Here is a 121,896-nt window from a genome sequence, read left to right on the forward strand (position 1 = left end):
GGGTTGCCGACGTTGGCATTGATCGCTGCGCGGTTGTGCAGTATCGTAGCAGTTTCATCGTCGTGGAAGGGAAAGAGCTTGGAAGGGGTGAATGCTACCCCCACTCCTTGCCCCTCTATCTATATATCTCTCTCTCTCTCTCTTTCTCTCTCCCTTTTATTATTATACCCTCTTTTACTTCCTCTATCTCTGTCCCTCTTCAAAGCTTCTCCTTTCGGGTAAATGTTGCCTGTGTCAAACACCGCACATCGCACGCCACACGCACACGAACACACACATGCTAAAGACTGTGTATTTATAGGCAAGCAAGCGGCCAAGTATGCGTGGATTTACGTACTTATATATACGATCCTTCTGCAGGCGTGAATGATTCGCGATGCGAACTTCTATCCGTCATACTATGTCAGTTGTTATGAAATTATGAAACTCGTGAGTGTATATGTCAGCACTGTTCGTTAGCTCATCTGATCATTTTTCATACGTCTCTCCTACATTTATTTCTTTCCTATCAGCGATTCCTTCCTTGCGTTACACTATGTCGGTTGTTATGAAATTTCTGGGTGACACTAAACATCGTCATTAGATTAATCTGATCATTTTTTACTATTTTTCTCCCACCCTCCTTTTTTTCCTAACAACGTTTCCTTCATCCTGTCACACTAAGTCAGTCTTTGTGAATTTATGAAAATTCTGAATGATGTTTGTACTGTTTATTGTTTCATCTCAGCATTTTTTCTCTCTCTTTTCCTTCTGTTCTATTCGTATTTATCCCTGGTCGATGCTCGAGTCGTCATTTCAATCACGCTAAGTCACTTGATATGAAATTATGAAACTCATGAGTATAAAGCTTGTACTACTATTCATTGGTTCATTTGATCGTTTTTATTACCGTGTCTCCCTCATCCTCCTTTATATTCTATCTTCGTTTATCCTTCGTTAATGCTTAAGTCGTGATGGGACGCCACGCCACGCTCTCGTTTCCTCTAGCTGACGCCGCAGGCGGCGCTGCTAGGCTTTTCTCTCCATACAGCTCAGCTTTCGCTACTGTTACTTCACTACATTTCCAGGTTTTCACTGCCTTTACCATCACCTCTTATCAAACCTTATCTCTCGCTATCCTTTTTTCACTTCCCACTAATCTCCTCCAGTTACTGTCTCTCTACCCCCTCCCCCTTTATCTTCATTACTCGCATAATCCAATAATCGTTATTTCTAATTAATCATCACTTCCTTTTGATGCGTTCTCTTTAAGAGATTCATTTTTTTCAAAACAATTATCCATGGTATATTTATTAATTAGATGATATTTCGGTATATATAGTGACGATAATTTGCATTGGGGTATAGTATAGGCATCAATCCAGGTATAATAACAATTTAATTTGATCACCTACTAAAGAGGTAACGGGTAGTTCTAAGCAGGAAGCAAAAAGGGCAAGGAGGATGTAAATAGGAGCGAAACAAACTCCGGGTAAGTCTTGCGGTCATTTAGGAGAGAACGGGAAGCTTTATCGTGATCTCCGTTGACATTATGCTCGGATAACGGAGCTTTTTAACACCGTCGTAACCCCATTAGCCGACGAGACGCGTCACCCTCCTATTGCAAACTTTTAACCTGGACTCGTTGAGTGGTTTGGAATATATCAGAACATAATGGCTGGAAATAAGCTTGCTATTTTATTTTTTTTTTTTTTTAAGTAAATTTCTCTAAACAGTTGCGCTTGATCTAGTGTTGTGCAATTCACATAATTAATAAATTGCAACAAAAAAATTAGTTTGCTCTGATACGAGCTATGAAGCTCCGAGCTAAACATAGATTGATAGCTGGTTAGCAGCTGGTATGGGAATTCTCCTTGGTTATTTTTCCGTTAGCATTGTTGACCCTTATACGAAATACAATTATTGGACAGCGAGAAAACGAGACGCATTCTAAGCACGCAAAGCAGTACGACTTGAGGCACAACCGTCGAGCACGCACCATCTACTACTATAGTAAAACGCCTCAATAATAAATGACCCATTTCTACAAAAGTAACTTTTTTTCCTCGTACCTGCATTTTTCACAACTTTTTTCTTCCCTTACTCACCATGTATCTATTATATATATATATATATATATATATATATAAATACCCCTATTTTAATTGAAATAATTCCGCAGAAATGACGTTTTTAGCAATTAAAGAAATTTGTATCGATTCTCAAAGGCTAAAGATTTGCAGAAATTTTATACTGACAGCGTTTTAATTCGACGACTCGAAAAGTTGATAGTCAAAGTGGCTACTAAAATAACTACTAACTCGAGGATCAAGGAATCTCTGCCGTAACGGGTTCATTTATCAGCTACAACGTTCCACCGTGGAATTCCAAAGATTTCTAGATCATTATATTGATAGCGTTTTAATCGGACGACTGAAAAAGTTATTATTAAAAGTGATTATTAAAATAACTATACCTACTAATTCGAGGGTCAAGGAATCTTTGGTATAACGAGTTCATTTAGCAACTATAACGGGCCACCGTGGAATCGAATTTTTCCAGTTCCTTTACTAATTAAAAAATTCCACGGGGAATCAGATTTTCTCCCTGCCCACGCGAGCTGTGACTGGTTGGCTGGCTGGTTAGCCGCTTGTACGAACAAATCCAATAGGCGAGAGCCGTCAGCCCTTCATCCTCCCTTTGGTCTTCATAACGCGTATTTAATTTATAGTACGTGTGTACGGCTCTGTGCGTGTGTAAATGCACGGGAACGATCAATTCTGGACGCAAACGTTGCTAAAACATCGGCCCCTATCACAGGTGTGTCACGGGCTTACTGGAACGGACTCGCCGTTTCGCTTTCATCGTTTCAGCCATTTCACTCGTAGATTGTGGTGGTGAACTGTTGATGCCAGTTACACGGAACTGGGTTAACGACGATTCGATACTAAATCCTTTCAAGATCCTTCGTGAATAATCTCACGAAACTATTCGGACTTTATAAAAACTATCAATTCTAGCTCTCTCGCGAAACATGCAAATTCCCTACTTTATTACACGTGACATGAGTGAAAATGCACTGCAATAAGCGATTTTCTAGAGAATTTGTCACTTGTAAGAATAATACTGATTTTGTATAGAATATTATTTTTATTAAAATTATCCTCTACTATATATTAGCTTAAAATTTGTAAAAGTAAAATTTTAAAGTAAATGAAACTTTGGAGCATTGGAATTGATAGCAGGATGGAAGATTCTTGGTAGGATTGAAATCCAGGATAATGCAGCATGTCAAATAAACGTTGATTCGCGTGTGGCGTGACCCGCTGATGCATCGATGAATGCTCGCACGTTCCATTTACGAGTGTTTGTGTTTCTGCCAAATGTGCAAGCTCTACGTAGAAGCAGCAGTTTCACTGTAACGCATCCCCTTGCTTGGCAGTATGTTGAAAGGCGTTCCACACGTGCCTTACTATCCCATATGAGCATTACTGCGTTTGGAAATTCCGTACATGCGTTTTTATTACACGAGCTACGAGCCAACAGAGGGCGCAACCCCCCTCTTTTCTTTCTACCCTTACTCAAGATAATTCCTTAAATATAAATCCTTCCTGTCTGATCGATGAACTCTCCTGATCCCGCAATTTCCTACTGATTCACAAGCCCTCACGATATTTTGCACTTTTTTAAAAACAGAAAACTAGAAGATATACAAATTAACCAAAAATTCGCAAACGCTAGAAGTTAGCCCACTGAAAGTTGAATAGAAACAGAAGTATATATAAAGGATTAAAAATTTATCCGAATCTTTGTGTCAATAAAGTTAAACTCGTGTAATTAGAGATGATTTGAGTCAACGTCTTTAAAGAAATTAACCGCGGAATGTAGCGTTCGGTAATATTCGTGCCGGACGTGGATGAGAGGTTTGCGGTGCAGCGAAGGCTCGTTAAAAATTTTTTAATTAAATCTGGATCGATGACGCGTTGTTGTTATAGTGTCGATAGAAGCGCAGCTCGGCGCTCGCTAGCCGAGAGTAGGCGAAACGGCGTTGAACGGTGCGTTGAACAGTGGAGGGGTGGAAGGGGGTGGGTGCGCTTTCCAGTGGCTGAAAAAAGTGGGGAGGCTGCCTAGCCAACATCGGTCACGTTTTTCCTACTTACTCTTTCACATCGTGAAAAGGATGAAAGGGAGTAATTTCCAATCGAGTCCGACAGTCGGGGCTTGCAAAATCACCGGTCGAGTCTCGCTATATATATAGTATACGTATATATATGCACTAATGTGTATCGTTCCAGCTATTGCAACTGCAACTGCTGCTCATGCACGCTGGATCCCAGGATTTTTTCTATTTTCACTTATTCTGAAATTACTGCAGCGTAAATGTGCCGAGCAAAAAACCGATATCCTTGATACACGCGAATACGAGACGAAGCGTTATTAACGCCAATGGTAAATGTGATTAATCGTGGCCAGTCGAAAATTCCTAATCGTTTGACTGATTAATAAAAATAGTGCTGATGGAATGAAGAAATTACGCGGTGGGGACTAATTAGAATTCTGAACAAACTGCGTTAAAAGCAGCGTCACGAGTCGCTAAAACGGTGCCTGTAGTAATGCATGGCGCGTGACCGTCAAATTTCATTATGAGCGATAATTGAGGCTGCGAGTGAATTACCGAGAAAGCGATAACAACTTACTGGCTTAGTTAGCAAGGACGCGCGACAATTACAGGACAGCAGTTTCCTAAGCCGTGCGATAATTAAATCTGACCTGCATTTATTGTTGAAACTTTCCAGGGAATAATATAATTTATTTTACAATTTTTTGTACTTTATATCCAACGCAAATATTTATGTTTAATTTGGTATTTTTGATTGGGTGATAATAACGATAATTCGGGGGGATGAAACTTCTATGAGAGTAACTAGACTGGATGTGCGGGGGGGGGGGGGGATAGGGTTTCGAGGACGAGGTCGAAGGAAAGTTGAAGAAAGTTAGCGAGAGAATAGACGAGCGCGATATACTTGTTGCAAGTGTCGAGTCAAAGGGGGGAGGAAAATAATAATGAAGCGCCTTGATTCGTTATCTAAACTTCCCTTCGCTGCCGATATGGAGAACGCAACGTATGCTGGGTACCAGAGACAATGACAACAGAACCGCAGACAGCATTGTACGCGATTAGATCTTGTAGAACGCATTGATGTAGCTGCTATATCCCCCCACCCCTTCCTAGCCCTTCCATTTCTATTTTAAGCGTCTCCTTTCAGACAGGACTCCCTCTTCAGCCTAATATAATAATGGTCAATTCAAAACTGCATTTAACTATGAATCAACATTAAAATCACAATTGTTGAAACTGTTATTCGTAAAAATATTGAAAAAATTTCAATTTTCTTCAGTAAATCCCTCCGCAATTTCAATCGAATAATTTCCCTTTCGAACGAGTCAATAAATTTGCTTTAAATTACAATGTACAGTAAATGAAATTCATTTGAGATACCCTCTAGTTTTGCGAGTAGCTACATGGAGTGAGATTTATTTCGAAGCTAAATCCCTAAACTTTACCACTTTACGCGACTCATTCATAACGCCTGATTATTTATCTGGTATAAATCTCTCGAGTCTCTAGGACAGTTGTCTCTGCTATCAAGATTGAATCATTCGTTACTCCCAATGCATTATTGCCTTCGTATTGTTCCTCTTGAATAGTGAATGAGCAGCATCCCGCTTCCATGCACCGAGACAGATGCAAACACAGAGCTAAACCGCATGTTACAGAGGGAATCGTCATGATTCAAAAGTTTCACTTGAAGAATCTCGACACTCGTCAATCGTAAAAACAATCGATAAGAAGGAAAATGTATTTTAAAACCTCCACGAGACGTGAGAAAAATACAAGGAAAAAATAGGGGAGGGTTGATTTTGACGAATGAAGCGGAAAGCGTCGATTAGTCTGTAACAAAAGAGAACCATCGTTACGCCAAGTTCTTTCGTACACATCCATTATAAAGTGGTGCGTTTGGTTTTTCGCGAAATCCGTAAGAAGTCTGGACGTTCGAGAGAAAGAAGTGGTTAGCTAATAGTATAAAGTTTGATCGAGTAGGAGGAAGAATATTAGGGAATATAGAGAGTGAGAGGATTTGCAAGGGAGGTAATTTTGCGGCTGCTTATGAAGCAAGAAGCGGCGAGTCCTGCGAGGCGAGTGCAAGAAGTATCGCGGTAAAGGATTAAGGACTGGACTTGTGTAGTAGTGGGAAGTCATCTAAACGACTCATTTAATGGTATAGTAGGGCGTTTCTCGATTTGTTGGTTAGGAAATGCTTGTAGTCTGGCGGTAGTAACGCTTTGGTTCTTGCAGGTATGGTTGGGTGGGGTGGGGTGGGGGTAGGCGGCAGAGAGAGCTCCGCTGCTGCCGTTGGTACGTAGTGTCAGTGGTACAGGTCCATTGTTCGTCAGACACAAAACAGTCGGCGTACAAAGTGGCTGCTGCTGCGTTCGCAGCGAAGTCGAGGCCGAGTAGGATCGCTGGGGGTGGAGGGAGGGTGAGGAGGGGGGTGGATAAGGACCAGGGGAAAGGGAAAGGGAGTCAGGGGCGCGGGGTGGGAGGTGCGGAGTTCCGAGAGAATCACAACGGTATCAGAGAGTAGGTATTGTCTACAGAGCTAATCAAAACCACCCCTTTCAACAAAACATCCTCCCCCCGCTGGGCATCGCGCACGCTGCAGCACAAATACTTGCACGGTTCTACATAGATTACACCGAGCTTCTCTCTAACGTGCACGACTTTTTCTCTAAATAATAGTGCTTTATTCCACAGTATGCTCTGTGTATAGTATACTTGCACTACTAGCGTCCGATTGGTTTCGTTAAAGTGTCGGAATCGTTGCTTCGCCAAAAGCTTATCCATCATTTGTTCTTTCAATGCAGCGCGCAGTTACACGTTGATTCGTACTACTTCGCTTTGTTTCAAAAATAATTCAAATCCCAGTTTATCAATCGTGCAAAATCGACATTTTTGTTTCTACTGTTTTCAAATGTTTGGAACATTGGTATGGTGTTTTCAAGCTGATACTATATATGTATGGACGTAATTGGAATGATTAATACTATTTTCATTAGAATGTGAGAGATCTTGTTAGCATTCACGAGATTCCCCGGTGCTGCCGTTTCTGGCTGTTTCCGAGAAGTATATGATAGAAGAGATCTGAATGAAAGATAATGTTTCTAATTTCCGAAAGCTAGCGCTGACAAGCGTAAACTTGCTTGACATGACGAATTAGTTTTCTTCCATGTTTCATTTCCTATTCGTACATCCACCCTTTGCTAAAAAATTGCAAAATATTTCACTATATTTTATTTAAATTCCCAAATGTAGCAACCTTTGAAATTGATTGATTTCATTATAGCATGGATCATTACGGGCGTTACATTTTTTATTCCAATAATTAGGATCAATATTTTACACAAATATCCAATATTGCATTCGCGTCAGTGGGAATGTTTTTATGTTGATTGACAGTAGCTGCATTATATCGTGTCCCAATATTCCTATGCCATGTAAGCTGTGATTGTAAATGCGTAATGCAAAATAGAATGAAAATTTAATGGTAGCACGACAAAATGACGTGCATTTCGTTAGGAAGGGAGGGGAAGCTTTTTTTCTACCCATGTATATAACAATTGTGATTTACTGATGCGTAAACTGAATAACGTGACAAGCACGTTAAAATGATTTTTGGCAACACCGGGTTAGTATAATGTTTGTCGGATATGGAGAAATCAGTGAAATAAGCAGATGCTTGGAGAGACTAGGCAAGAGAAAGAAATTGTATAAAAATGTAAAGTTCAGGGCATCAACTTGTCCGAAAAGCTACATTTTACACGTGTCATTTGTTTTTACACAAAATGGCGAGGGGATAGTTCAGCTAACTTCCTGTAAGAACCGTGTATACCAACACAATGATAGTGATATGGGAATGTGAAATATTCCATGTGCATATACTCTCAATGCTGACTATTGTTTCAATTTTATAATTTTTGACAGATTTTTTGCGTATGTGGATAGTTACACACTCTCATTTCAAATCGTTGCTTTGGTGTGCACGGTCCCTATAATAATCGTGATTTGTTGATGCGTTAATTGAAACACATAACAAATACAGGGCACGTTTCGGTTTATAAATTATTTGTTTGATACGAAGAGAATTAGTGGAATAAGCAAACGTTTTGGGAAACAAAGCAACAGTGTAAATTTAAAAAAAAATACAAAGCATTGAGGGCTACACGGAGAACATATTAAAGTAGATTTTATTGTGTTCCCTCAGTTGTACTGTCATATTTTTTAATTCCCAAAAAAATGATTGATTTTCAGGTTCATTTTAATGATCACACGTTAATTTTAAGTATAATTTCAATCATTTTTCCTGGGAATGAAAAGATATAACAGTACAGCTTAGTATACACAGTAAAATTTACTTTAATATTTTCCCCATGTGTAGGTGATCCGACAAGCCACCACACGTGACATTTATATTCAATAATAATGTAGGAGGGGTACTTCAGCTGCCTCTTTTAAACATCATGATTCCTTAATCCTCGAATTGGTCCAGGTTGCAAATACAGTACACTTGTTACTTTACAATCTATTTGTCTGATATGAAGAAAATTAGTGGAATAAGCAAACGTTTGGAGAGACCAAGCAAGAATGAGAGGCTGCATAAAAGTGTGTAAGTGCCGAGGGTTAGGTGGTACATAAAGTTAGATGTGCCATTCGTATTTGCGAGGGGGCGCGTCTCGTCGGAGAGCGGGCCTTGTATCTCTAACTGGAGTGCCTATAACATCCATATCTATATCGCATGTACCGGGTGTCCAATAAATCTATTACCTGCTCCCATGGGGATGAAGAGACCTAGCTGCGTGCGCACTCCACATGAAGAATCGCCTTGCCGTCCGCGCGCGTCTATCTCCGTTATGACTTCCAGCTGCGATCGCGCCTTTTTCCATTCGCCGCCTTGCCTTTTTTTACTTTCATTCCTCTACCCACCCTTACCTCACTCCTCGACGCTACGCCCGTTCTCCAGAGCGTCCTTCATATTCGTTTCAACCCAGTCGCACGGGACACGTGCCTTTCATCCCTCCCAACCATTTCACCCCCACCCCTCACACCCTCCTCACCCTTTACCCACCACACGACCAATCTGATTTGTTCTCTTCCCTCTTATACGAGTTACATATACTTGACTAACCTACAACATATATAGACAATATTTTCACGATAAGCCCTCATCAATTCTCGCAAATTTTGCAATTGAAGGAAAATACGCGAAACGGGCTCTCTGGAATTAATTGATGTACTATTGGGGTGGTCCCCGAATAAATAACTTCTTCGAGGGTGAGAGAGTACTTTTCAGGCAATTGTCGTGGACAAAACGGTGGATCGTCGAGGAGGATTCGGCGATAATCGTCGGCGTAGTTGGTTGGTAGTGCTTATATATGTATAGAGGCATAGGCGTAGGTATACGCAGTAAATACGAAAGCGGAGGACTGAAATCGCGGGCCAGCTGGGGATGCATCAGAAGTGGAATGGCGAAGGGGGTAGGCGAGGGGATGGCACGATAATACGCGAGACGGAAACCGGCGGGAGAAAGGGAGTGGAGAATAAAACCAGAGAAATTGTCATTGTGCTGAAGAGGTCCGGGCGCATAACAATGACAACGGCTGACGCAGCATCCCGCAGCTACAGATCATCCCTGGATATTAAAAAGTCGGTCTTCACCACTACCTCCCCCTCCCTCCTCCCTCCCCCCTCTCACTACCTCCTAGACTCTTCCTCGATATGCACTTCATCTCTCTTTCTCACAATTTTCCCTCACCACTAACCTCCCTACACGTTTTCTCTTCTCCCTTTTACTTCCCCCCCCCTCCTCTCACTCTCTCATTCAGCCTTTTTTTTTTCAAATCTATCGTCCCGTTCGCTTTTCATCTTCCCTTCGTTCATCCTCCATCCTTAACGCACGCTCCTAACGCCCTTGGCCCTAAGAATTCCTCCGTTCACTCTTCAGGGTGTGGAATCTCTCGACAAATATTTAATTCTGATAGTTGTATCATATAGATATATAATACACGTTAGTAGGATGAAGTTTCGAGATTGGTTCGAAACAGCCAGAGTCCACAGAGAAATGAAATTTTCCATTAGATTGCCAATGGTAATCCATCGTGTGCACGTGCATCACCAGCAAACGCCTCTGATGTAGAGATTCATCAGAACACTTTGCTCATAAAATATTCAGCATTTTAGTGAATTAATACTTATCCCATCGCGATTGGTATTAATGGTTGTACAATGCTGCAGGGAGAGTTTTCCTCGTCGAAAACTTCCGAAAGGAAAGGACTACCGTTCGAACGTCATGGTGATTATTATTGAAGAGCTAAGCTAATGTAGTCTTCAGAAAAATTGTGGAAAAATTGCAATTGATGTTATGACTCGTGTATAGAATTTGGGTATTTTTGGGAAACGAGTCTGAAAGATGCAAGCGTGGGACTGGATGCATCGAATCTTTGATAATTAAGGAGGTCGATGTCTGGCGAGGATGGACGTCGGTTGGTTGTGAGGATGGGCGTGGTTGCAGTAAACGTCATCGGCAGGACACTAGACGTCAGTGGCCAGAGGGGCAATCACATATGCGTCACATTTGCATGATTCCGTATACGCATAGCATTCGCGTGGATCCTCTCACCCATACCTACCCACCTAGCCCATGGGGATGAACCAGGAACAACGAACTCGCGCGCTCCAATCCAGTGTGTAGCGATCTCCGTTGAGTGGCTCCTATGCTCTTGGAAACTTGGTCCGAATTTTCGATGACCCTCCATGTTTAGTGCGATAACTCGTTTCGCCCTGCAGAGGACTTTACTTCCGTTTGCCACGCGACATTGCTGCTTCCTAACTGTCCACATTCTTCTGGTTCCTAATTTTTCTGACCTTACGTCAGTCGATAGGAGTCATGCTGTATATGGACAATATACGTGAAAATCCCTAGTTTCAGATTTTTTATACTGCCATTTTATTGCAATTCTAATTTATTATGTAGATGATATAATTATTTGCATTTTTATATCTCTCATTGCCTGTAATAACAGCACAACAAAAATTTCAGAGTTTTCGGATATTAACTAATTTCAAAATTATTAATTTTATTTAACTGAGTTAGGGTATGCAAATAATTAGTATTCTATAGTTTATTCAGATAGAATTTATATTAGTGTTACATTATCTGATACTATGTATAAATTAGGTCTAATTTTAATGAATGATTAATATATTTTTTAATCATCTGTGCGTTTTGATGAAGGGTAAAAAATTTGTCGTTAAGTGAAAATTGCACAAATTATATCTTGGCATCAATTTTATTTAATAGTAGAACATATGAAATAAGATTGTTACAGAAGCTTAACTCAAATTTATATATTTTTTAATTGTGCCATTATTGTAACATATGAGCGATATATACATTAACGTTGATATTCTTCATAATTTCTGAACTGCTACAAGTTGAAAATGGCGTTGTAGCTATTTATTGTACAATATTGGAAATTTTTAAAAATCATAACTCTGCAAAGCACAAGTGATACGAAATTTTTTGAAGAGTAATCAGTCAATGCCCGAAAGGCTAAATCGATTCTGCTAACAGAAATTGAATGCTTTTCATATCTGCTAGAAAAGTAATTGTTGTAGGTATGCAAAACAGAATCACCCTGCACAATGAAAGTTTGTATGTAATTGATTATTTTTAAAACAAGTTTATAAAAAAAAAAATGCACAATTTACTAATAAATTTCCATATATTGTATCTCGTTATTGAAATTATATTTTGTTATTCTCCATCTGAGTTTGCCAACAGAAAATTAATTAGAGACGGCTAAAACGCACGTGGAAAAAAGCTGCTCACAGATACGCAAAGATTTGCAACTTTGCACAAAAGGAACCTGAAAAGTAAGATTTCCCACCACTTTGACTCACTACTGACTTTCAAATACAAACTTAATCAAAAGCCAAATACGCTAAAAATTCTCTTCTCATCTATTCGACGTTCCTGAATTAATTTTCATTCATGGACTTTCGCATTAATTAAATTTCAAACTATGTGAGTGTGCTGTATATTTTTATGATACGATAATATAGATTAAATAACACATGTTCCTGACACTGCAAAGTGTCGAGTAGATTTTCCAATAAAATTTTAGTCAATTGTGAAAATATACGTCTATTAATAATAGAATTACCCGATAGCAGGCTTTGCACATTTGGTATTAACATTAACATAGATACATCGATTGGGGTCTACAGAGCTGGTAACGGGTGTACTTGGCTGTATTGGTATACGTGCTTATGTGTGAGTCCAACATGACTTGCTGTATACATGACGCGAAAATGATGACCGACGAGAGACGGCTGGTGGCACGGCAGTAATAATAATCTTTTAGCCAACGGTGGTTAGAGCAAATCGATATGGCGACTAATATTTAAAACCAGACGATTTTCCACACGAATTTCTGTCCTGCCAGTCAAGTGTCGATGAAATCGACCGATTAACGGCACACTATTGATACATACATACATTACGTGCGTATATATAAGATCGATGAAGGGGAAAAGCTATAACTGGACTTGAGAAACAATACAATAAAGCAGTAAAATTGAATTTCCACTGATAAGAAGTGTGCCGGATGTTGATAAGGCGCTCGGTTAAACAAATCAGTGGATTCGATTGGCGAGCGAGCATAAAATGTGTCAAGTAAAAGGAGAAATGGGTCGATCAATGCAGAACAGTGTTGCAATCCGTTGTGTTGCGAGGGAAATAAGCAGGCATCCTTCGCTCTTCGATGCATTCATTCGTTTTAATGCTGAATAGAAAGGGAAAAAGCTGAATTTACCGAGAAACGATAGGTAGTGGAGTAACAAAATAGTTGATGTGTGTTTTTGAAGGAATATATTTTTAAGCCTATAGAGGGAGCAATCGAGAGGAGAAACGACGTTTAGGATGCTTCATCTTGCTTTTGTGGACAGTTTAAAAGTAAGCAAATAAGTGAACCGTAAGCCTGTACTCCCTTTCTCAACAATGATTTTAAGAGGCACAAACTAGCTCCTTGTAGCTTTTTCCTCTATTCTCACTTGCGATTCGAGGGAAGCTGTGGAGGTAAAAGAGGAATAGTACAGTGTGGTCGTGAGTGTTTTCTGCTATGTCCAATGTACTCGGCTACGGAAATGTCCAGCGAGATAGGCACTCGTAACGTACAATGGCCGATCCTACTGCTTCCACCAAAGTCACTCTCCTATCTACAGCCTCTCCTCCTTCACAACCCTGTCCCTTTTTCTCTCTTTATCATTTCCCCTGTTTTCGACGTCCTTCGTCGTTCCAAATTCTCCTTCCTTGCTACCAGCATCCTTTTTCTCCTCCGGCTTTCCTCGTAATACGCGATATCTCTACTTCTGCCAAGTGAGCAACTTCCGCCATCCTTTCGTAGTGTGCGACAATGGAGCCCAAATTTAAGAGTGTCTGACGATACACTGACTTCTCCACTGCCGTTACCTTCGCGTGCTCCAAGACTCTATACCCTGTATTTTCTCTCATACACAATATTCTAAATTCTCCTCCTCATCCTATCTTAAAAAAAGGAAATTATGATTATAATTGTTAAACTGTAGATTTAGGGTAAAAAAGGGTAATGGGAATCACTTAAGCGAGAATTTAAAACATTATTTTTAAATGAAATTTCTATTGTAACAATCTAATAACAAAATTTACTTATTTAGCTATGAATTGAGATCATTTTCTAAAACTTTCGCAATCAACTTTGGAAATAATAGTAGTTAAGAAAAGACAGATTTAAAATTTTTTGTACAGACATAAGGGCAATGGCAGTAACACTGTAAGTAATTGCACATAAAAGACACACAACCTTTATTTGTACCTTACGTAGAGCAGCTAGACCACAAAAGCCTATAGCTTACATATTGTTAATCGGTGTTGCATTCAGTTACTTCTTTAGAATTTGCTGTATATTAAATGTTTGTATCCTGCTTTACAGGTCAGATGATCAAGAATTAGCCTTTAACTAAATTTGACATGATTTTTTATTTTTTGATGAAATATTATACCAATAACCTATAAATCATTAGGTAATCAACTCTATCACACGTTAATTTGCAAGCTCATCAGTCTCTCATTAACCTCAACTGTACTAATAAGTAAACAGTCATATATAAAAAAGATATAAATTATTATCACAATTAAAATTTTACATCACACTATTCTGAATATCAGGCCAAATGAACATACAATTTTCATTTAGGTAAATTATGAAATTTGGCACTTAGCGTTTACTTTATTTCGATGAAAACTTACACCAACGAAGCATGAAACTAAAAAGACAGCTGTAAATTGAAAACGTAAAGCGACTACTGATAATGTGTCCTTAACAATAGTGTTGACGAGTACGAAGCAAGACGAAGATGTTGGAAAGACGCCTCTGGGATGCATATATATTTATATGAGTGACCACACCATTACCCGCTGACTCGCATCACCCACTCTTCCCCTACTACGATTTACATTCTTGTATCAATTAAAAGTCTGACTATATATATATATTGAGAGAGAGAGAGAGAGAGAGAGAGAGAGAGAGAGAGAGAGAGAGAGACTACTCCACTACAGTTACCTTCTAAAAATCTATACACGCTATATTTTCTCAATATTACATATTTATATCTTCCTTCCCTTAAAAAAATATACGCTTGCAATTATCGAACAACCGATTCACTATTATTTACATTCATATCAATGAAAAATAAATGTGGAAATTTTGTTGCCTTCTCTCTGCGGGATATTTGATCATTTATCGGATAAATTATCGGAAAGAATAGTGATAGGGTCGTAGAGAAGGGATTATAATGAAATTGATGAAGGGGCAAAAATTTGATCATAGAGGTACAAATAAGAATGTGTGGGCACAAGGGACCGTATATAATAGCAGTTTTAGAAAACCGTATGCTGAAAACCAATCAAGGAAAATTCAATCGACGTAGAGTGGCGTTTGGTGACCGGTCGCACTTGGATTTTCCCTCGGCAAATGAAATTTTCCGAATCACAAGACATACCGAAATCGTTCATGCGGCGACACCTTACCATAAATCATAATCAATCGCATTTCTGCGAGCATTCTGTTCTGACAGATCGCTTCTCCCTTCTCTCTTTCACCATTACTCCCCACGAATCTCGATCCTCTCTTTTTGTCCACACAGTACATTACATCCTGCATTACCAAAAATTACTTTTCTCCATAATATAAAAATAAATTCGATTATCAGCCCTCCCATTAATTTTACGCAAATCAATTTATTTGCTTCAACAAAATTTGCTCAAAGATATCATTTTTTAATGCACGAGCGAGATTGATGATGCAAAAAAATTTGTGAACTTTGCGAATCATTGTCTTTTTGCGTAATGCGATTGAGTTGATCGCATCCTGTGGCTTGCGTATGATAAAAACCTCCGTCATTCTTTTCTAATCTCGACCCCTCTAGAAACGTATAAGTAATGCCGGAAGAAGATTGCTGTTGAGCGAGAACAATTTTAATCACAAGGGACGGACCATTGTCCCTGTCTATGTCTGCGTAACGTCTCGACACTGATTTTAATGACTTTGCAGAAATATTTAAGGCGTACCAATGGATGCTACTTTATATGATAAATATATGTAATAATTTAGTTCAATATATCTAAAAAATATTCCAAATTTTCCTTTTGCTATTTCCACTTTTCAAGAGTGAGAATACTTTGAAAATGTACTATATTTTATATAATAATTATTGTGATAATAACTCGAGATGATTTAAGCATTAGGCAAATGGTTCGTGGGGATTCGGGAAGGTGGGAAAACTCTGAGAAAAATCCTGAGATCCATCGCCATCAGTCGGAAAGCAGCAACATCACGATAAATGGCGGAGATTAGGATGATACGTTCGAGCGATCTTTCACATAAGTTCTTGTAAAACTAGCCTCGCCAGTAATCTAGGGTCTGGATCGGGAAAAACTGAGGCACGCTCCCTAAGATTTCATTCCGGACACCGAAGGATTAACGACCAACCTCGAGAAACGAATGCTCGCATCTCAAATATCGCGATACCACGTTGCACTCTTCTCTTATTTTACTTATATCAGGAAAACATTCGGTTTGTCATAATAACTCGGGCATTGACCTCGCGAGTGGTCTCTGTGGAATCTTGGCAATATTTGCTAGTTTGGACCTGGAAGAGTTTTTTGATAAAGTAAAAAAAAAGAATAAAGGTGAAGAAGGAAAGAATTGTTCAGTTAGGGGAAAAGGTGAAGCTTTTTGTCGCGTTTACAAAGTTACGTGGAGCAAGCGGTGATATTTTGCCAGCATTGCGGCAGAATTCGAGACGATCTTATTCAATATTAACGCGGGAAGCAAACCGAGCTCCGGACAATGCGTCTCACTATCGCAGCTGTCGACCTGGACGAGCACGCCAATTGATACCCCGAAGGACTCGCGAATGGTCCTCTGGAGACACTACGCTCCAGTAGACCCACCCACTCTCAGACCTACCCCCTCCCCCTCCCTACATCTCCCTCGCTTTCTTCTTCATCTTCTTCCATCCTCTCTCCTCTTCCATCCATCCACTTTCTACGACTCCCCGCCACACAGTCCTTCGGACTTAATTCCAACGATTCGGTAGGTCCTGCGGGCAACAGCTCCTTTCAATACTCGCCATCTACCTTTGACTTTATCTCGATCGCCAATTGGTTGCTTGCAATTCCACCAGAGCTAACGACAATTCTATCAGCGATCCTATCGCATCTTCTTTACGTTCCAAATCAACTATTCGGCAATCTACAAACAGTTGCTGAAAATATTTGCAAATTTTTAAAAGTTTAGTGCTGAGTAATTATATGTGCATTGTTTTAAATGTTTCATTACTATTTTGCAAAGGACGATTCTATCGGATCTTTTTTACGCTAGAAATCAGTAAATTCAGAACTTAAAAATTGTTACTGAAAAAATTAAGAAAAATTTGATAGCTCTTTTGCATCAGAATGGGGGTGTACGAAATGCTTGATTTCTAACTTGCCCATGACATTGCCGCAGCAATAAATCTTAATAGCATTTGCAGTATTTAACGAGGGAGTACGTTTGCGTCAGTTGCTCCGGATAATATCTATCGTGGCGTTAGGTTGATGTACTAGCTGCTAGGCTGTTAATCTTGGAATTAAGCGCAGATCGTTCGTTTAATTCGACGTTAGTATTAGGATACTATAGTTATTGGGCGTGCAAGATCCCTGCGCTGACTGAACGTTGGTACGAGAGGCTACGTGAAAATCGATCATTAAACGTCCGGCTATTAAATTTATCCTGGATCTGCTCGCTCGTTAATAGACCGCCCTCCCCTTGGTTTGCTTTCATTTCCCGATGACGAATATCCACTTATCTATATAACAGAAATACTTTATACCATTTCCTTTTATTTATTTATTAAATGCATTCAGTGATGCAAAACTATGTTACTGTTTCTATCTAATTATTATACTAACTTTTATCCACTATAGTCTACCAGTCTCTATATAATTGATTTTCAAATAGAATGCAAAATTTTGATTTTTATGAAAGAAAACGAACGTTCGATCGAAGAATAATCTTAATGAAATTTAGGGCTCGGTGAGGGTGTAGGTTGAAAAATAATGATCGAGACGTTCCGTTGAGTGGGCTGTATTAATTATTGATCAGTGATATAGATGATCGCGTATCGGGGACGCGTGCTGTGTCGTTTAGCGGACAGCAGACGCGCTATTAACGAAGGAAGAAGCGTGCAGGAAAGTTTTCCAGGTTAGCTGGAGCGATTAAGCCGAGCGTAAGGCAACCGCTCTCGTTAGGTAGTTCTGCCCTAAGTGATCTCATATACCACGGGATTTTATGGAAAGTGCATCGGCTGGGTCTCTTTGCATGCATTTGCGGAAGCTGAGTGCCCCTGCTACCGAAATGACGATTATCGTCCATCTTGGCCCACGAGCGATCGCCCCCACCCACACACTTCTCTATCCAACCATCGCACCGATACACATTTCTCACCATCGCCTTTCAAATTTCTCCCCGAACTGTAATCTGCCTTAGAACGATCCTCGCCACTCGTAGCCTTTTTCGATAAATATATGCAAAACTACCACGATTAAGCACGTATCTGTATATACCAATACGTTTCTCGATCGCCAAATTTTACCCCACGCGAGTCAAACTAATTTCTCTTTTACGAAATTTTCGTCTAGTGAATTTATAATAGAGTCGAACTGATAACAAGCTAATCAATTATTGAGTATCAATTATGACGCGTTGATGATGTAGGCACGGTCCCGGGACTTTGGTCCAGGTTTAAATTATAGTCGAAAACTGGTTGAGCTACCTCGAGTAAGCCATGAAATATTCAATTTTCGGCGTAACGAGTATGGACAGGTTAGCGTCGATTAAAATCAGTGACGTCCCCGTCATTAATACACATTGGACAAGTTTAGGCAGCAACGTGACTACGCTTCTTGTCCTGATTGAGCATGAAATATTAAGCAGGATTCAACTTAATACACTCCGTCTAATACAAGACTCCTAATGCTGTTTTCGTAAACATGATAGTAATACGCGTGAAGCGAAAGATTAGATTGGCTGAATTTGGGCTCGACGAGTGGATATTCGCGATTCGAGATGAATCCAATGAATATCAACGATTTGGGCTTAACGCGATTCTCCGATGATTCGGAGAAGACAAAGATCGTTCGAGTTTTATTAATTTGTCGTGCGACTTTATTGCTCGGAGTTTATACCCCCTCGTCCGCCACGAGAAATCTCTTGCAAAGATGGTGTCTCGACTTCGAAATTTGTTTGTCTTGTTTTACGACGCGACCAGGCTGCATCCCTTGTCTTATTGGATTCTTCCACAACTACATACGGTGCCAAACCGTACGCATTTCGTAGAAAAACACGTGACCCTAATACATCCGCACCCACCTCTATGCATATTTAAGTCAATTCTCGATGGACCCTAAATTTGACGCAGCTATATACATATATGTACACGTATACAAGGGTAGAAAAAAATCTCGCAGGATTAATTTTATTTGAAACAATCTTAAGACTACGGGTGTTTTAGGGGATTCTGCAATTTATGGAACGGAGGGTATGAAGAATACCGTTTGACTCTGGCAATCATGAAAAATTCGTTGATCCTGTGGAGAGTGTCACCAGTGGGCAGGATACAGCGTTGGGAGGAAAATGCATTTTTAAGAAACTCGGCTGGTTTTTTGAACGTCCAAGATGGCACAGCAGCGTTAGCCATCCGAAACTTGGGCTGGTCGTAAATTCTGCAAGTTTCATGGAAGCTGATGGGCCACCTTGAGGATTGCTAGTGTGTGTGGGTTTTCAATGAAAAAGACAATCATCGTGAGGATGCTTGTTGGATGGATAAAAGAAAGTGGAAGTGTGGATGTGGAAAAGCGAACGAGATACAGAGAAAGAGAGAGAGAGAGAGAGAGAGAGAGAGAGGGAGAAGAATAAAGGAAAGAAGGGAGATGCAGGATGAAGAGGCGTAGGACGAATAGCAAGTAGTGTCTCGTGGGAGTGTGCACCAGGTGCCGGTTTAACCCCCGCGGCTTAGACGTCTTTAGATGGCGCGTTACGCTGTCGTGTCGTAAGCAGAAAGTGGTAACCAATCGGTAAGGTTCGCGAGGTTGGGTAGGAAAAGGAGAAAATGGGGGAGCAGAACGGGCTTCTGAGAAGTGAAAAAAGATAATGCAAGGAAGGAAAAAAATGCCAGGGGAACACAGAAACCGTCTAGACAGACGCCTCGAGACGGCCGCAAGCGTCTCTCTACGTGACCAGGAAAGTCATTCTTCTTCCAGGTATCCATGGAAGATGATCCTCCGGAATGGATAACCTATCCTATCCTTCCTTACTGTTACGTCGCCTGCCATGGAGACACGAAACTCTGAATTGTAAAAGGTAATGGAACGAAATAAATGCGCCTTCTCTCAGAATGCAGCACCGAGCTAAACGACCCTCTCACAGATTTGCATAAACCTAAATAACCCCATCCATGCTTATTAAATCTAGATCCTTCGAGATCATACAGTGTACGATAGTTATAGCAATTGAGAATAGTTCATTCGATAGGATTCCTATTGATTAATTGAAACCGATATAGACCGAAAATTCATAATTATTAATGGTGGACTGATCATTCGATGGTACCAATAATGCATCTGGAGTGAAACCTTCGTGTAGTAAAATGGCGTATGACCAATGAATTCTTCAGTAAACTTACATTTCCACTGTCGTTAAATGTTCGGAGCATGCTCCCAAGTGACCCTTAAAAACGACGAATAAAGTACTTAAAAAAAAAGATGACTGCAACAAGGGTGAACAGTAAACGGCAACTGGTTGCGTCTACGTGGATGGAATAAAAGCTTTAAGCCCATAGTTAATAATCTTGACGTTTTGTTTATGACTTTGATCGTTTGGCGTTCTCGTATTTCTTATAGGCTCCAACCTTATTGAAAATAATTTCTCGCGCGGCAGCCTCTTCGGTGTTGGTACAGTATTCTGAGTTTGGGTGTGATTCTGTTGGAAGAAGCAAGAGAGAGAGAGAGAGAGAGAGAGAGAGGGAGAGAGAGACAGAGATCTTTGAAAGTAATTTGAAGATCAGGAGAGAATCGTAAATATCGTAATGGCTTCTCCTGGATGACGCTGAGTGCAAAGCAGATAATTTCTGGAGAGATGTGGGGAGCTTGGTGGGTTTTTATTGAATGGGGAGATGGCGAGGATGAGAGAGGACTCTGGTGCAGTCTGGTTGGGAGTCATTGGTAGATTTGCGAGAAGTCTCGTTGTTTCAGGTGGCAGAACAAGAAGGGCACATGCATCTTCAAGGGCTGTGGTACGTGGTAACGTGTAGGGTAGGTAAGTAAAATAATAAAATAGACAAGGCGACAAGACTCGGTGGTACCGCGCGTCGATACGACAAGGGACCAATGGGAATCTGGGAAAGGTTCGTGACGTCGTTGGACGCAGGCCCGTTGCTAGGTTGCTCGTAGGTGGAGCCTGTAAAAGCGACGCCCCGCCAAGACAGGTAGAAAATGCAGGTAAAACGCAAGCCTTCTACTCCCAGACACCGAATTTTCCTAACTTTTTCCCGATGCATCCATTTTTACACAACTTTCCTTCTACCACTTCCTCCTCTTCAACCTCCACTACTTCCTTCATTGACCACACCATTTATATACTTCTTCCCGCTTCTCGTTTATATGCTCAACGATTAACAAGTTCTCTTTCAACTTAAAATTCTATAAATTCAAAATATTTGTAAAATTCCTAGCTTCGTTATTTTATTACAAACTGAATAATTTATTTATAATAAAATATCCGCCAAGTCTCGATCACGCGCAGGTGAAAATTGGCGTAAGCAGTAAAAAATTCAATGAGAGGAGCAGTTGCAAGTAGAAAAGTAAGTTACAAATCAGCCACTTGAGAATTTTAGATTCTGTCAACTTTAAAAAGGATGTATGCAATTGGAATGTTCTAAGCACGATCAGCGTACGACCTTGGGAGTTCAAGAGCGGATAGACAATGTCGCGAAGGTGTTAGAGGATGGTCGGGTGGATGAATTTAGCGGGGGTGGAATGGAAGGTCAAGAAGCATGTGGGTTTCGAGAAGAAGAGTCAAGTATTCCACGTAGGATATTGAGCTATAGTAGCACGTACATCCGTATTTTGCTGGAAGGGAACGTTCTCCCGCCCCCTTTTTATATTCCCGGATAGTCTGGTCTCGCTTCAGGCACGAAACCAGATAGAGGGCCAAGAGGGGGGAGGTGATAGAAGAAGTTGCCGGTGGGTTGGCACCAGACATCCGGTACCAATGTATTCAAGAACCCTCTCCTTCCATACTTACCTTCCCTTACACTCACAAAGCCACGTCGACGTAGCTACAGTCGTGCAAGGTAAGCTTACACAGCACATATGGGCGTATCTAGAAGACGCTGCAAGTTTCATGCGCCGGATTTAAGATGGCTGCCGAGAAACAGCCAGCCACGAATAAACTGGCACATGCTTTCCTTCCTTCCTTCTTAACGCGCTAAACCCTACAACGACTAGTCGCAAAAATCCTTTTTCAATTTCTTTCCTTGATCCATCTGCAACCCCATGGTCACTCTGCTGCAGCAAAGAATTTCTCCGATGGATCGATTTTCTCTTCTCAACTGTAAATTAAAAATAAAATGTTTGAACATCCCTTTGATTTGACATATTTTTTAATTTTATACAGTTTTCCATATTATTTCATTATAATTAAAATATATATTTTAACAAGTCGTGCCTTATAATGATGTCTCGTAGAACGTAGCTTGGGAAAACGTTATTCGCTTATAATAAACGCGTGTTCAAGCTGCAATTCTCATTAAGATGGTCGAGATAACGCAAGGATCAATAAGGCACGTACACGCATTCTTTCTGAATTAAAACTCGTATATATATAGGCCTATCGAAAATTGAATCTTTTCAGGAAAACGGTCAGGGAACGTGTTGACCCTGCTCGCTACGTAGGCAGATAGAGACGATTACAATTTTTTTTGTTAAGATTCTCGAGAGGAAAATTGCTTTTAGCCCTAGCTCGTTTGTTTTGCTTTAAACGGTACACTTTATTCCTCTTTGCTTTTCAAGGGGTGAGCGATCGAAGCATAAAATAGTTACCGAAGATTTTCTTCGCAAGAAAAGCTTCTTGCGCTCGACTATACTATTATTTATTTTGTACTATAAATTGCGCAAGTTGGACACTTTAATCCGCGGGAATTTCAAAGTAGCTGTCAGTTAGGCTCGTGTACTTATTACTACTTAAGCATTTTAATGGACAAGTTATTATTCTGATATATCGGCTTTTAAGCCTTCAAGCCCCGCTACAGATTGCACCGCGTGCTCCGACCCTCCAAGCTAATTGTTTGTCAGGCTTCTTTTAGTCGCGACTAATTGATTATTGCATTGTTGCACGCTACCCTCATACTATAATTAAGCAAGTATTCGTAAAACTGCCAAATCCTCCTGTCCAGATATTTCCAGCCTCCTCCACTTTTCCAATAATTTTCTTCATCCCATGCCTATATATATATATATATATATAACAAACACCTTTACTCTCTTCAAGCATTTACTAAAGCAGCTCCTCTCTGGTTAACTCGCTCGCGCTTTTCGGATACTCCAGCGACAACTTTCGTTGCTTATTTTTCAAAGAAACTTTCTAAAATGTGGTAATGGTTTGGCTGTCTCTTTCTCGCGGATAATATTTCCGTAATCGAGTACACGTATAATACACCGTAAAACGAGTGAGATAAAAGATGAAAGTGATAGTGTGGAGGGAAGGATTGAGCTGGCCGAGGTAAAATGGGCTTTGTGCAATCCGCAAATGGCGAGGAGAGACAGGAATAGAGGGCGGGTAGGGGGAGAGTTAAAAGGAATAATTTTAAATGGAGCCCGCATGTGACGCACGCGAGTAGCCCCCCTTTTAAACACATCCCAGTATCATTTTGCATTAAATACAGTTTCGCGTGTAAGCTGCCAAAGCTTGTAAGACTTGCAAGCGATTATCAAGCATTTTCTTTGCGCTACGTATTGTTGAGTCTGTCGTATGCAATTCGAAAGCGCTTTCTAATATGGATGCGAAGGATGCTGGTCTAAAGCAGGTAAGCTTAGTTTTAAAAACTGTCATTTGAATTGAGATGATCCAATTTTTTATTGAATTGGATAGTGCTTCATGAGTTTGAAAATAACAAAATATAGTAAGGTACGTATTATGTCAAATATAGAGTGAATCCAAGAAAAAAATACGACTTTTTCAAAAACCACTTTGCTTAATACGATAGATTAAAGAGGGTAAACCTTTAGGGTGAAGTGGGTAAATGCTATAAACGAAAAAAGAGTTGATCATTTAATATTTAATGAAATGAATTTTAATTAAAAACAACAATGCTGGTATTGCGACAATCCCTGCACTCGAAGACAACTTGCTAGTTTTTTTTATGTATTTAGCTTCACACTTCAAAAATTATCGAAACAGTTTGATATAAAGTTCAATTTAGTAAGCATTCGCTTTACTGAAAAGTACATTTTTCAGTTACGTAATAACAGTCTACAATACAAAGTTACCATCTGCTAAATTTCAACTTACCTCACAGTTAAATAGAACTGGCATAAAGTGGTAATAGGAATAACTGCCGAAAAACTTTCGCTGGCTATAATTTTACGACAACAATTTTCCAGCATAGAAGTACTGCCTATTAAAGTTATTAAACATTAAACAACTTTTGGTAAACTAAAAAATTAATTTTAATTTTTACCTTAAGAAAATGTACCTTCTCCTATCACCAAAAGCCTTGAGACGTTTTTCCTCGCAAGAAATTTAATGTGACTAAAATTTGCCTACAACGCTTCTTACTGTTTTTATTTATATCCCTGTAAGAAATTGAATCTGTATCTTGGTAGGGAAGGAAAGTGTCAAATGAGGGAAGGGGGAGAGTGGGGGTGGTTGCAATGCATAAGAAATAGGGACATGCAGGAGTATCGATAAGGATTCTGATGAGAGGTTAGGGAGTATGGGACGGACGTGGATATTCAAATGTGGTTAGGCAGGCTGGAAAAAAGGTGGGGTGGCTCTCTCCCCCCTCCCCCTCGGATATCGCACGTGGAGGCTGGAATTGCTGCTCAAAAGCGTAGCAGAGCAGCAGCAGTAGCGTCTTTTCGTAAAGCCAGGCCTGATATGCATCTACGTGCCTGCCAGTGGCAGGGCCACCCCTCCCGGCTTATTAATATTAAACAGCGCCACTTTCCTGACGACCGACGTTCTATTGTCGATCGAGCCGCGGCTCGCGACCCCCAGCTTCGAGAGCCTTAACTTACTCACCATAAGGAGGACACTTTTAAATAGCGGAACAAGCAGTCCACGAGTAAACCCCCTCCCCGATGAATACTTCACTCGTACACCTACCCTCTCTACACTTCTACACTTTTCCCACCATTGCACGCTTCGAAATTTTCAACATCCAAAAAGCGCCGTCAATTGAGACACGTTCCACTCGATGGATTCTTCGAATTCATCTATCTACGTAATTCTAAGATATTGCAATTTTACAGATAAAAATTCTTTTCAGACAAATAGAGAGAAAGTCCTGCAGTACTAAAAAATTGATATTATTGTAATTATATAAAAAAATAAAACTTTCTTGTATGTTGAAGTTTCTATGCTCTGTAATGCATTAAGTAGTTCACTTCCTATGATATAAAAGTGCTGCTTCCACTGTTAATTACCTCGATCCAATCTTACGTAATAACATTTGCCACTTTGAATTTCATTCCGCTTTCTTTTCTTTCACTCGTCAGTCGCGCTCTTTTTATATTCCATGAAGAGTCGATTGTTATGAGGCGCTATTAAGAAATTAAACGAGGTCAGAACCACAGGGGTGTACGATGAAGGGAAAGTTTCCTTTTTCCGAGTATAGAAGGGTGTCATGGATGCTGGTTATTGGACGTGTGGCTTATGGTTCGATTTTGAATAGCATGCTTCGGTATAGGCACGCGTGGCATAGATTCCACGTGCTAACGACGAATCGTAGGTTGCTCTGTTGATGATGCACTATATATTACCATTACAGTTGCTTGCTGTTACACGTCTTCTGACGGGACGAGGACATTCCTGCCTGACGGAAACGCAACGTCCGGTGATAATGTCCGTCAACAAGGACGATGCGAACGTCCCACAAACAATGTACCATTGTTGCCAACTTATTCCATTAAAGATAACTCCCCGTTCATTTTATACATCTACCTTCATCCTCCCCCACTCCTCCAACGTCCTCGTTTTGCCAAGTTCTACACCAATACACACACACACACACACACATACTCTCTTTCTCTCTCTTCTAGCCTTTAATTTTCCCCTTCGCTCTTTTCTCCCTACAAAAAACTACTCTACAGCCCTAATAATACCATCAGCAATTTTCAACTGTTTCATTTTCTACTCTTATCTTTAATCGTTACTTTAAGAGCGCTCGAAAAATCATAATATTCCAGAGTCGAAAATATCATTGACTTAGAAAACTCTTATTTTTGACAATAAGTCTTATAAAAAATATAGCTTTTCTATTATTTTGTGAATTCTCACGGTTCAGAGATTTGTGTCGTCTTTTGTTTTCCCTTAGTTCCGCTTGATCGAATTTTTATCTCTTCTGATGAGACAAAACTCTTCTTGTTCGAAGAATGCACCTGGGAAAGTTGGATAAAGAAATTGTGCCAACAGGCCAGACCACATCGGTAATTGCTCGATCGTTCGATAAAGATATGAACAGAATTACTTGAATTGCTTTCAGCAGAACCATTTGGTGGATGTTTAACGATAAATTAGTGAAAAGTCGTAGTTTCTATTGTGGAAAATAAGTTTCTTTTTTTTTCAGTTCTTTTACTTTTGCCAGGGTTATTAATTCAAAGCACCCGAGTAGCTTGTAGCAAGTTGGGGCTAATGTTTCTCTTTTCAAGTAAAAGAGGAATGGAAGTTTGCAATAAAGCTAGCGTGAAATATAGATGCGTGTGTACCAGTGGCGTTCCATTAATATTTAGCAGCGTGGAATCTTGTACAAATTCACAGACGCTTTTAGTTGTTCGATTATAATAAAAATACCTATTTTAATGTTGTAATACGTGCTCTAATAATTGAATATTATATTACATTATAATCGGTGGAAATTACGAATTTTAAGGGAGTAGTCTGAGAGCACGATTGGAATAAACAAGACACTCGTACGAGGGTTGCTGCATTACAAGTCGTTCGTGGGTACGTAACGTGGTGTAAGGGATAGAGTTAGTACAAGGGAGAAGAGTTGTTTCTTGGAGATTCATCCCTTTAACGCGGTAATACCACAAACAGATATCTTGGGATTAAGGAGGGTAGCCCCTTTGCCGCGCAATCTTTACTTAGCCGTTTCTCCTGTGTACGACCAGCTGACTAACATCCCTTAAAAATCGCTGGATCCTATCTCCGAATTTCTCAAGCTATTACCTTCATGTTTACAAACTACCCAAAATCAACTGTCTCTAAAATCTCTCAACTAATTCTTTTCTTAAAATCGAAATATTAATTTTTATAATAAACGATAAATTATAAGCTTAATTGTAAAAATAATCTAATACCCTAACTTTAAAAATCTTCAATCAAAAGCATGACAAATTTGTTGAGTGGGAGAGGGAGGATAAAATTAAGTAGAGTAAAAAGAGACTTCTCAGCCAATGGCATGAAGTCGGAAAGGTATAGCTGAAGGAGTTATCCAGAAGAGGTTGAGGACTCGTGTAAATTGCTCACGAACTGGAAGAAACATCTTGTGCTTGCAGGACTTGGTCGTTCTCTGATCCTCCGACATGTTGAATACTTGTTTATCTTTTACTTTTTCAAGAGACAGGTAGGCTGCTTCAACCACGTGTTTCCTCTTTTTTGTACCCAGAGATATGTAGCAAATGTAAGGGGGTACATACGGGCATTAGCCATTGTTATAGAATGTTCAGGGCTTGTGGAAATATAGTGGCAGAAAATGTGGGTCAATCTCTCGTGAGCTGACAAAGTCTCGTCGTAAAAAAAATTGAAGCTCCCACTTCAATTCCAATATAATAGGGGAGTATTAATTTTTCGTGGAATTTTCAATAATATTTCTGAAAAATTGGTTTTAATAAATGTTTTGTCCACACCATCCAGAATTTTGTTCAAATGTATCGCAGAGTTGGAGTTTCGAAATGAAGCGCGATTTGCGTGTAAAAGGCAAAGGAGAGAGATAGAGAGGGTTTAAAAGGCGTTCTGAGGAACGAAAAGTGAACACTAGGAGGGACAGAGTTAAAAGTGGATAGGAAGAGAAAGGGATTGGGTACGCGGCATTACCGCTTACCTAGATGCAAAGCGGATTATAAAAGAGTTGAAAGTATTAGAATCACGATGTATTTTAGTTTTGTGCTCTCGTGGAAGTTGAATTCTCGCGACAAGAGAGAGTGATAGCGGTTTGGTGCTGCGAAGAGTACTGAAGGAGGGGTGTAGATGGGAAGTATGAAATAAAAGGAGGGTGAGGAAATATAAAGAACCTGAAGAACCGAGAAAACTGTGAGAAAGAGAGAGAGAGAGAGTATCGTACGCAGCGTATCGCGGAGGAGAGAAAGAAGAAATAAAGTTAAAGATGAAAAAGTAAATATAAAAAAAGCGGAAGGAGCTATAGTATAAAAAAGAGAATACTGAAGGAAGAAAAAAATTATTTCCGGAGGAACCAAGACGAAGTTGAATAAAAGACAAAGGAAGATAAATTTATCCAATGCAAGTATATACGTATATATATATATATATACTACACTGGAATATCAGAGTGGAAAGGATGAAAAAATTTCTCTCTGATATATATTTAACGAAAGAGAAACAAGACTAACAGAGACAGGTGGACACTTAATTTTGAAATTAGGAAGAGGTGAGGGATATTTTTGGCAGAAGAAAATGGAAAATAAAAGGTGGAAAGTGAAGGAGATACGGGAGAAAGCAGCAGGTAGATAAAGAGAGGAGACTAATGAAAAAGATGAGACGACGATGGGTGGGGGTTAAAAATGTTGGAAGATGCAGGAAGAGGTAGGTGGAGAGTGTATAAGTGCTCCGACTGCAGAAACGAGAGATGAAAGGAGCAACGCGCTCGAGGACACAGATACATTTGCCAACGAGGACGCTAAAAAATAATGAAAAAGAAGGCAAAGAGGGCGCGCGAGCAAGCAGACGAGCCAGAGGAGGCTCTAACGTCGATGCAGCTGCCGATCGCAAGAATAGTCCTTGGTCGTTGGAATTTTCCAACCCTCTGGAGAAATCTTCCAACCCGGAAAATAAGCGGAAAATCGCCACGTTTTCATTATTCGATGGACTCTGTTGTGAAATTACCAATTGTTATAAAAATAATCCAGACAAATTTTTGGTCGAGTAACAATAACGAAGGTGCTTCGATCCTAATAATGAAGGTGAGTTTTCATAAATGGAAAGTGTTTAATTAATTTGCCTACGCACTGCTTGTCGTAATGCGTCAGCTCGTCGTTTAGTTGAAATTTCAGGAAAATTCGATGGGAGATTTAAAGAACAGTGGATTATTCCTCGGAGGCCGCAAAAGGAGAATGGCGGCTTGGGAGAGGGTAGAAAGGAAGGAAGGAGTGAGGGGTGGGGATGAGAGTGGCCCGTGGGGTGGTAGCAGAAGAACGGGGTGGAATTAAGCATCTCGCCTGAAGAGACTTCAAGTCACTTCAACATCGCTCCCTTTTCCCTTCACAGTACGACAAGGATTAAAATCTGCCTGTTATAGCGACTTCTCATCCACCTTCATTCCTCCCGATATTAAACGGATGTTTCGATATTTTCATGTCGATTGACAATCTTTGCTTTGTCCCACTCGCTCGCAATCATTCAAGGTCCTATTCAGGGTAGCTTTAATCGTCTCGAATTTGTATGCCTTGAAAAATTCAATAATTATACCATGAAAATTTTAGGCATTCGAAGACCAAATGATCAAGAGGATGCATTAGGAGTGATCGATACAGAAAATACAGTGAAAAAAAATGTTTTGAGAAAAGTTTTATATATTTTTCGGATAAGACTTCTAAAAGACTTATACTTTGTTTGCCTTTTTATAACCACGTGCATAAAATTATTATAGCGACACATAACAGTATTGGTTCACAGGATATACGGTTTTTCAGAAAACGGAGTTTTACTCGGGCTCCTATGGGATAACAACCGTATCCATCGATCCAGGTACTACTTCGCGTGACTCGTGTTGTTAGGTTAATCTAAATTAAATCCAATAATTAATCGTCACATATTTGCATTAGTAGAGCAAATAACACAATTCGTACGTAAAAAATTGTTAAAATAAAAAGTCAGTGCTCGTTAATTCCAGGAAGTGCGATGGGAATTACGAATGCGGAAAGTGAATGGAAAAAGAAGTAAAAAAAGGGGAAAAAAGTTGCCGCATATTTACTCCTCGATAAGCCCTATCGTCGTTCTGATATTTCACAGGCAAACGCTGTGTTGCGGTGCAATAATCTTTCAGACGATTCCTCGTATTGTAATGGAAAATCGGGAGGACTAGAAAAGGAGAATCAGAGTATCGAAATGATTCGAAGCGAGGAAAAGGGGAGAAAGGTAAACTAGGCTGTATATATATATATATATATATATATATATAGTGTATATACCCTGGTGATTCTCTTGAGAAGATGAGCATTATTCTGGTGAAAATAATTGTGAGGAGCGAATAAAGTAAGGCAGAGAGGAAAATAAATTGGAGGGAGAGGGGATGGAAAGGCTCGGAAAGATATAAATACAGCAAAAGTCCCTGGTCATTTTCCCATGAGAATTTGGAACTGCAAATTATTTTCCAGTCGTTCGGCCGACATCACCGAATATAACGGGTGATCCCAGAATTCCCGCGGGGGTGCGATTCCTACGGCAGCCATGATGCGAGCTCCGCAAGTATCCCACCTTATGGTGATCCCATGGCACATCGGCAGCCTCACCACTACATCCCCATAACTCGCTACCGAGGCGCACTTTAACTTCCTGTAAGTCTGTCTATCTCTCCACGCGTTACGTGCGCCACCCCTAATGGTATTGGATCCGATCCATGGTGATCTCGTCCCGGAAATACGTCGGCACATCAAGATCTAAGAGTCTCCCGGAAATCCTGCAATTTTCGTCTGAACTACCCCCTCCTCTTTGCCTCTCATTGTTTTTCAAGCCCCTTTGCAACGTAAATCTATTTACCAGTATTCGATCGCAAATAAACTACCCGAAAACATGAACAGTTTACGTGAAAAATCTTAAAATTTGAAAAAAAAAATCTTTGATGAAAAAAAATGAGTCTTGATGATTTCTTTGTTGTGCGTGGGAGGCTCGAGAGTTTCTGCATTTGCAGGTTTAGGGGAGGGGGAGGGAGAGGGGTAAAAATAGAAAAGTGAAAAAATTGAATGATATCGAATCACAAGGTCGGGAATTTAGGTGAGCGCAGAACACTCGCGTGACTAAACGTTTATAGGCACTTAGGGCAAGTTTTCCTCGCGCAACGCTATATGAATAAGTGATAAAGCGGCGTCGGCTCAAGCTTTAAGGGGGCGAGGTCTCTAGTATAAATTCCAAGAGGTTGTCCTTCCTCGTGGGTTTCCCTGGGGTTCGCCCTTTCCCCAAACCATCGGAATAAGGGTTATATTTGATAGATACTGCCGGGCTAAGTGCTTATCGTATTTCCTTTAACGCCATCGGAGCCAAAACCCACTATGAAAGCTCCCTAAATTTTCTTCGCTACCAAAACTCTCTCTGGTAAGTTTGTCTATTTTTTTTTTGTTTAATTTTTTTTTTTTTAATTAATCGCCAAAATTTACTCACACTCATTAGACATTCCAGTCGATATAATCTGCGATTACGATTATGATCAGTGCTCTATGAAGAAATGATTGATTAGCATAGGAAGATGGATAACGCGAGCGTACGTTAAAAGCTGGTGCGATTAAAGCTGGAAGCTTTCACGGAGCGAATGAATTAGGCTGGCTGAAACGTATGCAAAATTTCGCCTACTCCGGGCAAACTAACCGTTAGAGAGGTATACGATACCATCCGTGCAACAGTTGCCCAGCAAAATTTCAACCTATGCAAACGTCGATTATCTCGATTTATCGAACAAACATCGCATTAATGTACTTAATGAAAAATCTGCTGGCGCGTGATATTTTATGGTAAAACATTTTGCTCGATAGACGAGCCTGCAGAAAATTATATTTCGGCATGAATATCGAATGCTCTAATATATCAAGAATGAATCAGTAGTAAATATGGTTATTCATTTCGTCCATTGTCACTTTCCATCGTTATGTTTTTTCCAAAAGAAATTGTATACTGACTCGATTACTCGTCAAATAAAATATTCAAGTAATTAATTTTTGCCTATATAGGCAAAGACACGGAGCTGGTATAATAATTAAAAATATAATTTCTGAGAGTCCCGTAAAGGAACGAAGTAAGTCACAAATTCGCTTGTATTCAACATGGCTAACGATCCGTTAAACTCTTCGCGAGAGCCAGACCGACCCTCGCGATGATACACAGCGTTACTCATTTTATCAATTATCGATAACCTCTCTAGACCATTACGCGGTTCGAATGGCGATAATTGATGAAATTCATTCGCGGATTTAAGTAGCGTGCCTAGCAAAGAGAATTCGGATAACGCACGTATCCACACCGGTTAGCATAATGGACATATTTTCACATGAGTATCGGCTTCGTTCAACAACAATATATTTTCACCACTCCATGTAGCAACGTTATACTAAGCTTTTAACGCTTTTCCATTGAGATTTTTGATACGGATACACTTGCATAGGAACAAAAAATCAATTACACTGAGACATCGAGCAGGTATACATATATATAAATATATAAACGTAGAAATAGAAGGTTTGAGCGATCATTAATTCAAGTAAAATGAAGACTCGTGAGTCTTTCCACGGACTGGCGTGTCTGTACCAATCGGCAAAAAGGAGTGGAGCCAAAAGGACGAGGAGCCCTCTTTATAGAGAAAGTTTGGTCGTCCCGAGCATTCGTATACCGACGCGCTTGGTAATTTTATAAATAATTCCGTGCCAGGAGATTTTATTCTCGAGTGTTGGTGGGTTTCGGAGTTTTATCCAGGCATGGTTTACAGTGGATATTAGAGATGGAGCGAGGCTGAGGGAGAGAGAAGGAGATGTAAGGGTAGGGGGAGGGGGGTTCTCGCGGGCCGCGCAGTAAACAATTCGAGGCATTTTAATGCAGCCCCCAGCGGCCCGTAAGGAAGCCTCGAAAACTAACGCGCCTTTACGTATAGCTGGCGGCGGGCCTCTTTCACAAGGAAACGTTGAATGAAGGAAGCCAGAGCGAGAAAGAAAATAACGAGTATATCGGTGTGGTGGGAAAGCGAGGCTAGGGAGGGGGGATTGCTATGGGCGCCGGGGGTGTTTTTCATCCCTTAAGGCCTTCGTACGACCGTCGAAAAGACGCCCTATAAGATGCCTTCGATCTCTCGAGCACCAACTAAGCCTACTCTCGCTTCTTTATCATCCGGTTTTTCTCCCGCAGTCATTTTATTTTCTATTTACCTTCCACTGCACGCCACTCTACCATTTTCTGTCAAACCGAGGCCTACGGATATAATTTGCGGCCAATGCGGATTCGGAGATCTGTGGTCGCCTCTCTGAGTACCCTCTAAGACTCTATTCTCCACTTTCTATTATGTTATATATATATGTACTATACATTATTAACTTTATATATTCACAAATGATTCGAGTGTATCACGAACCGTGTTATTTGGGAGTAATTAAAAGCGTTATATCGATTTTACTGTGGAACTGTGCACACTGCTGATAACTGCCTGTACTATAAAGGCTTATCATAGTGAATGTATCGTAGATACTATTGTATACTATATAATGATAGGAAAACAATTGAACGTAGGCTGATAACGATTATCGTCGATCTAGAGGACGCAGCGATCGATGTCTATAAAAGCGAGGTTTGTAAATACAGCGAGTTGGAAGGAATAGGAGCAAGGATAGGGAAAATGAGGAGGGGGTGTAAGTAGAATAGCACCGGAAGTAGAAGAAAGAAAGAGAGAGGGAGCGAGAATTGCGTGCTGCAGCTCAACCGTTTTGTTAAACTCCATTGGAACTTTTGTCGTAAACTATACGCTTTACGCATGGATAGAGAGAAAGCACGGCACGCATCTGTGCGGGACGATTAGACGACGAGGAGTGGTTGGGGGGGGGGGGGAGGGCAACTTGGCTGGGCAACTCGATAAAGATAGAAATAGAGGCAGAGAGAGAGAGAGAGAGAGAGAGAGAATGAAGGGGTAAACCGAAATATAGATGGAAGAGGGAAATGAGAAACGAAGAGGACTAAAATGTGTGTGTGAGAGAGAGGGAGAGGAGGAAGAGGTAACGCTAGGTGGTTCAGGGTTGGTTTCAATTAGGAGGCAGTAACTCTCCCAGGCATTGTTCATTTCACTCTAGATTTGTATTCCCCGATTGTATGTTCCCTCCTATTTGCGTTATAGCCGGAGCAAAAGTGAACATATACGCCTACGTGGCATCAAAATGAGAGGCAAGTACGCAAAGAAAAGCGTTAGAGAGGCTTCGTGATGTTTTTAATCGTCCACCCGCAACGTTACTCAGCCAACTCATCGGCAATTAATTTTCTTATTCATGCCACGTATTACAATTATATTCACCATTCAATCAACTGGCTCGGATAAATTGAGATTTACAGTCGAAAATGCTACATTTGCAGGGATATCGGCTTAGACGGTATATAGGGGGAATTAAGATGATTAGCCCATATTCGCGGAGCGTGTTGAATATTAACGGGGAATTATATAAGGCAGCTAGTAGTACGTCAATCATTTCTCTTGTATCCATCGCGAAACTGAGTATACACCGTGCTGTTTAACTGTGTACGTTTGCGCGTTTGTTGGTGGCTCTACAGAGGCGCTATAGGCCTCTACTGCACACGGACTAACGGATTTATGTGGAGACTTACGCTCGCAGCTACTTTATGCGTTTATGGTAGACGCCACCGCTGTAGGTTCGAATATTTCCCTGCGAGGGCTGCGAGCCTCGTAACGAAATTCGCGAGGTAACTTTGTTCTCTCACCCCCTCTATCTCGCCCTTTTGCTCACCCCCACACTCCCACCCTCTTTTCTCACACCCCTATATCCCTCGCGCCTCCAACCAAGCCACGGGACTCCGGTAACTTGTAAGAACTTTCGTTTTGCCTATGTACATCCGTATGCCGAAAATAAACCAAATTTCAGACGTTGCAGTTTGCCACTGCGAGCGAAAGCGTGTAGTGATAGTATAGCTTTTAGGTAAATTGTAAATGGTCCGTGCGAGAAGAAACTCGAGGACGAGTATTATTTCTTGATCGATCGGTGATTGTTGGATGAATGCAGTGATAAGAACTGGATTGATAAATACACGTGATGCATATATCGGTGCATGCAAGAACGACTAGTCGGAACACTCGATTGTTCCAAGTATCGATAGAAACAGCTGCCACGCTACCAAAGTTTTTCTTCCCAAACCTTGACAGATGCTACTTAACCAGGGCATCGTGACACGAGTATTTTCATCGTATCACTGGATTAATCACTGTGGTACCCGTATTTAAATAACAAAGGAAAACCTTTCTACTTTTTTCTCTTTTTCACATCAAACTTTCACGTAAGTAAAATTTTCACAGCTTTCTAACGCTTTATTTGTTTACATACGACTCTATTGGGAGTGGATAAATATTTAACGCGTTTCAAGTATAAAATGGTAAATCTGATTATTCATCGAGAATATGAGGGTGCACGAGAGACGAGTTCTCGTTATTGCAGATATTTACGCTTGGCTGCTGATTTTCCGCTTTTTTCCAGGCTTTTAAACGATGGATAATAGGGAGTTTACGTTTTGACAAACTGTTTCATCCCATTGTGCAACGAGTCTTAGTTGAGTTTATCCCATCGGATAAGGCGCGTCACGAGAGAACAACTTTATCCAGTTTTATATTAATCCGTCGGCTTTGTAAGTTTAGTGCACGACGAAAAAAAGGGAAGTTATCAGGGCTAATTTTCTGGCTTTATTCCGTCTCTGGATGGGCAGCAACTGGTTCGTTACTCCTGCCCAGCAGCTACTGTTTTTAATAACCTAATGGCTCTTACGCGGTACATTATGCCACCACCTTCCCCCACCCCCTCTCGCTTACCCTCACCCTGTTACTACTATTACTACTACTACCTCGTCATGCCAACCCTTCCACTCCTACTCGGTTTCCATCCCCGAACGCTTTTCGTTCCTCGACTTTTCTTTATACAGGATTTTTCGTCGAAAGGACAAAAAACATGGAGTTTGTCTCTCTCTCTCTCTCTCTCTCTCTCTCCTCTTCCCTATTCTTTCCCCTTCCTGGCGTTTTGTGCTTGTCGACACGCGCAACTTTTTTTAACGGAAGGAAAAAGAAGGGTTGAAAGGAACGGATATGGCTATGAGCTTGAAAAATACGAAAGCTCCTTTCTCAAATCTTCGATGGCTCCCTATCGTTTTCCGTAATCGATTCTTTTCAATGCCAAACGATCGTTTGATTCTTTACTGGCTGCTTTTAGCCGAAAGCTTCTGTATACTTTCTTGTTGCAACAGATGTCACATACCACCCAAACTACGCTTTCTATATATAGATGTATTTTTTTTTCACTTTTCACCATTCACCTCGGTTAACCTCCCGACCATTAAACCTCCATCGAGAGACCCTTTACATCTTACCCTGTAAATTTCCAGCTTGGAATTGCTGCTTCGATGTAACTATTGAAGAAAATTCCAGGACATTGAATCGTTGATAAAAAATTTCTAATTGAAATCCGTGTCATTAGAAGGAGGATTTTTATCACGCGATAGTCGTTCATCCATGTCAGGGGTGAGGGTGCCGAATTAGTCCCCTAGCCCCGGGGAGGGAAACGCGCCTCACCCGGAAGCGATCGCTTATTCTAATAGACTTGTAAATTATGATCCTTTTAATCGTACTTCTTAATTCCACTTTAATCCATTTCTCATGAAAATGATAAATTATTCGAGTCCCTAGCTGGTATAAGAGCAAAATGAAATTAGATAGTAAGGAGATGCGGATCTGAAGGGACCATCGCTCACTTTTCTTAAGAATAAAATCATAGATGTATAATAGGTTGAGTCGAGAGACTGGCTGCTGGAAGCAAACTGTACAGTTAATGAAAATTTAGCTTAGACTACGTCGAATCATAAGAACAAAATCAAATTACAATATATTAAAAGCTTTCCTAGTGCTGTAACAAAAATAAACGTAAGTGAATGGATATTGGAGGGGACCATATAGCTCACTTTTCTTAAGAATAAAATTATACATTTATAATAGGTTTAATCGAGACATTACAAAATATTGGAAGCAAGTCTTACAATTAATAAAAATTTTGTTTAAACCGTAACGAATGATAAAAATAAATTAAGGTTATGTTAAACCAATAGTCTTCAAAATGCTAACGAAAAATAAACATAAGAAGAATCTGATTGCAAGACACCATCGGTCACTCTAAATAAGAAAAAATTACACACCAATGATTGTTCGAGTATGGACATGAACTATCAAGAAGAAATTGGAGGAACCGGATGTACGTTGGGAGCAAAGCGTACAGTTAATGAAAATTGGGCTTAATCGGCATCGGATCATGCGTGCGATTATATCGGTATCGCGTACGCTAACGGCTATTATCAGTGAATCAACAAAATAGTCTGTCACGTGTGCAATATAGCGAGTGATTCATTTAGCTCGACGCGACAAGCCGCTACATTACTAGCACAATTAGCGATGCTCGACGAACGTCGTTATAACAATGAATGTCACCGTGTCGTATCGCGAGCGACCACGCATATTCCTGGAATCACACCAGGAGCATAATACCCACCACGAAATTTAATGTTTCGCAGGAATTATCGAACGATACCGCGAAAACGAATCACAGAAAAGCACCACTGAATCAATTGCAATTAAAATGACTCGAATCAAACTGTCGATTCGATGAATGAACGAATGAATACTCATCAGCTTTAGATATAAATAATATATCAGTCATTTGGATTCATCAATGTTTGAGTAGAATTTTACCTGCAATTTTTATAAGGATCTAATAAAGATGTACTGCTTATAAGTATGAAACTGATGCAGCTCTCCTAGTAAGCGAAAAGTTGCGTTTCATATGAGCCTGAAGACAATTAATATCTCATCAGGGTCTCGTGTGAAAATCAAATCATAAAGCAATGTATCCTAATTTTATTTTTTAACCTATAAATCACACCAAACAAACGTGCCAGAGCTAACTTCACAGCTGTATACATATACAATATTTACACAAAAAACTAATAAAAATTGATTTATTTAACTTATTATTTAGTCCTGATTTAGAAAATGGTAAGAAGAGAAGCTCTATTTTAGTTAAATGAGATTCTTATAAATCTTAGAGTTTTACCTAAGATTTTTCTACTCAAGGTCCTTTTGGGTTTCATGAAAATGCTTGAACAGACTCGATCTGTAAAATTGCGCAAAAATTCAGACGACTAACATAAACGCGCGACAAAATTTTGAATATCGAGCTTAAAATCGTATTGAATGTTACAATAAATGCGAGTATTGGTGAACGACAGGAGAACGAGGGTGGTTAAAACGATTCGAGAGTATGTTCGCATTGTTGGAAGTACGTAGGGAGGACGATGGGGAGGGAACAATGATAATGATCGGACGCTCAATTTCGTTGGTTGCATTATTAATCGGGGCGTCGTCGAGCAGAATGGCGAGGTTTTTTTTCACCGGCAGCCAAAGCAAAGGAACCAGCTGATTACGATTCAGAAAGCAGACCCGCCGATATTTCAACTCTTTTCCACTGACTTTACGATCGGACGTTTTTAATTTCCCGCCTAAAACGAGGGGGGTGGGGGTCGATGCAAATTGTGACAGGAAAGTTATGCGTTCCGTAAAATTAATGTCTTTGAGGGATCGGGGCTTAATAGCTCGTTACATATATAGCAAACCTAGAATAAAACGCACAGTTGAAAGCTAACCGATTTATTCAGCAGCCAACACATCCATTGCCAATGGAATTTCACCAAACACTCCGGTTAAGTTCCAACCACTAGTATTTCCGTTACCGTTAACAGCCCCAAATAAAGCATCTTCGAATTTCTATCTTAGCCAAATTGCTTTCACCTTTCTAATATTCATCCACAAATTTGTCTCTCTCTCTTTTTTGCAGGATGTTATGACGAGAATGACAAAATCAAAATTCACGAATATCCGAATACTCGGGACGATTCTCATTACTGCGACTATTGTTTTTTCGGAAGCGAACCAGGATAATAACGAGTACAGCTCTAAAGAGAGGAATATCGAAGGATCCAAGGTTCGCGTGAGTTAATTAAATGTATCGTATATTTTGCGGGACCATTGTTGCATCGTTCGTAATGAATAAAATATATGGATAGATGTGGCAGGAATGTTCCTGCAACGTGGCTTTTACAGTCCGATTGAATGGAACGATCGGTATCCAGTCGTAGTTTTAATAACTCAAACATTAATTTTTTGCAATGAGAAAGAGTGGTGTGGCACGCGCTGGAGGCGGTTCCCTTGGTGGCTGGCGTGTTTCTTGGAAGCCTCGTCCTTACGCCGGATGACAAAATGACAAAGGGGTGGTCGCCCCGGGCCAGCGATATTACCGTTTCCGTTTTGGAACTATGCGAACTGTCTACGCCTTCCCTTCTTCGACTCTGACCGAAAACGTCTCGTGATTGATTATGCTCGCCGTACTTTTGGCTGCTCGTGCCCTCCACAAAACCCGATTGATGGAGAACCGAGCAGTTCCGGAAACGATCGAGAACTCGTTAGTAGTTCTCTCTCTCTCTCTCTCTCTCTCTCTCTCTCTCTCTCTCTCTCTCTTCTCCATAGACACTCCTGCTTAAAAAACCACTTCGGAAGTGAAAGATTTTGATAAATAATAATAACGTGGACTTTTCCTCGCAATTCACCAGAGGTGGAAGCATAGTAATTGGTAGCAGAGTGGTAAACGCGAAGAAAAATGAAGAGAAAATATGATGAACAATCAGAGGTTGCAGAAGCAGCGTTGGTGGGGACGGGTGTGGTGGATGTTTATTTGGTTAAACGCTGCGTGTAATTGGGTGTAAGATTTTTTGTTCGCCGTTTATAGAGAGGAACGACGAAAGAGGCAGTGGTGGAGGCAGAGATCGTCCGTTGGGGGTCGCGAGGGGGATGATAGAGGGGAATGGCGGTATGGCTAGGGTTTCCCGCCTGTACCCTTTTGCACGTGGTGGCAGGCAGCAGCCACCTGATGGCACAAGAACCCGTCGGGAATGAGATGCAGATTGCCACAGGCCACTTCAGCCAGTTGGAGGGAGTGAATTTTTAATAACACCGCTTCGCCATCCTGCCTACCTACCTGTGTGACTCTCTGCTATGTTGAATCCCATTGTCTTCCATCGCAAACTGCCTCTCCTCTCCCTACGCAGCGAAGAACCCCGAGACCAAAGTGCGTGCTCAGGCGCATTATAATAACACGCCAGGCCAGCTTCCTTCCTTCTTTCCTTCTTCCACCACCCTTTCCTTCCTCGACTTTCCTTTATTCCTTCCTCCCTTACCCCCTCCCCGAATTCATCCTAGCCTACACTGCACTGTCACCACCAGCGAATTCCACAATTTCATCCACCAATTTTTTCCCCATTCTTCCTTAACCACCATACAAGAATTACCTTACAGTTTGTTATCATCAAGCTTTAATTTAATTTCTTTTTTATTAATTTTAATCGAGATTAAACACTCGTGTATGTTTCAGTGATTAAACGAAGCTTTTTTTAAGAGACTGATTTGTATTTTTATCAGTGTCTAGATGGATCACCGAAAGCTGACTCCGTCAATAATAGTCCTGCGCTCAACGCCTTTCTGGAAAATATGTTGAAAGCACAGAAGGAATTGAAGTGGATAGATCGAACCGTTCATCGTGCAAATCTAGACGATGACTCAAATGAGTAAGTTTCTGTTTGGTGTATCGTTGCAATAATGGGATGGGACTGAATTTGAAAATCGTTAAATCGATCTGTGATGGCTTTACCCGGAGCAAACACGTGTCAAAGCAATCGAAGTTTAGAAAAGAATTAGAAGGGAGAGAAGGAGAATTTGATGAAAAGAGCAAAAATTCATGCCAAGAAGCTTATCGAGTAAATAATTTAGATAACGAAATGAAGAATAAACGAGAAATTGCTCATGGCGATATTTATGACGTCGTTCCACTTCGAAAGAAGTCAGAACTAAAAATTCCGTCCAGTAATTTCGCGGCATACTTTTTAAAAAGCTATTTTAATTCTACATTCTCTATTCGTGTCTCTGCAAGTGGTACTCTAAATTTCACTAGATTATTAAATATCTTTCCCAGGCAATGAAGATTGCGTTTTGATAGTGAATTTTGTTATGTTGATAATTGAATTCTGTCAATTCATTGAGATAATTTCAACTGCAATGGCAACCTTGGATGAGATCTCATTTTCTGGTCCTTCAATTTTTCAAGGTTTACCCTGGACGATTCCCAAGACAGATGGATAAAAGTGCCTGTTTTTGGCGAGCAAGACTCACCTACGTATGAAAAAAAAGCGGTAAACGATGAACCGTTGAGTGATTGGTTCAGAAAAGAGGAGGCTTCTTCGAAAGACTGGTCTAATCCGGAGGAGAATTTGCAAAATAAGAAGAACGACTGTCAGCATGGATCGAATAATTGCAAGGAATATCGCGAAATCCACCCACAAAGTAAATATTCACCTTCCCTATCAAGAGGTTATTTTTAACTTTAAGATTATAGGGTATAATTGTTGCAACAAGCATTGGCAAACGGATTTTAGTAATTTTATGAAGAAAGCAATTATATTATAACTGATCTATTCTCCCAGCAGCCTCCAAATATTTGACTTAGACGTTCGCTTTAAGCTTTCAGTGATAAAGCGCACCCATCAAGTAGCCAATTTCAAGTGAGAGATCCCCGAAACGTCACGAATTCTTACTCAGCACAGCGTGATGGGAATTCTGAAGATCCTGGAATGTTTAAAAATACGGGTGAGGTTACTCGAGGGACAGGGGGAGCATCGTTAGAGTCATTGAAGAAAGTTATTCTAGAATTGAAAAATAGTTTAATTGAAAAAGATGAAGAACCAATGAAAAACGCGGAGAATGAGAAGAGTTTTCCAAGGAAAGATTATGATAATCATGTTGAAGATATGACTGGGAAAAAAGAATGTGATAAAAGAGGAGAACGTGAAAGAGATAGGCTAAATTCATTATTAGAGATGTCGTTAGTCTAATTTTATTTGAAAAACGCTGTGTAATAATATTCTGACTAGGAAGTTCCAACAAATTATAGGGCCGTTTATTATTATTATTATCAGTATTGCGCCAGCGACAATTTCGACAATTAGGCAGGGAGATGCATCTCTGATTTGGTTTAAAAAAATATTTTCTTTTGTTGTGCAATGTATAGAATACTCGAGGTATTTTAATATACATTCTAATTAACTGAAGTACAGCTGCGACGAGATAAAGTAACTTAATTAACCATGCATCGATTCTTCGAGTACTCAATCGATTATTTCAAGATCGATTTTCTCTTATACAAATTAAATTTGCTAGTTAGAAAGCAGTCTTCAAACATGGCACCTAGCGTTCATCATTTCTCTTGATGGTATATTAATTCGTAATAGGAGATCGACACGATTAGTCATTCCTACTGAAATAACTGTTTATCTTGAAGATTCCTCAGTAAGGGTGTCACAGTCTCGAAAGTAAGATACTGCAACTTCAACATTTCGTCCCTTTATTACCAGATAGTAATAAATGTTTGTTTTAGTAAAAGAATCTTACGAATGGGAAGTCGCAAGGTCACTAAACGAGCTGCTCTACTTTAAGAGGCAGGAAGACAAATCGGAAGAGAGGGATATTGAGGCGTAGATCCGTAGAATAAAACGAACAAAGTACGACAATGGTCAAGATGAAGAGAGACTGAAAGCTCGGGAGCCCCGTACCATGGTCAATATTCCGACGACGAGTTCCATAAAAATTTATCACCTTCAGAATCGTCAAATGAACGTGTCGACAAGTTAGTCAGCGATGAAAGAATCGCATTGACCGGTGCTTGCCCCAAATAGTTCCGATCAGGCATTAAACGCGCCTTATGAGAATTCCGAACGTAACCTCTGTGATAAAGCAACCTTAAATCGAATTAGCAACGAGCGTGTCTATAACGTAACGTATCTGTGATTCCTTTGTTCAAACATGATTAAGAAAATAAACGCTAGTTGTGAAAAAAGATTAAGAAAGCTGCTGGAACTAATCTTCTAGTACAAACAAAGGAGCCGAAGGTGAAGATATTAAGAATAGTGAGTGAAGCGAAGGGGTGGGAATGTAGGAACGGGTTATGGGAAAATGAGAAAATAGTAGAAAAAGTGGAAGTGGAAAATTTCAAGTCAGCGAATAAAATACTGCGGACTGGGGCATTTAGGGATTCGAATCCAGAGGAGCGGATTGCTGGTGCGAGAATAGCAAAGTCGGGAGAGCAGAAAGTAGCGAACGTCGAGGTAGCTCGGGAGAGAGTCAGTTGATCAAAGCCTCCGAACAGTGGGGTAAAGGGTGAGGAGGGGGGGGGGGGGGAGAGCTTGCTTTATCAAGACGTGCCAGTGACAAAGGATGAGGAGAGAAAAAATTGCGCTGAATGAGGAGAAGCACCAAGAGTTGTCTCGGCGATTGTTGAGGAGGGGATGGGGAGAGACAGAGACTTAGAAGCAATGGATATCGTGCAAGAATTAACGTACTGGTGAATACAGAAGGAGATAAGGGGTGGTGGGTGGGGGAGAGAGGAAGGACTGCTAAGATCAAAGAAAACGAGTGGTACCAATAAAATTGAAGAAGCTTTTATTTGTTTGGCCCACTAGAAGCGATGATAGCTGTCAAAGTTTCTCTTAACGAAAATTGAAGAAATATAAGGGTTGACAAGAGGGCGTATATTAGGATTTATGAATATTTAAGATAAGGATAATAAACACAACATAAATTAATACGTAAACGTGGACAAGATTTGCAAGATAATCAGGAAATGTCTTTGAGGTATGCGTAAGAGAGTACCAGGATGTATAATAGAAATCAGAATAAAAGTAAGAATGTAGAATTCAATAAAAGTAGAGAAGAACTAATGACAAAGAAAACTCTAATTACGACAAAGTGCAATCTCATTATAATGGAAAAGGGCTAAACAAATTTACAGATAACAGGGTTAAAGCTTCGTCAAGGAGCAATGAAATCAGATTCAATAATGAATAATATTGAAAATTATCCAAGTAGAAAAAGACCAGAAGGGCGTAACGAAGATAGCAAGGAAATAAACGAAACTAAGAATGAGAATGGTTAAAATTTAAATTTCGAATGAAAGAATAATGATTGCAATGTATTTAATTCGTAAACGATTAAAATAACAACTAAATCCATTGCATTATTGCTTTCTTAAATTGAATATAAGTGCTATTGATTTTAACAGAGTGAGTTTCTATCTTCAGAGATTGTAAGACGATGGCTGGATTTTCGTCAAAACAAACCTGAATAATGTGAAGCAGTTAGGGAATGTTGCTAGATCAAGTGAACGTAACTGAAACAAGAGAAGTTCATTACTGTTATCAGTCTATAAAGAAGCTAATAGAAAGAAATACGTTAATAGGAATATCGACAATGTCGTTCAAACTTCGGGCAATAATAAGTACAAGAAAATAGAGCAGGGATATTGATTAGTTTAGTCCGTACCTTATTTTTCAGCCAATCGTTTCGAGATATTGTAGAGAAAATAATGATTTCATAAGGGCCTGAGGGCTCAAGAGTTGCTACTAAATCTCGGGAAATGATATACTAATCTTTTTATATAAATTTATCCATGATGATATGACACCACTGCATTTCTGTTATTGAGAAGATTCTGTTTAAAGACGACCACTCTTTAACTCTGACGTAACGCTGTACTCATTGCAATGATTCGTAAGAATTCATATTAAAAAAGCAGAGATGTACTCTGCTTAATTTTATTTTATTTCTTTCAATTTTTACTTAACTTTGCTCGCTTATTTTCCTACAACTCAACCATTTTTATATCACAAAATTATATTTCGTGATAATCGTCAGTGATCAAAACCAATGATCTTTATCGGTCATTTCACATTCATAATTTTTTTCTGTAAAAAATATGTTTTTCTTGTATCAGAGTAGCCTCACTTTTATTTTGCAAACTCCCTACACCTTCACGAACATATCCCTGAATTCCTCTCACTATTTTCGTACTTTTTTCGACTTGTTTCGTGTACTTGATATTTAATTATCACCTCACTTACAGTGAATGAGAAGTTTTAAGAACGTTCCAGTTGCTTTTAATCATAAAATTATTACACGACAATTACTAAATTTTTATTTGCATATTTATATTGACAAATATATTTAATCACTACAAAATATTATTTGTGTCTATTTTAAAATTATAATTGCTCTTTGCCAATGAATGCAATGCTAAATTGACAATAATGGAAGAGAAAGAGTAGAACGATCTTCCTCAAATAACAACTTGAATTTAGCGAAGGATGGAGTCGCAATGGTGTCCGAAGAAAGATTGAATACGATTGATAAGCCGAAGTACGACTACGTAAGAAAGGGACGTCATCCTATGAGTGTTATCGCTTATTACGATTACGACAGCGAGGATGACGGCAAACAACCAGAAACCCATTCTATTGATAATGAACAGCAAAAAAATTCACTAGAGCAAAACATCATTCCGCCAGAAGGTAAGAAATTAATATCCAAAATATATCACAAATAACTCTCTTTGACCACTATTCATTAAAGTACCAAATCATCTGCTTCTTAATATTGAATTGTACTGTCTTCAAGAATACGAGTACGTTCATTAGTAGATCGCTAATCGCTTCACTGTTTAACGTCGATGCTTTCAGAATTTCACACAATCCATACCAGCGTTTATCTTTTTTAAATATATTTTCATCATTACTATTAAATAACATAGTCCTTATTATCTCCTATACAAAATACCGATTAATCTTGTATTTTTGAAAATTCAATTCACTTGTCAGATAATATATACATATATATAAGTATTTTTCTCTGCAGCACGTTAATTAAATTATTTCAGTATCAATTTTATGTCTAGCCTCACCCACTATAAACTTTATAACGACGCTCAATGGATTAACGAGAATATTTTAAATTTCAATTAGTCTTTGAAAGTCCAAGGTCCGAATATACCAGTGGCATGCTAGCGGCGCCGAAAAAGAATCTGCAGGCAGAACACGAGGAGAAAGAGAAGAAAGAGAGAGAAAAGATTAATTACAGAGGGCCGAAGCAAGAATTTATCGTGGATCTTGGTCAATCTGTGCATAAGAACGTGACGGTGGGAGCTGCGAAACCATCCCACGAAGTCAAAGCCGCAGTCACGTTCAGGGATGACAAAAATCATTTAGAGGCAAAGCAAAGATTAATCAGCGATGGAAAATCTTCGCATAGTAGTGCGATTCGTGACAAACTTCACCGAGACGAGGCTGCGATTCATGAAACAGAATGGTAATGCTGTAATAATTAACAGAGCCTTGCATTATTCGAGTTAGAATTAGGTAAACACTGCCTCGTAATGAGACTTGTAATAAAATCAAATGGGATTGAACTTTGACTTTGAAATAATAATAATAATAACAGGGCAGTGTATATCATTTGGAAATTAGTCTTTTAATTGAGGTAATTTTGTAATCGGGCTGGAGAGAGCAGTCCTGAAAGGCAGCTTCTGTACCATGAAATGATCAAGGAAGACTGTGAATTAGGTCGAGTCACCCTGTCGCGGGGAAGCATATGCTGAGGGAACGTGGCGAATTTTCTGAAAACAATGGAGAGGCAAATATCGTTCTCGACGAGCCGGTCGATAAATTTGTTCGGATCGAGGATGACGTCGATGAACCAAAAATAATTAATATTTTCTTGGACAAGGAGAGTCCAGTGAGGATTTTTGAACGAACGCGCGAAGTTGAAGCTTCCAGGGGACTTTACGACGACTACGATGGCCAAATGTACACGTTCACCCTTGTATTTCATCGTGAACTAAACGACACGGGAAAATTTAGTGACGCTCTTTCTTTTTATAGGCACGAGGATCATTATTATTTACGTAGAAGCGATCAGGCTCAAGCCAATGACGTTGGACAGTTATACGACGAATTGGACGCTATTAAGGACTGGAAGAACAACGAGGAGTCGCAGAAAACGAGACTCCGAGGCGATCGAAGAATGTATAATTCCGGAGCCGACGACCTAAATTCCAAAGATTCGCGAGAGGATAAATCGAATGAACGTGCTGCAGCGAAGTATACTCATAAATTATCTGACAGGTGAATTGAATTCTCGAAAATACAAAGAAACTAGTATTTTGTAAGATATAACAAGGACCTCCCTTTATTTAATAGTAATAATGAAAGTATCTTAAGTAAGGATATACTGGCTGATAATAATAGAAATTCTAAAAGCATCCAGAACGAAATTAATTTTCCCACGTAAAATGGAGGGAAGATCTATTAATGAGAGTACGGATATTCGTGTTCTTTAAGTGGGCGGAATTTAATATTAACGAGTGAATGGGCTTTTCGTATTTTAAATAATAGCAGTGGAAATTTTGTATTTGTGATCATTATTTTTAGGATGTTAATCTCTTATCTTTCGTCTCAAGGGAGGTTGGTTCCAGTAGATTTTTTTGTTCTTCTCTATCAATGACAAGGGCATTTGGTTGTTTTTCGTCATCCTCACCATAGTAATCATAATTGTTTCTTAATGACATTCGATCCTCTGCCAATAATGTGACTATCTTCGTACGTAAAATTCTGATTGTTATTCGAGGAAACTTGTGTTCTTCTCACCTCACCCAAAATTCATTCGGGGCTGTAATATTTTTGTTGCTTCTGCAGAATGAAAAAAGTTTGTGAAGCAAAGCGTAATGTTTTTTAGGTGATCGATCTGGTCCTATTGCAAATAGTAAATCGAGACGTGATTATCCAACAATGAAAAACGAGTATAAGCAGTATCGTTCATTGTCCGATCCTTCAAATCTTCAAGACAATGCTTTTTCGGAATTGGGACGCGGCAACAAAGCCAAAGCGCCTGCTCTCTTTGCCAGCGATAGAATTCCTGCCATTTCCGAGCTTAACAGCGAGACTTATCAGAACGAGCATTCCAATTCTTATGTTGCTCCACATTACGAGAGCGTCGACGAGCAAAATGTAGCAAATTTTACAATCGTATCTCATGCATTGAATAGTCACTAGTTCCACAATGAATTTTTACAGGACATGTTAACCGATGAAACGCGAGAAAGAAAGATAACAATCCTTTTAAATAACGACAACTCGGAAGATGATTCTCAAATGAATATGGCGTTTCGTGGTGAATTGGCTAGTAAGATCGTGGATGAAATTTTTAATCGAGTAAATCTCTCATGAAATTATCTTGGATTGTTAGAAGGATATTTATTATCTGAAATTCTTGTATGGTTTCGTAATTCTTATTTCTCGTACGGTTCGCAGGTGCAGCAAGATGAAGTCTTAAGGACAGCGTTAGGTCCTGGTCTTTTCCGGAGGCATAAACCCGACGACGTAACTTCGGGAAAAATTTATCTTCAGGGTCTCGACGAAGATGAAGTAAACCACTAAAAATCTCTTTTCACTCATAAAAATATCAGCTGCTAGAGGTATGGTGTGTCAAGTCAACAAATATTAATTTCTCAGCAGAGTGATTTTAATATTAAACTATATTTTAAAACATTGACCTTGAAAGAAAAATTCGGAAACAGTAAAAAGTTTATGATGGAATAAATTATTTGACTAGTTTAATTTTTATCCTGTAAAATCAATAGGACGTGATTCAGTTCTTACAAAATACGATGCTTAACAGTTTATCTCATGTTTGCTGGTATATATTTCTATAGGTATAATAATAATTTATCAATGGAAAAATATTTCTTATTCCAGGTTAAGCATACGGAAGAAATGATGAGGCAGGTCATGGCCCTTTTGGATAAATTGGTTACAGATCAAGTGCAAAAGAAGACGTGCCTTACGTTACCTCCGGATTTGCAGAATTTCTTGCACTGGATTCTTAATGTGGAACAAGAAGATCCGGATGAAGTACTGCCCTGAACTAAAATTATTTATTCTTCATAAAAATCCTAATATTATTGTTTAAAAATTATATTACTTTTTTGTAAGGATTCAATTTCATCTAAACAATCTAAAACTCAACCCGATCAACGATTTTTATTCCCAACGTTCGATATCGAGGAAGTGGACGACATCACTGAGCTGAGTAAAAAGGTTCGTTTATTGAAGGACCTCATAAAGGAATACAACGCATTGTCGGAGAAAGAAAAAACGATGGTTCAAACAGTTCACGATTATCTGGTAATCGATTTTACAAAAATCAATGCATAAATCAATTATAACTTATTTAAATTGCTAATTTTTTAATTACGTAGATTAGTCAATTGAACCTACTTATTAAGTATATAGAGAAGAAGGAAAAAGAAGTTGTTTATGAAAGTTTGCCATCTTCTGAAACTGGGGTTTCGAAAATTGGTGAAACGAGTGCTCCAAAACATCAAGGAATATCAACACAAAATAAAAACGTGGGAAATAATAGTTGGCCTGATGTATACGAGACATTTCTTTCATCAAGCGGTGTACCAACTATTATGAAGATGAACAATAACAAATTTGATATGAACGATGACACCTCACTCAGTAAGACGCCTTAATTGAAAGCTCACGTTTCTTAAAAGAGTTCAATGCATTATTCGATTAATTCATGTCAATTCAAAGATCGCAATTGAAGAACAGAGTTCTGAGCAGACAACTTTAAAAGTATTTCAAATTCGTAGAATCTTTGTAGCAACTCGAGGATTTAACAAAAAACCTAGTATCGCTGTCCTCTTTTCTTTAACCAAGAAGACACTTGAAATTAAGAAAAAATTGCATCCCTCGTCACTTTTTAATTAAATACTAAGTTATATTGTTTCCGAAAAAATTCTACATAGAATTTTCTTCTCAAGGTATAGCTTTTGTTTTGTTACGAATTAACCGAACATTCGATAGATCAATTTTCGGTGCAACGTGTAAGACGCAGCTCAATACGCGATGCAAGAGCCTCGGAAGGACAGGAAAAGAAGAAGAAGAAGAAGCGGAAAAAGCAGAGAAGGAAGGAAAAAAAGAGAAGAAGGAAAAAGAAGAAGAAGAAACATAAACATGGAGTGCAACGAGAGAAAACTGGCAGCAATCAGTTGGACGAGGGAATGAAACCCGTTGGTAGATTTGCGACAGGATCTCGACAGTACTCACAGTCAGACGGGAACCACTGGGATTCATACGACTTGGGACACGAGCAGCCTAAAATCTATAGGTCCGCCGGGATGATGCGCTCTGCGCATCGAAAGAAGAAACAGGACTTTGCCAATAGAAAACCTGATTCTCCGGGGGATGCATATAAAGAAAGGTTTCCTGAAATCTTTTTTCGCAAGGGCTGCTTATAATGTTATAACCGAGAGTGCGATTTATTTGTACTAAATCGGAAGCTATGGACAAAAAAGGGGGAATTATAGTTTTATGATTTTTCTTGTAGTACAATTTTTTTATCTATTTCGAGTCTTTGTTTTGGAACGAATTAATTTCACACCCGTTATAAGCGGCATCTCTTGATTATTATGTTAAAAATTGTAGGAATTAATCAATTTAAACTAATTTTGAGTAGTAGCTGGTCCGATGATAAGAATGTTAATGGCTTGTCGAATCTTCAGAAGTATGAATTTTCCCCCCTTTATTCGAAGAAAAAACGCGAAGTACCCGAAATAAATAAAATGACCGAGGCGGTTACTGCTGAAAAAATTAATGTAACTGGTGAACTGAACGAAGATAAAAATTCTATGGAAGCAAAACGTGATGCTTTAAGTGCCTCTAGAAATCTGCAACTTCAGGTAAACCCAAAAGGTAAGAATTATGTTTTCACTTGCCTTGTAACGAAATACGCTGAAGCTAGTATATAAAGTGGCTTTGGTGTTGACTTAATTTTTCTGATTCCAGAAGCCTCAAAGGTGAATAAGGCAGACAGTTCAGAAAGTTTGGCGGGCGAAAAGGGAGTAGCAGATTTTTTACCAATAAAAGGTAAAAACCGAGTAGAGGATGAAGTGATATTGCTTAATAAGCGTGAAGACTGGAAAAAAAAGAATGAAGAAAAACTCGAAGAAGTTGCTTTTGGTGAAGATATGCGGAATAAGAAAAAAGAGGAGCTGGAGTTTAAGAAATTAACAGATATAGATAAGAAGAAGAAACTTAGAGAAAATAATTTAAGGAACAAACGACAAAAATTACATTGCATAAACTCCGAAGAAAATAATTTGGATAGGTTAGAGGAAAATGTAAGTATGCCTAATGTGACGTTATACAACAATCCTATATTTTACGAAAACGAAATGAAATCAATTGAGGACATTGATAAAAAACATGGAGGTGAATCAACCGTTACTTACGAACTGTTATTACCAACAGAAATTCCAAATGATCCACGATTAGATCAAGCAAAACCTAAAATATCTATAGACGATATGAACTACAGTAAAAAGAGAAAAAATAGTAAGTCTAGTAAAAACTCTGAATTAGGCTACAACACTTTTACACGTGAAAAGTGGCAAAACAAAAATGGTAAAAATTACGAACATGATGGGCTTTCTATAGAGGAAAAATTGAAATTGCTAGAAGAAAAGATTCATATTCTGCCACCACCGAATAATAATTGTCCAAAATCTTTAGTACGTCCAAATAATATATCTTTAACAGAGAAGAGACTAAGTGTATTTGTGAAAAATAATTCTCCCGCGAAACATTCAGATAATACAAAATATTTTCAAGAGCATTCTAATATGAGAGATTTCGAATTGAAAATTGAACCACTTTCACATAAGTTTTACTCCAATGATTGGGAAAAGCCTAAAATTAAAAATAGTATGAACTCGAAGTATTTAAAAAGTCAAAACCACGAAACAAATTTTGTAGGACCAGCTCATTTGAAAACAGTACTGATTCCAATTAAAAAGATAATTCCCAACAATCCAGATGATTTAGATGGAAGTAAGCCAATATATTTAATATCCAGCAAATTACCCAGACGTAAAACAAGTGATCATCATCCTTCTGATGATTCTACTTATGTCAATTATAATTCTGTAAATGAACCAACTAATCATTTGAATACAGGGGAGCAGCGTCCAGTACGTTATTATTTACTGCGATCAGATAGTGATGATGACACAAGTGATAAAGAAAGAAAAGATATAGATCAAAATCCGGATCATTTTACTTGATTCAGGCTAAATTATTAAAGGAGCAGATGAAATAACATTAGTATTTTAATTACTTACAATTTAATTGTATTGAGATATAGATTTTTAGAAGTCGATATATATTTATTATTAAATCATGTACATTTAACGAAACAACGCTTGAAAAGAGATACTATTTTTTAAATTAAGTTATTTATTTGGATATAATTTTACAGAATAGAACTTTAACAAAACTTTGGGAATATGAGTTTCATTTATCGTCACACACTATTAGATCTCTGATGCATAAGCATAGAAAAAAGGATTTATAATTTTATCAAAGTATCATATACATGTATACATGGAATTTTGAAATTAGACAAGGCAGGATATTTTTCGAGTGTTAGTAGTTAATTTTGAAGATTTTCGTGCAGCGTAGAAGTTTATTAGTATTCCCCCTGAAACGATAATGAAATGTATACAATGAAATTTAAAAGTTGAGTGGCGGTGAATGTATTTGAGATAGCAAAGCGGCAGTCAAAGGCAGAGCAGATGCTCGCTGGCTCTGTTGGAATATCTAAATAAATCCGCGCGCGTCGGTCACCCTTAAATCTCGTCGAATAAGTAATAACATCCGGCGAATCTTCCAACTAGGATCCTCATCCTCCCCTGTACTCTTTCTCTTTCTTATACCATTCTACGTCTCTGCAAGCTTCCTCTGCCTGCATAAGCGAGCAAGTCCGATTTCGACACTTTAATTGGCCAGAGAGAATTCCACAACGTGGACGCCTTCGCGGTATCACTTTACGAGAAAACTTTACGGATACACCTACTAACATCCGCGCAACACCGCGCTTTGTATTTTTCCACAATGGCAAACAAGGGAACGCGAAAGAAAATCTACTTTCGTTACAGCAGCCACAAAAATGTTTACCGAGTAAGCTCGACCACATCGAGAATTTACTCTATTTAAATAGATAATTTGTCAGGGAACGTGTTTCTAGTGGCAATTCTTCTGGATGAAGTAATAATATAGCACAAAGAGAATAGTTTGAAGCTAGCTATTCGTTTATTTCGGAAAGGAATGGTTAATCGTAATCGTGCCAAGTGGAAAAATGCTGGAAATGTAAAAAATTCTAATGAAGTTTTTCAAATCACAGTTTCAATTTGGCCAGGATTGTTATCTGCTCTTCCGACTGTCCTCGAGAAGGGGAAGAGAGTGGGGGAGATAGAGACGGGAAGAGAAAGAGGGAGAGAGAAGGCTTTCATTTTTCCTTTCATTTCTCTCCATGGTGCATTAATATACACCAGAGTCGCACTGCTGGTATTTTTACATAACATTAAGTTGTTGGCGCGTCTGGAAGTTGGCTTGGCTCGCGTTAGGTTCGGGTCACTAATGGGGGTTAATAAAATAAAACCCGCTTGATGAAACCGCCCTCACAGAGCTCCGAGAAACGAACGTAGCTCGAAAATCCCAGTCTAATTTTATTTTAACTCGAAAACTCCGATTTATTCCTGACCCGATTAGCAAAATTACGTACAAAAACCCATGCTGCGATCCAAGGCTTCCTAATTTACAGAAAAACAAAAAAAAAATAAGCGTCATGGACCTATCAATTAGAGTCAAATTTTTAGAACAAAGTGTAACGTGTTTATTTATGTGTCATTTAATTAACAACGCATTTCTAACCTGATTAATTAATACCCTCATTAAATATGATATTTATAACGAACATCTCCTATTAGAGAGAAAGCGAGAAAAAAATGAGTATCATGGAACTATTAATTAGAGTCGAATCGAATTCGTTGGACGCAGTGTAACGTGGATGTATGTGTCGTTTAATTAGCGACGCATATCAAGACGAATCGACGGCATTCCGAGCTACACAGAAAATATTTCGCGGCGTAACAAGAACTTAACATGCAGTACGTGTTAATTAAGTTCCTCGTTGTTAGTGCTTTATCGCGTTTTTAATAGAGCTCTCTGCCAGCTATCGGCCGAGCCCTCAGCAGGAATGAGTTCGAATGCAAATCACAACGTCTAATTGGAAAGTGAATTCGATTATAAACCACGATACGTGCGCCCCGTGCGTTTATTCATGAGTATATGACTGTTCGCAACAGCTGTTTCGATGCGCTATTGATATTCATTGGCCAGGAATCCAGGAGTGTTGAAAATGTACAAGTCTCGTCTCTGCAGTGGAATCTGGTAAAATGTCGATTACTTTCAATTACTGTGATGCAGCGTTGTATTGGCTGAATGGAGGCTGACAATGTGAAGATTTGAAGTAGAAAAAGGAGGAACGAATTAAGGGGGAGGGGAGTGGGGGTGGTAGGAAGAGAGAGAGAGAGAGGGGTAGCAATGGCACGCACCCCCAAATGACAGATGGTATTTTGGAGTATCGTGATCGCGGCTAGGATAGTTTGCTATATCGTGGAATATACAGCGGCAGAGCTGGACTGGCCTGCTGTATCGTCGACATGTCGATAGCAGACCTCACCGTGCGATACATCCACCGATATCCCCGTACTACCATGCCCTCCTGCCTATTCGCGGACCATCCCCTTCGCTCGACCGCTAAATGACCAAGCGAACCCACTCCACTCACTCACCCCATCCCCCCACCCTCTTCCCACCAACCCCACGGTGCTCAATTATTGATACTTATGTCTCCTCGTTCACTCCAACCTCGTCCCTTGCGCTTTCCTACCATTTTTCTTCCATTCTGTCCCTCTATCAATACACTTTATTCATTCCACTTACAAAATTAACAATCGTTCCAGAGTATTGAAGACAATTTCTGCCCATTTTCTTAATATTCAATATATATTTGCGCTGAATTTAAATAGCTGTGATTACTATTTCTATATATAGGGCTTTCCGCATAGCTTTATTGTAGCATGGTAAAAGAAACTTTGAGAACCACTGGTGGTCTTGGAACGAGCTCGATTAACCGTTTGTCCGGCCAGTGGAGAGCGAACGGTCAACGTTTTCCAAGCGACCTGCTCTCGGTCTATTAGATCTCTCCGGAAAAGCCCGATCCAAGTCCCGGAGGCGGACGACCAGATGTTTCTTTGCATCGAATTCTCGACAAATCCGACTGCAAGGAAACCGGGAGGGGAAAAACAAACGACCGATTGGCTGATTAAAAGTTTTCCACTTAATTCTGGCGACTTGAGCGTTTTGTTCCACTCAGCGTTGATTCTTGACTTGGAAAAACACGTCGTCCGGTGCTAAAAATAATCGTCTGTCTTTTAGAAAAATTTCACGACAGTGGATTTATTTGAAGCTGAAATCGAGAAGATGCGAAGAAGGATTTACTTGGTTGCTATTTTAATAGTGGTGGAGTGGAATGAAAATGAAAAGAAAGTTTTGAGATTGAACATTTTTTGATAAAAGTAGAGAATGTGTGGGAAAAGGAGAGATGAAGAGAGAGAGAGAGAGAGAAAAGGTTTGTATAAAGTGTTTGGGTGGGTATTGATGGGGTGAGGGGTGGCAGACGTAAGGGTGCGTTTACCTCTAAGTGTATTAGAGTCGCGTTTCGGGTCGTGGAAGAAACAGCGGGGCGGGAAGTGGGTGGATAAAGGGAGGGAGTAGATAGCAAGGGGTTAGGGGGTCGAAGGGTGCGAGAGGATAGTCCGAGGGCGCGCGTGTCCCTGTACCCCGCTAATGGCACCCTCGGGGTATTCCCGGAGAACCCTCTCGTATTTATTATTTAGCGAGAATGCCAGAGGAAGCGAGAAAGAACGAGCATTCCCATCCCCAACCTACTGTGCCATTCAATGGGGCCAAGTCTGCCTCTGTCTCTGTGCCTTGCTCAGCCACAAAGATTCATCCGCGAACATCGACTCTTGCCCTATTATAATAGACCGTTGGTCCAGTTCGACCAAAATACCTCCAGCTAATATCTCCACTGAAAAAATATCGAAGAAAAATACAGTAGAACACTTCGAAACTGTTACCAACACTCGTCACATCGTGTTTCGTATTTTTTTACAGTCATAAATAAAAATCTGCAAAGAAAATTTACTCTCGTTTCAGCAGTCGTAAAAATTCTTAATTGTCAAACTTATTCAGCGAGAAATGTGAGAGGATGTATTTTACTTTTAGTGACAAATTTCTTGGATTTATGAAATATTTAGAAAAAAAATTGAAGCTTCGATTATTACAGAGAAGAATATAGTTTACTGCAATTGATCTTAATATATTGCGATTTGAGAGGTATATACAGACTGTATATCTTTGCCTTTTCGAGACACCAAGATTCACCTGGGAAAATCGAACTCTTGGCCTATCTTAATATATACCATTGATTCAATTGGACTGACAAAATTTTGACTCAGCATCTCGACCAAAATCGGTGAGAAAGATTTAGACAGAAAAAAGCAGGAGAAAATTTCGAAACAATTGTCGCTCATGTCAGTTGGGAAAGTAGTTGCGAGCGCAATTTGCACGGCAGGAAAATGCATGCTTGGTTGGTAGCAGCTGCGGAACGTTATTGATACTACATTTCTCCCGATTTGACGAATAGCCGTACTGGACTAATGGTCCGAATACGAAGGCTGGGCCACCGCCGGCTTGTGACTCGCCGCCACCACTACCGTCGTTGCCACCGCGAAATTGTTGGCTCCGTCGTCGTAAAACTATAACCTGACCATAACTCTCCCATTACTCCTATGAGCGGAGAAGGCTTCGAAGAAAAACAACGAGAAATGAGAAAAAACCGAACCCCCGAGGGGCTAGAAAGGAAAACGCATTGCACTAAGCTTTGCCGGAGGTCAGAAAGGTCAAACTTAACATTCGACCAGCACGTGTGTCGATTGTCTCTACCATACGCTCTCGACTTTTCTCTGCATGAAAAACTCGAAGAAAAACGAAAGTTTACCCTCCAACTACTATTTTAAATTGTCTCGATTCCTACTAGTTTCTTCCCTTCATTTAAACATTTTTTACGGTTTTATAAGAATTTGGTAGTGCACGACCTCCTGTTAATCAACAGTTTATATGTTAGTTCTAAAAGAAGTTATGAACCGTATAGAATACTTTATTGCTTTCTAAGTTAAATTAGAAAGAGAAATCGAGATTGAGATACGGTTTCGAGTTTTTTTCTCTTCAAAATAATTACTGCGGATATTCATATTTCCAACAGATGTTTTCCTTACATGGAAAAATTGATTAAATTCATATAACTCAATTGACAAAATGAGGTATTTGAATCACTTTATGAACTTTATTCATTGATTCAGATCTAATTAATTTAACGGTGTAACTCAACGTTTTATGTACTATACACAATCAAATATAGTTTGTTTTAAATAAAACGTTCCCTGCACATACATAACAACCGCAATTAAGTTTCATTACATAAATGAACAGGAGAAAATTATTATTTATGTTACTGAATTAAATTCAATTAAAATTGTAAGTTTTAATTAAAAATATACATTGCTACTTTTAGAATATTTGAGAAGCAATTGCGGTGTTCGCGGCAGTTTATATAGCGGTGTTATAAAACGAACTGTAGTACTAGTAACGCCATCTCTCGTTAAGCGCTAAGAAGCCCATGCTCGATTTTAAATCGTCGGACTAGTGCTATTTAAGGCAATATAGTTGATTTAAATTGATAATTATTGTCAAGAAAATATAATACCTAATTTTAAAAATGTAATTCCTTTTTATTAATTTTATCATTTAATGATCATTATTATTAATCACAACGAACGCGATGCTTAATTTATTTATCTCTTCTCACTCAGAAATTCATTAGTTAAAAATTATAAAATCATCATTTCTTTCACTCTCTCTCTCTCTCTCTCTCTCTCCCTCCCTCTCCCTCCTAACAAATATAGTTTATTTATTTTCTATTAAATACATAAACATACAGAAAAAAAAAGAGAGAGAAAAGGAATAAAGAATGAACTATATAAATATTAAAATTGTGAAATTGCATTATGCATAGGCCGGCTCTTTTCTCCTTTTTGTATGGTATAATAATAGCTCCATTTTAAGTATTCCTGTAATTATATAACAATCAGCAGAAACTTCGAGCTTTCAATTACACTATACAGACCACTCTTATATAAAAAGTTTTCTTTATTTCTTGTGGTTTATAAACATAGAAATATACAAGTACCTATGTCAATTTACAAAAAAGCAAATACAATAGTTATAACTCTCACATAAATTAAATGTAGAATGTAAAATATAATTAGTTTTATTTAGGGTAAGCAGATTTTCATGGAATAAAATCTTTGGTTCAGAAACTTTTGTTATTTAAAACACCAAGTCTTTTCTTATCCTCAAAATAAATTTGCGAGGATCAACGAGATTACTATATTTAGTTCATAGCCGTGTCCTCTTTGGTTCTCACAAATCCTGCACAGATTTCACTTATTCTACTTTTTACTGAAGCAGATAATAATTTATATTCTCAACAACCTTTAAGAGGTACAATTAAAACAATAATAGACTGTTTCAAACTTTACCTTAATGAGTTTACCAATAATGGAAGAATGAAAATTAATAGAGATCTGTGCTTAAAATACAAGCAGGTCTGACTGAATTTTTACGATACCGACAAAGAGAGAGATTAAAACTCGTTATCATCAAAAGAATTTATCAATAAACTGCAGTAATTCTATCTCCCTTCCTCTCTCACACGTTGAATTCGGTCGGTAACTAACGCTTGGCACAAAATATTGAAATAGCCCTTTAAATAAAACCTAGAAATTTCGAATATTCTAGATACAAAATGTTAAATAATTATTTTCTCAAAACTATAATATTAAAAATGAAAAAATTTCGAAAATGGAAAAAGAAGGAAAGTGTAGAATCTGCAATACCAACAGAGTTTTGGGACTCATGGTGAAAGGAGAAGAAGAGAGTGGGTGGCCTGACACCGGTGGAGAAAAAGCGAAACGATTAAAGGACGAGGAGTCACAGGGAGGGAAGGTGAGGAGGTAAGGCAAGTGTTGGTAGATTGTGGAGGGGATAAGATGCCTTAGGCCCGTTCAGGCCCGTCGACGGCAAGTGTGTCGGGGCCCTTGGGCCCCTCGTGCGTGCGCGCGCGCCCTCGACACTACGGAGGGAGCGGGAGGTAAAGGCACATTCCAAGCTAGAACGGTTGCCAGCAAAGGTAGACTGTACCGCAGTCTCTCACGATATCGCGTTCGGTTCTGTACTCCTTTCTTCATCTTTCTCTTCTTCTTCTACTTTCTCATCCTCCTTCCGCTCCTCCATACATCCTCAGCATTCTGATCGCTTTGCTTGCCTGCAAACATTCACATTTACCAGCAACCAGAATCTTCCCAGCAATTCTTATCCTCTTCTTTCACCTCTTGGACGAATTACATCGTATATCACAGTCCTCCTAAAACTTTAATTACACAAAACGATACAAATATTCATACTAAATAATTCATTGCTTTAAGACCAAATTTAATCCCTTGCAAATATACCGCAATTGCAAGAAATCGTAAGTGTTACAGACTTGCATATATATATATATATAGTCTCCAGTTCATGGCATTCCCATCTCAGCCGTATTGTGCTAAATCTGATTCGTGCCATTGGAATCCCAAAGTGAAGAAAATACAGATCGTGTGATTTACATGTGTTCATGGATAAGAGGCTGATGAATCGAAAGTTTTCCTCGAAGCTGATATTGCACAGATTGCGTGTGTTCGGGTTTCGGTAATTTAAGAGTTTTTGGGTAAGCATTGACACAAAGCAATTGGAAGACGTGAAGTGGTGAGTTTAAGATGCAGAGAGCAGGCCAAAAGCGGCACGTCTTTGTAACTAACTTCAGCTGCGTCAATTGAGGATGTGCACGTGCATGTTGGGTCGTGTTCTAGTAAGAAACAAGAGGAGTCTGCTGCTGCTGCTGTTGCTGTTCCTGATGCTTCAAACCGAATTTCTGGCAGTCTGAAGTTTCCCAGTCGGGCATGCGGAAGAAGCGTTATAAGCTCGAAGAGACAGTGATCTACAAGGATCCAGTCGGTTATTCAGATAGTAAAATTTGAATAGGTGAGTGTTTATTCTCAAAAACTTGTAAAATCTTCTAAAAAAATCCCGATATTAACGACCGAGAAAGTGGGAGGAGCGCACTGAAATCTTAAATCTCCGCAGTATCCTCTCACAAAGCGTCCTAAATTACTGGAATAATCGAAGGGAACATCGTACATCAGTACATAATTATTGTATAACCAAAGAAACTCGTTAGGGTTCACGTCGATTTTTTGAAAAAATGAAGTTTTTTTCTGACAATTCGATGAATAAAACAACAAGATTCGCCGAGTACTTGCATCGTTCATGTGTGTACGTAAATGGAAAAAAAGCTTTCGTATTTTGTTCCAAACACGACGTAAATTTCCAGCATCTCCCCCCCCCCCCTTCTCTGAAGACATCCTAAATTACTCAAATATTCAAATGGAGCTGCTTGTTCAGGATTCAATGACCAATCGACAACATTCGACTGGCCCCTCGGATCCTCGTACTTAGGTCGTAGGAGAATGTTGGTATTTTGTTCGAAGCTTGACACAAGCGGGAAGTCTGCATGTTACCGATTGAAGTTGAAACAACGGAGGCACAGCGCGGCATGGGAACGTTAAGAGCGGATCGTTTCTTAAAGGTCAACACTTCACTCACGATTTCGAGGCTATGCACCGTTGAGAAAAATGGGGCTTGGCGTAACGGATAAATTTCATGCACTTCCTCCGCCCTACCTGGACTTTTGGACGCGAGCAAGTACCTTGGATCTCGCAGCGGCTTCTCGTAACGCAATTGTAAATGATGCAAGTTTTTTTAACCGTGACATTGATCGAGCGACGATGCAAAGCCTTGCCGGTAATTGGATAAAGCTGAAGTACTCGTGGAACGGAAAAACTTTCTCAGTACACTCCGCAACTACGGGAATTAACTCGAGTTTTAATAGAAACATTATACCTGCCTCCTTTTCCATGCAGCTTACTTCTTAAATCCATTTCTCCAAATCGTTGAATTTCACTCGCCCGGAGTCTCTTAAACCACACCGCTGTATTTATCCGCGGGGCAAAACTGACGCTCGCAAAGCGGGGGACAGAGAATAATAATAATGATAATAATATCATAGGAATTCATTTATTCGACTTTCATCTCGTGTCTTCCCACGATGCTTCGTGATAGTTTTTCGCCCTGCATCGAGTAAAAAAAAAAGGCAGTTGGTTAGCGATCTCGTCCTTTCGCTTTCCAATGACCCTGCGCGTTGTTCGTTCTATACCTGTTTCTGTGAATTCCAAGAAAATTTTCGTCCCCGTTTAACTGCGATTTAAATGGGTCCGTTTAGTATACCTGCGCCCTTTTCCCAAGCATTTTCTGTCAAAGGAGTAATTAACGAACCTCTTACTTTCGCTCATTCAACTGCGAGATTCGGATCTTAATGGAGGTGAATTCCGCTCTATTTCATTGTACCGTAATTAAGTACTGTGTGACAATTACACGTGTCAATGGTATTCGGAAAAAGTCTCTTTAACGTTCAACGTTGTTCGAGTCTATTTAATAAATAAATTACCTTGCTTCGATTAATAAAACCGGGGAGGATGCGGTTTTAGCGAGATTGGAAAGTGATGTTCATTGATAAAAAGTTGAAAGGTACGGCTTGTAAGAAAGGCCAACCATGTAGACGACTTTCCAAGCATGGAAGTTATCGTCGGATCATCAGTGGTTCTTCGGAATCGGGGTAATTTTGCAGTCCCGTAGACGGAACCTACCTCTTTCTTTTCTTCCATGCACAAACTCGCTTTCATCGAAAAACGAACACGATACGTTCAAACAACCAATTTTAATTACGACACTATAAGAGACTCTACATTCGTTCTCTTCTTCACATTTATTTTCTTCATTTTTTCTTTACTCACAACGACAATTTTGTTCAAAGATTTTGTTCGTTTATACCTGCTTAATTTTTATATGTACATACATGGTAAGGTATTTAGTACACCTTATGGAGTATGGAAACATATGTACAATAAATTCTTCTCTCATTAACTAAAAAGATGTGAATATTTTTCAAAGATCCTTCTCGAGAATTCTTTTTGTTTGCATTCAATGAAATTTTGTGCAAAAAATTCATGCACTTGGAGTTACACAAATAAGTGAATTTTTACACTCTATATATACCTCTAGAGAGCGTCGTAAGTAAATCACTCTATACAATAGTGGAGGGGGTAAAAGAAACTGAGAGATCATAAAATGCAGAACTGCAATAATTAGGCCGTGAAGGAAATGTAATAGGAACGGAGAGATGTTCATTGATAAAAAGTCGATCGGTTTTCTAGAAATGGGAGGTATATACCTGAAAGGCGACTTGGGAAGTTCTTTGAACGTTCCGGAGGAATCTGGGCAGCTTCCTGAGAGGTGCGAGGTATATATCGTCTAAATGTAATCCACGTGCCGAGAAGTATTTTGATTTTTAAATCTAACAAGAAAATGTTCGATTCGAGAAAAAACTGAGTCACTTAAGAGGCAGTATTGCCAGTTGCCATCAGTGCCATCGACATCGAACTTGACCATGGCCTTCGGACACGCTTTGTGCGAGTGTAACGAGATACGAGGAATGCCAACGCTCGAGAATCGCAACAGCTCGTACCTTATAGACCATCGCCTCTCAAACCGATCTCTCACTAACTAGCCACACGTCTTCTTTGATACGCTTCTTCCCCTCTTCTCCCCTCCCCCTAACACATCAATCCACTTTAATGTTCACCAAACATCGCTTTCCTAACCTAATATTAGAATTCAAACTCTCAAAGAATTTCTAAATTCACTAACCAAGCCTCTCCTCTTATACATATACACATTTCTGCATATTTTAATCATTACTCAGGAATTTATTTAGAATTCAGAAATTTTTTGTTTTTGATAAAAGTAAAGAAATATCTGATCCAGAATACAGTCCATTTCTTTCTCGTTAAGAGATTCGTATAACAGTCGTGGTTTGTTTAGGTTTCTTATTAGCGAGCAAAGAACTAACGGCGCGAACGGTAATAGCCTGCGGACTCGCTTCCCCACATCCGACACTCTAATGTGAAATAGTATTGAACGATTTTACAGTTACACCTTAACTAGGAATTTATTGAGTTACTTCTTTAAACTTTTACCAACAGAACTCGTTACGTCTTTTATGCGGTCATCGAGGAAGCCATAAAAAGTATCTCGGTTGATCTCGATTAGTTTACAAGCTTTGCGAAATGTGAGGAGGGATAGGGTAAAGGAACTGAATCATTGATAGTAGCGTGAAAATAACGTGTAAACTGCAAGAGGACCAGAAAGCGGTCTGAATTTTATATCCCGCTCATTCTCGCCTATTATGATTGGATGACTCCCGCTGTTCCGTAATCTCGAACAATTTATCGAGCACGCAACGAGTCGAGGGCATCGGGAATAGTTTGCTCTCGTGCAGAAATCCATCGCGACACACTCGTGAAACCACCTTGGATCGATAGCCTGTAAACTCGCTGGCCAGGATTCATTAATAATTCCAAAATAATCCTATTCGGCTCCCCGCAAGTGTTAATGGCACGCACGCTCATTACCAACCTCTTCCCCTCAAGGTCAATAGAATTCCATCGCGATACAAACGGATAACTAGGTAGAACCGGATATTTAGCATCTTTTTACGATTACATAAAGATTTAAAGACTTCTAACGAATTGCAGTAACAAGTATTTTAATTGGTTATAGAAATATTCATTATGTAAACAATTTTACAAGTAATAAAAATAAGAGTGATGATGGCTTTTGTTTAGGGAAGAATGGCAGATCCACAGATGAGCAATGATCTGGACGTGTCAGAGAATCAAGTGCATTCCTGTCAGTGCTCGGCAATGAGCGGTGGTGTGGAGTTTACACGAGTACCGAGAGAGAGGAGCGACAGGGGTATAGGAAGCATGAGAATATCCAGCAGCCAAGATCTTCCGAGGGGTTTAGAGGGTCTTCAAAATGCGTTCGAGCCGATTCGTAGGTTGGATAGTCCGTCCATTCAGCAGGATTGTCAGCAAATCAGCTTGGACACTGGTAGGAGTATCGATATGCTGGAGCATCAAGGAAGTCTGTCCTTAAGTCCTAGATCGAGCGACAGTCAAAGCTCGATGTTACCCAAACACAGCCATAATATCTCCTGTAATCCAAGAGGAATGGATATCTCGAGGAGTTTGGCTTTCGAAGCTGCCAGACGAGTTCAGGAATCAGCCAGCCATAAGGACAACCAGCATATTGTAAGGTCGAGCCCTAGTCCCCTTTTAGAATCCAGCAATGCACTCTTAGAGAAAACTCCTGTTGACCTGGAACATCAAATGGACGATCGCCCCAATCTGTCCCAGAAACAATCATGCAGGGAGAAAATCAAAAACAAACCTACGCTCAATCCCTATCAACATCATCACGAACCAACATCAGCGAGTGAGAAGAACGTCCATGCACATTATCATTTGGATTCACACGTTTACACTCACAAACATATGGACGATTATCGCAGTAGCTCCAATTTGGACAACAGAGACGGGATAATGAGCTATCAACATCAGCGACAACACACTCATCATCATCATGCTAACTTGGTATCTGGAGGTGGGCATCATCATGGTTCAAGCTCGGTCCATCAATCGCACGGTTCCCAAATTAACAGCTTGAACCATTACAACGCGATACCAACGAATTCTTCAGGACGATGTTCTCCATCGAACCATCATCATCACCTGGGAAGCGGAATAAATCTTAGCCACCACCAGGCTTCAGGTTTCGTTGAACATCATGGAGGATCTAGCGCTTTGAGCGGAGCGTCTTCCAATTCGAGTATGATGAATCATGGAGGATCACCAGCTGTCCATAGACACGGAACGAACTCGAATAGCCTATCGACCACGCCGTTGGTTGGGCATCATCACCATGGCAGCTCGTCCGGTAGTGTCACCGGTCATTCCAGCGTCAATCATCATCACGGAAGTTCCGGTATTTCATGCGAGTCCTCATCGTCGAACGCAAGGACCCACAGTAGACTGGATCACGTGCACGATCATCATCATCATCTTCTTCAAACGGTACATCCTCTGCATTCCAATCATTCAGATAACAGACGGGCTCCTTCCAGTATGGAACACCATGCACATCACCACGGACACATTCATACTCTTGGTCATTCTCATCCCCAGACCAACGAAACCAAAATCACCAACTCCCTTATGGGAGTCGACGCCATTCAGGTAAAGGCTCTTTTCTGAATAGAAATTTTTCTTAACTCGGTAGTCGAAAAAAGCGAATCTTATCGACATTTCTATCCGTTTTACACCCCACGATATTCGAGTTAAGCCAGCGATCATTAATCATCACGAGGCCACTGGCTTTTTCTTGATAACATATGCAGACTCTCGACCGTGAAAAATGTATCTTATTGCAGGGTTTAGAAATTGTGTATTGCAGTTTGTAAGGGTCAGTTGCGAATGTAATTATGAATGTTACGTTTAAGGGGATCACTTTTGAAAGGTATGAAATGTGATACGATTGAATTTTGTGCACTTAGGTATCGTCCCCTTCAAAAAGCAAGTGTCAGTGTCACGTGGTACAGCAAAACGCTGGAAGTAAAAGAGGTCCGGAGGGCGATAGTAGCGGGGTTGGCGAAGTGACATCAAGAACGCATCAGCCTCCTGCACTTCCACCGAGGCCACCCCCAAGGCCCACCAGATCCTACGAAACGACAGCTGCCAATCAATGTAAGTGACTTTATTATCGAAATCTCAAAATTTCATTCTACCTAATTCGTACCCTCCGAGCTTTATCTCTCGAAAATTCTTCCATAGACTGAATATAGTTTTAAAAAATATACGTCTGAACCAACGACTTCATAATTCTCATACTCATTCATCAAAGCAGTCTTTCAACCTAAATTACTATTGAAATGTAAATGACTGTGCAAATGACAGTACTTGCTGGACATCTGCCCCTTGGTTCCAAGTTTCTTTCACTTGAAACGTTTTCACATAGTCGACTGAATATTTTTCTCTGCTGCTTTCGAATTCTCGAAAGTCCATATCTTTATCGAGTCAATTATTTCTTTAGTCCACCTTTTAAATGAAAAATTGTGTTTTCAAAGTCTTACTCGAAGAGGGTCGAGTAGAGAAAGTTTCGGTTATTATGGAAACTGAAGCAAAGCACGATCAATATGCATGCAAGTGATGTAACACATGTTGAGATACAATGGCATGCAGGTTGTATTCTGCTGGCTCGATCCGGAAACAAAAGAAACCGCAGAATATCTGGAAGGGACTTTTAGCCAACAGCTGGCTCCACCCTTGGTAGTTCTCAGGCTCCATTTGAATCGCGAGCCAATGCTGCACTTCCTCGGTACTCTTATCAGCGACTCAACAGCTTTATCGACGATGCCAACCCTTCTTACTCTTATTCGCCAAGGGTTGAGTCTCTCAATAACCGCAACGAGTCGCTAAAATCGTGTTCCCGTATCGATCACTCTGTCTAATGAAAAAAATTACAAACCTATACAAAACTCTCGATTCATACAGATTCCTAAAGACCAGTTCCCCTAAAAAACCTTGACACTAGTAACACCTTAAAAATAACAAATGTCACGAATCATTAAACAAAATATATTAAAGAAAAATATGAGACGTGTTATCAAAACCATCAACAATTAAGATTGACAAAAGGGTTGCTACAGTGCCATATGCGAGAGAGGGTGCAAAGGAATGGTTGTCTAGAGGGGAGTAGAGCATAATAGAATGTGAACTGGTGTAATAAGCTTATCAGGAAGGCACAGCTTTATCGACTCGAGTGAATGGCTAATCTTTGGCGATTCCGGGAATTTCGGTTTGCGGCCGTGGCGAGTCGCTGGGGTAGTCGGTGTATATCGACCAGTTGTCGCACGCACCAACCGAGAGGAGGTCCGAGGGTTCGTAATTCGTATGCTGTGCCGAGGGGATGTTTGACTCTGACTGCCTGCCAGCTACGGAAGGCAGCAGTCAGCGCGGCCAACGAACCTCCACGTTCATCTCGCGTCTCCTTCACGCTCGACGCCCCACGACGCGACACGACACGACACGACACGAAACTCTTCGCCAAGCGAGACACGTGGCCGTCTCAACTATCACTCGCGCCGTTTTCGTCACCTCGCTCAACCCTCCACGATTACCGTAAAAACTACTCGAAACTACCACCTGTGGGACACCAACTTTGCTCGTGGATCCTCGCTGGCTTCCGGTCCAATGTGACCCATCGAAAAATCACACGCTCGTCGACTTGAAAAATCAAACGCAACCTCCACGAAGACCTCGTCCCACCACCGATGCTACTCCAAAAGTTCGAGAGTGACAAACGGAACGTTCGATTCTCATTTTAACGCGAGCTTTTGTTAAAACCCTGCTACACCAAGGATATAGTTACAGTTGATTGAGCCGCGTGATTGAACGGAAGTTGATTGGATGGAGTTTATGGATCCATTAAGTGGCTCTCTGGGATGAGAATTATCGAGTTTACGATAATCGACGTGTAATCGTGCACCTGAGACACTTTGAGGATAACGTTGGTGGGTGCTGAATTAACCTGGGGATAATATTTCCTAGCGAGGCAAACTGGTGGTTAACCGAAGCTGATTTTAACGGATAATAACGGTGGACTGTGATAGTGGCTGACAAGTGTATCGAGGATGGAAATTTATGAATGCTGAAGAGAGACAGATGTCGATATCAAAATCTTTTAACGGATTTCTCTAACGCTCCTAAAGCGAACAATATACGAGTTTATATACGTTTTATTGCCAAGGGAACTGTAACTGCATTTCTACAATGGGCCATTTATCTTTCACCTTAAACCATTTTTAACTCGGATCGATCGAACGCTAAATTAAACATTGTCGCAACGTGGTCCGCGCCAAAGTTTTGAATATTTTAATTCTTTGATTAAAGCGCTCGTTTTGACGATTTTTCGTACTATCGTCATAAATAATGTTAGACTGGAATAGCTGATGTTTCGAGATAGTTTATCAGTTATGTAAACTTCGTTGCAGTTTCCTCTTTCTCGTCACGACAAAATCTCCAGTATCTCGCAAACCGTATATTACATATAGCACACCTTATGTACACGTTTAGTGAGTTTTAGTTAAAAGTAAAGTTTAATATAGAAATAAAACTTTTCATGATCTCGACCTTTGAACTCCGTGAGATTTTAGACCTTGATATTTTCTTTTTCTTTTCGCAACAAATAATAATAACTTGAGAGGAATATTGATCGGATAGTGGAAGGTGTTACAGCGATTACTATAACACATATCAGTATGGAAGAGTGATGAAGAACGACCTTTCGAAGATAGTGAGACACAAAGAGTAAAGAACGCGTTGGCTTCTGTTATGGACAGTAAAAATATTGCGAGCTTTGGCCGATCAGCCTTTTGCAAGAAATTGGCGGTGAAAATACGTGTCGAGGGTATCCACGTGAGTAAAAGCACGTGTTGTTGGAAAATAAAGCAGGGAGAATTGATAGCGAGTGAAACAATGCTCGAGAGAAAGGAGTAATGGTCGAGTGAGAGAAATGATTGTGAAGAGAGTCGACCTTGAAGAATCGCATTCTCGCTGGTAGACGGAAGATGGATGGGTACCCAGTGCTCCAGATAGTGCGATGTCGATTGGGGACAGAGATGGAGATGGATACCTCGGCTTATCCGTTTACAATGGCGACCCACTCGCATTCCCATCTGCCTCACTCGACCAACCACGTGCACTTCCCGAGATCTCATTATTCGCATCCCTGTGGTATGCCGATTAACCCTTCATGCTAATATATCAAATGCTTTCACTCTCCCTCTGCCCCTAATATCCTCTCCTCGTTAAACTTCCCTTTACTGATTCAGTAATTAATAAATATTTTGCAACATCAACCAGTTTAATGCACTTGTTTATAAATACTTTAAGATACAAGGTAAAATCGTATTAGTCTCGTGCTCTTTTTCAATAATTATTACTGATTCTATTCGGTTGTCAATAAAACACTCGAATGAAGTCTCATTCTTCGATAGAAAGTGAAATTGAAACTGATAAGTTTAAGTACTTTTTTATAGCTTTTTTGTAGTATTTTTATGAAAAGAGTATAATGAGTTATTGAATGGAATTGGTCGGTGTGACTATGGTATATGGGAGACGTAATATTATATTCGAATGGATAGGGAAGTAGAGCGGACTGGTTGCTAAAGAAACGGAGAAAATGGGTCGAGAGGAGCGTGGTCAATCGAGAGATTAGGGTAGTTTTAACGGGAAGAATTGTATTCGCTATCGGATCGATAATCACGAGGTCGATTTTGACCGATGCCTAGAAAGCCTTCCAACTTCCCCAGTTCCGATGTGCCTCGTCGTATACTATCAGTTACTTTGTACATAAATAAATCTATACATCTCTGTATATACGTATACGGTTTCCTCTCCAAATATATCCCCATCTTCTATTCCATCCCAGTTTTCATACTTCTCCAACAATACCACGAAATGTCGTTTCTTATATTTTCAGACTTGCGTTTTCCTTTCATATATACGCGAGTAGTTTACTTATTATAAAATAGTAAAAGTACAGTTTGTCAAACAATAATAATTATTAACGATAATTTTATATAAGATATAAATTTTATTTTTCAAGTAATATCATTCGTAAAGTTTATACAGAAAATGGACATTTACCATTTTCAAATAAAACGATTCATACAATATTACGACTACTCTTACACCTTTAAATTGTGAATTTTCTGTTTCACAAGGATTACTCGTACTAGTCTGAAATTCGAATGCATGAACATCGTATAGTACGCTTTTCTGGATTATCCTCAATACGTTCGGAGTGTTAATACGGTAGGAACTATCGGAATTCAATACTTTTATAATGGAAAGGAAAACGGGCAGTGGAAAGCGACGTTCATCTAAATTGATAAAGTCTCGTTGGATTGACAAGAAAATACGTGAACCAAAAACGTTCGAGTTCTTTTGGGAATTGAATGGAAGGTTTGGTCCAATAAATAAAGCTTTCATGTTTCTCGTATAGAAAGGGAGGACTTTCTTGCGATTAAACGGTAGTTTTAGGGGTTAGAATTGTTGGGGTGGGTGTAAAAATTGGACTTTTTTTCAGGCATAGAATATCATAGTGGGAGCAGGTATACGGGCAAGGCATAGATGAATCGAATTCTCCTTCGTAGAAATCGTCAGGTAGTTGGCAGCCAATTCCGTGGCTAACGTAAGACTCGTTGGAAGAAAGCCGAAGAAAGACTAGAAATAGTTGCATCTTTGACAAAGAAGAGATTTTCGTGTAAAAATCTCGAAGCGTGAACCATGGGGGCTCCAAGAGGGTCAAGGTACAAAGAGCTTGTCACAGAGGGGATTCATCCGTCCTGTAAGAATTTCCATTCTTCGAAACTTCACAATAAACCGGTGGCTTTCAATAGCCGATCAAAATGAGGCAAAAGTCACGCCAAAACTTTTTTGCTCGCACGTATAAACTCTTCCAAAAGATCCACCATGCACCGCTGAAAATAGGCTCGACACTAAATTATTTCTAAACCGACCATACAACCACCTGCTATTTTCCCAAAATTCAGGGAAAATGTTTCCTAACGATTCTAAAATTAAACTTGTTTTCTTGTTCGAACATCGAAGTGGAACAGTTATTTAAATTCACTCTGAATTATTTATCGGTTAATATTAAGATAAAGTGGATATATACATGGTAAGAGATTTACAAAAATGAAAGGGATTAAAATGAATTATTCAACACGATTTTCATCTCGATTATCCTTTGACTGACCAGTGCCCTCTTGACCCTGTAATATTGTTTCCATTAACAATATAGGCTCGATTGAAAAAGTTGAGCTTGTGCAAGCTTGCATAAGAAACTCGTTATATTGTCCTCAGGGCGATGCACTATATTGACGACTTTGTCGTTTGGTATTCATTAACGGTATTTTCAATATATCGTGTAGAATTGAATTGCGAGCGCATTGATAGCGAAACTCTGAGACTTCGATGACAGGGTATTAAAGAGCATAAATACGACATACATCAGAAAACGAAATATAAATTCAACCGCAGTTTCCCACTTTGCATGTATACTAGCGTTTCATGAAAAATGAAAAGGGATTCCCAATACTTCAGACGAAACTGCTGCATTTACCTCATCAGTACATCTAAATGCTCTCTAAGACTCGAGGGTATTATCAATTTTCACACACACACACACACACACACACATTACCACTCATTTACAGTTTTAATTACACATTTTCTTGAATAGCCTACTCCTTTTTATTCTATACCATCCATTTATCGAACAACTGCTACTTACTATTTAGTTTTATATAAGCTTTTAACGCAAGTGGGCTAACGATAGAATCACGTTGCAAATGGTATTTTGATGTAGGAAAAAGAGTGTTTTCCACGCTTGAATTGGTTACGTTGCAAATTCTTTGAAACTTTCTTTCTTCGTGAAAAGAATCGTTGCCGAGTGTTTGATGGCTTTAATCAAGCTAATATTTTTAGAGTTTAAATTTAGGTTCTTGAAAATGGAAGTATTGGTAAGGATGCAAGCTACGGATAACGAACTATCACTATGATACGAGGAATTTCGCTTGAGGCACGTTTCTCATTTTGCCAGATCGCTGCTGTGAGTCTCTCATGCAAGGACCATCGTTATCCTTCGAATAGACTAGACAGCACTCCAAACTCTGCTTCCTCTTTAAAATATGCATTTTGAGTTTTATTTTACCTATTTACATATTAACTATATCAAATAAATTATACTATTCCTAGACAGAATCCTATACTATTTTAATATTCCAGTCATAACAAATTTACCAAGTATAATCAAGGAGGAGAAAACGAACTTCAACGTAGATCTTAATTTCAGCTGATACCAAAGAGCCGTAAAGTTATTTATTTTGCTTTGGTTCTCTAATTGGTTTAAATTGCAGCATTGTTGGAGACAGATGTTTTAATGTTACCAAATTGATTATTTTCAGGTCACACTGGTGATGGTGGTTGTTGTAAGAAATACGTGGTGCTTTGTTGCCTTTGCGGAGGCCTCAGTGCTTCGGTTGGAAGTCTTTTTCTGGCTGTCCATGCAGTTCTCTCAGCTCACACTGCCAGTTTGGCACTATTCGAAACCGTCCCATCTTATATCCCTGGAATCATGGTGAGTCATCAAACAAACAATAATCAATCACTAATTTCTTGTAATCACCATCAGAGTAGAAGCATATGACCTGATTTTACATCAGCCTTTACAAGCCAAGACCAAAATTGAGTCTAAATAACAATTATTATTATCAATAATTTAATTAAAAATAAAACTTATAATTTTTTAAATGAGTCTCTCGTAAAACCTGTGAGATATGTTGTTGATGGAAAATTTGACGATATAATATTACAAGTTGTATACCAGCGAATCGCTGAACAGCTTGCATAATGCACACGAATAAATTTAGTGTACTCCGAGTGATTTTAGTCAGAGTAGATAGCATTAGAGATTCGTAACTTGTGCATTTGCGAAGCTCTCCGGCTGATTAGCTCGAGCGCTAGAGTGGATAAGCCGGCGAGAAATTGGTGTGAGTTGCAGCTCTAACTAAATGTTAATTTCTCTGGCAATTCAGTTAATCTTGATGGGACTCTTCACGATGTTACTGGCAAGGCGGAAGCACAGATACGGAATTTTGGTGAGTTTATCGTAACTTTTTGCTGCTCCTCCTCGTCTCCTCTTTCTCTGCTGCCGACAGTTCGGTTATTAAAGCTAAGTTTACACTTTTGCAGATGAAGGTCTGTGGATCCGTGGGTGTGGTGTGTGCACTTGTGTGCGTGCTCGTCACAGTTACCACGACGGTTATACACATGTCCAGGCTCCAAGGACTTCGAGAATGCGTCTACACGAAAATAGCGAGGTACGTATAATGGGTCGTTTTCCAATGAAATGTTCACTCGCATAAAACATCCACGTGACGAATAGTAGGTCCTTTCAAATTTTGATTTTCCCCACTGTCAAAACTTGCTCTACAATTTTCAACGATATACAATTTGCATGATTCGAGACTGAGGATAATTAGCGCCTCGTAATTTAAATACTAATATAGCGGTAATTTTTTAATAAAAACTCAACGATGGTGAATTTGCTGCAGGAAAATTCTCATTTGACGCAGCTGCATCGTTGGCGACAAATTAAAGTTGCCCCCGCAAAGTGATTTACTCAAACGTCATTTAATGTTAAACCCTCTAACTGTACTAAATTGTTAATCCCTTTCTCGATGGTCATCAAGTGTATATAGTACTATACTAAAAATTGTTATAACTCAACCCTCCAGCGAATATTCTAACTTTGGTGCAGGGAAATCAACATTTTTAACAACCCCATTTTAATTGATCTTGACTCGTGCTTGCTCAACGAGTCCTCATCATCGGCTTAACGACTCTTCGTGGAATAAATAATCTGGGGTTATAAAAAAAATGTCACGCTGCAAGTAACGTGAGCCGTAGTTTAAAGTGACAATATCCGACATCTATTACATATATAAATTTAAAGCGTGGTACAGTCAGCGTCTTATTTTATGGACCGCAAAAATAAAACAGCAGCCTCGCTTCGTTGTGTGTCGCTCGATAAAGACTCACGGTAACCCGTCCACGGTATAAAAATACAATTTCCTTCAAACCTCGCTGATCTCGTAAATTACCTTTGCACCGCAATATTCCTACTTGATTAAAAGCGTCGCGTATAAAATCCATCTCATTAGCGAAGCTCGTTAATCAATGCTGCGGTCTTGGATGAAATATTAATCGCGATGAATCTAGTATATTGCCTCGCTTATCATAGGCTGAAAAATGTCTAGTAAATCAAAATCTGTAGCTGATGAAAATGTGATAATATTGGCTGAGAAAAGGGGTTGAAAGAGTGATATACTATATAGTATGAAAAATATATATATATAAGGACCTAAAGAATTCGATAAATTTGATAGACGTTTTATCGATGCGATAGGGGACATGAAAGAGTGGGAGAGGGGGAGTGGAGGTTGAAGTATTTTTAGGGCTGTGTTAAATATTGAAGGGTTTTAGAAAATAAGAGAGATTATTGTTGGTAGGTCTTGCACGTGTTACGGGGCGCCACCGGGTAAGGGAGATCCTGGTGTGTTGTTCGAAGGAACGCCACACTGCGAGGCCGTGCACGGTGCTTTGTACGCCTGTTTACGGGCTTTATTCGGAGTTTCCGTAGCGGGTATTCTAGCTTGCATCTTCTCCTGTATGCTCGTTTACCAGCTGCTCAGCCACGAGAAGAAAAAGATGTACTGGGAACAGCTGGAGCTTAGGTGTCGTTCGTTATACGGCCAGGGGGCTGCAGTTGGGGCTACCACAGCATCCTGTGGATGCTGCAACGACTGCGGGGGCGCCAGCCCTTGGTGGGCACAGACACCCGGCAACTTATATACTCCGAATCCAGATTTAGCACCCTCAAGGTACGTTAGTCAACATTTCATTTCTTACTCAATTTAATGTTTCCTTATTTTTATTTTCAAGCTTTTAATCCGTATTTCAATCCTCCTTGGATCACTCATCATCCTCAACTATCCATCAAAATTTCACAATTTTCATCCCTTATACATTGATTTCCCGCATTTCCTCTATCGCTAAAAATACTGTTTTCATAATGTAATAGAAGGTCATTGACCTGCTTATCGGATTCTATTTCAGCTAGCCCACTGTATATTCGGTTATCGCACAGTTATCGAAATTCAACGCTTTCGTTTCATGTATTGAACGGTTAATAGAATGCCAGACGCGTTAATCATTTCACGATTAGTAAACTTGATAATGCTTGGTGTTGGCTTCGTGATCGATATTGTTTGAAACATGTGTGTGGAATAATCTTTGATAATTATATTCAAACTTGTGAGACGTTTTTTTTTCTTCTGCATGGTTTATTGTATTATTTTTGTCATCAGTTTATTTATTTTTATATATTTTTACAAAGTCAATCAAATTGTGACATAATTATCGATAGCCAATTTGTCCTCTGCTGTAAGAGTCAAACAATAGGGTCAAATAGATTTAACAGTTTATAGTTTGGCGTTTGCTATATTGCCTTGTCCTATATTTTCAGGCTGTCGAGTATTATTTAAGTTTTCCACTACGAGTAAACAACTTATTAACCAAAGCACACGAGTAAACGACGAATGAACGAAACTTGCAATGCGATAGAATTTGCAGTACGAGAATTTTCTTTAGTCGAAATTCGATGTAAATCCGTCGAATACCGTTAAATTGGTAGCAATTCCTCGGTGCCACGAGCAAGCATCGTCGTGTAGGTTTAATCTGCAAATACATGGCTTTAATTAGAGCAGCATTCCGTAACGTAAAAGCGAATTTCCTCCATTCGAAAATATATTATAATAGCTTTGAAGCTTTAGCTTTTACTGCTTTTACGGTGAAACACGAGCCCTTGGTAAAAACATGATTGTTTACCTATGCAGCCCACTTTAAAGAATACCGACTTAATTAAGAATACCAATCTCCCTGTTTTATTGCACACAGGGAAAATCACGATTATATCCAGCTGATAGCACCCCCTCCCCCTCTTTCTCCCTCTCTCTTGTGGAGATTTAAACATTTAGCTGAAATTCAAGAGAAACTTGTAGTCAATTATGTTAACGCTGCTTTAATTTGACATTATGATTAGTAATGCAAGCCTATAAACAGCGCTTTTATTATAAGTTTTTTAATTGGAAATTTTATACACGAATACAGTTAATTCTGTACATGAATAGCTTACCCTAAATTGGAATACTCTAACTACATTTTACAAATTCTTGGGCTTCTATCGAATGTGAAAAATTAGTTAGGTTAATAAAAATCCTTTACGCTATTTTAAATAATTTTTAATTAAATACATGAGACTGTAAAAAAATAACCTATTTAATAAATTTAAATAAATTAAAAAATTGTCGTTTTGTTACAGAAGATGGCGATTGCCTTGGTCAAGATCACGTGGTCCAGCTCCCAGTCCAGATTCGAATTACGGATTCCATACTCAAGCGAGACAGGCAGAAACTGTCGCGGATAGCGGGGCAGGTCCTTACAGCGTTCTCAATTCGCAAACGACCGGTCCATACTCGGTACTGAATACTCAAAATAATCCATACACGCCAAGCAACGTATCTTACAGTGTTCTCGAGGCACCGGTACCACTGTGGGGCCCTCCACCTCCTTACAGCGACCCCAACAGTCCTGCTAGACGACCTCAACCAGTCGAACCTAGGCCAAGAATCGCCAAAAGAATGGAAAACTATGAATCTAACGAAGGTAAAGCTAATTTAAATTTAATATGTAGCGATTCAGATCCAAAGGGTTTTCTAAGCTTATCATTTACACGTGAATTAAAAACTTTACAGCAGAACATAGACCCAGACCCACTAAGAGACCATCGGATAACTACGAAAATGCGGAAGAAATATCAAACAGCACAGATCCCGAAGGAGGAAATGATGGCACGATTAAAAGCAGACGTGCTAGGAAACCCTTGAAAGGCGTAGAAAACGGTGCGTTTCAGCAAGAAGCCAATTCAGCTTCGAAACAATCCGAAAGCGAATTGTATTTCGGCGATGTATCTTCCTGTTGTGGTCCGGAAAGCAGCTTTTACGATCTGGCTGTGGACAAGGAAGGTAAATTTAAAATAAAACTCGAATAATCTCCCTTAGTTTATAGGAAGATATAAAGGAAAATCATGGCATTTTTACATTTGAAAGTTTTTCTAAATATAAAGATTATAGAATAACCTGATCTCGATGTGATTTAAATACATTGGAAACTATACAATTATTTTAATTGTGTTATATCTAATATTAAAATCAGATTTTCTTTTAATATAAAAACTGAATATGATCAAAGTACGATTTTTATACAGTTGTATTGAGGTATATGCATGGATACAAATTGTTTATCATGTTATTAATTACCATAGTACATTCGTTATTTTTTATGTGTTGGTATTCAATTATTTTTTATTAACGTATTTGAATTATAGGCGGAGATCACGCGGAAGGAGTGGAATATTTAACGAATCGTGTGAGCAAGCGTCAATTATCGAAAAGGTCGAGACTTCCTCTTCCGTTACCAAAGGAAGGGGTGGCTAGCGTGCCTTCGGATAGTTACGCCAACGGCGAAGAGCCACGAAGTGCAAGAGGACCATTTTTGGCTCCTGATGCCCAGTACGAAGTGATACAACAGAGACAGTACGCTTATTACACGCCGAAGGAGAGTGCAGAAGAGCTTCAGGAAGGACCAACGACTTCCAACTATTTCAGGGAAGAAGAGCAACCGGAACGTCCTAGGGATTACAGGGACCGGAGCATTCAAGAAGAAGAAACTCCTCAAATGCAATGCTGCTTGAGCGACTCGACCACTTTGGATTCCGGTTGGCAGAGTGGTGAACAGCAGCAATCGGACGACAGCACTCGACCTGTAAATGTATGATTAGTGGAGTTTCAAGACTTGTAAGCACTTGTACTAAATTCATCCTCTGCGCAAAGTGCTGAAATGTAATCCTTACAGTCCAAGAAAACTGCGTTGAACTTATCTACTTGTTCCATTTTCGTAAAATGTTTAAAGACTACTGATACGAATTCATTGTTATATAAGACTGTAAACATTGGCGAAATTATTTGTATTAGATACTCTCATCTATTAAAGAATTACTGTTATTTAGACATTTGTAAAAAACGACGATATTCCTAGTAATGTAGAAAAGATTCATATTTATTTTGTATATGATTCTTTGATTTAGATTGACGCCTGTTGATTTCAAGATTTAGCTTACTTTCATTTGGATAAGTATTGTTTGATAAGTAGTTGTATTGTTGGATAATAATTCAGGTGGATTTTTAATTATTATGACTGCAGTTATGTAGTAGGCATATGTGTTATATGTAGTGAGTAATTATTCAAGTGATGTGATCTGTGGTAAATAAGTGATTTGCACGGATGATCTAAAATTAATTTAAGAAACAGTACAGTCATTGTTAAACATATATATACTAGCTAGCTTGGTAATTACACAAATAAGCTAAAATAGATGTAAATGAGAATAGTTCTCTCGTAAAAGCGTGATTAGTGAGAACTAAAGTCTGAATAGAAAGCAAAGGAATACAGTAAACTCTCGCAGAGGAAGTTAAACTAGCAAGTGATGTATTTTTGTTATGTAAACTGCTAATTGTTAATAATTATTAGTTATTCCGTGAAAAGAAAATAATTGTTCGCATAAAAAGAATGGTTTTTATTACATAGTTAAATTAAGAAGCAAGGATGAAAAACCTTTTTGAAGAATTGAATAATCACCATACTTCAATTACAAACAGGATTTTCTTCTGCAAACAGTATACATTAGAAGCGTCCATGTAAAGAACCGTGCTATATTCTTGCCAATAATTTTATACTCGTTAGCTGCAACAGATTAATAATTACTGAAAATGCCAGTGATTAAGGGAAATTATTTAAACTTATAGCTGTTAAATAATGTCAAATTTCATATGCTTCGATGTTCATTATTATATCATATAATATACAGTATAACTAATGTACGTTGGTAAATACTTTGTTCCTTGAAAACAATGTGATTATAAAGAGTCTAATTGCGATTTCATTAAAATGTACTTTGAATGCGCATTTTCTCTGTTAAGTGAAAATGGAAAATTCTCATAAGGTGCGAATATACGAGAAATGTACACTTATTGAGACTTATTTCGACAAATATTTCCATTGTGTTTTGAAATATGTGACTTCTCTTTAATTGACATGAGATAAACAAACTGATTGTTTAACATAGCCAAAAGACCCAGTGTCTGGTACACAATACAGCGAAATACTTCGATGTATTGAAACGTACAGCTATATTTACGAGTACACTGGGTTAACTCTCACAATAAGTGTAATAAAATTATATCTCGTATATTTCCTCATTTACCGTTTGAGTTTTGTTCAGAACTCACATGTTTGCAACGATCGTCCAAGTTAATTAATCTGTCGAATGTACTTTTTTCAATTTCGACCTGCTTTTAGATTTACAATCAGATGGACCAAGGACAATACGAAAAGAGAAAGACTTGTCAGCTTAACGTTGGATATTGTCGATTTATCTATCCCTGTTATCGATCCTTCGATATGTAAAATAGAAACAAGATTCATATTTTATAATCCGAGAAATGGCTCGCTTAAGAATATGGTTTAACGTTGATTAACCAGTATAAAGTGTACCTTAAAGTGAGCAGCATCCTCTAGCGATTTCGATGCATTTATCGATAATGTATAATTATATACTATATTATATAGATAGACGAAGCTTGGTTTTATAAGAAATGCAAAAGAATCGCACGAAGATGGCAAACCCTAAACATAAAATAAAGTGGAGTAATGCACTTTTCAAATCACGTCTATTTATTTGTAACATAGAACCCTTGCCCTTTTGATATTCTGAACCATAATTGCAATATTCTACTGTTGCATGAATAGTAGTTAACGAGAATAATTTACGTAACTTTTACTGCAGAGTCTGGAATAATAATTTATACTGAAAGTTGTTCATTACATTACTATGAGCTTTATTACGCTTTTATACATTTATTTAGAAGCCAGCTCTCACGGTTAATTATGCGAAGGAGTAACAATCCGGTAGATCATGACTCTTACTCTCTTTTCTTATATAGAACTTGCGTAAGAAGCATTGAGAGCCAGCATGCACAATATAATAGCAGATATAAATGTCTATCACCAGTTTTAACAGACTTGATATATGTCATAACAGCAAGCCCGTGTATCTATAGTTGTTATTGTTAAGGAATCTCTTACAGGACTTGGACGCATGGTTGGTTAATATCAGATTATTCGTGATTTCACAATGATCCGTCTAACCGTTGAACTTACACTATGTATACGAGCAACACATTGTACGCAACCTGAATTTTACACAATCTCGATCACTTCTCTATATAATTCGCAATAATCGAGAAACGAGATCTTTAAAAGTCCATACAATTTTTAAGAAAATATACATTTGCATCTTTAGTAGAATACAAAAATAAAATCGTGATATTTCTAACATTTGCATTAGTATGATTAAAAATTATTACCTACTTATTACAAATATTACGTATTATGGGAATACGATATTACAATTAATTACACAAAATGCAATAAACGTAAATGTTAAATTTTTTCTCCTTGCATTTTGACGTATATTAATTTTAAACTGGATATCAATAGACAGGACTACGAATCTTGATAAATTCTAAGGATATAAATATATCCAGATATTTACAGCAGATATAAGAATATAAGGTCACTTGAAATTAGTCAGGAAGTTTTTCTAATCTAATTTATTTCGGACATTTTATTTGATTCAAAATGCAGCACTCAGTAACATTGGTTAGCCTCATCCACGATATATTGAAAATTATACGGGAACAGGTGGCAACGTCACACCCGTTCATTAGCAGCTAACGAATGTTCAACGTAACGATTCAACCATCCAACAATTAGCCACATATTTTTGTTCATTATAATGATAGAATATTATAAATTGGAATATGTGCAGCACGTGTGGCTTTTGATTAAGTGATAATTAAGCGACACTATTGCAATGCTAAATACCAATTGCGTAAGGATTTCGCAGGTTTGCATTGGCCAAATTGCGGTCATGTAATTTTAACGTCTAACGAATAATGATTGATAAGGACGGGTGATTGGATGGAGGTGCAATACTAATTATTTAAAAAAAAAAAAGGAATGAAAAGCGTTCTGTGTATACGAAACTGAAACCACTCTCTAAAAAACTTGAATAACCAAGTATTACTTCACTCTTCCTACACTTCCACGCTAGTATTAAATTTGAGAAGACTTGGACTGATGTGAGGATATTAACAAAAACTGTGAAATTCCAAAAACAAATAATCAGGAATACAATGGTAATTATCCAATACGTTTGATTTTAGAGCACTACGCTTTCCTATATTCTTATATAATATTACTAATATTAGCAGACTCGCAGTTTGTGTTTAACAAAAAATATTTACTAACAACGTACCCATATAGGTACATCAATGTATAATACTGATCCTGCGAAAGAGGAAAAACCAGAAAAATGTCACGTGCAGGAGCCCTCGACCACTCTATGCGCAGCTTGGTTGGCCAAGAACCTTTCGACTCTCTCCCGGAATTCCCGATTAGATTCTGCGGAGGGAAGACTCGGACTGGTGCACGGAATAGTACCAAGAGCAGTTAGAGTCCTCAAGTTCCCAGGAATACCATGATGATGATCCAGAATGTCTGGCTTTGGGGCACGGTGCTTTTTCCTTTGACCCCCGGTCACGGCATCTGCTTTCGAATAAGCCGGAACGTTATTACTGTAATCAGTCTCGGATAAACGATTCAGCATTCCTCGAAGGGCAATTCTGGCGCTCAAAAGAGACCAGAAAGCCTCTAACAAAGAAGCCACCAGAACGTTTACTGTTAACAACACTTTAGTTTGCGTCGAGGCTTCTTCGCTACGTTGCCAAAACGATAGCACTTTATCACTGATAGTGTCCACTGACCTATTCGACCCTGTACCATTATTCAATAGGCCAGCCTGAAAGCTTTCTCCGGATTGGAAGACCATTTTTCTCTCGTATACCAAAGAAGCTTCAGCTTTAAAAACGTCATCGTCTTGAGAATTCACAAGAGTCCTCTGCGTGGTAGATCCTGGATCCTCCACCGGATTATTCATCAGATCATTGAACGTCGATGTTTCCGGCTCATCGATCGGTCTCATCGTTAATTCTTGCTCGTGAGAATCGAAAGTCTGCCGAAGAACAGTAGCCATTGAACGATTTGTTAATCCCTTGGGGAATTCTTTCATAGAGAACTGGTCCTGATTCAGTATTTTCTCCAAGGACCACGTATTGTTGGTCTCTGTGACCGCAGCGATATCGAATATGGTCGCGACGAAACAGAGACTGGCGATTATTAAAGAGAGTACATTGGCGTAGAAGAAGATGTGAATATTTCGATTGATGTACCATCGTCTCCAGGCTAAAAGCCCCGCAACGAAAGAGACGAGACAAGCCACGCAGAGAATTGGGCCTTGAACAGACAGAGCCAGGGTGCCCAGCAAAAGGGATAAAGCCCCTAGGCCAAAGTGCACCAAGCTTAATCCACCAACAGTCGATGCTGAGTAACGTCTCTCGGATGGGTAAAGTGACGTCAGAGCTGGTTTAGTCTTCACCTTTATCACGTACACGTTCTCCATGGCTGTCGAACAATATATAGTCCACAAGTCCACACTTTCGTTATTCTATAAAACTTCGCTACTCTCCATAACAAAACTTTCCCATTCTCGATCTTTGCTCGTCATGTTTCTGCAATCGTCTCGATTGGCAGAATTTCTCAGTTTTTCACAATAATTATGCACAATGGAGTGTATTAAGCCGTGCCCCACCGACGGAAACTACCTTGCACTTCCTGCTGCTTCGAAACACAGAAGGCATTTGACCGTGAACGAAATATACCGGGTGACCGTGGTGGAAGTACGAGTTTCGCCAATTGTTTCCGGAGAACGTAACGAACACTGATACGCGATAACGATCAATGTACCACGTTCGAGTGTCAAATGGAGTCGGACAGCGTTTCAGCGAGAATTACGATAACGAGCAATGAAAGTCTACGAGCAAAGTAGGTGAACGAAATAAGATCAGCTTTATATACCAGCAACGGTACTGTGTATAGTTAACACTGTGGCATGTCGAAGCTTTTGTTTGCAAATAGCTCGTCACGTGCAATGAGTAGCATCGTTATTTAGCTAACTGCTGAATCCTCGATGAAAAAGGTTTCTTCGGGGACGCAAAACTACGATCGAGTTGTGTTTTTTCGCAATATAACTGCTGCTCTGATACAGAACGAGGCAATAAATCCATAGACTCCAAGATTTATCGCTTAGCAACGGCCCTGGATGAGGGAATATCAGCAGCAATTGGTAGTTTCTGCGTGGAAGAGAACTTTTTACCAACGACAGCTTCCTATTAAGGTTACTGCGTTCGCAGGATTGTTTTTTGTCTCGATAGAGTTCGGTACCACTCGACTTTAATTAGAACCGATGAATAGAATAGCAGGTTAATATAGCGCGTGAGTTGGCGATTGCAATATCGCGTTTCACTTTGCCAGACGTTGCATGTGGAATGCACGATTTCTCGTGCGAGTCGAGCCAGCAGGACGTTTAACTCGTCAACTCGATACTGATGATCATCTTGGCTTCTCTCGTGTCATTCAGCTCGATTACGAAAATTGGCGAACGCGAGTCGTCCCAGTGAATCAGCGAATTAACCCAGAGCGAGCTCTTCCAGGTTGATTCGAGTAAATTCTGAAACGTCCTTGAGATCCTTGCTGCGTTCGGTGGATTCAAAATCAAACCAATTGACTTTTTAATTTTGTTTATTGGTTGGTTCGAACGTTGATCCTTGTAAACATACGTATCTATATATACAGTTACGTAATCTAGTAGAAACGTCTAGCTGAACGATTAATTGATTCGTTGGGAAAAACTCCAACGTTTTTTTCTTCCTCTTTGCTGTTTTTTACTTTTTGCAAGAATTTTTCAGCAGTTTTAAGCTTGATGGAGCGTTTAGGCAGGACAAGTTGGGGACACTCGTCCCCAGGAGAGTCTTTAATGACTACCCGAGAGCGGGTAAGCCAATTATCGTGACTGTTCGTGGTCGCTCAATTGAAATCTTCTTCTGGCTTCGCGGAGGTTTTCACTCCGGCGCGACGGCTTTCTATGCAACCGGATTGCGCAATTCCCAGCACTGACAGCTGAGAGTCGAGGAACTACAGAGTGACGAGGATGGGACGAATCCCTCGTGGCTGATCGCAAACCCCGCGCAAACTCCATGCACGATTCTACCTAATCTCGATTTATTTATCTCCCATTCCACGCTTCTTGCTTTCAAGCACTCTGGAAACTCGATTCTTCCTGCATTCGATCCTATCAGCCTATTTCTTATTCCAATTGGTTTCCTCTCATTTTACTTCAACTCGCAATACAATCTTCTTTCTCCAGTTTCATTATCTCGTTTCAACGACCAACTTCTCGAAATTCTAATTCCTAACGAGAAAATTATGTATATGTATAACGTATAATACGTTACGAGCGTAAAATCCGATCAGTCTGGTTCAAGATATATTTCCTTCGTAAAACTGTAACGTGCAATATTTCTGACGTCCAAGTGAAACTGCTCCTCGAATTTTAACGACTGTCGATCTTTCGATGATTTATAGATCTTTGGCGAAGGATCGAGCAGATTTTCGTAGCCGAGAGATCACTGGTGCTGGTGATGAAAACTTGTTTCGTCGTGTATTGTATAATGGCAACGCGTGCTTGGATTACACGCTGCAATTATGCTGGTTTGCAGTTCGCCATTTCTCAGCCATCGTTTTCACAGGATTGTCTTGTCCCTCACGAAGAACCAGGATGAATTTTGAAGTTAATATTACGTGCTGGAGATGCTGAAGAGTGAAAATATCGGCTTGATTAATTCCTTCGTTACCTCCAATTGCAGAGGCAAATTGATTGAATGATTGACGAGTAACTCGACTCTTATTAAATAAGCACATAAAAATCACTTAATTTGTCCTTCGACAGTTTAAATCATTCTGATCAGTCTTGGTGATAATTTAATGGTGAGTGTCTAGTATTCGTCTGGGTCGAGTGTATTTGCTGTCCAATTTCGAGTAGCGACAGCTACAAGTTGGCAATGAATAATTTTAGATTTTTGTTGCTTGTTCAGTAGTGAGGAGAAGCGATCATTCACGAGAGACACTTGAATGGTGACTGAACAGTGAACTACGAGCACTGACTTTGCGCTAGTACAGTTGAATTTGCTACGAAAACCTGAACGTGTGCCTCCCACGCGGTCGACTTGCAGTGAAAGGGACAACAGTGAGCTACGGATAGATGTAGTACCTTTATTTAAGTATTACCTTAAGCTGCATTCACACGAAAAGATCTTTATAGCTCAAAGAAAAATTATTCCTAACGCGATTATGTAATTAAACAGTAAAATAACAATTTATTTTAGGGCATCATCATTTGTCAATGCACTATTTTGTCTCTCAATGAAAAATTATTCTAAATAAATTAGTGAAAATAACCAGTGGTAAATTTACATTTTTACTCAATACCATTAAATTTATAAATCCACTTTTCAAGTTCTCTTGCATGATTTTCCTTCCACTAAATAGATATTACTAATTATTCGATTGTATTTTAAGAGCTGCTTTTCTATTATATTATTTTCGTTTCTGAAAACATTTAGTTCAAAATATTTGTTACTTTTAATATTTATTACATTAAAGTACGTTATGAAATCGAAAATTCTAAAAAAGGATAATGAATAACTAGATAGAGTGAATAGACAAGTTTTAGACAGCAATAATAAATGATAAAATATAATACAGAAGTAAAGATTCAGTGTGAAGTCTATTTTATAATCGAAGGAAAGCGCTTATTCTAGGATTCTACATTAGTTAACCTTTTGTCTTCGGTAGCATAAAAATCTGGAAATTTATAGCACAACCTTTTCGCTGGATTATTGCGCCAAACAATAATACAATACTAACACATATTCATTGAAAATCCTATCGATGACAATGAAGTAAGAGCTGTAGGAAGGGAAATAATGTAGCGTTACGAATGAATGACTATAATAAGAGAACTATAAAAAAAATATTATCCTTCTGTATTGTCTTAATATGTTATTTTGCATATTCCGATCTAGATCGCAGCTTGTGTATGTCAATCGTATTCATACGCAAATTATGCTTCGAATGAAAGTTTCAAATTATAACGCATGCACGAAGGTCATCTCGTATAGACATTCTGCATTGCTGACTATTATGCACGATTTGTATTATTATTATTAGTATAGTGGTAGTAGTAAAGTTATAGTGTGATTACAATGTCACTTTGGAGTATCTCATTCACAGGGGTATAAATTTCGACCAGGTCAATTTTGAGAGAGGCTTGGATGAAAATAAAAAAATTCGGGGAGAGGAGTTTTTCATTTCACGAACCACGTGGTGGAGCTGCGGTTCAATAGGATTGCATATTATTCGTTAGCATTGGTATTGTATAGTTTATGGGACACGCTTACCGACGCGTGGCTATAAATGTCCTGCACGTGTCAATGCAACTTCCCAACATCACTCCCTAATTCCCTATTGAATATCTTGATTTATAACGAAACCATTATTTGTTATACAAATTGTGGATTTGATAAAATAATATACAATAACTTTTACATATTTTCCTCATTGATTATCTTATATTTTTAACAAAATCATTATCCGCTGTATATACAAATTGTGGACTCAAAAACATAATTGACTATAATTTTCACATATTTTCCCTGAGGTCTAAAAAAAAGCATTTTCGCTTGACCTGAAGTTGCACTCTTGAAAACATCCATTATATGTAAATGAGAAAGGAAGGAGAAATTTCTTGGTCCCAATCAAATGCACGGATAAAGATTGATTCAACGATGACGGGTCAGTCGAGCAGAAAATATAACTCACTTTCTGATCTATCGATCAGAAAGATCGATCTCTCTCAACCGCTAGCAATCAACTCTTGCCAATTCATGAACAAATCAATCAGAATCCAATATCCTGATACTTTCTAGTAACGCTTCTATCAAACCATCTTGTGGTTAGAAAATATACAAATTTTGATGATGCTCCGTTAGCGAGGAAAACCATATTCTGCAAATTAATTGAATTTGGAGCAGAAAAGTTTAAACGATCGGTTTCGTTTGAAAGTTTGTTCACAAATGATTAAACTCGATTACTTATCTGACAATTGAGATTTTCGACTTGAAATTATTAAGAAATAATAAATGACATTTTGAAACATTGAATTTACTTCTTCGCTTAAATTGAATAATTACATCATGTCCCGGAAACTTGTGTCTACTTAGGTTTTCTATTTATGGAGAACACGAAGATAATTTCATTTTTAAGTTTGTCCGTAAGGCGGAAGCGGAATATCTGGACATGTGACGAGTTTAAAATAGCTGCACATAGGTTTTGGATCCTTTCTTTCGAAAAATGACTTTTTGGCCGTTATACTCTACTAGCTGAGACCACAACTGCACGAGTCGATGAGTGTGCACGCTTTATACATTAGAAGCATAAGTTCGATAAAGAGGGAGAGTTAGAAGACCCGTTGCATATCTGAGGATGGAGAGATCTGAAGAGAGTGTGAGGGAGAGAGAAATTGCTGTTTGTAATCGGAGCGAGTACACGCGTATTGGAGCAGCTGTTACGACTGGGGCACGCGTCTCAACGGTTACGGCAGCTGTCCACAAAATCCACTACACTACCCTACACACAAGTTCCTCTCTCTTCCGAATTCCATCAAACTCCTTCCATTCGCACTCCCTAACCATAATAAAAAATTGCACTAAATTTCTCAAAAATTCAAACGCTTCCTACTAAATAATATCAAACACCAAATTTAATTTTTTATTATAAATTTTCGCAGTCTGAAAAAATTTTTATTTTTGATCCTAAAAAAAATTATCATTCCACAATTCAAGGTTTAGAATCATGTTGGATAACGTCGATGAATAAAAAATTAAAGTATGATTTTTTCAGAGGGCATCTGAACATTTTCAAGGAGGGATTTAAAGTTTAAATACCTTTCGGCAATGATTGGTCGGTGGCGGGAAAGTTGTAAAGGGCCGGGGGGTATAGGAGGTTGGGACGAGGAAAGTGTAGATTTTGGGGGCCCCACCCCGTGCAGAGACACCGGGCCCGTATTACGTGAGCCCTGCGCACGTCAAACTCAACCCCTCGGTACCCTCGACAGTTTAACAACACACCAGCGAAAGCCCTTTGCCTTTTCACCCATCTGCCCGAAGGGAACGTCGGAACGGCCGGCCACTGCCAGTTCCTTCGAAGCAACGGTCGTGCATACATCTGTATATGCATTCAGGCTAAAAACCAGATCAACGCATGGGAAAATCCTCTCCAAATTTTCTACAAACCCTTTTAGTTTTACGTTTTCATTATTTCCTTATCTGTTATCAGTTTATTTGTTTTAAACAATTTTTGAAATACTAGTGTAACATAATAGTGTAACAATTACACGTGTGCACACCGTTTGAAACGACTTAATTTGAGTAAGAGCAGCTTCAAGTTAATTTAAAGTGACATCGTGATAATAAAAGTGAGTATTCTGGGTTCAAAAGTAAAAAATGTGCCTCCGTAAATGCGCTAATACGAAAAAGACGGTTGCACCGTTAGTGAAAACCGTCAGCTTCGCGTTAGAAACCTGGAAACCGCCTACTCACGTTAGTAACGTATTATTAATAGTGATTAATAAAGTCTAGCTTCGCTGAATCTAAGTGACTATTAATGAAAAGTTTGAATATAATGTAGTGCTTAAGAAACTAAACTGGTTACTCTCATTAGACTGTGTCTAAAAATCTAATTATATATGATAGTTTAAGTGTTTTTGCGACAATTTAAGTGTAAAACGTTTTATTAGTGATAAATAGTGTATAACAGCGAATATAAAATCTTTCCTAGAGTAAATTGAACAAATTCCACGATGGCACAAACAGGACCAACGCCGGTGCATTGTTACACCAACCCCTCGTTCTGCAGACAATCAGAGTATATTCCAGATGATCAAACTGCCAGTGATCTTCCACCCCCTCCGCAGTTTCAGGGAAACGATGATTTACCACCCCCACCCCCACCAATACAGATGCAGCTGCATGGTGGCCAAACGAATCCAGCGTTTCAAGGCCAAACCGAAGGTAACGACCGTTACTGTTATCTCGAGGAACCAAAACAACCAATTCACAGACGATACGCAAGTTTACCTGTGGAGGAACAACGGGCTCTCTACAATCAAACCTCCAGATACGAATATATACAGGATGAACGCACTACACAATTACAGAGGAGCAATTCTTCAAGGTACTTTGTTATATTTCATACTTTATTCATTAATTTATATCGTGCTGGGAACACTGAAAAATAGAGTAAACGATGGTTGAGGAGCAGCAGTATAATTATAAATTCTTTTAGATACGATTACGTACCCCAGCAGCAGGTGCAGCTACGTTCCACCCCGCTGGCCAACCAAGACGACGCTCGCATGCAGATGCAAACCAGTCGAAACAATAATGGAAGATACGGAGTTATACCGGGTGACGAGGAAGATTTTCACGACGACGAAATTACCTGGAATAGATCCAAACGAGCCTCACCTGTGAGAAGACAAATTAATACACCCCAAGGTACTCATCGAACCACAGAAATTTACTCCGGAACTTATCAAACGTTATCATTTGAGCAAAATATTTCCTATATTTCAGGTCGCTATACCAGAGTACCACAGCAAGACGATGACCCACCTGCTCTTCCGGACAGGAACGGTCAGGAACTGTCCGTATCACCGAGAAACAATTTGGCTACCCAAAAGCTTCATGAAATATTAACCACTCCTAGAAAACCAAGATCCAGATCAGAAGAACGAACGCTATCGCCCAAAAGACAATACGGCACTCCGCAAACCGGAACTCCACAAAGAAGAGCCATCACACCTGGTGGATCACCTGGTAATAAAAAAATTGAATTATTAAAGAATCGATTACTTTGTAAAATTGTTAGTAATTTTTTTAGATATTTAGCAATTTTATAGATAAGGTTTTTTCTTGTAAATTTTCCGAATGATTTTTTCAGAAAGTATGAAAAATATGAAAGACACGTATTTTTTAGCTTCGTTTTGAAAATATTAACATAGTAAACTTTTATTGTCATTTTTATCGTTAGGATTATTAAAGATAACTTTGGTTTTTTTTTAATGGATCACTTTATATATTTTAATATAACCTTATAGCTGATCTCAAGATCTTTGCCCAATACAACTATGATAACTTCCTTCGAGAGATTTAGCTGCGAAATTGAAATTCTATAAACGCGTGAGATCTTCGATGTAGTGTGCGTGATCACTATGCACTTCACGCATATAAACTCATGTATACATGTAGAATTTCAAATTCAAGTATATATAGTTAGTACTTGATTGAAACAATACATTAATACAGTGTTCTGGAATCCTTCGGAAAACAGCTGCAAGAATAAATTAAAATATATAGGGTGTCCCTTTTAAAAAATCAAAATAGTCTTCAAATAACCTTGTAAACTATATAATAATAGAACAATTTTATTTCATTTGAATAATTTATTATCAATAAAAATCAGTTGGAAAGTTTTTAGATGAAAGCCTTGCAGAATGACGATTTGTTGCGCGCACATGTGATGTTAAAAGATACCAAACAAGGTTTAGGAGGGAAATGTAAAATTGCAGGAGGAAATGAGTGGATGGATAGAGCCAAACTGTAGTTAAATGCTTTTAAGTGGTCTGATGAAATAATTTGTAGGTCGAGCATTGAGTTCAAGCGGGTTTTCGCCGCAAGGGACACCACAGGGTCGTTCGTTTCCGGCTAATGGTCCCCAAACGTCTACCCCGAACAAGGAGCCTTCGGCCAGGCGTTGCCTTCCACTTTTGGAAACATCCTCGCGACAGCAGGATTTGTGTCCTGCGAGTAACTGTGGCCGTTTAAGATACGTTGGTACTGCTCCTATGGACTTGGTAAGCCTTGCTCATGAACCACCACCACGATACGCCTACACGGATGGTCCGGAGTCTCTGCCGATGGTATCAAGCTCCCCGAGGTACCAAATCGTGTCATCCGATCAAAAGAGAGGATTCCATAGTGTGGAAAGTGCCTTTATAGCTAGGACAGCTGTGGTAAGTATTAAAACGAGTCCACTATTCTTAATTACACTCTTAAATCAATTAATTTAAGTGATACTCGCTTATAGAAGTTAAATGGTATTCTTTTGCTGCTCGAGTAACGATAAATTTGATCCAACTTCGTATTAAAAAAGAGAATATAGTAGAATAATGTGGATTAAAAGAACTTATTGAAAAATAAATTCTAGGTGCCTCCATTATCGCCACCCAATAGTGAAGCAAACACTACACTGGCTAGTGGCCTAGAGAAGAATGAGAGAAGAAATGCACCACTTCTTTTGATCCTTGTAGGTATTCTTACGTGTGGATTGGCCCTGTACTTATCCTGGTCGCAAGGACGAAGGTAAAATTTGTCGTGATTTAAAAATTAGAGTAACTTTTTGATATATCTTGGAATATTGATTTTTTTGTTTTGTTTCAGATATTATTTTGACAGTGCCGTGGGATGTGGCGCTTGCTGCGCGCTAGCTGGTGCATGCAGGAGCCTCAGGAGAACATGGACCGGATTAGGATTGGCCGGACTCGCTGCACTTAGTTGCGCAGGATTATTGCTTCTTGCTGCAAAGTCTCCTAAGCCAGGCACTCCTCTTCATGACGTAACAGCTGGAGCACTATGTGGTGTCTCTTTACTTGGTGCGAGTTTGGCTCTTTTGGCTCTACTAGCCCCAAGATGCCACCTGGGTAGACACAGGAGAGTACACTCATGGATACCTCATTTTTCACCCTGAAAAGCTTCGCATGACCCGAAAACTATGTATAGGATATATATTTTTTTAAGTTAATCTTATACCAAAATTATTGAACAAAATTTTGTAAATCCACTTTGTAAATCGTAGAGTTTTGAAAACTTTATTACTAGTCTTATTAATTATCATTTTAAAAATGTAATTAATGTTTTTGAAGAAAAAAATTAATTTTATGTTCATATTTAAGTTTTAATTAAGTTTCAATACAGAGGAAATTTTTTGTATGAGATATAAACATTTGCGTGACCAAATAATGTATATGCTGGAAAAATCGCAGTCAAAATGTTTCAATACACAAAAGTCAATTTTTACTATTAATAAATTAAAATTTTCAGCAACGACGTGTTTGATTTTTTCATCCATAATTCTTACATTTGTCATGATGTAAAGTTTGTAGTTTCATCTAAGTTCTTCACTCATTATATAATTTATAATTTGGCCTGAAACCCTTCCTATCAACTATAAAAATAAATACAATACAACTATTCTGACTCATTTCCCGAAATGATATAAACAATCCACCAGCATATGTCGATAATGTTAAATCTTATCAAGCTCTCTGAAAAGGAAATGGTTCTTTAATTAAGGCGGTTCATTACAGCCGCTCTTTTCAGATCTATAGACATTTTCTTTTAGCTCGGATGTATTTTCGAATAGTTTTCACATAAATCCTTTGAAATGAATTTTGAAGCATTAAGACGATAATTGTTGAAATAATGAGACTGCATGATAACAAGTGATAATTAAATATTTTCTATAGCTAAATGTGTTATAAAAATATACCTTCAATGATGCGCAACGCGATAGTCCGGTACTTCGTTTTATCGATTTTAGTTTTGAATAATCACTTCTTAGTTTTGGGGTATGACTTCGCTGTGATATATATGAAAAATCAAAGAAATGCCATGTGCGTTTCTCTTGACGACAATAGTGCTCTAATTTGGAACTCTGAGTTTCAACCGATAAATACTGCAGGTTAGTATACTGATCAAAATATGGTCTAAGTAATGTGTTATTATAAAATTAAATAAGCAGAGAAAAAATTTAATCAAAATTTCTTTAATAAACTCGCAATAAATATCATTTGTAATTGTTACACTATGAACGAAGAAAGGATAAAATTAAATTTAATTAATTTGCTTTTATTGATATCATATATCTAGCAGCAATGTCATCATCTGAAACACAATATACCGGCTTTAATTGCGATTTTAAAAGAACATCAAATTGTATAAGTTCATGGGAAAAGACAGGATGGAGCTATACCAATTCGCTGGATTCGCCTATGGGACCAGTTCTTGACAAGCGATGGGAATGTAAGAAAGTTAGGTTATCTAAATAAAAGCATTATAAGAATTTTTGTTTTTAGCCTTCAAGCAATATGAGTTTTTGGATAAGTATGAGCGTCGATATGTACAGGAAGTACCAGAAAAAGGCTTACTTCCCGTTTCTTTGCGAACACACAATGCAGTAGATTTTATTTTCTGTAGTACCCCATATTATGACCCTGATTTATGTTACCATATCATTTGTGATAACTGGAAAATGACAAAACCAGGACTTCGCATATGCCAAGGAGAACAATCACCTTTTTCAAATTTTGATTTGACACTACGCTGTAATTCTTACGAACTTTTCGTGGTAAAAAATACTTTAATTTATTTATTAAATATAATACAACTGATTACACTAAATAATTTAATTTTGCTAATATCATGTACCTGATTATTTAATTGACGCTATTTAAAAAAAAATATTTATTTGAATAAAATTTTATTTTTTCTGTGATATCAATCTTTATAACCTAATAATAGTAAAAGTGTACTATTTTTATATGTTATATCTATAAAAATTATTGCTAAAGCTTAGGTAGCATTCGTTAATTTAGCGTAAATGATCGCTGTAAATTTTAAAATTTATTTGTGTTCAGCAAAAATATATAAATGATGGTAATACAGCACCATCTGAATGGAGAACATTTATATTGGAATGGACCATTACACAAGAGGCCATAGTAGCAGTTCTCTATGATGGGATGACAAATATTTTATCACGGGAAACATCAGATTTTCCACTAGTCTATGATGAAATGAAAAATCCTTTGCATTTATTTGTTGCTAGCAAGCCATCGAGTTATATCCGGCTTCATATATGTAAGCTCTTAGTCGAAATTATAGATGTGAAATAAATTTTTGATCAAATTATTTTATACCCTTAGACGATTATCTGTACACTACAAGTCCAAGTACAGAATTAACAAGTCCATTCATCAATGTACCTACTGCGAGCTTCTGCGTTGAGGTTTTGTTAGGTTTACAATCATTATCCAAGCTACAAGTTGTTTTGAAGACTTCAAATTCCAGCAAAGTTGTACATATTTCCAATGATTGGACTTTGGATACTGTTTCTGATCTAATACCGATATGGAAAAATCTAAGATTTAATATTACAGATGTAAATGAATCTGTTCAAATGCAGATTTCAATCAATAAACATTATCCGAACTTTAAAGCCATGGCCATTGGTGAAATTCGTGAATGTCCTCCATATGGTACATTTTGACAAAATTTAGATTTATGTTATTGTATGACTTTATATATATTATTATTTATACTGAATTCTAGGTACTGTTCGGTACGTTGCAGCACCTGTAAGTCTACACTATAATAATGAATTAACTTGCCAGAAATTATCTTATGAAACAATTAAAGAAACTCAAAGTATTTCTATCTCACAAATTTTCTCCAAAGGTAAACATAAATTGGCTTTAAATGCAGTAAAATACATGAAAAGTGCAATTAAATAGTATATTACTCTATTTGTGCAGAACCAATTTATATACCAGAATTATCATCGTGTTCATTGGGAAAAATCGGACCTGAATGTGGGATGGACTGTTATAACGAATTCGGAAGTTATTTATGCAATGGACTTATTACCTGTACAAAAGATTTCTGTAGTTGTCCGGGCTACCGAGAGGAGTGCAGTGCTCTTAACCGTATATAATTAAAGATTGCTTGCATACTTCAAAAATGATCCAAAACTATAACCAGTTAGAGTATTTTAATTATCTTTGGCACAGGTTGCGAGTATCCTTATTATGGAATGCATTGCTCTGAACAGATAGGATTTTGTTACGAAAATAATTATAACTCTATCACTGGCACTTGTGACTCTGGATGCCTGACATCACCAGAAGTTTATTACGTTCCGCCATTGTGTAAATCAGGTAAGCGACCATTTATATACATTTTCAATGTTAATTATATAATTAAAAACTTCGTACTATATATAGAGATAAAGAGTCCTTCTACCCCCATAATCGAATTTTTGAATGAAACATATGTGCGCTTAAGCTTGAATGTAAAACCAGAATATATTGAAATTCCTACACATTACATGTTTATAATCTGTAAAGTAAGTTCAAAGATCAGTAATATTAATATTTTCATTTGCATATTACTAATTATTTTACTAAAATTAAATTAAAATATACACAGACAGAAAATATTACCACTTGCTTTATGCATTCAAAATATGATTCTATTACAAAGAATACTATGAAGCTAGAAGGAGAATTTAATAATTTAGAGCCAGGCGTAATTTATTGGACTTATTGTACTTTAAATATTGGTGAAAATGATACATTATTGCATAGTGATTTGAAAAGAATCGTAACAACGTGTACACGTAAGTTTTATCATAGTGTTTAAAATTTTTATAAAAAATCTAATATAGTACCAAGATATATTTCTTAATTTCTTACAGATAGTACTGATTTTGAAATCGATGTTCGAATTGATCATTTATTGATTAGCCGAACAAACAAATCGCTCGCAAGTATTTCTTATTACTGCTATATTTTAAAATCTTCAGTGGTATAATTCTTATTCTTTTTTTTTAACATAGGTCTATCCCTGTCCAGATAATTGGTATAAATATCGTATTAAGGAATTAGATACGAACAACACCATGTTAGGATCAATGGACAAATTCCCGTTTTATATTAAAGTGCTTCCTTATACATTATATACCATAGATATCAACGGAACTAATGAAAAAAACATTGTTTCAAAAACAATTCGTACCAAAGAAGCACGTGAGTGTACTCACCATTTTACAACATTTTATCTTCCAATTTCATTCAGTTATTTTTACCTCTCTTTATACGAATTATGTTATTCTTTATTGAGTTAAACTTTTAATGCTATTCCGACTTAATTGTTATTGATGAATGAACTTAAAATATATTTGTTACATGTTTTCAACAAAATGGTAATATGTAGATAGTTTAAGAAATTAGACTATCATCATACCGTTGCAATGAAAATCTCTATCCATCTAAATTTTAATTTACTTTTACAGCCCCCTCTGGTGTATATAATCTTTCCAAAGAAAATGTTACTGAGAATGAGTTGACATTGAATTGGCAAAAACCACTGAATCCTAATGGAGTGATAGTAAGATACGAAATTAGTCTTAAGGTAAGAAAATAACGGATTTATCTTGGCTTTCTCTTAATTGCTTTAATTTTTGTTTTTCATCCTATAGTTAATTCATTATAAGGGATGTGAAAATAATTTACCAATGAATGATTATCCTACAATGAATTACATGACCAATTCTACATTTATCAAACTCAATTTACATCCTTACACGAAATATAATGTTAATGTGAAGGCATGTACGGTGGCATGTGGTTTGGAAGAAACCTTTCAATTTGATAGTTCTGAAAAAAGTACGGTAAACCGTAAACATAAAGAAAATTGTCCACCAATTTATAAATTTGAAAGAAGCAATTTGGATCACTAAAAAATAAGTTTACTGTTATATTTTCCAACAGCTATTCCCACTTCCAAATTCAGCAATTTCAAGATTCGTGGTAATATTCTATCATGGGATTTACCAAAGAATTGTCAAAATGTGACTGGCAGAATATCAGCCGCAAAACTTATTATTAACGGTTTGAGTGAAAATGTGAAAAATTACAAAGATATACAAGAAATTAAAAATCGCACATTTGAGCTTGGAACTAATAATCAAACAATTTACGGTGCTGAAACGTATAGAGCTAGATTATACATTTTGCGAGATCTTCACGAAAAACACAATGAAACAGCATTCGCAGAACTTTCTTTCACGACTGAAGCAAAGCGTAAATATTAGCATTCATGTAATATAGTAGATATATGTTTATCATATTTATTAATAATGTTTTAATCATTTTAAAGCTCCTCCAGCTGTAAGATCATTAGAAGTAGTGGAGTTTGACTCTGTAACAAGAATGATAACTTTGAGATGGCAGGAGCCTAAAAAGCCAATAAACGGAGAAATAAAATATTACGCGATTTCAAACAAAACTCCACTAACCAGAATTTATTCGAAAGAAACTTGTAAACCTTGGAAAAATTACTACTGTGCTACAGTAAAACAGCAAACATCATTATTTCCCCAATTTTCTGTAAGATGCTTGATATTTTAATGATCATTGTAATCTCTTAGTAAAATAATTGACTATTAAAATCCTGCTTATTCTTTTCACATTAGGTAAAAGCATTTAACAAAGGAATTTCGCAGTCTGGCCCAGCATCGACCGTTTCTATAGAGAATTGTGAATTTGGTAATTCTAATTTTAAATTAGATCAATAACGAAATTAACAGCAAAAGCAAGGAATTTTAAATAAATGTAACTTGAGGTTTTATCATTATAGTTCCATCAGAACCACAGAATTTTACAGTAATACCTCTTGAGGCAGGACTTTTAAATATCACTTGGATACATCCTTCGATCAGTGGTGGCCGTATTAAAGAATTTTCCATAATTGCTATATTTATGAACTCGGATTTATTGGATAATACTGGGGAAATAATACGTACTTATTTTACACATGAAATTACAGAATATAAAATCCAATACGATCACCAAATTCGATTGCTGCCATCATCCGAGTATATTGTTAGCATTCATGCAGTAACAATCTACAATGAAGTAGGGCACATTAAGAACATAGACGTTCAAACGCCAGCATCCTTTGCATTTGAGACTCCACTGAACGCAGAAGTTATTATGTCAGAATCAATAATACATCTCCATGTACCACGTATAATAAACAATACGAAACATAGTATCATGAATATTATAGTGAAAGGTGGATATCCATGTAAGCAGCATAAAAGTTTGAATGAAAGATTGTTGAAAGAAGCAAATGTAGAGCCTCATGAATATGTTTGGATCGCTGCTACTGGTATCGTAAGTAAATACTGCAAATATTATTATTACGAGCAAAACAATATATAAAAGAAATTCTATTCATTTTTTTTTTCAGAGCTATAAATTTGCTAACAAAGTATTCATCGTTGGGGACAATAGAACTTACAATGATGCAATAAACTGTCCATTGCAAGCTCATCATTCATACACTTTAATTGTAACAGTGCACAGTCATTTTGGGTCGATAGACGATCGAATTATAATCGCCAGTACCAAAATAATTACTATAGTTGAAGTACCAAAAGTAAACGCTGTGGCTTGGCTCATTCTTCCTTTGTCATTCGTCTTTATATTTGGCATTTTAATCTACTCTTATCGAAAGTAAGCAAAACTGTGGTACATAAGCTTTTCAGCCTTCAGGCTCTTTTTTTAATTTTCATGAGACAACTATTTTATATATTACACAATATTTATAAATGATAATAATTTAAGGATAGTTTCATTGATTGAAATTAATCATTGTTTTCTTTTTTAAAGGTATTCAAAAAGTTTTAATTGTACACTAATGCGAGGTAATGATGCTTTTCCAAATAATACTAAACGTAGTGCAAATATTAGTATTGAAAATATTGTAATGAATGAGCCTGAAGAAAACCATAATTTACTGGAGGACCGAATGCATTCAGTTAGCAATGATGGTAATGATTCAGCGGAGCAATTATCTTAAGTATTCAGATTTTGGAGTACTCTCTATGGAGTATTACACATGCCTAGCCACACACACAAGTATTAGGAAATTATCTGCTACTAGAAGGACCATAGATGCACACTATCTTTTCATTGATGAAGAAAGCAATTTAATTAAACGAATAATATAAACATTAAGCATAATATATGCCTATAAAAGTTGGGCCAATCCACGCTTGCCGATATTATACTTCTCAGATATGGTGGCATATTAAGTAACTGTAAATACTCTTGATTTAATTAAGAACAGAATGGAATACAAATAATAAATTAAAAATTAATCATTATATACTTGTTAGAATATATATAAGCTTTAAAATAAAATATCGTTTTAAAATTAATAAGAGATAAAAAGATTGTAGTATAGTATCTGTATTTAGTTTCTCTGATAATTATTTCATACTTGCACAAATATTCCTAAATTTTATTTGAGGAAGCATAAAGAAAAATCTCTCTTGTTGGCCTTTGCTTACTAATTATATCGTACTTGGGAAGTCCAACACTTTTCTAATTTAAACTGTTTATTAATTCTTCATATAATATGTAGCAGAAAAATTGCATAAATCCAGCAATTAAAGCAGGACTACACAAACATTACTATATACCGGTCTGTACTCTTATCTCTGACAATAATTCAAATATCTAATAATGGGTGGAATGCACAGTAATTTTTAAAAAAGAAAGCAAATCAGCAAATAAATCTCTTACCCAATTATTCCTTTATTCGTTACCATGATTCGATCCACTGTATTTCCAGATTGATATATATATATATATATAATCAATATTTCATATAACTTATATGAAAATCATCAAAGCGCTTTTCAGATTTGAAGAAAATGAACTCATGACTTGTGATTCTTGACTCAGTATTATGCAACATAAAATATGTCATGGAAAATAGAAGGCATGGTATACAGCTGATATAATATTTATAAGACCATTCTTGAGCAATGAGTATTAATTTTCTTAATTTCTATTTTGAAATTCTATTTGCTTCTTATAAATAATTAGAGGGTTATATATTAAAATTTAATTTGTACTATTTATGTATCAAGTTTTAAAAATAACAACTTTTTTACTCAATATAATTTATATGCAATGAGAAGAAACATTTATACTAGAAAAATAAGCTTTTTTAAAAATACAAGAGAAATTTGTTACTTCAAACAAATTGAAATTTTCATTAATTAAATGTATGTGATTTCCGTATCTATAATTCTTAATGTTTGCAGTGATATAAAGTTCGTAATTTCGCCTAGATAGTTTATTTAGCATTTTGTAGAAGATATTTAAACTTCCCGCCATATAACATATAGCTTAAGAGGGCACTACTATTTAAACTGTAGGAATATATTAGGTAATGAGCAGCAGTCGACAAAGAAACGTCAAGGAGGGCAGTAATAAAAGTTTTTCAGTGCTGGTCTTATATTATTTTTAATCATTTTAGCTTCTAAGTGTCTCTGTAGCACAACAATCCTACGTATTTTTCAAAATTGAAATCCTTGGAGTTTTGTTGAAAATTTAATATTTCGCGATGTACTAAGTGGGTTCCAAGACTTGAAGAATACGTTTATAGTGTAACCGCAAACTCTTGTCACTCCCACGAGAAGATTCAATTAACAGTGAAAGCATTTTGGCAAACGGTAGAAACCCTAAAAAAATTGTTAAACTCAAATAGTGGAGAAATTGTATATCATCACAGTTTCGCTTGGCTATCATTGCTTGGGTCCTATTACGCCAGTTACGGGCATTCCAGAGACCAGGGACCGGTTAGTATATTTCAAACTAAACATAAATAATAATATTTTTCTGTGCACAGCACCAAAACAAATATTCGATAAATCTCTAAATGAATATATATACTATTTTGCAGTTGAGACAAATGTTTTGTTCACGGAAGTTATCCGACCCGGGTGATGAAACGGATCTTATCCAACGAATGGCGATATCTGTTTCTAATGTGTGGGATGAAACTAATACTGAGGATATAATGCAGGTTAAAGGGTACCCCAACATAGCATCAGGTCCTGTAAATTTTGAAGCAACAAAAGCTTCGCAGCAGTACAATGACACCTTCAAAATTCCTCAATTTACCAATAGAAGAAACAGCTTGAAAAATAGTGCGTCGCGCGAAATGGAGTTAGTGAGACGAGAAAGAGAATTGGTTGCGCGCGAATTAGAGCTAGTCAGGCGCGAAAATACCTTCTCTTCGTGCGGTTCCGGAAGCAACCAAGAAGGATATAATAGAATGCTTAATATGAAGCTGAAAGGTATTGGAGAGTTATTAGGCGAGTTCAACGGTGAAGATGACTCTTTCCCAAAATGGGAACAACAATTTGCTTTAGTCAGATCGACGTATGACCTTGACTATAATACGTCGAAAATGCTACTAAGCAGTAAACTGAGAGGCCGTGCACTGTCTTGGTTTAACTTACTACCAGATAATCCCGCAATTACCCTCGAGGAGCTAATGTCACGAATGAGGCTCATGTTCGACCGTCGACCAACCAAACTAACATTAAGACGAGAATTCGAGGCAAGGACGTGGAAATTTGGAGAGACCTTCAGTAATTACTTCCATGACAAGGTAACACTAGGCAATCGTATACTTATCTCCGATGATGAAGTTTTGGACTACATCATCGAAGGCATACCTCATCCTTCGCTCCGGGACAAAGCTCGCATGATGCGATTTGCCACTAAGTACGATCTGTTAGCAAAGTTTGAAAAAATGACACTGCGACCTTGGAAAGCAAAAGAGGGAGACCGTTCTCAGAAGAAGGTTTATACGAAACCAGAAGTCAATGATAAAGATATCAACCAACCTACAACAACACGACAGTCCGTAAGATGCTACAATTGCCGTGAAGAAGGACATGTTTTCTATAAGTGTCCTAATCCGAGAAGAGTAAGCGGATTTTGCTTTTGTTGTGGGGCGTTGCAACATCAACTTAAAGACTGTCCGAAAAATGCAAAGATCGCTTCAACTCCACACGTAATAAAACCGACCGTGTTAAACATAACCGAGGCGTTGGAGACAAATAAATACGACTATGACGTTGCCGTAGAAGAAATGATGCGTATTGACTACAAAGAAATATCTAGAGGGCCAAAATATGAGTTACAAATAAATCCAAAACTAAGTATAGAATCAGTAGACATGGTCGAAACTATTTTTGTGGATGATTATTTGTTCATGTGGGGAGTAAAAACAATGAAACTGGAACACGAGATGAAAATCTGTTTGAAAATGGACAATGAACCTTTTAGTTTCCCTCCCGATCTACTTGCGTTATCTGATCAGCAAAAACTGCAAGTAATTTTGGACGAATTAAAAAGTCAAAACATAATTAGGCCTAGTAATTCCCCGTATGCTAGCCCAATAGTAATAGTCCGTAAGAAGAATCGAGATGAAATAAGTTTATTTGTTGATTTTCGTAGGTTAAATAAGATAACGATTAATGATAATTCCCCTACGCAGTTGACTGGCGAACAGCTTAATAAATTAGTGGACAATAAATATTATACGACACTTCACCTGAAGGAAGAGTTCCATCTTGTGAAGATGAGTGAATCCTCTATTAAGTACACGTCGTTCATTACACCATTAGGCCAGTACGAATATCTTCGAATGCCTTTTGGCTTAAGTAACGCTTCACGGGAGTTCCAACGCTTTATTAGTAAAATTTTTAATTCGTTAGTAAAGGAAAACAAAATTGTATTATACTTGAATGACATACTTATAGCTACCGACACCATAAACGAACATTGTGTTATATTGGGCGAAGTGTTAACGATTGCCAACAAATTTATGCTTCGGTTTCGCCTCGACAAGTGTTATTTTCTGTTTACCGAAATAAAGTACTTAGGATATCATATAAGCCGTGACGGAATCCGACCAACCGAGACTAACATTGCGTCCGTTACTGAATATCCAGTACCAAGAAACGCGAAGGAGTTATACCGTTTCCTTTATTTATTCAGTTACTTTCGGCAATTTATCCCTGAATTTCCCATCCTGACTAAACCTCTTTACGATTTGATGAAGAAGAAAACCGATTTCTCTTTCGATAGACAGACATATGAAATATTCGAGAAATTAAAAATGTGCTTAGCCACTCCGCCGATTTTGGCGATTTATTCTCCGGAGCTGGAAACTGAATTACATTACGATGCGAGTGAGAGTGGATTCGGAGCGATACTTTTGCAGAAGCAGCTTAATGGGAATTTTAAACCTGTGGCTTACTATAGCTATCACACTTCAACGACAGAGTCCAGATATCATATCCCGGAATTAGAATGTTTAGCGGTGGTAAATGCAATAAAACAATTCCACGTTTACTTACAGGGGATAAAATTCAAGGTGATCACTAAACGCGATAGTTTTCGTTTAAATTTAAAAAAGTCAAAGTTACCTCCTTGGACCTCAAAATGGGCGATAACGTATTTAATGAATTATGATTTCGAGATTGTTCAAGTTGTTCAAAAGTCAGGGCTCCATATGACCCACGTCGATGCTTTAAGCAGGTGTCATAGCGTTTTCCTGGTTGGGGATAACTTGTTCGAAAGAACTTTACAATTTTGTCAAGATCATGACGACCTAATTTGTAAAATAAAATCGGACCTGGAAAAGAAAGCGAGTAAATTCTTTGAGCTTCGAAATGGAGTGGTATACAGAAAAGATCAAACGAAACGCTTATTATTGTATGTAGCACGGTCTATGGAAAATGATATTATTAAAACTTACCATAACAATTTTGGACACTTAAACACGAAAAAGGTCCTTAATATTATACAAAGGATATACTGGTTTCCAAGAATGAAAGAAAAAGTACAAAACCATATTGCAAACTGTGCAAAGTGCATAAAGAATTCTCTCTTAAGCGGAAAACGTGAGGAATTTTTATATAATCTAGAAAAGGATACAGATCCCTTTTTAACAATTTATATTGATTTCTCGGGCCCTCTTGAGAAAACTGCGGGAAAGGGCTTTAATTATATTTTTTCTATAGTTGATGGCTTTACAAAGTTCATTCGTTTGTATCCTTGTAAGAGTACCACCTCGGAAGAAGCTATTAAGCATTTAAACGACTATTTTAGATCTTATAGTAAATCAAAGCGTATAGTCTCTGACCGTAATGCTTCGTTTACTTCGAATACATTTAAAAACTTTCTCGAAAATAAAAATATATCTCAGGTATTGGTAGACTTAGGCACTCCCCGCAATGGTCAGGTTGAACGGTTGAACCGAGTTATCGTCCCGATGATAGCAAAAATCTGCGACTCTCCGAATGGTTGGGATCGAATTCTCAGTGATATAGAATTTTCTCTTAATAACATAGTTTATAAGTCGATCAGCAATATTCCAAGCAAGTTATTATTTGGCGTCAGACAGTTTGGTGTAATGAACGATATTATTAGGCTCATGCTGGAAACTTGCCACACGAACGACAAAGATCTTGAAAAACATGGAGAAGCAACAAATGAAAGAAATAGTGGCATCCAAGAGGAACACGAACGATATTATAATAACCACCGAAATTACACCACAAAATATAATATAGGTGATTTGAATTTGTTGCAAAATATAGATAGCTCTATGTGGGTTAACAAGAAATATACACCAAAGTTAAAGGGGCCTTATGGGGTAAAAAAAAACTAAAACTTAGATTACTTTCTGTACTTTCTGACATGGATGCATTTCAATCCACTGAAATGCCATATAATGGTATTGTTACATGTGGCCAGGTGAAATAACCTTATAGGTACAATAGCCTCTAATGTAATGTATATTCATTTTTAGCGAAAACTTTTAATGGTCTGTATGATCAGTTGTAAAAGATATATATATATATAATCTTCGCGCCATATAATGTATAAGTTAAGGATCAAGTCACTACTATGTAGAGATAATATGAATGTATCATATATTTAAGCTGTCGGCAAAAGAATGCCCAGGTAGACGTTGTAATAACTATTTCTTAGTCCTGTTTTTATTTATTTGTGACAATTTTTATCCCTGACTAATTCTCCCTGCAGCTCGCCCACCCTGTATAATTTAATTGCACTACATGATTAGGACTGTGATATCTGTTTTATAAAATATAAAAATAAACAAGAAAAAAATATAATGATTCATTTCCTAAAGAGATATAAATATTTTACTTATAATGTTGATAATGTTGAATCTTATCAAGCTCACTGAAAAGGAAATGGTTCTTTGATTAGGGTACATCATAGCCGCTCTTTTCAGATCTGCAGTAGTTTTCTTTTAGTTCGGACGTGTTTTAGAATAATATTCACGTAAATCCTTTGTAATGTATTTTTAAACATTAAGATAATAATTATTGAAATAATGAAACTACATGATAAAACAAGTGATAGTTATCATTTTCTGTGTCTCAATATGCTATTAAATAATATACATACAAAAATGCTTGACAGGATAGTTTGGTATTTAGTTTTATCGTGTTCAATTTTTAGTAATCACTTCTTAGTATCTACATATGACTTTTCTGTGATACAAAGCAGCACTCGAACAAATTCCACATGTGTCTCTCTTGATGACAATAGTGCTCTAATATGGAATTATGAGTTTCATTCTATAAATACTCCAGGGTATTACACTGACCAAAACAGTCGTTGTAAGTAATGTAAAATCATTGACAAATATTTAAATAGCTAAAAAACAAATGAGACTGGATAATTTTTTATAAGCTTTTTAAATATGATTGGTAATCATTTCCATTATGTATGCAAGAAGGACTTGCAAAATAAGATTTGATCTATTATTTATTTTTTCCTTTCTCGTATTCGTGCAGCAAGGATTAAACCATCTGAAACTCAATATGGTGGTTTCAATTGCGACTTTAAGAAAACATCAAGTTGTACAAAGTTATGGGGAACCGAAGATTGGACTTTCACGAATTCGTTAGATTCGCCTGCGGGACCAGTTTTTGACAAGCGGTGGGAAAGTAGGAAAAATAGGTTTCCTATAAATAAACATGAATTCTACTGTAATTTTTGTTTTTAGCCTTTAAGGAATATGAGTTTGTCGATATTTTTGAGTATCAGAATGTCCAGGAAGTGCCAAAAAACGGCTTCCTTCCCGTTTCTGTGCGAGCATCGACTGATGCACATTTTCTTCTTTGCGAAGACTATGATTATCTCAACAACCTTTGCTTTTGGATCATTATTGGTGGTTGGTTGAACACCAAATCAATAATTCGCATATGTAGCGAAGGAGTCCCTTCGCCCGGACATTATCCTGAAGGAAACTGTAGTACAGCACAATCCTCTTATGAGGTAAGAATTATTGATTTATTGTTTATAAGTATAAAATATTTTCTACTAACTCAAGAAAGACAAATTTTAATCATCCCTTCCCTAATCTGTTTTATTCTTTAAAATAATTAGAGAAAAAAAAATAGTTTCTCTTAAATATAAATACATTGCTAATTTTTTTGGTGCGCCTGCACATTATATAAAAATTGCATGCATCAGGAAGGACCTGATCTTTCTCAGCTCTAAATTATATTTATCAATAAACATGTAAGGCATACCGCAGACAATGACTAGTTTTTATTATGTAATATGTTAACTATATTTGATGATATTACTAAAGTCAGCTTTCAGTAAAAAAGAAATAAGTATCTGACAGAAATCAGAAGTAACCTTAAAATAATTTGAGGAAGAAGCCGTAGATTTTTTATAATAATATACCGTAAAATTTGAAATTAATGAACAACAAAAAACATTATTCATAATTAGCACAGTGAAAATCCACTGATACCAGGAGAATGGAAAACATTTATGTTGGAATGGAATATTACAGCTGACAAGATAGATCTAGCTGTTTATGACGAGAAAGATCATAAAGAATTTTTAAAAATAAGCAACAATACGTTTAGAAACGCCAGTAACATATCAAGTTCTTATTACCACTTGTTTGTCAGAAGCAATATGCCAAGTTTATTCCGGTTTCATATATGTAAGCTGTAAACTGTTGCTATTATATTTAAAAACAATCTTATTGATCAACTAATTTGGTAATTTTAGACGATTATCTACATTCTAAAAATAAAAATACTGCATTGACAAGTCCTACCATCAATGTGAATAATCCCAACTTCTGCGCTGAAGTTTTAATGGGCTTACAAAGTCAATCTCGCTTAAAAGTTATAGTGATATTTTTAAATAAGAGTCATATTTCATATGATTTCGATGATTGGTATTGGAACATTGATCACTCCCAGCTACCGGCATGGAAAATTCTGAGAATTAATTTGCCAAAAGTTAAAGGTCCCGTACAATTGAAGTTTTTAATTGATATGCCTTACTCGGACAAATTTAAAGCTATTGCAGTTGCCGAAATTCGGGAATGTCCTCCTAATGGTATATTTTATAAAAGACCATACTTTATTTAGAATGTTTGTATACATTAAAATTTTTAATTATTTATATTAATTTATTAGGTACTGTCCGATACCTTCAAATAGGCGAAAGAATTATATCTTCTGCAATTAATTGCCAGAAATTATTTTATGGCAGAGTAGCAGAAATGACCAAGATTATACCAGTACAATTTGATTACCAAGGTAAACATAAGTTAATTTTTCATACAGTAAATATATGTATATATTATAAACAAACAGAGTGTACTTAAATATTATATATATATATATTATTATTGTTTGTGTAGAACCAATTTTTAGACCAGAAGTATCATGTCCATTGGGAAAGATCGGTCCTGAATGCACGATGGATTGTTATAATGAATTAGGAAGTTATTTATGCAATGGACTTATAATTTGCACGAAAGACTTTTGTAGTTGTCCGGGCTATAAGGAAGGGTGCAGTACACTTAGCCGTAATTAAAGATTGTGTACCTAAAAATGTATCAAGATATAAAATCATTTAAAACATGTTTAATATTTTTGGTACAGACTGCGAGTCCCCTTATTATGGAATTTATTGCTCTGAGCAAATAGGATATTGTGCTACTCCCTCTTATAATTCTATCACAGGGTCTTGTGACTCTGGATGCCTGCAATCACCAGAAGTTTATTTCGTTCCGCCTTTCTGCAAATCAGGTAAACGGCCATTTATATATATTTTCAAAGTTAATTATAATTAAATATATCGCACTATATATAGAGATAAAGAGTCCTTCTACACCCGTAATCGAATTTTTAAATGAAACATATGTGCGTGTAACCTTGGATGCAAAGCCAGAATACATTGAGGATAACACACCTTATTTCTTCAACATTTGTAAAGTAAGTTTAGAAATTAGAATTTATATACTTGCCTCATATTTATTATTTTAATACAATAAATATGAAAATTTACATAGACAGAAGATAGTACCAGTTGCTTTAAGTTTTCAAAGTATAATAAAGTTTCCAAAAATACTGCTAAGCTGCAAGGTGAATTTAATAATTTGGAGCCAGGTGTAATTTATTGGATCTATTGCACTTTATTTGTAGGAAAAAACGTTATACCAATGCGTGGAGGTTCAACAAAAATTGTAACACCATGTAAACGTAAGTTTCTAACAGGGTTTAAGATTTATTTAAATATCTAATAACGTACAAACATTTTTCTTAAATTCATATATACAGATAGTGCTGGTTTTGAAGTTGATGTAGGAGATTATCATTTATTCATTAGCCAAAAACATAAAGAAACTGCAAGTATTTCCAGATTTTTATATTTTATAAACTTTAAAGATTTAATATTTATTATTACTGTGTATATAGAACAATCCTTGTCCAGCTAACTGGTATAAGTATCATATTAAGCGAATAAATTCATCCTATACCATCTCAGGATCCGCGGATAATTTTCCATTTTATTTCAAAGTTTCTCCTTATACATCATATAGTATCGAAATTAAAGGAGCAAATGAAAAAAGCTTATTTTCAACAACAATTCGTACGAAAGAAGGACGTTAGTAATGTATATATATATTCTATTTTTAATTAAATTCCTTTAATTAAGACATAGCATAAATTTGCAATAATATTATAATTTCCGATTAATAGTCATTTTTCTATTCTTTCCTAACTGCGATATAGAATATTTTAACATTTACTCTTCGAAATAATGTGTTTAACATAGATTAATAAATCACATCCTAGATATATTTGCTCACTTTTTCAGCTTAATCATAACGTTGCGATGATATAAAAAATGGATGAAGTATATAAACTGGTATGTTTAAATTAACTTGTATTTGCAGCCCCATCCAAAGTATACACTCTTTCCAAGGCAGAGCTTACTGAAAGTGAATTAATGTTGAAGTGGCGTGAACCATTGGAACCTAATGGAATTATAGTAAGATACGAAATTAGTCTCAAGGTAAAAATTAAAATACATTTTTAGCATAGCTTACTTTCTCTTCACAAAATTTTAATTTTACTTTTGTTTGTATTCTACAGTTAACCAACCATATAGGATGCAAAAGTCAACTACCAATAGAAGAATTTTCTACAATGAATTATACTACCAACTCTACCTTTATTAAGCTGAATGTATACCCTTATAAAAAATATAACGTAAGCGTTATGGCCTGTACAGTGAAATGTGGATTGGCAGATACCTTGCAACTTGAGACTCTTGAAAAACGTACGGATAAAAATTGCATTCATCAAAAATTAACATACACCTGCACACCTTTATGCATTTATAATCAATCACTTGTCTCCTTAACAATAGCTCTACAGTGTTATATTTTCCAACAGCTATTCCTACTTCCAAATTCAGCAATTTTACGTTTAATGACAATATTCTATCATGGGATTTACCAAAGAATTGTCAAACTGTGACTGGCAAAATATTAGCAGCAAAAATTATTATTAAAGGCGTTAGTGAAAATGTGAAAGATTACGAAGAAATACATCAGGAAACTGAAAATTACACACTCGAGCTTGGAACAAATCCAAGAATTTACGGTGCTGAAACGTATAAAGCTAGATTATACAGTTTGCGAAATTTTAACGGAGAATACAATCAAACAGCATTCGAAGAAATTTCTTTCAAAACCAATGCAAAACGTAAATATTAAAGCTGTGAATAAGTAATATATTTAATATTTTTAATACATATTAAATAATTCTGAATCATTTTAAAGCTCCACCAGCTGTAAGATTATTAGAGGTAGTGGAGTTTGACATTACGACGGAAATGGTAACTTTGAGATGGCAAGAGCCTAAGAAACCAACAAACGGAGAAATAGAATATTACTTAATTTCAAAAAAAAAATCAGAAAATAAAATTTACTCCAATGAAACTTGCAAGCTTTGGAAAACTCGTTACTGTGCTACAATGAAAAGACAAAAAAATAGGTTTTCTAAGTTTTCTGTAAGATAGTAATTACGACTATTATAATCTCTTATTGGAATAATTTAGTTAAAACATAATTTATTTTCATTTTAGGTTCAAGTATTTAATAAAGGAGTAGTTCAGCCTGGAGCAGCAAGAAATATTTCTATAGATAATGTTGAAATTTGTAAATTCAAGTTTACATCGGATCAAAAGGGAATCTACAGTAAAAGAAATTAATTATACATCTCTTTTATTACAGTTCCATCAGCCCCAGAAAATTTAAGTGGAAAGCCACTCGAAGCAGGACTTTTGAATGTTACTTGGACACATCCTTGGATAAGTGGTGGACGAATTCAAGAATTTACGATAATCGTTAATTTGCTCAATTCGGATTTATTAAACACTACTGAATTTCCAAAACGTATTATTTCAAGACATAACGTCGGTGAATATCAAACTCAGTACTATCACCAAGTTCATTTGATGCCATCCTCCGGATACGATATCAGTGTTCACGCAGTAACTGTTGGAAATCAAATAGGAAGCAGCAAGACAATTGGCGTTCAAACGCCAGTATCCTTTGCTTTTGAGAAACCATTGAAGGCAGAAGTTTCTTCGTCAGAATCAATAATACATCTCTACATACCACGTATATTAAACAATACGAAACACAGTATTATGAATATTGTAGTAAAAGGTGGTCCCCCATGCAATCAGCATAAAAATTTAAATGCTCAATTGTTGAAAGAAGCAAATGTAGAATCTCATGAATTTGCTTGGATCGCTGCTACTGGTTACGTAAGCAAATATTATTGTAAATATTATTATTACAAACGTGCAATGTATAACATTGACTTTACACCATGTTTTCAGAGTTATAATTTTACTGACAAAGTATTCATTGTTGGGGATAATCATACTTACAATAATGCAATAAATTGTCCATTGCAAGCTCACAATGCATACACTTTAATTGTTGTGGTGGACAGCCAAGTGGGATCCAGTAACAATCGAATTATAATCGCCAATACAACAATGATTGCCATCGTTGAAATACGAAACCTAAGCATTACGGCTTGGCTTATTCCTCTTTTGCTACTCGTCATTATAACTGGCATTTCAATCTACGCTTATCGAAAGTAAGCAAGACTTTGGTACAACATTTTTTCAATCTTCAAGTTTACTTTTTGTAGTTTCTTTGTGATACCTTTAGTGCACCTGTCATGAAGTGATTTAGAAATCCAAGTTACATGGTGATAGTTTCATTCGAAGAAAGTAATCATTGATTTATTCTTCGTAGGAAATTTGTGAAAATTGCTGATCGTATACCAATGCAAGACAAAACTACCGTTTCGAATAATATTATAAATGACTATTTAGAGAGTGGTAATGCAACTGTTGTAAATACCGAGTATGAAACAGATGGTGGAGCAAATAAGGAAGATCTACCAGCAACGACGAAAAGTGATCCTGTGGAACGATCATCTTTTGTTAAAATAAAGGATTTTGAAGACTACGTAAAAAATTCTATAGAGAATGGGTTACTCGATAAACAATATGAGGTGTGTTTAAATATCAAATAGTCCCTATATTCTGTTATATCATTTTTATTTAATTATACCTTTTCCAACAGACCTTTATTAGAGGACAAACCAAGCCATGGGATTATGGCAAATTACCTGAAAATACAAAAAAGAATCGCTATGCAAACCTAATAGCGTGTAAATTGAAACAAAATAATATATAATTATATATATATCATTTTTAAAGACATTTTACTAAATGTAGATTTTTTGCAGATGACGAAACTCGTGTGATATTAGAAAAACTACCCAACGATCCTTATTCTGATTATATAAATGCTAATTACATTAAGGTAAGAAATATTACCATTCACATAATGCAATAATCGACTAATATGATAAAATTTAATTATTATAAAAAAGGGCTACAAGAAAGAGAAGGCCTACATAGCCACTCAGGGACCAAAACCGAACACCGTCATTGATTTTTGGCGGATGGTTTGGCAAGAAGAAGTCCGAATCATTTGTATGTTGGCGAATCTTATAGAAAATGGAAAGGTTAGTATAACTATCATCATCATATCTCTGGTATTTTTGACGAAAAATATTAATAATAATATAAACTGTATAAATATAATATTTTAAACTTTTTAGGTTAAATGTGAGCAGTATTGGCCCGATATAGGTAAAAAGAAAAAATATGGAAATATTTTAGTATTTAATTCGAAGCATCGAGTATTCGCCGACTATACATTTAGAACTTTCGTGGTCACCTGTGACGAAGATAGTAGAACAGTAAGAAATTGTTAAATTTATAAGTAATTAAAATGAAATCAAAAGTAAATACATTTTTATTGTTTTTTAATTATTATTATTATGAACAGATCGAACATCTGCATTACACAGCTTGGCCAGACCATGGCACACCAATATATACTCACTCAGTAGTTACATACATGAAGAAGCTTTTAGCTTTACCAATTGGAATCGGACCAATAGTGGTCCATTGTAGTGCTGGTGTAGGCAGAACAGGAACGATCATTTTATGCGATATATGTCTTCGCCGTGCAGCTGCTGAAGAGGTACTAGCTCTTAAAAATGATTCCTTTTTCTCACTTATATCTCTTTCACACTCAACATTATTAATTATGATTAGGTAATTAATGTTTTTGATGAAACTGACGCCATTCGAAAACAGAGACCCAATATGGTAGATAACAATCAACAATTTCTATTCGCACATTTAGCCCTTGTAGAAATTTTACTTTCCTTGTCCACCGAATTGGCTTGCGATGAATACTTACCAGAAAAGATCAAGAAACTTAAGAGGAGCCTGAACATTCAACTTCAAAGGTCTCACGTGCATTCTAAATCTTCCTTTTAATTTTTAATTTACGCTACTAATTTTCCAACGATTTAACGCTGAATTATTCTAGACTACAAAGCACTCTTTGGCAAGACGAAGCCCTGAGACCTCCTGTTATGCAAGTTTCATTATCACAACGTAATCTCGACAAAAACAGATTCCCAGAACTTGTAACTGGTACGAGTACTAAAAGCTTTAATTTAATCTCGTATTTAAGATAATTTTAACGAGAATTGGGTATTGTAGAAAAAGTTGGTAGAGTCTACTTGAAAAGATATCCGGTCACAGATGAAGACAGCGACTATATTTCCGGAGTGAGAGTCGACGGCGTGAAATTGCAATATCAATACTTTGCCTCGCAGTTACCGATGCCTTCCACCCTCAATGACTTTTGGAGAATGGTAGCCGAATTTAAGATCGAGCTTATCATCATGTTACAATATCCGAATAAGAAAGACAATGTAAATATTTGTCCCATCTTTAATTCTTTCGTAAAAATCAAACGTGTACAATTTTTAACCACTGTAAGAACTTTATTTCCAGACTTGTTGTGAAATAGCACCGCAAAGCGGAGAGTTTCAACCGATTCCATATATAACTATTACACCGGAAGAATTTATAGACCTGCAGCATTATACGTGCCAAAAATTTACGCTGATTGATCATTCCGAGGTGCATTTTTTACGTAGCGTTTGTAATAATTGAAATATGCGACAAAATTGAGTCTTGTTACAATTATTTTTTTTGGTTTCGTAGAAACCTTTTAAAAGCCAATCCGTGACTATACTTTGCTCCACTGAATGGAAAGGAAGTCGAGAAGAAAAGTTACCATCGGTATTAAGTATCGTCACTCTTTGGCAAGCCGCCGAGAGAATTCCTAGAGGAGAAGGACCAGTAGTCACGCTTTGCTAGTAAAATTTTTTATTACAATTATTACAATATTAATTTTACAATTGGCTCTTATTGCTAAATTAAGTCTAATGAAAATCCACTTGCAGCGATGGAGTTACCGGCTGTGGTGTCTATTTGGCTTTGAGCTTTCTTCTGGAAAGAATGTCTGTGGAAAGAATTTGTGATGTTATCCTAGCGGCCCGTGCAGTCAGAAGGTCTAGATCTGATTTTGTCAATTCGCTCGTAAGCTCTTTCTATTTTAATATAACTTACCTTTGAGACGAAAATATGTTATATTATTAAACAGCACCTTAACGTTTCAGGAACAGCTGGAATTTTTGTATGATGCTGCAGTTGCTTATTTAGAGTATTTCGAAACATATGCTAATTTTTCATAAAAGTTTAATCATTATATATTTTGACTACTTACCTTGTGCGTATTTTATAATAACACGTACAGTATATTAAGTATAAGCACACGTAAAAATCATGATCATCGATTGGGTTGTAATTATATACAAAGGTCACTTTCATTTCCATATATATGTGCTTCTGTATATCGATATTCGTATATCTGTGTGATCCTACAATAATTTATTCGTATAGCCATTCGAGATTCGCTTTCATAATTTTCCAAGTATTGGTGCGAATAAAATCCTGTTTTTACAAGTTTTCCGCATTTCATTTCAAAAGAATTAAGTAACAGTATAATTATATATTATTCTCCTTGTCGATTGAATCGTTCGAGCTCCTAAAAATTATTAATATATTCAATGGAATAATACTCAGACTATTTACAATTTAAGCTATGAACATATTTGCTGAATTCCTAAACAAACACAACAAACAGTCATTTGCTGTTACATAAAAATATTAAAAAAATTGTAAGTTAGTAAGGTTTTTTGACTTACTGTAAAATTTGGAGTTTGTGTGACTCGCATTGTTTTTATAATTATCGATTCAATTATGAAGTAAACCTTGTAGAAATAGGAGTACGTGATGTATAGTACTTAAAAAGTATTCACAAGATAACAGAATAACAGCATATTTTGTGGTATATGGATGACGAGAGTTAAAATGATGAACGGTTGACACATATTTCTGTCAATTAGAACTATATGCTCGTATATATCCGGTATACATGTATATAAGGTACGAAGAAGAAAGAGGGAGATCAGAGATAGTGAAAGAAGGAACATGGTTCGTGTAACTCCTTATTATTAGTGGTACAGTGTAGTCGTCGCATACTCTCATGCATGCCTCTCATGCCAGTCTCGTGGTAGCAATTGTGTGAAGTCTTCTGCTAGTCCTAGCCTAGGTATCCACAGTCCAGCCAGAAATCAGAGTCGGTCAAAAAGTTGCAGTCATGGCTAAAACTTAATATTAGTGGCGTGATCAAAGGCAGGAAAGCAGAAAGATAAAGATAGGGATAGAAAAAGATAGAGATAGAGTGAGGAAAGTGGAGAGAGAGAAGCAAATAACTCAAGAAGCAACAGGAGTGAACTGTCAAGTTCTCGAATAAACCGACAGAGCGCGCACTGTCAGTCAGACTCGATAGCATATCGCAAAAGGCACAAGTCGACGATCCATAAACGATAAACCAACTCTCGCGCCTCTTCAGGTGTGTTATTCTCTAGTAAATTGTGCGTTGACTCCAGTTTCCATTCGTGTCGTACTTCCAACGTTTAAGAAGTACAAGTGACGTGTCAGCAATTACAAATTTTACGAGGAGGCCAAATTTTTGTGCTAGCAGCAGGTAAGATCAATGTTTTCTAGCAAGTGTAACGTGGTCGCAAGTGAGAACCGTGCATAACCTGTGAGCTCTTCCCTTTTATTCGCTTTCCTCGACTACATCTCTATTAATCATTCACGCATCACACTCTGAACTTTGACGCTCAACAAAGATGCAGAACAGAAATGTCACAAGTCTCGTTTCAAGGCCAGGGAAGACATATTTGCCGCGTGAACTCAATCACTTACCGAGGAAATGTCGTAAAAGGGTTGGCAAATTGTATGGATAAAAGTGAATTTTAAATCAGATTGCGCAGCTTGAACAGATGGAAAATGTGTAAAAGCTCGTATAGGACTCTTCCGTTTACGCAAGTGACGTCAAGGTGGTCCCGCTTGTTGTTCATTTTCTGTTATATAAGGAGCACGCTTTACGAATGTGCCACTGGCAGCCATCTTGATTGACGTAACGAAGCGCGCATTTTGACTATTCCAGTCCAGACGCAACACGTGGAAAATTAATTCTCTCCTTTCAGATCAGTATAGTTACATTTCTTCTTCCTTCTTCCATTCCTTTTTCATCTAAATCATGTTTCGCACTTATCATAAAGCTATTTTCCTAATTTTCCAAGTAAATAAAATGAGAAAAGATAGTGGATGCTGTACAATAAGTTAACTGAAGAAAAGAGTCGTGTAATCAGGAAATTTGTGCATTTAATGGCTACATCTGAACAACTTCTAATGATTCTTCATATTGCAATAGTCTAATGACTGTCTTTAATGACAGTTCTAGTATCGTCGCAATTCAATACCCTGTAGACACATCAAGCATCAATGTAATCTAATCTATAGCGTCTACGGGTATTATCCATTCACAGATCGTTTGGCCATGGCATATTTTTCTGCCGTTCAATATTAGCGTAACTTGTTAGTCTTTTTTTTCTTCTTTGATTAAATATGCTTAATCATCCATTCTCAAAACATACACTTGCTTTGAAATCAGGTTTTTACCTTTGCACTCGGTTACAGAAATTATCTATGATACTAATGAGCATATCACTTGTAGATGATGTATTTATATTTTTGTTCGTTAATTAATTAAAACGAAGATAGTTTTATAATAATCTTTATACATAGGTAATTTTTAATAGTAATTATCATAATTTTGTATGTAGTTTAGGCTAATGCAGGTGTAGAATTTTTAGTGCGTATCTTCTGGATTTCAAAGACCTACTTTACTGATTGCCTGATAATAGATATCATATGGCAGCTGTAGTAAACATATCCCATTCCTCCGTTTGTCCCACGACAGTAGCTTATAATTTTTTTTCAACGTGGAAACACACATTCAATCTTTTCAATTCATATGAAATTAATTATTACTGCAGCGGATCCCATACTTAATTATAACAAATTAAAAAAATATTTTGTTTGCAAACAATTTTTCTTTTTCTAAGCATCAAAATTAAAATCCCATACCAAATACTCACCGGTACTTCTTAAGGAAGGAAGCGTCTTTGAATAGAAATAAAAAAAATAGACGAGGGATTAAGAGAGCTAGTTCGTAAACTAAAGTCGAACTAATTCAATCACTTCCGAAATGAAATATTGATGTTTTTGTATCGTGACAATTTGTTTCAATTAACACGTGACTTTTTGCCAGTGCGATACTATAATGTCTCCAATTCTGATATCATTGAAATTGACAGAGTTTTTGTTCGAAACACAGAACATTTATACTATTGCCATTTGAAGATGGAAACGAAGCAATGTCGCTAAGGCGTTATTTCTTTACTGAACGAGAAGCAGCGTGTACAATTGCGACTAACTCCGACAATCGATCCGACCATGGCCCAACTTGACAGCAATTTAAAATCGCTAGTCCTATCGTGAAACGCGCCAAGAGCAGCGAAGACAAATATCCAAATACGAAGATCATCCAACTCGAAATCCCAGATCGATCTTGAGAATCAGACCCACGATTTTTGTAATCCCAAAAGCCAGCCTAAAATTTCTTCCCTCCTCGAGCAAATCAACTGTACGACGTAAGACACAAGGTTCATACTACTGGTATTCGATAATAACGATAAATAAAAGTACACCAGGAAGACGTAGATTTTTAAGGCAACAACAAATCCATCTGACGAAAAATGCAGAAGACCTGTTTTCAGATTAAATAATGGCCATTCCGTCGCGGAAGAACGCAAAGGAGAGGAGACTGCAGAACACGGAGAAATCCTGGATCGCTAAACCGATTTTGGGACCGGAATACACCGAAGATGCTCCCCTGCAGGAGGTTTACGCAGGGGTTATAAAGGACAGGAAGCAAATATCAAAAGCGATCCGAAGCATTACCGAAGGCCTGCCGTGTTTCAGTCACTTGAAAAGATGCTCCGGTGATAGATTACTGCTGGTACCGCTCAGGTCACCTGCGTCCGCGCAGCCAGAACGGGAAATGAGCGAGGAAGAGGCGAAGGGGTTATTGACCTCGAAGAATTTCGACCTCTCCTTGCTGAAGGACGATTTGCTGGTGCTGAAGGTTCCTAGCAGAGCACCGAGGACCAAGGCTCAAGCTAGTCGAGCTTCAAAGATTTGGCCGGTAAACTTCCATCCGGATCCCAATGTTGAGACCATCATCGATGGCTCCATTTTCACGGATGTTCAGTTAAACACAATGGAGAACTATATGTCGGTTGCCATCGAAGCTGCCACTTTGGAATCCGATGGATATCGAGATTGCAATGGCAGCGCCGTGATTGTCGACCCTGAAGATGGAAGAATCCTGGCTATTGCTGCTTCTCAAATTAATCAGCATCCCATGTGGCACGCTTCCATGTTGGCCATAGACCTTGTAGCGAAGCTGCATGGCGGTGGAGCTTGGAAATTGAGCGAGCGCCTGGCAGATGATACGAAAATAATCGAGCATTCTAAACCCAATCAAGATAAGGCCTCGTCATTGTACGTTTTTAATCCAAACATAGATAATGATACAGAGCTAGATAAGGAGACACAAACAGTTTCCTGTCTCGCAACATCGGATGAAAATTTACAATTAAGAGCAAAGAGCATCAAGCGAAAGTACCAAGAAGAAGCACCCCTCTGCTTTCCTTCTTCTCTGTCGAGAATTCGAGTGCCTGAATTTGAGAGTTTACTTGAAAATTCAAGACAGAAGGGTAGAAGCAAAAGTTCTACCAAGAAAGAAAGCAGCTTGGTTGTCGATGAGGCAATTGATTCCACCAAAAAGTGTGGTCCTTATTTGTGCACTGGATATTGGGTATTTTTGTTGAGAGAACCCTGTCCATTGTGCGCAATGGCCCTTCTGCACTCCAGGGTGGGCCGAATATTTTATGGCACGAGCAACGAGCAGACTGGCATTTTGGGCACCAAAGCCATGCTTCACACTGTACCTGGACTGAATCATCGTTATGGCGTTTGGAGTGGTATTCTCGAGCAAGAGGCCAAGGCAGCCTACGAAAATATTCGACTGAAACACAACAGTTAGCTAAAAATATTTCATCATTTGTATATCAGTAAGGTATACACTTGAGCTTCGCTTCAAACGACTCTCTGACTGTATTTATTTTTATACAGAATATTGTCGAGCATTTAATAAGAAGTCTGACACATTTTAAGCCGAAGAATCGTATGTTTGCCAAAATGAGTAATGAAAAATTGGATGTAGCTATACAATGTTGCTGTATACCCTAAGTAAGCGGATTAAGTCAATGCTGTCTGCAGTGAAGATCAAGTGTAGGATTTACCACAATGCGTTCGTAGACGCTACACCTCAATTCGTAATAACGCCAGCTGAGTCACAAAACTTAATGTTCTATTACGGATAGCGGTTATCTGCTAAATGACTACTTCAGGAATCTGCGGAAGTCAATCCTACGTACGTTATGAGTCGGAAAAATTGCAGATTAAGCATGAATGCTGGCACTGGAAGGTTTTCAGCTATAAAACACGTTTGTAAGACAGTCGAGTTTTTAACTGAAACTTTCATAAACTCGATCGTTCTTGTATAATGCGCTATATGTAAGTAGCGTTTGTTAATGAATAATTATATTGTCCAAACTCTGCGAAATGATTATATATGAGCGTTTATATATTATTAAGTTAGATTGTTGCCATATGGTCAATTCTCTGTTATTTAATCTTGTATTATATTGATGAAATATGAAATACTAATACCGATAGTCAAGTATCCTCATTACAACCGGTTTTAAAGCGAAATAAAAAAGAGACGGCGCAAATGTCTTCTTACACGTGGTTCGACCGTGCGCTCAAGCAAAACGACGATGCTTTTGTATGTGTGTAAGTGTAAATGTAGATCTCTGTAGGACTCTGGTGCTTTAGTCTAATTAACATCCGCGTGAAGCGTCTGTTGTGTAGATTTGTCTCTGTGTTTGCGCGTATCGATAGTTTTATTGGGACTACAAAATTCAATACGATTATACGCTTAACAGGAAGGAATACTTTATATTGTAAATACCACAAATACTTGCAACAATAACTAAAATTATTTCTAAGAAGTAGCTCGTTCAAGATCTCTGTATCATTTTTAATCATTACTTCACCTTAGAATCTTAATTATTACAATTCTTTCTTCTATTAAATTAATCTTCAAAAGTCTGTATATTATTTTTTTTATTTTACGAAAATAAAGAAAAATTGAAGACTATTTCTATTATTCTTAATGTTTCATTTTACAAGCTGTCGTTTTTAACGCAAATTCGCACAAAAGACTCGAGACTATTTATATAATGAACGCAAAAATTGTAGTCTTTGTCTGCGTTAAGTTTTCCAGATAAGTGTTAACTAGCCATCTCGATGAATTATGTATTTATAATAGATTTGTTTCGAAACGTCATTTATGGTTTACAGAAGTGCATAGAGCAAAACTCTGAATGACAAATGCATCAATTGTGCATCAGGAATCCAAGCAGCTTGAAAACCGCGCGTGGTTTCATTCTCTTCCACAAGCTCAGTTTAGTCTGTCGCACCTGTGAACGTTGAGAAGTCGTGTATGGCCGTGATAATAATTAATTAAGTGGAAGACAGCTCGATGACGTTATTCACCAAAGTCAGACGATACTACAGCTGCCAAAAGAATAAGGACAAACACTTCTAATCAATTTAACAAAAAAAACTCTAGTCTGATCTGAAATAGAGTGATGTCACACAGCAGTTTTTTTTTCAACCGAGTTAGTGCCGCTTAACAAACGCACAAAACGATTTTTGTCGACGGTTCGTGTGTGCTTTTGTATGTGTGGTAGTCAATTTGGCAGAAAACAGCTGTGTGTAGAGTCACTCGTATAAATTTTCTCCCCAACTCTTTCTTCTTCTTAACGATTCTCTAATCAAAATTTGTCTCGGCTTTATTATTTAACTGCTTTCTACTATTAGAAGTTCTTGCTGATGCATAAAAGAATAATTGTGTTGTATTTTGGTCGAGTTAATAAATTTGTTGCAGAAATTTTTGCTGAGTGCTTGATTTGAAGTTTGCAACTTTTTTTAGGTTTTATATTTTTAATCTTTTTAACGTATTTATTGATATATTTTTCGACAAGATTCTCTGGAGCTGCTAGATTATTCAGATGAAATTTACCAACGAATGATAACTTTGCATTCTGGATAGAGTGGAGTGCTGCGAATATGTTTTACATATACAGGTGATCCTATCACTTTCTTAACCTTCCTTTTTCTGCTCCTCTCATTCGTTACAAGCACATCGAGAAAAATTGTATATCGTTTTTTAATCTGTTAACAGTTATTCGTGATATTAATAAACTAATTTAATTAATATTATGAATAATTCATTATTTCGAGAGTTATTCATAAACTCAATAAATTTAGTATGTGGTTATCAAAAGTAACTGTTGATAGGTTGAAAAATTATTACAAATTTTCTTAGTGTATTTGTATATCCATTCTTTATCAAAATAAATTGTTTAATCAATATTAAATAAATCGAGATATACAAAATGTGTTTAACAAAGATAAATCAGAGAAAATACGAAGACTAAAGAAATAATAGAGCTATCTGCATAAACTATAAGAAAATTTTATATAAAATTACAAAAATATCCTAGTGTTATAAAATTGATTAAGATGATCAATGTAAATTACAAAGATTGTTTGCGCTGTGGAAAATATTGGCTCCCCCCAGCTGTACGTACTGCGTTTCACTTTAAGAAAACTTAAAGCTGCTCCCCCTTCGCACATTTGTTAAGATAGTAAGGAAATAATGTTTAGGCCATTGGTTCCCTTGAAGATGAACTCGGTGCTGTCGTCAGAGGTACAATGTCA

At 37.7% G+C, this 121,896-nt stretch overlaps 7 protein-coding genes across 8 annotated transcripts; 6 read left to right on the plus strand and 1 right to left on the minus strand.

Annotated features, from left to right (window-relative positions):
* Positions 1-45,380: 45,380 nt before the first annotated feature.
* Positions 45,381-52,187, plus strand: LOC136780470 (uncharacterized). Its single transcript, XM_066738843.1, is given in 16 exon segments — positions 45,381-45,573; positions 45,635-45,686; positions 46,034-46,366; positions 46,621-47,181; positions 47,257-47,343; positions 47,398-47,520; positions 47,684-47,727; positions 47,792-48,081; positions 48,130-48,267; positions 48,367-48,480; positions 48,811-49,239; positions 49,314-49,578; positions 49,670-49,753; positions 49,930-50,326; positions 50,582-50,817; positions 50,911-52,187. Coding segments are annotated over 16 exon segments (4,623 nt in total).
* Positions 52,188-60,143: 7,956 nt separating this feature from the next.
* On the plus strand, positions 60,144-79,563 carry LOC136780383 (uncharacterized). Its single transcript, XM_066738696.1, has 10 exons — positions 60,144-60,171; positions 63,930-65,381; positions 65,699-65,888; positions 72,176-72,348; positions 72,806-72,868; positions 72,963-73,090; positions 74,282-74,653; positions 76,153-76,496; positions 76,589-76,855; positions 77,218-79,563. Exons 2-10 carry the CDS (start codon positions 63,936-63,938, stop codon positions 77,664-77,666), a joined length of 3,432 nt encoding a protein of 1,143 aa, XP_066594793.1. The 5' UTR covers positions 60,144-60,171; positions 63,930-63,935; the 3' UTR covers positions 77,667-79,563.
* A 1,612-nt stretch (positions 79,564-81,175) lies between these two features.
* On the minus strand, positions 81,176-82,511 carry LOC136780535 (uncharacterized). The gene has a single exon (XM_066738962.1). It carries the CDS (start codon positions 82,468-82,470, stop codon positions 81,328-81,330), a length of 1,143 nt encoding a protein of 380 aa, XP_066595059.1. The 5' UTR covers positions 82,471-82,511; the 3' UTR covers positions 81,176-81,327.
* Positions 82,512-88,824: 6,313 nt separating this feature from the next.
* Positions 88,825-91,772, plus strand: spdo (sanpodo). Its single transcript, XM_066739010.1, has 6 exons — positions 88,825-89,198; positions 89,310-89,521; positions 89,600-89,842; positions 90,668-91,038; positions 91,233-91,387; positions 91,466-91,772. Exons 1-6 carry the CDS (start codon positions 88,825-88,827, stop codon positions 91,770-91,772), a joined length of 1,662 nt encoding a protein of 553 aa, XP_066595107.1.
* A 796-nt stretch (positions 91,773-92,568) lies between these two features.
* On the plus strand, positions 92,569-99,685 carry LOC136780471 (uncharacterized). The gene is made up of 20 exons (XM_066738844.1): positions 92,569-92,765; positions 92,954-93,106; positions 93,160-93,431; positions 93,721-93,943; positions 94,009-94,341; positions 94,415-94,540; positions 94,618-94,788; positions 94,873-95,019; positions 95,086-95,207; positions 95,291-95,480; positions 95,559-95,581; positions 95,700-95,889; positions 96,156-96,274; positions 96,342-96,528; positions 96,634-96,945; positions 97,022-97,251; positions 97,338-97,410; positions 97,502-98,040; positions 98,117-98,382; positions 98,539-99,685. Exons 1-20 carry the CDS (start codon positions 92,579-92,581, stop codon positions 98,726-98,728), a joined length of 4,053 nt encoding a protein of 1,350 aa, XP_066594941.1. The 5' UTR covers positions 92,569-92,578; the 3' UTR covers positions 98,729-99,685.
* Positions 99,686-104,442: 4,757 nt separating this feature from the next.
* LOC136780472 (receptor-type tyrosine-protein phosphatase F-like) lies at positions 104,443-114,532 on the plus strand. Its single transcript, XM_066738845.1, has 35 exons — positions 104,443-104,499; positions 104,555-104,585; positions 104,688-104,709; positions 105,196-105,395; positions 105,573-105,725; positions 105,785-106,056; positions 106,522-106,741; positions 106,810-107,145; positions 107,226-107,348; positions 107,453-107,620; positions 107,697-107,843; positions 107,908-108,029; positions 108,107-108,296; positions 108,375-108,442; positions 108,513-108,702; positions 108,995-109,113; positions 109,194-109,380; positions 109,497-109,808; positions 109,886-110,115; positions 110,191-110,263; positions 110,339-110,877; positions 110,953-111,218; positions 111,380-111,641; positions 111,713-111,800; positions 111,879-111,955; positions 112,026-112,160; positions 112,257-112,397; positions 112,487-112,684; positions 112,759-112,955; positions 113,039-113,145; positions 113,221-113,429; positions 113,512-113,640; positions 113,725-113,879; positions 113,967-114,102; positions 114,183-114,532. Exons 1-35 carry the CDS (start codon positions 104,443-104,445, stop codon positions 114,255-114,257), a joined length of 5,934 nt encoding a protein of 1,977 aa, XP_066594942.1. The 3' UTR covers positions 114,258-114,532.
* A 243-nt stretch (positions 114,533-114,775) lies between these two features.
* LOC136780573 (probable inactive tRNA-specific adenosine deaminase-like protein 3) lies at positions 114,776-121,163 on the plus strand. 2 transcript variants are annotated; one of them, XM_066739030.1, is made up of 3 exons: positions 114,776-115,615; positions 117,759-119,117; positions 119,179-121,163. In XM_066739030.1, the coding sequence occupies exon 2, from the start codon at positions 117,767-117,769 to the stop codon at positions 119,087-119,089; it is 1,323 nt and encodes a 440-aa protein (XP_066595127.1). In that variant the 5' UTR covers positions 114,776-115,615; positions 117,759-117,766; the 3' UTR covers positions 119,090-119,117; positions 119,179-121,163. The 2 variants fall into 2 exon arrangements, with proteins under 2 accessions (XP_066595127.1, XP_066595126.1); XM_066739029.1 differs by having other exon boundaries at positions 117,759-121,163.
* Positions 121,164-121,896: the final 733 nt, after the last annotated feature.

Source organism: Prorops nasuta, unplaced genomic scaffold (assembly GCF_024137725.1).
Source record: "Prorops nasuta isolate Cenicafe-Biocafe unplaced genomic scaffold, Cenicafe_Pnas_1.2 PNAS00019, whole genome shotgun sequence".
NCBI classification, from domain to species: Eukaryota; Metazoa; Arthropoda; class Insecta; order Hymenoptera; family Bethylidae; genus Prorops; species Prorops nasuta.

Bases quoted from the DNA above. Each gene is read 5' to 3' on its own strand.
- LOC136780383 (XM_066738696.1), top strand. From the start codon at position 63,936: ATGGCAGATCCACAGATGAGCAATGATCTGGACGTGTCAGAGAATCAA. The intron at 65,889-72,175 runs GTAAGTGACTTT...GATTATTTTCAG, and splicing joins AACGACAGCTGCCAATCAAT to GTCACACTGGTGATGGTGGT. The intron at 72,349-72,805 runs GTGAGTCATCAA...CTGGCAATTCAG, and splicing joins CTTATATCCCTGGAATCATG to TTAATCTTGATGGGACTCTT.
- LOC136780535 (XM_066738962.1), bottom strand. From the start codon at position 82,470: ATGGAGAACGTGTACGTGATAAAGGTGAAGACTAAACCAGCTCTGACG.
- spdo (XM_066739010.1), top strand. From the start codon at position 88,825: ATGGCACAAACAGGACCAACGCCGGTGCATTGTTACACCAACCCCTCG. The intron at 89,199-89,309 runs GTACTTTGTTAT...AAATTCTTTTAG, and splicing joins CAGAGGAGCAATTCTTCAAG to ATACGATTACGTACCCCAGC. The intron at 91,388-91,465 runs GTAAAATTTGTC...GTTTTGTTTCAG, and splicing joins TCCTGGTCGCAAGGACGAAG to ATATTATTTTGACAGTGCCG.
- LOC136780471 (XM_066738844.1), top strand. From the start codon at position 92,579: ATGATGCGCAACGCGATAGTCCGGTACTTCGTTTTATCGATTTTAGTT. The intron at 95,020-95,085 runs GTAAGCGACCAT...TACTATATATAG, and splicing joins TCCGCCATTGTGTAAATCAG to AGATAAAGAGTCCTTCTACC. The intron at 95,208-95,290 runs GTAAGTTCAAAG...AAATATACACAG, and splicing joins ACATGTTTATAATCTGTAAA to ACAGAAAATATTACCACTTG.
- LOC136780472 (XM_066738845.1), top strand. From the start codon at position 104,443: ATGGATGCATTTCAATCCACTGAAATGCCATATAATGGTATTGTTACA. The intron at 109,381-109,496 runs GTACGGATAAAA...ATTTTCCAACAG, and splicing joins ACTTGAGACTCTTGAAAAAC to CTATTCCTACTTCCAAATTC. The intron at 112,956-113,038 runs GTCTCACGTGCA...GAATTATTCTAG, and splicing joins CTGAACATTCAACTTCAAAG to ACTACAAAGCACTCTTTGGC.
- LOC136780573 (XM_066739029.1), top strand. From the start codon at position 117,767: ATGGCCATTCCGTCGCGGAAGAACGCAAAGGAGAGGAGACTGCAGAAC.